The sequence below is a fragment of the Acanthopagrus latus genome, chromosome 10 (genome assembly GCF_904848185.1).
Source record: "Acanthopagrus latus isolate v.2019 chromosome 10, fAcaLat1.1, whole genome shotgun sequence".
NCBI classification, from domain to species: Eukaryota; Metazoa; Chordata; class Actinopteri; order Spariformes; family Sparidae; genus Acanthopagrus; species Acanthopagrus latus.
In genome coordinates, this window is record NC_051048.1 from 18,500,911 (window position 1) to 18,626,089 (window position 125,179).

The 125,179-nt window shown below is 41.5% G+C and overlaps 7 protein-coding genes across 15 annotated transcripts; 5 read left to right on the top strand and 2 right to left on the bottom strand.

The window, feature by feature from the left end:
- The first annotated feature begins 423 nt into the window (after positions 1–423).
- Positions 424–8,620, top strand: LOC119027116. Of its 3 annotated transcripts, XM_037112003.1 has the most exons (9): positions 706–1,243; positions 1,374–1,421; positions 2,375–2,484; positions 2,668–2,752; positions 2,841–3,036; positions 3,705–4,786; positions 4,911–5,701; positions 7,062–7,265; positions 7,346–8,620. In XM_037112003.1, the coding sequence occupies exons 3-9, from the start codon at positions 2,460–2,462 to the stop codon at positions 7,588–7,590; spliced, it is 2,628 nt and encodes an 875-aa protein (XP_036967898.1). In that variant the 5' UTR covers positions 706–1,243; positions 1,374–1,421; positions 2,375–2,459; the 3' UTR covers positions 7,591–8,620. The 3 variants fall into 3 exon arrangements, with proteins under 3 accessions (XP_036967897.1, XP_036967898.1, XP_036967900.1); XM_037112002.1 differs by lacking the exons at positions 706–1,243; positions 1,374–1,421 and adding an exon at positions 424–579; XM_037112005.1 differs by lacking the exon at positions 1,374–1,421.
- Positions 8,621–9,010: 390 nt separating this feature from the next.
- LOC119027117 (butyrophilin subfamily 1 member A1-like) lies at positions 9,011–14,392 on the bottom strand. The gene is made up of 9 exons (XM_037112006.1): positions 14,180–14,392; positions 13,960–14,025; positions 12,833–13,201; positions 12,449–12,733; positions 12,265–12,357; positions 11,972–12,028; positions 11,650–11,673; positions 11,504–11,560; positions 9,011–11,384 (listed from the first exon to the last, which is right to left on the bottom strand). The coding sequence occupies exons 1-9, from the start codon at positions 14,235–14,237 to the stop codon at positions 10,792–10,794; spliced, it is 1,602 nt and encodes a 533-aa protein (XP_036967901.1). The 5' UTR covers positions 14,238–14,392; the 3' UTR covers positions 9,011–10,791.
- Positions 14,393–15,626: 1,234 nt separating this feature from the next.
- mfsd8 (major facilitator superfamily domain containing 8) lies at positions 15,627–20,911 on the top strand. The gene is made up of 12 exons (XM_037112007.1): positions 15,627–16,033; positions 16,266–16,348; positions 16,678–16,721; positions 16,993–17,233; positions 17,345–17,458; positions 17,582–17,726; positions 17,894–17,952; positions 18,686–18,794; positions 18,926–19,060; positions 19,145–19,248; positions 19,451–19,677; positions 19,763–20,911. The coding sequence occupies exons 1-12, from the start codon at positions 15,975–15,977 to the stop codon at positions 19,967–19,969; spliced, it is 1,527 nt and encodes a 508-aa protein (XP_036967902.1). The 5' UTR covers positions 15,627–15,974; the 3' UTR covers positions 19,970–20,911.
- A 400-nt stretch (positions 20,912–21,311) lies between these two features.
- LOC119027123 (tetratricopeptide repeat protein 31-like) lies at positions 21,312–30,240 on the top strand. Of its 2 annotated transcripts, none has more exons than XM_037112015.1 (18): positions 21,312–21,495; positions 21,661–21,689; positions 23,981–24,047; positions 24,172–24,401; positions 24,497–24,577; positions 24,668–24,727; positions 24,811–24,972; positions 25,396–25,563; positions 25,667–25,730; positions 25,817–25,907; positions 25,999–26,140; positions 26,526–26,630; positions 26,843–26,942; positions 27,084–27,318; positions 28,077–28,154; positions 28,267–28,369; positions 28,800–28,915; positions 29,306–30,240. In XM_037112015.1, exons 1-18 carry the CDS (start codon positions 21,474–21,476, stop codon positions 29,403–29,405), a joined length of 1,953 nt encoding a protein of 650 aa, XP_036967910.1. In that variant the 5' UTR covers positions 21,312–21,473; the 3' UTR covers positions 29,406–30,240. The 2 variants fall into 2 exon arrangements, with proteins under 2 accessions (XP_036967910.1, XP_036967911.1); XM_037112016.1 differs by having other exon boundaries at positions 28,080–28,154.
- Positions 29,874–70,349, bottom strand: LOC119027124 (zeta-sarcoglycan-like). Of its 3 annotated transcripts, none has more exons than XR_005077304.1 (9): positions 70,017–70,156; positions 61,845–62,042; positions 56,936–57,037; positions 48,977–49,064; positions 47,527–47,649; positions 46,813–46,885; positions 37,546–37,669; positions 34,645–34,788; positions 29,874–30,920 (listed from the first exon to the last, which is right to left on the bottom strand). XR_005077304.1 is itself a non-coding variant. In XM_037112018.1 (9 exons), the coding sequence occupies exons 2-9, from the start codon at positions 70,053–70,055 to the stop codon at positions 35,797–35,799; spliced, it is 939 nt and encodes a 312-aa protein (XP_036967913.1). In that variant the 5' UTR covers positions 70,056–70,122; positions 70,219–70,349; the 3' UTR covers positions 35,198–35,796. The 3 variants fall into 3 exon arrangements, 2 of the variants coding, with proteins under 2 accessions (XP_036967913.1, XP_036967912.1); XM_037112018.1 differs by lacking the exons at positions 29,874–30,920; positions 34,645–34,788 and adding exons at positions 35,198–35,988; positions 70,219–70,349 and having other exon boundaries at positions 70,017–70,122; XM_037112017.1 differs by lacking the exons at positions 29,874–30,920; positions 34,645–34,788 and adding an exon at positions 35,198–35,988.
- LOC119027125 (dynactin subunit 6-like) lies at positions 70,288–74,790 on the top strand. The gene is made up of 8 exons (XM_037112019.1): positions 70,288–70,423; positions 72,106–72,275; positions 72,515–72,579; positions 72,694–72,799; positions 72,882–72,970; positions 73,203–73,250; positions 74,117–74,259; positions 74,349–74,790. The coding sequence occupies exons 2-8, from the start codon at positions 72,241–72,243 to the stop codon at positions 74,445–74,447; spliced, it is 585 nt and encodes a 194-aa protein (XP_036967914.1). The 5' UTR covers positions 70,288–70,423; positions 72,106–72,240; the 3' UTR covers positions 74,448–74,790.
- Positions 74,791–84,609: 9,819 nt separating this feature from the next.
- LOC119027280 (RNA-binding protein with multiple splicing-like) lies at positions 84,610–121,680 on the top strand. Of its 4 annotated transcripts, none has more exons than XM_037112323.1 (9): positions 84,616–85,130; positions 98,497–98,574; positions 99,290–99,328; positions 102,561–102,623; positions 105,597–105,747; positions 107,480–107,607; positions 110,902–110,965; positions 118,686–118,805; positions 119,344–121,680. In XM_037112323.1, the coding sequence occupies exons 1-7, from the start codon at positions 85,062–85,064 to the stop codon at positions 110,962–110,964; spliced, it is 591 nt and encodes a 196-aa protein (XP_036968218.1). In that variant the 5' UTR covers positions 84,616–85,061; the 3' UTR covers position 110,965; positions 118,686–118,805; positions 119,344–121,680. The 4 variants fall into 4 exon arrangements, with proteins under 4 accessions (XP_036968220.1, XP_036968219.1, XP_036968218.1 ...); XM_037112322.1 differs by having other exon boundaries at positions 84,619–85,130; positions 110,902–110,971; XM_037112325.1 differs by lacking the exon at positions 107,480–107,607 and having other exon boundaries at positions 84,610–85,130.
- Positions 121,681–125,179: the final 3,499 nt, after the last annotated feature.

Consider the following 125,179-nt stretch of genomic DNA (forward strand, 5'->3'; position numbering starts at 1 on the left):
TTCTGCAGAGTATGTATTTTTAGTTTTGATACTTAAAGTGCATTCTGTCAATAATCATCCAGTCCACTTCTTTATTTTTACTTGAGATGCATTTAGGTTTTATGTGATGGACTTCTGGAAAATGCCAACACAGCAATTTTCAACACATACAGAAAAAACATTAAATACAAATCAAAAGATGTTCAGTATGATGTCCAGCTGTGTCTCCAGGAGCCCAGACTGAGCATCAGGTTTACCCAGCGGTGTCTCTGTGTTGGCTAACTTTATTTAAAACCACTGGTCTGACTGCACTGCCACGCCTTGATGAACAGCTATAATACCGTATTTTGAATCGGCGCGTCCACTAAATGTGAATCCTGAGATTGTAGGTCTTCATTTTCCTCAGAGGTGAGTGCACCCCATTTTACCATTAGAGCCCCCAAAGGATGTTGTGCACATGCGCGTTGTGCGATCTACCGGAGCGCGAGAGGTAGGGAAGGGAGTCCTAATGGCGGAGACTGTACGGTCGCCTTTTGACTACCGGGAACCACCGACCCTCGACAGCGACGGGGATGGGAGCAAGCCGCCGCCGCCGAGGGGGTGAGTGAGCCGAGCCGGCCTCCGGTTCGTGGCGGCGCCGGGTGGTTTTCACCGGGGATTTGCGAGGAAAAAATGCCGAGAGACGCACGCGCTGCGAGCGTGCGCGTTTGTTTAGTTAACGTTAGGAGCCTTTATTCGCGTGCATGACTCCAGCGGTACACTGCAGAAAACCGAGCAGGGGAAGTGATTTCTGTTCTGGTTCTGGTTGCAGCTGCTGAGCCCCGCGGGGCTTCGTCTCCCTGCTGCCCGCCTCGGCTCGCATTTAACCGCCGGACGTTTTTATTTGTGCTGTTTTGACGGGACAGAAGTCTCAACGTTAGCTGCTGGAAGCTAACAGGCTAGCCGTGGTTTAGCATTCATGTTAGCATGCACCCAGCAGGAATCAGCAGCTATGTGACTAGCTGGCCAGTTATCTGCCCCTCTTATCGATAATCCCCGTCATGTCAGATATGCGAGGCTGCAGATCCACGGACATGATGTTCAGTAACGCAGCTATGCTTCTATTATTGTGCTGTTCACACCGCTCGGCTGCTCAGCTGGTGCAGATCAGGACTCGTGGCTTGTTTGGATTTGAGTAAACAAAGTTGCTGACCAGGAGCGATATGCATCCGAAAACAGTCGAGTGTCACCGTGCTGGCTGAATCAGGGCCGCTTTATTGTGCTGGTCAGTCTTCTGTAAATGCATTAATAATACACTCTGACGGGATTGGATAAAGGGGTGGAGCCATCTCTGATATTGGGCTTAGATAGCTTAATGATAACAGACATAAATGAAATCCTTGTGTCTGTACCAGGTGCCACATCAGATCAGAGACGGATTTACACCTGGATTGCATTGCCAGGTACACTTCCTGCAAGGACTCTAAATCAGCGTTGAGGTGGTAATAAAATGTAGTCTGGTGTTGCCCAGGTACACTCGGGCTGCAATCATTGTGGTGTCAACAATATTAAATTGATAATTTAATCAATTCAGTTTCCAAGAAAAGTCACCAAATCAGGGGTCCAGGGTTCGACTATTTTTGTTAGAGCCGATCCTACAAGCAGTGTTTGGGCTGGTGCCATTACTGATATTAGTGAGTAAGAAATTCCAATATTGATTTTGTAGTGATCCCTCCCCCATGTGGTTGTCAGTTACTTGGGCTAAAAATATGTAATAGAGGCAATGTTGTATTTTTGGGTGCACCTGCATTATTTGAAAATTAGTCAGGAGCCCTGCAAGTATTTGCTATTTTCAGCAGTTCTGTTTTACGTTACTGTAAAAGGCATGTCTTTGGATTCTGTCCTGTTGATCAAGCAAAAACAAAAAATGTCTCCTTTGACTTGAGGAAAGTGTGATGTGTATTTTTCAGACTATTTTCCATCATAGAGGCTAAACAATGACTGGACTGATTGCAACATTAATCAGCAGCCTTATCTATAATGGGATTAATGCTCGAAATGAAAAACTCAAACACAGTGGATGTGTGTGTGTCTTCTTTGTCTTTGGGCCTGTACTCTCTACACCCAGGCCAGCTGTATATGTGGGCTGTGCAGAGCTCCAGGTTTCCCAGTTTCTTTTTGATTGCCTGTCAAATCAAAGAAATGTTTTCTTAAATGGAAGGACCCCCGCTGCCGCCATCACTTGTTAAAAAACTTCAAAGCCTTACTGTTTTTGCATGTTTCCTCGCCACATGTATCACATGCTCGGCTCATTTAGGCTGCCCTCCATTGGCATATTTACAGGAGGTCTGTCTGGAGAGCTGCCTTGTAGCAACGTATCTTTATGCTAAATGAAGCCCTGGTTTTGTTTTTACAGCCGCGTGTGTGGGAGAAAAAGAAAGGGGACACCTGTGAAGGTGTGTGACCGAGCGTATGTAACAGAAGATGAGGAGGAGGAGAGCATGTCTGAACACAGCTTCAGCCCTGGTATATATAGACACACACACTCACACACATTTTGCCACCTGCTGTTTATTTATTTCTTTTAATCCACCCTGGTGCTTATGTTGTAATTAGCAGTGTATTGTAGTACAGAGAGCCATCTTCCATCTGTGTTTGGTGTTGTAGCAGTTAAGATGTGCCTGATTTAAACAGTCCATTGTGTCCCAGGAGATAGCCAGTATCCAGAGGGTGCAGAAGACCGCCTCCCTCCTCCTGGCAGTCCCTACTACCTGCCTGACCCCACTCAGCTCTGGTAAGGGGAACCTTTTCCACGGTTCTTAGGCTCAGATTCTTTTGAAGGTTGAGGATCTGTATTGCTCATGTCCGTTTATGTGGTGTAGCGTGCCAGAGTTGGGGGAGGAAGGAGGGAGTGGCGTTCGGGGACCTGTGCTCTTCCATCCACCACCCAACTGCCGGATTCGCGAAGTCCACTGTGGGACCCAGGTGCGGCTGGTTGTCATAGCAATCCGAGACATCGCAAAAGGGGAGGAGATCACGGTGGACTACAGCCTGACGGACTGGGGCGAGAATGCAATGGTGAGCTACTAAATTCATGATAACTTGAGTTAGGGGAACAAGAAATTTTTGTTCATGTTGTTATTATTCTGGGAGATTTTTCTGAGCAATGGAAAAAGAATTAACGATAGTCGAGAGAGTTCAGTGAAGGAGGGAGACAGAGAGAAAGATGTAGCAAAGGTCCTTGGCAAGACTCACACTGGGGGCATTGTGGTCCATCTTCAGCATCTTGGCTCCAGAGCCACAGGGTGCCTCATTTATGTATTTGTGACCAGCTGTTATAGATTTCCAGTCTTTGTATATGAATAAATGGGTTTTGGGCTGGGAGCCAAGGACAGGGTGAAGAAGTCAGAAATTAAAGCAAAACGGGCTGAAAAAAATGATACACTCTAATTTTTGTTATCACTCAATATGCAGATTGTTGTAGTGATGAATCATTTAGTCTTTAAAATGACAAGATGTGATGAAAAATGCCCATCTAAATGCGCATTTAAGAAGTTGGACCCAGCAATTTCTGCTTGAGAAAAAGTCAGCAGTTGTTTTTCTTTTGATCATTTTTTGTATGACATTTGTTGAAAATAACAAAAAGATGAAAATCAATGACAAGCGACAAGAATGTAGAAACTGTTGAAATAGATTCATGGTGAGTCAGCATAGTTTGTTTTAATTTGAAATTTGTCTAAAACTAGGAGGAAGAGGCTGGCCCCCACCCCCTTTCCCTCTCAGTTTCTGATTACCTTACCCCCTCGTGGTCACTATCTCCCTCATCCTCCCCACTCACGCACTCTGAGCCCAGTGACTCGGATCGTGAAGAGGATGAAGAAGAGGAGGACGATGATGATGACGACGATGACGAAGAAGAGGAGATTGAGGAGATAAGGGGTCGAATGCTACGACGCCGTAAGAAGCGCAAGCTGCCCGCTGTGGTGAACTCAAAGAAGAAGACCGCACCCACCTCCACCAGAGGACCGGGGCGTCCCTGCTCATCTTTTACCCGCCCTGCACCCGTCGCATCCCCAGCCAGATCCCAGTCCCAGTCCTCAGTCAGCTCCTTGGCACCGCCGACCACCAACATCAACAACAACATTAACATAAACATTGGCAGCTCAAGCGGCACCACAGTGAGCCGGCGGCAGCACTGCCCATACTGCGGCCGCCACTATCGCTCTCTGGCGCGCCACCTGGAGAAGCACCACGCCAACCAGCCAGAGGTCAGAACTGCCATGGAGCTGGCACACCTGCACACGCAAAACCCTTCAAATGGTAGCGCCGCACACCCTCACCCCTCCCCGTCGTCGTCCTCCTCCACCTCCGCCCCTCACAGCCATTCCTTTGCTGTCCCTCAGCCTTCAGCCTCCAACGCCGCTCCACCCTCTCTCTTCTCCAGGGAGAGGGAATCGCCAGCTACTCGCTCAAGCACAGGTGGCGTCTCGTTCTCCCTCTCACTTTCACCGCCTGCTTCCACACAGCCTGTAGCCACTAAGAAGGGGCCTAGTTTACCACTGCCCGCCACAAAACGCCCCACACCCCCGATGGTGTCACGAGTTAAGAGTCCGTCACCGCCTCCTCCAACTCCACCTAGAAGGGGTCGGAGGATGAAGAAAGAAAAGCATGAAGAGCAGCAAAAGGTGGAGGTGGAGAGCTCAAGAAGTCAAGAGGAGCTTGTCCCACCTCCTACTCCAGAGCCAGACGTAGATCCAGATGAAGATCTAGAGCTGAGTGGAGAAGGAGAAGAAGATGCACCCGAGGAGAAGAATGGAGAGATTGTAAGGTGGGGTTGGATTATTGTCTTTATACTGTAATCTCTGAAACACATGTATTATCAAGTACAAATTCATTGGTGATGTGTTGTGATTTCAACTGCTCTTTTCCTCTCTCCCCTTGGTTTCTACCAGACATCACATTTCCCCGCTGCTCTCTTCCCTCTCCTGTTTGGTCCTCTACCTCCGCCGCCAGCAGCACTCCTCATTCCTCTCTCTAACCCGTTCTCCCCACTCTGCCGAGGCCTGGCGCCTGCTCTGCCACTCCAGTCTCTCCCTGCTCATCCTCTACAATCGCCACCGGGAATGTGAGGTGGCCAAACTCACTATCCAGGACTACCGCAACCGTATCACCCCCCAGGCCAGCGTTAGCAACAGCCCCCCATCTGGCATGGAAGCCCTTCTGTCTCCCTTTGAGCGCCAGGTCCTCTCTCACCTCCCGCGGGCTGGTGTTCTGGGCAAGCGTGGTCGCGTCCAGCCGCTTATTTTCCCACCACACTGTGAGTCTTGCCTGGACCTGCTCCTTCAAACCAGCCCCAATGTGGGTGTGGACCCAGAGAGCCCCTACATCTTCTCTCGGCCCTACCACTCTCCTGCCACCCCACTCCGAGGCACAGACCTTCTTAGAAACCTGGCACGAACCAGCGGGGCTAAAAACCCTGGAGCACTGACAGCAACACGTGTTCGGCGGCAGGTAGCGATACTTACACAGCTGCTACTGTTGGAGGAGGGTGAGACCCAGGGTGGGGCTACCAAACGGCTGGAGGACTTCCTGGAACGGGAGTATCATGTGACCCAGAACTGCTCCGCAATTCTACGGGATCCAGCACTGATGGGTCGTGTGGGTCGTGTTGTTCTTTATGGAGAGAGGGAGGGCGTGCTTTTCCGAGGGATGAGCCTGCAGCACATCTGCCTCGAGTTGGATGGTGAGGAGTTACATCATGTATTTTACCGTCTACTGTAAGAAATGTTGAAGCTGCTGGGCCCAGGAGCAGGTATTTCAGGCATGTAGAATTCAGTTCAAGGCAGCCTCTGCTTCTAAGAGCCTTTTCAAGCTTTGGCTCCCAGCATCTGTTTGCCAACACACTCTTTGTTTTCATTTCATTGGAAAACACATCTATTTTAAAGTGGTACCAATTATGTGTTTTAGACTCTAGGAGAAATGTCAGCCCTTTTAAATTACTTTAAAGGGGTCAAAAAATAAAACAATGTGCTAAATAAAATTTGATTCAATAATCCACTAATTAAAAACAGCTTTACTGATGGTAGAAATAATTTAAATGTTCACGGCAAGGCTTCTGGATTATCCCCAGTTTGCTCAAGCTGTTGAATTTTTCTGTTTAGAAAACAGAAGTCACAGTAGTGGATATCTCAAAACCTCTTTTGATAATAAACCACAATTATCTCTATTGCTGGATACCAGGGTTAGGTAGGAAAATGACTTTATGTTTGTGAGAATGTTTGGATTTTGGTGAACTGACCCTTGTTTAGGACTTTATGTGGGGTTGTGTGCTATATAATTTCTTGGCCTAGAGTACTGCTGTCCCGTGATGGTTGTCATTATGAGGTTGCCAGGTAACCAGTGAAGACGCCATTAAATTACTGTGCCTGTCCAAGAAATGGTCTGGCACATATCCCCCCAGTAAAACGACAATCTGTCCTCTTAACTCTTGGTTTTTGTAAATTAACAAGATGTAATGTGTCCCTCACAGTGGCGGACTGAGGATGTTTGAGGGGTATGGGGGGAAAAAAATAAAAAAAGGCACCACATGTATGTGGAGAGAGGGCACCAGTTTATTTACTATTTATTTATTTATTTTTCCCTCGCTCAGAGGGCGAGCTGTGAGCTGCTTCCTGGTAATATCCAGGAGAGTCTTTTCATCTAACTCTTCACACAGAAGGGAGAGTTATTTCAGAACAGATCATATATTCTGTATCTTGGACCTGATTTAAGATGCAATACACATATCGGCAATGTGCACACCAACACTTTCCTGTTGCTCTGAACTCCCAGTCTGGACCTTTAGCTGAGCTAACAGCAGCAGCAGTTGGCAGCACAGTTAGGGGCTACTCTGTTGATATCCTACCCTGTATTTGTTTCCTGAGTATTGTATGGTAGTTTCTGATATCTTGTAAAATCTTAGTTTTTCATGATGAATCTGCCAGAAAGATTGTTGGTTTATGAAGTTTATGAAGACATTTATCGAGCAACAGTACATAACATGTTATGGTGTTTGTTTTGTCATTTAACTTGGGTTAATTGCCTGCGTTATCTCTGCCCTACAGTAATGTCTGGCAATTCGGCAGACTCCTTTTCAGAAGATTCGGAGGTCGAGGAAGAAAAGGAGGAAGTTAAAGAGAAAGCTGAGGTGATGGTGAAGAAGAAAGGACCAGGACGACCGCCACGGAAGCGGAGAGCACCTGCTCCTGCTCCAGTCAGCCCATCAATACCCAATGTTCATAAGAGGAGATGTATTCCACCAAAATCAGGTAACCAGCTACCTGCCACATCCGTATGAATCTGAGCTTACACATTTCCTTTTATTTACACTTTCTTCTCTACCCCACAGGGAAGCGCGGAGTGCTGAAGCGTCCCTGGTCGGAGGCGGAGCGTGTAGCAGTGGAGACTCACCTAAAGAGAAACCTCATGGAGCTGCGAGTCCCTGCGAAGGCTGACTGCGAGCGCTGCCTCGAACTCTGCCCTCTGCTGGTGAGCAACCAGCGAGACTGGAGGGCCATCAAGTTTTATGTCCACAACCGTATCCAGCTGCTGAAAAAGCAGGGGAGGAGGGAAAGTGCTGCCTCAGTCTGCTAGGGCATAAAAAAAATTTAAAAAAAAAAATTTAAAAAAACAGACGTGGCAGAGGACACATACCATAATGTATAAACCACCAGCAATCATAATGAAGGGAAAAAGTATTGGGCCATGGTGGTGTGCAGCTTCTCTTTTTCTGTTCTTTCATGGAAGCAGTACCTGATGTTAGGTATCATCATGAGTGAGAAGTGTAATCAAAATAAGATCCAGTTAAAAATCTTTCATACTCAGTGTTTGGGATAGCCAGTGTCTGTATTCCAGATGTTTTTTTAAGCGGTTGGACAAAACGATCTCAAAGTGTGAATATAAGTTCAGACACAGTGAATGCTTCTTTTTGTTTGTTTGTTTGTTTGTTTTTTTTTGTTTTTTAAGATACATTTTTGTGTCATCTTTTTATTTTATTAGATAGATGACAGGGGAGAGGAGGTAAAGCAGAGGGAAGGTGATGTATAACAAAGTCAACAAATGTTCCTGGAGTGATTTGCAATCTAGGAAGTGGCAGTATGCACTTTAGGCCACCAGGACATGCTACAACAAATGACCCTTGGTCTAGTGTTTACTTCCATTGAAGGCTGATGACCAAACATGAATGTGTAAAGCTTTGGAGAAGAAACCAATGGTTCTCATCTTTAAAAAAAACTGATCGAATTTGTCTTCAGGACTAAGACATGTATGAACTTGTATAGTTTGTGTTTGATATTGACTGGCATTATACCCCCAACCCATTCCCCCCCCAACTGACGAGTTTATTAAACAGTATTCTCAGTGTTGGACCATGATGCACCTGTGAAGTGGTTCTTGCATATCCCTTATACCATGATCATAGTCAGACTATTATGTATCAAGGCACGCCTACTTGAATTTATTGCGTATCAGAATTAAAAAAAAAAGTTTATTACATATGGTCTTATTTGCAATGTAAATACTTCCTAATCTGTGAGAAGTATACAGTAGTGATGACAAAGTTAGTATTGTGTTATGATGTATATACTGTAAATACTACCTGTACTTATTAAAGTGTATGACATTTTGCTGTGTTTTCTTAAACTGGACTGTAAAGTGAGTTTTACATCGTGGACGCAGAGTGACACAAAGAACAAAGAAATGCAAATAAATGCAGGATCCCATCTTGGTCGAGTTTATTCAAAAAGCTGACTTTTATTTATTTACCTATCATTTGAGAATCCATCTAATTACTAACAGGAATTGAAATACCAGTGTCATACTACTTAACAAAATATAAAAGGTGAGCTGGAATTCAGACACCGCTCATCAACTGGCCTTAATAGTAGAGCTGCCCCATCTAGATGTCAAGTTTATTGCATGCATTTGCACAAGAGAGTCAATTTCTAAATACTGTAGTTGCTGGTCATTTTGTACCTTAAGTCATTGAGTTACATAAAGAGGAGAGATGGTTAACATGGCAGTTGAAAGATATATACACAATTTATTGAAGAAAGAAGAAAACTGAAATAGCATACTATTTAGAAAGTGGGAAAGTCGATTTTATATTTCACACAGAGCCACGAAAACAATTTAAGAAGAGAGGGTTTATATATGGTTTAAATATATGGTTTATATATAGGTCTTTGAGTGTCCTGAATAAGATCAAGTCTACCCACTGTCAGCCTTATGCAGGGCCAATTTCAAAAACAAGTTTTGAACATGACAGTAGTAGAAGTCTCTCACTGTTTGGAGCCTAAACAAGCACTTCTGTAACATCATGGTTACAGGCAGTGTTATTGTGGCTGCACATATAAAAAAAATTTAAAAAAACACTTGCAATACATCTTACAGATAACAAAAAACTGTGACAGATAAGGAAACGCTGATCACTGTTGCAAACAGCAAAATCCACTTCAAATGTTCATGTTAAAAGATGACAATGCTTATACAATACAATACACAAAGACAGAACTATCATCACTGATACTAATGGTCACACAGACAAACACACAGGAAATGCAACAAAGGACTCAAAGTCAACAAGAGATGTTACAAGCAGTGTATATGTTATATGTAACCACAAGGTTATCAAGGCGCCACAGTTTTGGGAAATCCGCTGCGATTGACATCTCTGTGGTTAACTATGAAGCATCAGCCACAAGGCGGTTAGCTTAGCTTAGCACAAAGACTGCTTCACTGCACAAAATCCGAATTGGTTGAATGACAGTTGGCTGTCGACAAAAATAACCAATAAGCAAGGTTAACTGTTTTACCCTTTCTCACTCTTTAAGCTAAACTAATCTAACTGCAGCCACACAGATGTGTGAGTGGTATCATGTAGTGTGACTCTCTGCCAGAGAGCGAATAAGCATATTTCCCAAGTGTTTTGTCAAACTGTTTAACAGCACTTTATCTTAACGTCACAAACTACAAACAGTAAAAAAAAACAAAAAAAACAAACATGAAATTTAACATGATTTATATAAAAGTGTTGGAGAATCCTTGAGTGAACAAAACTATAAATTAATGATTGCAGTTATACATTAATTCATTTTATTCATTTCAACCTCTTTTCCCTCAAAACAGGATTGGTTTACAGTGCAGAGTTTCTTACAACACTTGTTACTTTCGGTTCGCTGCGGGTCACAAAATTGACAATGATCATACACACACAAACACACACACACACATATATATCTGTAGGAGTGAATTCTTCCGGACACTTACTACAAGGAGCTTTTAACTGATTATGAAACAGTCTCAACTTACAATGCCTCCAATCGATCCACAGTCACTAAGAAATTACCTCGAACTGTCCCCACAGTGTCCACTCTTGAGGGAATTGTCATAGTGGTTCATATGTACAAATACCTTGATGTCTTGCTTGATGACTCCCTCACTTTCAAGCCCCATATTGACAATCTTGTGAAAGAACTGAAACTTAAATTGGGTTTCTTCTCCTCTTTCTCTTTTGAGGTGAAAAAGCGGCTTGTCACTAGGGCTGAAACGATTACTCGAATAATTCGAATAATTTGATTACACAAAATGATCGAGGAATTTTCTCTGCCTCGAGGAATCGTTTAATTTTGCCAGCTCAAAGCACGGTATTTCGCCCGGACGACTTGTAATGCGGCACAATAACAATAATAATAATAATAATAATAATAATAATAATTGTTTAACCATAGTATTTTCTGAGGGTTACTGTACTGTGAAAATCTCATGTCACTACAAGCTCACTTAAAATATTAAGATTCATTTGTCTGTATCAACAGACTTCCCCATGCCATTAGACTGATCCTGTTCTGTGCTGTGATGTAATATCTCCATAGGTGCAGTGTCACCCATACCAGGATTGAAAAATGGAAAAACTTCACCTGTGAATGTTGCTGTTAAAGATCCAATGAGACTCCTCTGTTCCACATCATAAAAGGAAAGCTCTCCACTGTCCTCATCCAAATACACACCAACTGTCTGCGGTCTGGAGGAGACAAGCAGTGAAACTTTGGGTTCAGTGCTAAAATGGAGGCAACCTGCACCTTCAGGAGAGGAGGACAGAAACCAGTAGCCATTAGATGCTGTTGGAGAAAAATCTACATCCTGAGGGATTTCAGTTGTGCTTGTAACTCCTAACCACCAGGACTGTTTGAAGCCTGCTTTTTCGTTCCCCAAAGAAACCTCCCAGTAGTGCTGTCCAGAGGACTTTTCAAGTTTTCCTCTGATAGCTGTGCGACAGGTGACCTTGTGTCCCTCAGGTGAATGCACAGGTGAATGCACAGGGGCGTCTCTCAGTTTAAGGTTCTTGATTGTGAGAGACTTATTTTCTGTCTCAATAAGCGTCACATTCACTGTCGGAAAAAAAAAACATAAAACAAAGAACAAAATCTTAGGATGAAATCAAAAAAGTTAGGAAGGCAACATATGGAAGTAAATTCCTGTCATTCATAATACATTCTTAAGTGATTACCATAATGCTTCTGAAATATTGAGAGATCTGTTGGCTGGATCGCTTCTCTGATCGGTTCTGTAGAGAATAAGTAAAGAACAGATTGTATACCAACGGAATTATGTGACAGTCACTTAATTACAGGTGACAGACTCCTGACTTCTTACCGTTTGATAAAAGCCTCTGATTCTCTGGTGGGAAGAAAAACAAAAACAGTGAATCCATAGTTTGTATTCTTTTACAGGCCAATGATAGAAATGTTCTACTGTCTCTAGAGCTTTCAAAAATTAAAAAGAAAAAAACAACTGCAAGCGGTTCAGGTCTGAAGTAAGATGCTATCCTGGTGTCCTCTACAGAAACGTTACAAGCTCAAATGTGACACTAAAATCCTGGTGTATAAATGTAAATATTATTAATTTCAAACTCTCACATGAATGTTTTGTAAGAATAATAATTATGTGTTAAATGTGAGACTGTGGTCCTTCTTACCCCCATCGTCACCTTCACTGTGCTGAGCACGTTCACCTTTTGATTTGGCTCTCTTCACTAAAACATATAAAACAATTTAAGGTTTGGACTTAAGTTAGACACAGACATAGATTTAGTACTCTTTTCTATTTCCTTTTTTTCTTTTTTCTTTTTTTTTTTTTTTACCACTGAGTTAAATCAGTTCACCCAAGCAGATCAATGAAAATCATTTTATTAAATTAGCAAAATTACTTATTTGGAATTTAGGATTAAAAAAACACATAACAGTTATGTAAATATAATCATACGTGTACCTCTCTTTTTGTAGTACAGCGCTCCAAGTACAGCTAACAGGGCTATGAGAAGGAGAGCGAAAAGCACCCATCCAGCTACTGAGGATCTGGAGTCTAAATAAAAGAAATCTGATCATTTTGAGTGTTCTCACTGAAATAGAATAAGAAAACTGATCTCATGTATGCATGCGAATGCTTCTCTTACTGGGTTGAGGAGTGTTATCCAAGAGTATGTTCGCCTCCTTTGTCTCCTCACCAGGGACACCTACTGAGCAGGAAACCACAGAGGGGCTGGAGACCAGAAGCCAGCTGTGGACTGACAGAAGACCAGTAGACTCTTCACTGTGCTTGAGACTTTTATGGGTCAGATTCTGCTTCTGGTCTGACCAATGAAGACTAGGCGCTGGATGCCAGCCTCCAGACTCACAGCTCACATTCACCAGGTTGTCTTCTTTCCACACTGCTGACAGGAGCAGAGGGGTTCCCGTCTCTAGGATGGGGGTTGGAGGAGGAACGCAAAGGACATCATATATTAAGGTGAAGAGACTACTTTGTTTTTCATTGTTTTCTCCACTTTCATGATACTCACGTGTCACATCAAGACGGACAGTTGCACTGTCATGATTCCGATCACTGCTCACGTAACAAATGTATTCTCCAGCATCCTTTAGTGTGACATCCACCAGCTTCAGGCTCACATCGCCGGCCATCAGCCCCCCAGATGCTGTATCCTTTGAGCCAAACGAGACTCGGCCCGCATAGGAAGCTTCCTGGGATGCATTCTCAAACTTTTTGGCCCGGTAAAGCATGACTGGAGAATGAAAGCCATTGCTGCGGTACCAGCGTACCTCCACACCCTCCGCACTTTGTGATGGATTGAGCCAGCATGGTAATGTGGTTGCATGGCCGCGCTGCACTGAGACAACGGGCTTCACCATGACCACAAAGCTTTCTGAAACTGTGAGACAGTCAACATGAATGTTGTTCAGCAAGTTTATGTTATTAGCATTTTTTTTTTCTAAAATGTGAAACACCTACAACAACTTAGTTAGGGTTTAGACACCTATACTACTACTGCTACTCAGTTAGCAGTAGGAAAAGATTATTCTTTCAGATAACTACCCTGTGTCCCATCACATCACTTACCCACCTTCTGTTTGGGGTATCTACGTAAATTGCATTTCTTGCACAACATTATATTATCAATATTGACACTTGTGAACCACCCAAACTACCCTCCAACCTGGACTATTGGTATTACTACTTCTGCCTCATGAAATAACATGAGCAGGTTAACTGGCAAGGTTGTTGTGATTTGTGAGTATTTGGGACTGAGATCTGGCTTTTGACTTATACACATCAATATATAAACCTAAACTTATATGCTTGGGGTAATATATAATTATTAAAATCCTCTATAAATATAAATCTATTAGAGTCATATGCACCATAGCCTAATATCAGTATCGTTCCCAAAAATTGAGCATTGTTTGGGTTCTAATATTTATAACTGATGATAAATCATGCTTTGTTTAGTGAGAACATGAAGTGGATCAGTGCAGATAAGGCTTAATGTGTTTTTTCTGAAAAAAGTTAAGTACATAAAGCAATAATAAACAGTGAATGACTCCAATAAGATAAAAAAGAAGAAGAATACACGGTTAATACTAGCATGAGGATGATATGAAGATGCACAGAGAGAAGACAGGGACTCACCAGGGGCTGCAGCACACACTGATATAAAGACAGCAGCCATGAGGCTCGGCCACATCAGGACACAACCTGTAATATGAGACGGTGACATACAGTGAGTCACAGCCTGAACCCTGGAGCTATTAACGTTACAACAACCATACTCAGAGCAAACTAGTCTCCAGACCTTCAATCATCACAGCTCTAACAACAATAACAATACAACAAAAGCGAGTGAAAGTACCCGGTCGATTCATCGTCTTCCCCCCCATTGTTCTGAGTATCCGGGTGAAATATCTCATGCAGCTGCGAGCTTCAGTCCTGAGAGACAGAGACGACGACGTGATTCAGATTTATATTTAGATTTGAAGTCAGTTTCGGATCAAAGGTGTAATTTCTTCTTGGATTGGAGAAACAAAATCTCTGCGTGTGAAAAGACGTCGTCATGAGTGGAAGACTTACTTTCACTTTCACTTCTGAAGGGCGCGTGCGTGACCACACCGGGTGGGCGGGGGGTGTCAGTGAATATTTAAAGTTTAATATACCAACACTACATGAATAAAACGTTTAGCCTATCTGACAAGCTCAAACGAAATACCATAAGCACCACAATGCATTTTCTACATGAACACACTCTTGTTGTTGTTAGGTAAAGCTAATATTAAATCCCATTATACTGAAGGGACTAGAATAATATGTGCTCCATATGGAAATATCTGAGAGACTGTCGCACCAAAGCTTTCTATATGTAACTATTTTAAATGGATAAACAGTGAAGTAATAATATGAACGTATAGAGAGTGGAAGTTAACTAAGTGAACTAATCTAGTGAGCTAAGAGTGTTAATGTTCCTCTCGGGATGAATCACAACTTTGTCTAATACTCGACTAAATCTAGTGTTTCCTCTAAATTTGTCAAAATCTAATGAATTGATTTAATGATCACAGACCTCTCTGTATATGGTTCAGACACACAAAGACACTTCTGAGCAATATTTGATCAGTATATTACAGAATAGATTTAAAGCACATTTGAAATATGAAGAGCCCAGTTCAGTAATATTTGAAGGTCACGCACACTTTTATAGAGTGGAAAACAAATGTAAAATTATATTTTATTTGTGGGGGAAATGTAAGAACAGTATTCTCTCCTGTCATGCTGCACTGCGTGGACACTGACTGAATGGAAGTTTGAGGGGCACATATTTTATTTTATGTGCGTCTTTTTTCTTATTAAAAATGTACTCAGTTCTCAAACACTCTCATGAATGTATTCAACACCTGTTTTTAATACCAGACATAATATTAGACTGTAGCTGACCCAGGTTTATATGTTTGTGCTGAAACAGTGGAGGTAAGATGTTAAACACAGCTGTGACAGATGTGCAGATGAAGGACGGCTGTGTTTATGTGGTTGGTCATTTCTCACGTGAGAGCACTGCGTCAAGTTAAACTGGATACCGGAAAAGGTATGCACGTCATGAGATTGCAGCTTCAAAATAAATGCGTATAGCTGGTCAAGGTTGACAAATGAAAGGGTATGTCTTAAAACTGCTCGCTATTCAAATAGTATAAAATGATTTGGATTATTTGGTCAAGTTATGAACAATCTACTGTGAAAACGATCACAAAATAAGCGTTATGTACGTCACATTTACATTATTTTGAAAAGCTGAGCCGGAAATGTTTGTTTAGCTCTGCTTCACTTCACATTGTAGTAAAGTGTCGCTGTCGCTGGTCTCATAGTCCAGTTTGTTGGCTTTTAAGTGGCGTCTTTTGTGATTTTACGACACACTCCACCGAACACGATGTGTGGATGTAGTTACTTTAGCGTATTTGCAAGAATGTACAGCGCTAGTTTGAGTTGCTAACGTTAGCTGACACTAAAGCTAGCTCTCCAACGCTTTTCGGAAGACTCGCAGTTAGCGTTAGCTGTGTAGTTCACTGACCCTCGGCTACATGGAGACTTGGCGCCTCTATTTGACATCTTAGAAGTTCGACTTAATTTTGCGGGGTCGCAGTTGTTGTTTTTAAGCGAAAATGTCTCAACTTGTTGACTCTGACGAAACAGCTCCGCTGCTCGGTGATGATGCAAGCAGGTGAGTGCAGAGTTCAATGGCCACTGACTTGACACATGAGCCACTGTGACCTCAGGTGGGGTAAACAGTCGGTGCTTTCAGGACTACAACTAGCCTGAACTGTATGTGAGCCATGCATTATGTTAACCTTTGGGGTGACATGGGGTTGCTTTTGTATGTTGTGTGTACACGCCTGTATCAGTAACTTCAAATCACCTGCACTTTCTTATCATCCTGCCCGTTTACACCACAGTGATGACTCTCAGGATGAAGACTACAAGAGTAGGTGGAGGTCTATCAGAGTCATGTACTTCACCATGTTCCTCAGCAGTGTAGGTGAGGATGCCCATCAGTTTGAACTCTTTTATTTGATTAATGTAGAAAGCTTGTTACAGAGACACTTCATCAGAGTTTCAACAGAAAAGAGAAATGAATCTGTCTATAGTTTGATGGAAACACTGGATCAGTGCCAGTAGAATGTGTTTTGTGACTCAAAATACATCTTTAAAAAGCAAAATGAGGAATCCTCATCTGGTAGAGATTCATACAGAACCAAATTTGTTATCTAAGGTGCATCTAAGTGTTTGTCCTGGTTGTGTTTAATATGATATGTGTTTAATATGATAAAACAATATTCAGCATCTGTGTGTTACGTTTCCTTGCAGGTTTCACAATTGTCATCACATCACTCTGGCCCTACTTACAGAGGGTATGTATGGCTTACCATTGTTTTCGTAAAGATGGTTGACTTCCACTGCTAATGTCAGTAATAATTATCAAGGCCAACTTTGCAGGCTAAACTGGAAGTGAAAGAGGATGCTAATGATGCTTTTCTTGCCCTGTGCAATAGTCAAACGGAGTAGTAAAGCAATTCAGTATACAAAGGCACATTCTGGACATGTGTCAAATGTACCTGCGAGCATCAATAATGAGACTCTCAAAGTTGAGTAACGTGTCTGTGTTGGTTATGTCTCTCGTAGATTGATGACAGTGCCAATGCCAGCTTCCTGGGGTGGGTGGTGGCAGCCTACAGTCTCGGTCAGATGATTGCCTCACCCATTTTTGGCCTGTGGTCCAACTACCGGCCACGCAGGGAGCCACTGGTGTGCTCCATCCTCATCAACCTGTCAGCCAATATCTACTATGCATACGCATACCTGCCCAGTACCAATAACAAGGTCCACATGCTCATGTCCAGAGCCTTTGTGGGCTTTGGAGCAGGTGATTTGTGAGAGTCGGAAGATCAAATAACTGTCATTACCCTTTAATGTGTGTGACACAAATTATGTGATTCATGTCACATGATTCCTTACAGTGGTCTTTTCACGGCAGGTAATGTTGCTGTGGTTCGGTCTTATGTTGCTGGGGCCACGTCACTGAAGGAGAGGACCAGTGCCATGGCGAACATGAGTGCCTGTCAGGCCCTAGGTTTTATCCTAGGACCAGGTAGAGCTGGCTACATATTGTTAATATTGTGATAAGTGTACAGTATGTAAATTAGGAGAAACAACAAGAAAAATGTTGTGTGTGTGTGTTTGTTTAAAATGTGCATATCCTTGTCTATGGTAGCGCTGCAGGCATTCCTGTCATTCATCGGAGAGAAAGGTGTCACCATTGATATCTTGGACCTGCAGCTCAACATGTACACTGCTCCTGCCTTCCTGGCTGCAGCTTTTGGTATCATCAACATCCTGCTGGTTCTTTTGGTGCTCAGGTGAGGCGTTCAACTCATGTATGTACAATTTGCCTCCTTGTTTTTCTGCAGATTGTGGGACATACAGTTAAGATCCTTGTTGCGGTTACATCAATGTATGTACAGAATTAGGTTTCTCAATGCTATTTTAATTTTAAAAAGACATCTGCTGTGATTCTTGTCAACAGAGAGCATCGTGTTGATGACCATGGAAGACTTCTTCGAGCCATCAACTACACTTCAGAAGGTATTTCTTCTGTCTTACTTCCTTTTCTTAGGATTGACTGATTGATTGAACAGTTAGTGATGTAGTGAACAAACAGAGAAGAAGTGGGCTGCACACGCTGTAGAATGTGATGTACAGAAGTGAAAATGATATAATTTTACACCAAAATTAGCACTTCATATGGGATTCTTTTAATGTTGGCAGACCCACTAACAATAGCAGACGTAGGTAGACGAGTTTGCCTGCTGTTTATTTTGTGCTGTTTAGGTTTAGTGTTACAAACACACCGGAAAACAGGGAACAACAAAAAGTAGCATGGAGGCCAGCGACAATGTTACATGGTTATTTTTAATATCAGAAGTATTTAGTTGCCAGCGTCTGAAACTATGGTGGAATAGAGTCGTAGGTTAGTGTGTCCATGTGCGTGTCATTCTTCCATTACAGTCAATCAAAACTGGAGCCCAGAAATATCCCTCACAACTGCATGGTCAATTGAATTGGAATAAATGATGATTGTACCCTTTCCCAATGAAGGATAAAGCACAGCAAGTTATGTGTTATGGTGTGTTTTTTGTTCAGTGCAGTGGAGATCATGACACAATGCAGCCTCGTTCAAGCCACGACCGCTATACCACTGAGAATAATCATCAAATAAGAAATTAAATATAAGAATTTAGTTTCCATTGCAGAATATTGGTAAGAATATCGTCCAAGCGAGACTCAAGCTTTTACTGTCTTCTTCCCTTTCCCATAGATAGAGTTGACATTAGTGAAGAAACTGAGGAGGCCATCGATCAGGTAGCGGTCCTGACTTCCAACGCCCTCTTCTTCATCGTCATGTTCATCTTCGCTGTCTTTGAGACGTATGTATTTCATTCCACACTACTGAGGAATCCAATTAGATATATCCCAGACATCACAATACTTTATCTCTGTGTCTTCATTATCAAGGTTTAACAAACCTGACACTGCACATTTTTGTACTTTTTATCAGAATTGCCACCCCTCTGTCCATGGACATGTTTGCTTGGACAAGGAAAGAAGCTGTGCTCTACAATGGCATCATCATCTGCTGCATTGGATTTGAATCCATATTGGTGTTTGTGATTGTAAAAGTTGCCTCTAAAAGGTGCCCTCCCTCATGCAAGTATGGATTACATCAAAAGTATATTTCAGCTTAAATAAATTTGGTTAAATAAGAGTTTCTCTCCAGAGTCGGGGATCGTCCTGTGCTGCTTGCAGGCTTGGCCATTATATTTGTTGGCTTCTTTATTCTGCTTCCATGGGGAAATCATTACCCGAAGATCCAGTGGGCAGGTGTGCACTGTTTTAATTGTACAAATTATTTGGCCTTTTCTGCTTTTCTTGTTTTGAAAGATCCATTTTTTGGGATTCTTGTTGGTGTGATGCTTGAGATTTCTAACAGAGTTTCTTTGGGCTGCAAGAGTACAGCTGAGAGTAACATCAGTCTGGCAGAGAACTTAGGTGCACATGTTCTGCTTTTCTTTTCAAAATACAGATCTCAAGAACAACTCTTTGGTCAGTCACATTTCTGAAGCCACGATAGCTTCCAACAGCTCTTTGGAGCCAACGGGCTGCCCGTATGACCAGACATGGTGCCAGTATACTCCTGCCATCTACCTGGCACAGTACATCTCATCAGACTTCCTCATTGGGGTGGGATACCCAGCCTGCAACGTGATGTCCTACACACTGTATTCCAAGATCCTTGGACCCAAACCTCAGGTATGAAGACCGTAGTGTTATTTTTAAAACAGCAGTGATTATAGTGCTTTAAACCACTTCTCAAAAACCTGTTGACTCTCTGCAGGGTGTGTACATGGGCTGGTTGACAGCCTCAGGGAGTGGGGCGCGGACATTAGGCCCAGTCTTTGTCTCCCAGATCTACACTGTCCTGGGACCCCGCTGGGCCTTCAGCCTCATCTGTGGTATGGTGGTAGGGGCCATCATCCTCCTCGTCTCTCTGTACCACAGACTCATCGCCTTTTCTGTACGACACGGAAGAGCTGCAGAGTAACAAGTGAAGTCCCTTGCTGAAAAGACTGATGGCAGTTTCCTACTTGTTCTCAAAGACTTTAAGCCAAAGTCCAGGCTGAAATACTCTGTTGATGTTACGTACTTTAAAATATGGTAACTGATAATAAGCCTTGAGATTTTGTGACTCAGGGTTGACCTTTAAACTCGAAGTCGAAGAGATAAGGCTGGACTATTTCTCATGGCTGCACCGCCAGTTAATAGGGAGCTGCACTTTAACGCACTCGTGGAAGAAGCCATGTGACGCCTTTTTATAATCTGACATGACATTGCCTTGGATGAGGGGAGTCCATGATATCAAACTGATTATTGTTTTAAATCAAAGAGTTACTTAATATTTGTTACTGAAAGCTCAAGTTTTATGTAACCACACCATTGCTCTCTAAGATAAATTAATTGTAACATGTTTTCAAACACTGACTACTTTTACAAAACTATCGTAAGATCTGAGAATGTTATCAGAATGTCTCTGCATTAGATTGTAACTTTAGTTTATGAAATATGTGGGCACATGGATGCTTAAGAGCTACCATCACTTGAAAATAAGTTTTATCAGATTGTTTTATATTTAATTTTTACTGACATAAATATGTGGTGAGGGCTTAATTATGCTTGATTAGATGTGACATTCCCTGAGCGTTATTTACAGATGGAACATTTTGAGGTTTGTTTTGTATATTCGATGATTGATGTCGTGCAAGAAATGTGGCTTGTGTGAGAGACGCAAACACTGCATTTGGGGTTTAGATGATTTACGTTTTCACATTCAGGGGTTTTCCTCTGAAGGAATATAATGATATGATGTAATATCTTTCCTCTTTCTGACACCGACCCCACTTCTGGTTGTTTAAAACGACAGGTTGTGTCTGATGTGTGAATGTGTGGATGCTTATGAGTGACACATTAAAGAATTAATGTGAGGTTACATTCTCAATCTCGCTTTATATTTGTCTTAATCAGGGTTGATAAATCATTGTGTCAGAAAAGGCTTTCTCATCCCTTATGTGCACTATGCGAAACAATACACCACTGTGAAAGCAATTTAATGTTACAGCAGCACAAAGAGACTATTTACATCAGAATCAGAATTCCTTTATTTGTACTGCAAACAGGAAATGTATTTGTCACGACAGGCAAAGGACAGTAATATTGCAATGAACGGAATTATTATTATTATTACATTTATCTTGGTAGTATATGACTTTAAGTATATACAGTAGGAAGACTGTGTAACCATGCGGCCAGCAGAGGGCGGCAAAGGGCCGCCATGAAGTAATGTCGCAGCGCGCATGCGTTAATAATAATAATAATAAAGAGCCAGCCCAGATTGCGTCTACTCTCGCGAGAGTAGTTGAGAGCGCGGAAAAGACATGCCTGCTGTAAAAGTTAGGGGCTGTTAACAATAGCGTTGGTTTAATGCGTGTTTACGAGTAATAAACTCGAATGTACGAGTATATGACGCGGTGGGAGGGCATGTATTACTAAACATGGAGATATATCAAGAGGAAGGTGAGAGAATCGATGTTGCTAACTTCAGCTAACATGCTAGCTTGCTCGTACCAGTTTGTTGGAAGTTAACGAACTGTACACAGACACACGACTGCCACGTCCTGTTGGGTTTGTTCAATACAGGAATATTTGACCTGTTGTTCTTTTTCTCTCCCTCTGTTTCAGAGTATAATGTTACACATATCCCAATGTTCGTAAGTACAACCTTTTACATCGTCTTCTTTTGTGTGCGTGTCTATAAGCGACGGCGTTTGGGAAGCGCCCACATGTTGGTGTGTGGGTGGTGATAGTGTTGTCCAGACATGTTGTAACACTTCTCTGTGTGCAGACATGGCATCAATGTGTGAACAGCCGTCGTGCATCGTATATTTATAACATAATTATGGGTTAATCAGCGTAAAACTTGATCAGACTCGCTGGCTAATGTTTTTTTTTTTTTTTTGAGACTCTTGTACCAGTGCACGTACTTCCTTCCTGTCTGCACGCTGCCTCTGTGAAGTGCGCAGTTAACATCCACGTACTTCTCACGATGACACGACACAAAACGATGAACCAAAACACGTTTTAACACAGATTAGGAGCTTTGCAGTGTTAGTGGATTGAAGAAAACCAAATTGAGACATAAAATCACGATGATTAACAGCCAGCTGTTCGTAGGATGCAGCCACACACACGCACACACACACACACACACACACACACACACACACACACACACAGCATTTTCATTTACACACATCATGTGTGTTTAATGCACATTCGCTTGATCAGAACACACAATGGGTCAAGCTCTTGCACAGCCTCGTCTCTGTGTTGAAGCCACATTGTTTACATTGGACAGCGCCATCTTCCTCTGTGGATGACGTGCTCTTGTCTGTGACCTGCAGGAAGAACCACCACATACAGTATTAGGAGGATGTACTCATAAATGTAGTGCAAACATCTACCAGGTCATCACACAACTTTACTGGGACTCCACCCTTTCACTCATAGTGTAATGTGTCGACAGTTCAGTCTGATAGCAGGGTGATAGAAAACTGTACAGCCAGAATAATAAACTTTGTACTGCTGTTATTTTCATGACACTGAGGCTGCGTAATATGACCCAAATATCTTATGGAGATTCAGGGAAATTTCACTTTCACCGGCACCAGATATTGTCTGTAGTTTCTAATAGTTTTGTAGAAACATATGAGGCATAAAGGGCATGTATGGTAATACTGATCTTTTTATTTTGAACTTTGAGCATGTTTCCTATCAAACTTGCATAGAGTACAATATTATTGTTCTGAGCACTCCACTTGACTGTACTATCGTGTCTCTCACCTGTAGACTCCCTCAGAACTGTTTTCCTTGATTGCTGTGTTTGTTGTTTGACCCATTTGCGGTATAATTCATCCTTTGCATGGCACAACATTATGACTCATCATGGCAGGAAAAGCACAGGTGTGGCAGATACAACGAATGATGGCTGAGTCACCATGCACGATACCAGAGCCCTGAAACTGGATCAACTAGATGGAAAGCAGCCATCACTGACATTATGAATTCCACCTTGTGTGTTTCTTTGTTAAACAAGTCAAAATGTTTACCATGAAAAGTATGGCTTTCTGGTCCATGTTAGGTCATGTGACCTTCAGGGTTTGTACAGGTGCTGGAAATGAAATTGAAAACTGCTTTAAGTTGTAGGCCTAACTGCATAACTTCATTGTAAATGGTTTTATATTTGCTCAGCCAGGTCATGTCAGATACAGAGTCTATTTAAAGGCTGGTGACACAGTTTGAAACGTGACATTTCTTTTGTGTTTTCCTTTAGAATGCCATCACAAACCATAATTGTGGCTGTTTATTTCAAAGATATCATCTGATTTAATGTGATAAAATGCAGTGATTATTTTGACAGATGTTAAGTTGTCGGAAAAACTTGAAAACGCACCCTGAAAGTGCTTGAGTACTTCTTGAATGTGGCTATGGAAAAGGACCCTGGACAAAGCCACGAGCTCAACGTATTGTCTCCGCTGTCCAGAGTCCTTCCTATGTTCTGAACTAGCCAGTTCTGTGTCTTCTGGCGTTGGCTTCATGCAAATTCCTGTTGCATCTGTGACTTGTGGGACATGATAGCAAGATAAAAAAAAGCTTTGTTTACACACTTTAATGTTTCACTTCCAGAGGCTTTATCTGGAACATTTCTGCTGGTGACATACTGCTGTTGATTTTAAGTGTGTCTCCTGTTGTATCAATGCAGAGAAAATAGCCTCTGTGCTGATGAGCCAGTGAATCAGCTGACACTGGTGAAAGGAAAGTGAAACTTAAGGGTGCAGTGCAGTAAGCAGTAAGCTCACCACAGATCCAGCTTGCAGTCATTACTGGTATTGGCACGCAGCTGTACATGTCGGAAAGTTTGCAGTCTGAATTTGCTGAGCTGATCTGATGTTTTTAAGAAACTATGTGGAACTTAGATAAGCTCTCCCATTTTCCTGTACAGCAAAAGGTTGTGGATATGTTTGACTCACGTCCTGGGTTTCAACGGATAGTAAGACTGGGCCTCCTTGGTAAGCAGACATCATATTATACATTTGACACACATATGTTTCCAGTGTTATATTTGTGATAATGCATTGCCTGCCAACCTTATTTAGGAGTTGTGTTTATGAAATGTGTTGTTCTCTCTCATAGCCAATATGGGCTATACTGACGAGCTAGATGATACAGGTGAGGAGGATTACCAGTTTGACCCTTGGGCTCATGGTCAAAACAGTTCCCGTCAATACTCAAGGCCGTCTGACAGGACTACTGGGAACCATACAAGGTTGTCCGGCTCAGTTTATCCACTTCCAACACATTACTACGCTGCAGCTCGAGACGTTCCTCTCTCATCCTCTGTAAAAGTTCAACCCAAAGAGAGTGTGAGTTCATTTTTATTTTGAGTCACTGTTCCAGTTGGTCCAGGATGGTGATGTAAAGTGAGCTGAGATGGTCACAATCCCTGTGCTCTTTTTAGAATGCAGAAAGGAAAGCCAGATTATTACAAGATGAGAAGAAAAGCAAAGAAAAGGCTGACAAGAAGCGTCTTAAGAAACAGGTAAATTCTGCAGCATCTATTATGAGCTTCATAGCACTCGGTGAATGTCAGATTGTGTAACTTCTGGTTGTGTATATTGTTGTCCCACAGAAACAGAAGGAAAGAAGGCGCCTTGAGAGGGCAAAACAAAACTCTGTGAAAAATAACGAGGTAGTCTTCACTTTTTTGCAACATGTTTTAAGGTGCTGTTTATGTGTGCGCTCATGTTTTATTTATTTTTTTGTGTGTTTCAGGAAAAAGTCGACGAACAGCAAACCAAAGCAGAGGAGAGTAAAGCAGTTAATGATAAATCGAATTCCAGTGCTTCAGCCAAAGACACAGACAGCAGTGACTGTAGTGAGGACGAGTCCAGTGATGAAGATGGCGACACCAAGAATGACTCGGACGACTCTGAGGTACCAGGAGCTCGTGATGTTGTACAACACACTGACTTATCGCTACTGTATGTTCAGCAGAACATGTTTGCATTTTCCAAAATCTTTTACATAATAAATCTTTAGTTTAGTTGAGTAAAGTGTATTTAAGACTTGAATACAATGTGTATGTTGTGTGTAATTCAAGCATGGCGTGCTTTTGCAAATCAGTGATGCTCAACAGTGACAGTCAATTACACATTTTGTAAACGAGCGACGAGTTTTTATAAATGAGGATCCAGAACCTTTTCTAATCTAATGGGAACACCTAAATTGTACTTTGTCATACATGTTCAAATTTATGTGCTTTTGCCACCCATGAAAATAAACCCTCACTCTCCTGCTTTGTATGTCTTATCCTCTTGGGAACATGGCTCATTGTGTCTCTTTCTATTCTTTTCCAAGGAACTGGATATGACAAGTACTTTTGTGAGTAAAGCTGCTCTTATAGCCCAGCGGAAAATGGAGCAGAAGCCCAGACCTGAGCGGAAGGAGAAAAAGAAGACCCCGGTTAAAGGAGAGCCGAAAACCGTCCCTGACGAACCTAATGAAGACCTGGAGGCAGAGAAGAAGGTGAAGAGATCTGCGTCAGACAAATTGTCAGCAGAAATAACATTAATAATATATTATTCTAATGACAGCTGCCCATCTTACTTCTCTTGTGCTCTCTGGACAGAATCATGCCGGCCCAAAGAGTCCCACTCTTGAAGATAATATAAAAACAAGTACTGATCTTGCAAGTAAGTTTGGTCCATCTCATGCACACAGTCTCTCATGATTTATACATATTTATTAAGTGATATTTATATGTTCTCTTTCTCTATAGATGTGGGAAATAAGTTTGCAAGTGCTGGAGACTTTAATATGGCCGTGAAGTATTTCACGGATGCAATTAAATATAACCCGACAGAGTTTAAGTAAGAACATGATCCTTTACATTGCTCATCATTCTTACATATCACACATGAGACTTTTTAACGATTATTTTTGTTTTGTTTTTTGCTGCAGGCTGTTTGGAAACCGTTCCTTCTGTTTTGAAAAGATGCAAGAATATACGAAGGCGCTGGCTGATGCAGAGTTGTCTCTCAGCATGTGTCCGGGCTGGGTTAAAGGTCTGTTTAGGAAAGGCAGAGCTTTGGCAGGTCTAAAGGTAAATATTCTCAAAACTGGTCTGCATCAAAGTGTTTGTCCCACAATGCTCGTAAATCTGATCCTGCTCTTAAACTTACTTCAAAGTTAAAGTCATTTTTCACAAGTGTTCCCATTGTTTTGTTTACCTCCAGCGTTTCAGGTTGGAACGACTTTGCGATCACTTCGGCCTTGTTGCGACACCATTGAATCAATTCCAAGTGTCACTGAGAAGCGGAGGCTCACATTATTTACTTGGACTTGTTTTGACTAGCTGTTGCTGTAAACATTAATAACTGGGCTGATTAGTGCGGCAGCCATGACACCCAATGAGCCTGAACTTTGATTTAGTTCCGAGGACGTGAGAGCTCATCATTTTGTGTTTGTTTTCTCTCTTCTTCCTCCAGATGTATGAAGAGGCTGCTCAGGCCTTCATGGAGGTTCTCAAACTGGACAGTACATGTGCAGAAGCAGCGCAGGAACTAATGCGGGTGCAGATAACACAGCTAATGGTGTGTAACAACAAATGAAGGGCTGCAACAAATGAAAGTCGATTAATCAGATTGAAAGAACATTTTATTTCCAGCATTTTTGTTAAAAACAAAACCTCATCATGTCTTCTGTACAGCTCTCTTTCAAACAAGTATAGACAAAGCCACTACATCAAAACAGAAATGAGGAATACAGGAAGTGTTTTAACCTGAAATTCTGTGATTTGTTTCAGGGGTACGGTTTCACCCGGGAGCAGAGCTCAAACGCCTTAATTATACATGGGACAGTAAATAAAGCAGTAGAGGTTCTGTCCAAATTAAACCAGCAACCAGGTGAGTGTCTGCCTGCCTGGGATCTTAATATCCAGGATTAGGTTTAAATCCCTTTGTTTTGTCATTGTGAACCTGTCTAGAGGGCAGTACCTCACACACGTGTACACCAAACTCATTTTAAACATTTGCCTTTGTTTTAAGGAGCTTTTCAAAATGGCGGGCTCCCACTGGCTCCGGTAGCGAATGTCAGCGGCTTCTCTCCTGTCCTTTCAGCCAACATAAACACCGCCGTTCCTCCTCAGTCTCAGGAGGCGCAGAGAGCACCAAATAAGAGCAAACCTTTAGGCCCAGTCCAGAATATGTCCAATGTTAAGACTCAACCAAAGCCCACTCCTGATCAGGCCACAAAGACCCCCAGTGAAGGTCACCCACCACAGTGAGTATAGATTGTGTTTAGAAATAGAAAGACTCACCAGCGACTATACCTCTGTAGACCGTAGATACCTCTGAGATTACGTTAGGCAGTATCTTATTGTCAAAGCAATCTATATTAGCTTGTACAGACTTTATACCCCTGGTCAGCCTACCCTTACAGTGATCAAAGTCATTGATTTCTGGGGCTCGTTCTGTTCTCTGTCAGATGTTGGATCAGTATCAGGGACAGTTGCTGGCTAAAAACATGCAGATGGTAGCAGATCTTTTAATTAAAGCTCAGCTCCTCTGCAGATGGAGTCCTCACACTCAGTATTTTAACCATGTTTCAGTCTTGTGGCATGTGTAGAGAGAAAAAACAAAACCAAGACCTTGTTGAAAGTTTTCTTGTTGTTGGCTCTAGTCACAACTTTGTAATGCATCAATAATGTTACATAGAAAACAGATCCGGTTTGTTACTTGTTGTCTGATACTGGTGGCTGTTGCTGTGTAATATGTGCAGTGTCAGTGTGTGAAGGGTAAACTGTGTATGTGGACTGGATGTTAGTCAGTGAACTAGCAAGCTTAATTAAGCTCTACAGACAGGATTCTATTATTTATAATGTTATTGCTTCTCGTCTAATAAAATGGTATATTCTCAGCAGAAAATCATTGGATGCTTTCATGCTGTTCAAACTTTGTTATGAATGATGGTACTTTGTTTTTGCCTCAGATATTCCCTACAGAGGATATCACATTAACTTGTCACTGTTTTTCTTTCAGCAGGGAGCTGTTTCCAGTTTGGGTGGGAAACTTGATTAACCCGGTAACAGAGGCCATGATAACTAACCTGTTTAACAAGTAAGAGAACGTTGGTTAACTGTCTTAATACATTTTTCATTATCTGAAACCTTAGTAGTCAAACACAGGAGTTTAATAGGAAGTGATCACAGACACTTGTCTTCTCTTGCAGGGCCGGGCTTGTCTTTAGTGTGCACATTCTGCGATTCAAACGGTGTGCATTCGTAAACTATACAAAACAAGAGTTTTGTGAAGAGGCAATCAGGCGCTTTCATGTAAGAACATCCTGAACTTCAATGAGCCTAAATATCAATGTGCATTAACATGTTTCCTATGTTCTATCTTCTGATGTTTTAATGTCGCTGATATGTGCAAAAAGGGTGTGTGAGGTTTTTTGAAATTGTTACAAAAAAGCCCATTCAAGACTGTGAATGAAAGTCTGAATACTTATAATTTGGCAACTTTTTGCAACTACAGTTTCAATGAGTTGTCTGCAGATCTGTTATCAGAACGTGTTGCTCTACATGAAAGATTACAAAGATGAAGTTTCATCTCCAGTCAGCTTCAGAGGCCTCCTACATTGTCCCCACGAGCCTTGTTAGCTGTTCTTTTAATGAGTGGGGCTCTTGAATTTGACCACCAATAAAGACACTGTTGCTCTGTTTTCTTCAAGCCGACTGATATTTAATGTGTGTGTGATCTCAGGGCTCTGAGCTGAACGGCAACAAGCTTGCTGTGAGATATCCAGACAGGATTCCTCGAGGCATGGGCATTTCCAAATCTGCCCTTAAGTCTGTCGACATGCAAGATGAGAATGTGGGGTGAGTGTTTGTTAGAGACATACTTGACATTGAAATCTAAGAATAAATACTGAAAACGGGCAAACCTACTAGCCTGACTCTCTGCAAAGTTATTAAGTTACATATGGTAACTTATTCTTGACAAACCGCATTTTTAATCCCTACTTCTCTCTGTTTGTTGCCCTGCAAACACACGGTGACGAGACTCGGACAGCAAGTTGCTCCACTGGTTTATTGGATTTGTGTGCTATAACTGAGTTTTGCATGTCTGTTACTTTTGTAGTTCAAACAAGCAACATGCAACACGTCACACACTGAGACTAGTAGCTATATATTTTTACTAAACCATTCTAGCTGAAACACTTGTCAGTAATTATATGTGAACATTAGATTTTATTTTTTTTTCTCCAGGCAAAACAATTGTGTTGATGGGAGGAATGCAGCTGGAGGCCACAGACCTTTTCGTCCATCTAGACACGTCCCCGACTACAGAGGCAACCTTAAACCCTGAAAGGAACCGAGATGCCTAATTAACTGCCCTTATCAATAAAAACAATCGCTTATATTGTCCATCACGGATTCATCTACGGTTTTAAGGCTTTGCTTCCTTTTTGAAGTATTTTTAGTTGACCACAAAACTATTCTTAACTTTTAGTTTAAAAAAGAAGGATAAGTGTTAGTCTGAAAATGATGCCCACTGAGAAACGAATGATGATCTTTTATATATTTTTAATACCAAAAGAAAAGCCTCAAGTTACACAGTTTATGTACAATGATTCCAGGTGTTTAATAAAATCGCCTCAATGCCATGATCGTTAAAGCCACGCCGGTGATATTCTAGGAGGCTGTTTTAAATGTCAGTATTCAGGAACATCAGTTTATTACGTTACATAATTCATTTGAGGTTGAAGTTTAACCAGCAGAATGTCTGCAACAAGTTAAATGGTCATGTCAGTAGACATAAGACACACAGATGTGCTATGTTGATCTTAATTACATATATTTACTTTAAAATACGGTATTACAAGAGCCTCACATTTATGGCCTGTATGGAAATCATCTATATTCATTATCAACATTTAGAGTCTTCACTATTGATGATGTAACATGAGCTGCTTGCTATAAACAGTCCTTATATTCTGTAATACAACTGGCATTACTTTGTTGAATATTTAATCACAGTTTAATTCTTAATTTTCATTTTTCAGCCACAAGACAAGTTTTAAAATCTACCAGCTCTTCAGCAGTGGTTGATCATACGGTGGCCTATATTTCTTTTATTCAGATTTCCTCATTAATGTTTAAGAGTTTATGTTCTTAATGAAAGAATTAAAGATTATTTCGTATCCTGAGTTTCTGTCTCGTTATTTAAACATCTGTAATCACAAGGAGCCCCAGAATGTACTGTACGGTTGATGGGCTGTTGACTGTGCAGTGTGTGTGTGTTCCAGCTTTACTTTATTATCATTATTTCAATTTATATTTTATTTAAGCAGGAATATTCCCACTGAGGTTCAATATCTCTTTTATAATGGAACAGTTCAGTCCTGGCCAAGACAGTTGCATAAAAAGTTAAACATAAAGTAACTAAGATATTGACTTTTAACAATCAAGAACATACAAAGGACATAATGGCAACTTATACTGACATGATAGATTAATGCTGCTTGAGTTGTGATGCATATTTCTGAACAAATGAACGAAATTAACTGAATTGGCTGTAACTGACGTACAGTAGACCCAGGTCGTCAGAGGACTCTTGGTCATCTTCCCTTTTTGTCCAGGTGGTAATCCAGCTTTGATTGAATTTTCCAAATGTGATCTTGAGCGTTCAGAACCAATAGATGGCAGCACAAGCTAAGCGCTGGGTCGAGGCCCAACAGAGAATCTAACTACAGGAATCCTCCACATGTACATCGACTTGTGAAAACTGACACCTAGATATTTCTATTGCAGCACAACTTTCTTATATAGCAACGTACCATTATCACACGCTGAGCTGGACTTCTGCGCTCTACTGCAGCACCTGGAACAGCGACAGCAGCAGTGTGAGCAGTTAATCACTGTAATTTGATGTACAGGCTCAGCTTAATGTGAAACTGAAGTAATGAACGGTGGCGCTGTTAATACCATATAGGTTTGTGTACTTTGTGCTAATGACATTTCCCTGCAGCCTCAATTTCAACAAAGTTCACTTCATTATGTGGGCGACTGTACACAGCCGACATTATCTAAACTGCAGGAAGGAAGCTGATGTGCTTTTAATTGGCAGATTCTACGTTAAGTTTTACACAGAGGCACGTTAGTAGAACACTTATTTACTAGGATTCTACGTAAGATGGATTTGGGATATTTCTGCCTTGAGTGTATTGAAAAATGACCTGTTTGTACAGTGTTTGGTGATTCAGCATCCACCATAAGGCGATCTGAACCGTGAGTGTGAAGTTTAAGGACTCAAGCATAATATCCTGATATACAACAGTGAAATTAGGCTAGTCTACAAGTAAGACAACTGTCAACGTCAAGCACAATCTAATATATAAGGTCACATTATAGTATAGTAACAGTATATTATGAGAGTTATTTGGACAGTTTTGGTTCTATAGTACTATATTCATCGTGATGGACAAAGTGCTGTTTTTGTCCTGATAACTACACTTGTTTTCCTCGAAAACTAAATGTTTAGCTTTGTTTTTGGCTTTAAATGTGCAGCTGATGCACACCTTAACGTCGACAGGTGTGTAGGAGACTGAAGGCCGACATAATCAGGAAAAGGACTCTGGAACACTGTCCACTTCCCTTGGTAGTAAGTTTATTGTATCAAGAGCTCTGGCTCTTAATTTGTTTATAGGACTGTAAAATAAGTTACACAGTTCACCTTTAAAGTGAGTGAGAAAAAATAAATTCCTGGTTCCATCCCTTTGGTCAGATCAGCAGAGAAAGTTAATGGGGTCTATTTTGGGAGTTTTTTGGAAATCAGTTAAGTAGTTTTCGTGTAATCCCGCTGACAAATCAACCAACCACCCAACAAATAGATATGGGCAAAAATATAACCTTTCTTGGCGGAAGTAAAAATCCTAACGTAAGTAAGAGATGCCCAATTCTACTACGATAAACACGTGACATGTCAGTGCAAATGTCAACTGTGTGCGTGAACAAAATACTGTGTTTAAGCGACTAGTATCTCTGGCAGATACTAGTGAGGGGAGCAAAGTGAGTTGGCTTGTTGATTAATCATGCGTCTTATCCCTACTGTGTGCAAGATCTGTATAACAGCCCTTATAATTTGTGACAGTGCAAAACAAACCTTAAGAAGTGACTTCAATGCCAGCGAGCCCCTGAGGATGTAAACTTGGCATTAAAGTGAGCACTCCAGGTCACAGAAGAGCTTTTTTAGATACATAATTCGTCACTTTAGCTACAAAATACATAAATAAATAAGGAGTTGCATGCAAGCAATAAATACAGTACATTCCTCACTGATTAAAATGGTGTTCACACGCTGAAAATGAATTAGAAACAGGATCAATATGGAGATAAAAGGCTTCTATTCATGAATTACACCAGCATGTGATTGGTCTCGTGAACCTGATGACTCCATTCTGATTTGATCCTACGTCAAACTTGCGCCTCCCAACTCTCACAACAGTTCCGCACAAACATTTTTGTCCCCAGGATTAAAACGCTAACATCCACTTTTTATAACTACATGCACATGAAGGCATGAATCCAAAGCAGCCATGATCTCTGAGGTCTTCAGCATCTGCTGCCTGCTGGAACCAAATCAATGTTTCAGCATGATCAGAAATGCAGAAATGGAGGCCTTTAGCCAGCAGCAAAAACATCCAACTCCCTAATGTGAACTGATTACTGAATATTTGCAAGTCTTCACCACCTTTCACCTGTCATACTGCACGCTTAATATGGAGTTTGTGTATTACTGCCTGTGGACAGCAGTGAGTTATTAGTTTAGAGAGACATGATGTTACTTTCTCAAAAGCACACGTCATGAAAAAACAACCTTTTGTCTGAGGGATAATTAGGTGACATGTCAAGGCAAACAAGATGGCGTGGCAGCGGGGTCACGTCTATTAGCATCGGCCCTCGTTAATCTCAACCGTCAAAAACAGATTGAAAGTTTAGATTTAAAGAAACAGATCAGCTGGTGTCTGTAGAGCCATTCCACGTGAAATAAAATACAACAGCTACAGCAGTCGTTTGCAGCTCATCTGGCTTTTTGATGGCAACTTTGGGCTTAATTAGAGCCGGAAACCTTGTGATGTGCACCCAGCCGTGACTGTGTAGCAGCAGGCTACAATGATACCCGCTCTTTACCCCGGGTTTAAAACACTGCCTGTGGCCACGGAGAGCCTGTATAATGTCTGAGGCTGCAGGTGAAATGCTGAAGCTTCTCTTCTGTGTGAGACACATGTCAACATTCCAGGGAAAGAGGGAATAATGAAATAAAGCAGCTGTAGAGAGGATGTTGCCATTTCTTCTTTTTTGTAAAGGTACACTTGCAGGTTTGTGCTCTCTTTTTCCTGAGGCCAAAACAGGCAAGACTTTATTCAAACACAAAGTGTTTTAGTGTCTGTTTGACTTGTTAAAGTTGATCTGGAATCTGCATGTTTTGTCTGTTTATCTTCATATATTTACACAACGCTGCGCTTTGTAACACTGCACTGATCCTGTTTTGAATTGATCAGTTGAGCGACAGAAAATGAACTATTTTGCTAATCAACAAGTAATTTCATTCAGCTGAAATGGCAGAAAGTCGTCTAGTTCCAGATTCTCAGATATGAAAATTTGCTTTAATTATTTTCACGATTAATTTATTCATTGTTTAGTCAAAAGATTGTGAGAAATTCTCACATCCGAACTCCAGAGTGACGTCAAACTAACAGTCCAGAACTCAATCTACTCGTATGAAAAGCAGCAACTGACGATGTTTTAGCTCCACTTTTTATTTCTGATGTGTCATTTCTGCTCTTTTGTTATTGTTGTCATGGTTTGAGTTTTTGGTTTAATTATTTCCTTGTTTTATTTTGTAAATCTCTTCCTCCCTTCGTCTTTTTCTCACCTCTTCGTTCCCAGTCTACTTTTGTTTCATTTATGCTTTATGCCTCGTCTATGTAGGCCCGTGTTTTGTCAATTTGCCTGTTGTTTCCTCATGTGTTCCTTGTATCCCTGCCTGTATTCCCAGTGCGCATTTGGTTTGTACTTCATTAAGAATTTGGATTTGCCGTTTCCTTTAACTGAAAGCTTTTAGTCTACTTCATTTTGTATTTGTTGACCTCAGCATTGTTATTAAAGCTCACCTTTTGTTAGTTACTCTGCCTGCCCCTTGAGAGTCTCCATTTTATGCTTATATCATTTTAATAGTCTGATTTAATCCTGGATCAAACACGTAAAGCGCATTGTAACTTTGTTTTATTATTAGCAGCCGTTTTGTTTTGGCTCTTTGTGGTGATTATTGTGGCTGCATCATAAGAAAAAGTCACATTAGGGATCAGAGAATTTAGACATTTAAATTAAATGTAATAAATCTTTTGGATTTGTCATTTCATTTGGCTGGAGAAAGTCATTTAGGCAAATGAGATGAATCTGCGGCATCTCAATTAACACTTTGCTAATGAGAATGACACACAAAGTATCTTTGTTAGTGTGTATGTTCAAAGCACATCACCATCACAATGCCACTTAAGGAAGACTCAGTGCGGGTAGTCGACAGGGCGGCTAACAGTTCTTACCAAAGCAGCCGGTCTGTGCCGCAGGGCAGCGACGGAGCATGTGGAGTGCAGCGAGGTGAACCTGCTGACACGTGGCTGCCTGCCTCGCTCTCAGCTGCAGTGCCAAGGTCAGCCAGCCTCGTGTCAACGTTTATGTAGCGAACCCTAAAAAAGATGCAAGATAAAGATGACATGAATTTTATTAGCATGTAAAAAAAATTCTGTTTATAAACTTCTGAGATGATCCTTATAAGCAGATTGAGGTTTTTCAATAGTTGTGGACTTGGATGAAGCCAAAGTGCACGAGAAGCCGTTGTAAAATCTGAACATCTGCAATTTCATGAAAATTGAGAAAACTTCACCTGCTGATGAAGATCATGTGATATGTTCTAAAGCTCCAGCAGCTAAGTTAACCTTCTTCATCATTTTATCCGTCAAATCGCTCGTGTTTTAGTATCAAAATCAGGAAAAGGCAGAATATTTACCTTAAAGCAGACACGTCCCGTGAAGTTTTACCTGAACATTCAACACCTCACGTTCATGTTTTAGACAGGTCTTCAAGTAAACAAGTACCATGTTTGCCACATAAAAACATGTTTAATCCCAAATGAAACAGCTGCTGACATACTGGAAAAAACTAAAACATCTACTGAGATTATAAAAACATGACAGAATTGTGCTTACTTGTGTTTTTCGATCATCACAGTTCAATCACAGATCAATATAGTTCACTTTTCTCTCTCCAACTTCACTGACAGGTTCAACATTGGTCACAATACGACTTCCTTCAAAGCTAAAGGCACCTGTGTTCTACCTTTTCTCATCAATTCTTTCACAACAGTCAGTGTGTGTTTACGATGAACCTAAAGTAGAAAAATAAACGGTGTGTCCTCAGACTCTAAGGTAGTGGAAATGTTCCTGCTCGTGCGTGATATTCCTGATTTCAGAAAGCTGCTCTGACCGCCACTCCTCCAACGCTGGTCAGCGCTACGAGAGTCCTGACATCCGACAGACCCGTGCAGGCGGTGGACTCGGATGCTTCTGTGCTAATCTGAACTCAGCTCAGACAGTGAAGAGTTTGAGCCCCATCTCCGTCCGACTCTCCTTCAAACGGAGGAGTCTCAATCTCTGTGGAGCAGATGTTGACGGTTTCCCCCGATCGCTGCTCCCAGGTCAGCTCCACAGGCAGATGTTGCTCATGGCCTGGCAGGTGGAACTGCTCTCTGCAGGAGAGAGGTAGATCTTGCCGCTGGGGCAGACACACACCTCGTACACCGCCTGCTCCTGGGAGGCCTGAGTGGGCGACGCCGTGTAGACGCCGTCAGGGAGGCTACCCAGCTGAATGGTGTTGGCGTCTAAAAGGATCTGGGAGGAAAAACATCAAGGCACATGCTGGAAGTCGTTCAAATAACATCGCCCAGAAGTGCCCTGAAGTGATGCATTACCAAGTGGAAATGATAAATGACTCTGGAGCAATCAGTAAATACAATGTGACAGGTGGAGTGAAATACAGCAGCACTGATCTGGTGAGGCAGGATAAGCAGTGAAGGAAGAACTCCCCTCTCAATATTACAAGATTTGCAATACAGAATTGTTCATTTTCTGCCATGCTAGCAGCGTGGCTCAAGGGATGGCACTGTTAGCTGGTCAGTCCACCGCTGGATTGGATGGATCACCATGTTCAGACATTCATGTGCCCCTCAGGACGAAGTCTACTGACTTTAATCTGCTGCCACCATCAGGTCAATATTTTAAATGTGCGTGGTCCTTATGGCCAAATACTCCTAAAATCCATGACAGCTAAAGTGCTAAACTAAGTTAGTGTTGACCAGTGCTGTTTGAGTTGGCTTTGGTTGCATGCAGGTGAAACGCAATATAAGAACCCATCAGCTGTCGTCTAACAACGATTCCTCTTTTAATTCTTTAAAACAAAAGTATCTTCATTTTTATTACAGATCTCTGATTGATTGATATGTTTTATTTCAAACATGTAAAAACAAAAGACAACACCTAGATACCAGCTTTCAAAATAAACTGGAAGCAGAAAGAAGAGAAAACTAGAACATATTCAAAATCATTTCTCCAAAGAAAACATCAGCTTGTGTTCAAAACGGAGAAGAAGTATCGACTTATTCAATCCTACACCTTCACCAGCACCTCTGTATAATCTGTATTTATTATCTCATTAATCCCATAATCTTATTTACACATGTATTACACACATACTTAAACCTACACGAAGATAAAACAAGTACTCGTAATCTTTCTTATACACATATTAAACAAATGAATTTAGATGCGTATATATATATTAACTCATTATTTTTCTTCATCTTGTTTACAAGCATTCACTAAAGATCTTCATCTCATCTGAAATTATAGTTCTCATTAATAACTCATCTTTATACTGTGCTCATATACATTGCCTCTTTAATGAACCTATTTTCCTTAACTCATAACTAATTATTTAATTATTGTTATCTTGTATCCATATATGTAGATATAAGATATCTCTCAATTTCAACTCCCGTCTTGAGTCTGACTGTAAATTGCTGATCAGAGTGTAAACAATGAGCTGTTTACATTGAGCTGCTCTGGAAGCCTGAAATGATTGGACGCTGTCTGTCTCGGACCAGAGTCGGTGGTTGTGGAGGCTGCCTGTTTGTTGGACCTCAAGGATTCACGTTTTGGTGCATTTTGGTAAGAAATAATGTGATACAAATTTTGCTTGTTTACAAGGAAACTCCACAGGGTTCCATTAACAACAAGGAGAGAGACTGTTAAGAAAGCAACAAGAACGTTTGTCCCATCTCACACATTAACTCTGGACATAAAATCTAAATAAATTACAACTGCTTGAGGATCCAAACAAATAAGGGAACAAAACCGGTGCTGTCCACTCCTGACTTTTAACTTCCTCACCTCTCCCTCTGTGGACTCCAGCTGCAGGTCCTTCCGACCGCTGACCTTCAGCGGCCCCTTGGCGGCGCTCACTTCCACCCCTCTGGGAGCCTCCATGGTCAGGGTCCGCGTTGGAGACTCGAGCCTGATGAGAAAAGACGAGCACGCGCTCAGAGACGTAGTGCCTGAACTCGGAGATTATTTCTGTGATTTTCTCTAAGGATGTTTGCATTATAACTTTCAGTTTGACTTAACATCAGGGGATGCATTCAAGGTTAAATTGTTATTCGGTTCTTATAAATATGCCTGTGTAATTACTTGTTTAGGGCATGATGATGGAATCCAAACGTATTATTACGTGACAACAGACCCACGGCAGAGCGGCACTGTATTCCAGACAAAATATTCCACATTTAAAAGGGAAAAAAGGCTCATTGATATTTCTACTGCATAAACAGATTTTGGGTGCTAGTTATACCAACACCATCTCTACCTGTGGAATACTAAAGCCACTGTTCATGTTTAAGCAGCTCTTCTCATTATTCTAATCCAGTATGGCTCCTAAACAGCCCATAATTGTATCAGCTGATTTTGACCTTCAGCAACACTGAGGCTAATGCAATTTGCATTTTCCTCCCGTGGACTATTTGTTTACACAGGGAAAGATAAGTGTGAGAGCCAATCAGTGTGGAATTTGTTTTCATAACTCATAACCGTTTCAAATTGATTTTCTCCCCCCCCCCATCTTCCCCAAATCTGTTTTCAATGAATTTTAAATGGAAGACTTTAAGGAGCCGTCTTGAAATCGCTCAAATCTCCATCGCCTGTGAAAGTGACACACATTTCGGATTATGCACTATTGGAATAAGAGGGGGGTTGGGGGGGAGCAAATGAATTTCATCTGCATTTGAAAAGCCTCTTTGACTTTAAATCAGCTCTCAGTAGATACAGTTTGGGGAGAATCGGTGAGATGAGCCTCTGACCTGGGACTTAGTGCCCCAGACCTGCTGAAGCAGACCAGGTAGACCTCTGCTCGGTTGCTCGCTGATAAAAGTGGTGAAGAGTGTATCATTTATTATGGATGAGCGACAAAATATTATCGTATAAAATAAACGTATGGTATAATAAACTTTTAAAAACATCCTGAATCGATCTCCTGCAGGCCCCCCCCAGCCTCAGTCGTTCATTAGCAAGCCACAAGAATCTTTGTTGGAGAGCTCCTCGACTTATCATATCTTTCAATAATTATTTCTCAAGCATCCACTGATTATCTGCGGCTTCGATAGACGAGTTATTAAAAGACCCATTTAAAGCACTTTGCACTGAGCTGTGCAATAAGAATCTGGTGATATGTGATGTGTGTGTGATATATTCGCTCCATTCAAAGCAGTTCTGTCATCACCAGCCACACACATACACACACACACACACACACACACACACACACACACACACACACACACACACACACACGCACACACACAGACACACACACAGACACACAGTTTGCCAGAAGACAAAGTGCTCAATTTCCAAGAGTGCTTGTTTCAGACACAGTCCAAAATAAAGCATTCAGTGAATTAAATTAAATTAAATTAACAATGTCTCTTGGGTTTTTATAACCATCCGGCACCACTTCCATTTTCATGTACAGAAAGCTTATGGTCTCGTCTCCGAGGCTCCAACAGCAGCATGAAGTCTAAATCACCTCCCTGCTGACTGGTTAACATTCAAATCACAGTTAATGTTAAATTACTTGTTGTTATTGTTAACAACATCAATTGTTGTATTGTAATTGTTAAAAAAAACTTTAATTTATCAATAATGTCTCAAAAATGTTAGAAATTGTGGTATTTTTGGTTATTTGGTATCAATTATAAGGAAAAAGTACTGGATGTGGAGGTAAATGTCCTTCGTATCTTCTTATTTTGTTCACACCAGATGAATTTTATGTTTTGCTTTCAACAAATTTGACACCCGTTAGTACTCATTCATGGAAAAGTCGTGACCATATTCGAACTCCATTGTCCTTTCCAAGAACAGTCTTGAGACATATCGGTTAACTTCTAGGACAATTGTTAGAACACTTTTGGACCCATAAAGTGTCACACACTGGAATAAAAGTAGGCAGCTTTGATTTGAGACAAATAAATGGAGTTTGTTGTAAAATGCGACAATGAGCCATCCTCCTCAGTACCAAGGAGCTTCTTGTACCCAGAATATTTAATGTTTAAGGGCATCTTGCTCCGACTACAAAACTCTGATATGTAAAACACTCACTGCAGATAACCTTTGTGATATTTGCACTCATATCAGCTGTTGACAACAGGCTCTTCCGTTCTCTGGGAAATCCGAGCAGCATTTCTTGCTGCATTCAAGATGACCTTTCCACAGAAAGGTCATTGTATCGCAGAGCTGTAAGGGACCAAATGTGCTGATGGCCATCGCTGAAGTCGTAGCGGATAAGGTTTGGTTTAAATACTGCATATCTACTCAAGTAACCAACGGGATTCCAAAGGTGAAAGTCAAGTTTATTTATATTTGACTATCACATACAGGCTCTCAAAGGGCTTTACAGACCCGCAGCAGAAATACTTCCACACTGGTTACTGTTGCTACTCTGGCTGGCATGAAAATGTCTAACTATAGAGAGCCTGAACAAAACCACCTTTGCAAAGACATCAGCCAACAAGATATATAGATATATAATGAATATAATGAGCCTCAGGGCTCCTTCAGACTGCTGTGCACTTCTCCCACACAACTTTAAAAGACTATATTTTTTATCTTTGTATATTTTCTGTTTGATTCAAATTTTCACTCATTTCTACTTTTTCTCCCTCTGTGTTAAAATCTGATTTTGCCTTGTGTGTCCTTGGTGTAAACAGCTGGATATTTGATGGTGGCAGTGAGCACTTTTCTACGGTCCAACCAATACTGGATGCTACATTTAAACATAAACATGCACAGAAATACATCATGTAAATGAAGCCGTCAGACAAACTTTGTAATGAGCACACTCGTTTTCTATCTTGGGCATTTTCTGCGTTGCGATTTCTTATCATTTACCAAGAAAACAGATATATCAGCAATAATATAATATCTGCTGATACATTTCAGAATGGATGACCTAGATAAGATGCATCTCGCAGCCATGTGACACATATAACTCACACAGATTTAAATATCAGATAAGAACTTCACACCCTGGACACAACCTGTTCCAGCTTCTCCTCTCCGGCAGGCGCTTCAGAACAACGTATGTCAACAGAACCACACAGAACAGTTTCTTCCCACATGTCATCAGGTGAATCAGTCACAGTGTCAACAAACCTCCAGCACCAAACATCCACCTACTTCTATCACAGACCATATTTCTACAGCTACAACATGTCGTCATGCTCTGTTACTGTCCATATAATATTGCTGCACATAACTGTTGATAATTGTTTTTATCATACTGTATATACTCCTGCTACTTCACGTGCTACTGTACAGTTCTGTCCCGTACTATTAACTATACTCTACTCTTAAAATCCATTTATCCAGTTTTTGTTTGATCTGCATTTTGTCCAACAAGTGGTGACCAGAGGTGACAACTAATTTGATTATTTGCAACTCACATATGTGGACTTTTGACAACCTTGCGCACCGATGATGGACATTCCTCATTTATACTGACAGAACCTAAACCCAATTATTTCCACTGTATCTGCGTGCACTGTTCTCTGCTGTCCAAACATTTCTCTCATGCTATCACAAAAACAAAGAACCGCCATATTTCTTTGCTGCAGTCAAAACTAGAAACAAAAGACAACAGTCTTGCCGCACTACATCTCAATCCAACCACATTGGTGGGAAAGAAAGTCCAGAGCTAAGTGGCACCGAGAAGAGTTGTTCTGTTCTGCCTTTATCTTCTTAATGAACCTGTCACTCTCCTGTGGACACAGCCACTGCAGAGACTGTCCTGAAAGCTGCTGGGGAGAAGTACGTGGTTGGCTGCGCTGCAAACAGACTTTAAAACCTGAAGAGATGGCAAAGTCTAGCGGCGGAAAGTTGTGGAGAAAATCAAATTGAAAGCGGTTTTCCTGCTCTCTGATGCACGGCCTGGAAATGTACCATGTGATGTGTGCGCTGTAAGGGAGCTGAGAGCCTTCAAATCCTGTCTGGTCTGCCTTTGCTTCTTAATGTCAGACTTGTCTCCCTTCAGATTCCCATGTGAGTTTTAAGCAGCGTTCTTATTACAGCACGCAAGAAATAAATATGTTCTTGTTGAGACCTGGAGATTTCTTGTTGCATTGATCAGACATCCATGAACCATCTGTCCTACATACATGTCAAGAGAATACCAAGTCTCTGTGAATGTGAACAAACTCGATGATCACAGCGAAATGTTCAGTGAAACTACACTGCAGCTTTACCAAGTGAATATCACAGCATTTATCACGGAGCTTCCCTGCCTGCTCAGATGGATTTGGGCCATGTGCATCAGGAATCAGAGCACCATCCTCCGGAGTACGATGCAAAATGATCCGATTATGTAATTGACAGAAATATTTTCATATTTAGGCCTGTAATATCTGGTTCGAAGCTGCTTCTATTATCAAACTGAGTGGGCAGTCAGCTGGGGAGTGAAAACATGAATCCTCGGAGCCAAATTTCCTGCTATTAACCATCTTGATTTCTGTCCTCAACAGTCAGCGCTGGAGGGTATTTTGAGAGTGAAACTGAGAGGTGACTGTCAGGTGAAGGAGCTGATCAGAGCCCCACAAGAGCTATGACTAAGAAGTAATGAAGCTGTGAGCAGAGAGCAGGACATGACAAACTGACATGTCTCCTCTGTGGGACTATATCCACTTTATTACTGCGCTGCCCTTGTTTTAGAGACCTCAACATCAAGGCCTCTGCTCCTGATCGCTCCTCAGCGCAGGTGCCATTCTTCACGAGTCACCAAACACAAACATGTTTCCTGGGTTTGGGTGTGTCAGCTGACAAAGAGGATGCACTGAGGAGTAAAGAAAAGAGTGAAATACGAGTATAGGGGGACCAAAACAACTAATGGACTTTAAATCAATCACACCACTCAGCTGTTAACCTTCTGCACTACTGACTCTGCCTCATAAGAGTCTCTCTTCACTAAAGCCTCAATGATTAGTTGATAAATCAATAGTTCTATTGACAGAGAATTACTGATTCTGGTGTTTCAGACTTTGTTTGAATTTGAAGACGTCACCTTGGGGTCTGGGAAATTAGGAATTTTAATTGATACACACACACATTTAGCTTCTACAAATGCAGTAACATTATTCCATCCTGCTAACATTGCTAGTTTAATGCTCTTATATCCAAGAGCCCAAACTGACATCTTCAAATGTTTCATTTTGTCTGAACAACAGTTCAAAACAAATCAAAACTTTAATTTATTTTTTTTTTAGGTTTCATTTTCTGTTGAGTAAAAGTCCACAATAAATTCCTTTTTTTTTTTTTGGCTTAGTCTTTTGCTGTGATATCTATATAAAATATTTTCTTACATAGCGCACATCTCTATACAAACTGTAGCAACAACTTCAGACAACAGTAAATGCACAGAAAGGTGTCTAACAATCATTCACATATTCTCTTGATATAGATACTGTATGCTAACTGAACTTTACGTTGGCATTTTTTTATTATGGACCAAAACTCTGCTTAAAACCACCTTTCACCAGCACCTGACTGAATAATACTGCTATACAAAGGATTCCTGGTTTGGCTATTGTAGCATAATAATGACCATCTCAAGTATCATTCAGTTGTTGTTGTATGAAAGTATCCAGTGGGAATATAAACCCGTGTATCACCGTCACTTAATGAGCCTTTATAGATTGCAACTACCAGACCAATTTGAAGCACACATAGATAAATTGTAGAAACCGAAAAGTAATTAAAAGCCAGCAGAATCATTAAACTCAGTATATTAAAATATTCAGAAGCAGCTTCCGATGATGACAAATAAAGACAAACTTGAGCGCCAGCGTACACAGATACAGAGCTCAGGGATAAGAACAGGTGCTTCAAAGTAGAGGAAGATCTCAGGTGGCTTCTTTGATTCCATCGCAGCTCTGTTCCTCTCCCAGATTACACTTGGCATGCAGTGAAATAAAAACGCATCACAAAGAGAGAAAACGATATTTCTTCAAAGAGGAAGTGAAGGGCGACATGGACGTGAGCCAAACCGGATCTGTATCATCCGCAGGGGTTTACTAACAGGTGGCGAGTGGTTTACAAAGAGGGTTCAAGTGTAGGGTTGTGGAGAGATGGCTGAAAGGTCCCTGAGCCACATCTATAAATAATGTTGGAGGAGATGCCAGTTGTGACACAGACTGTGGCTTTTTAAAAGAAACCTCCATCTTTGTGATAACACGGGTATGTTTTTCATTTTATATTTGACAGAGTCTCTACTGTCACCCTAATTATATGGTATGATGTCATCATACTGGATGATGAATTAGATTTACACATGTGTAATCAATCATCCAGCTGTGCCAGCTCATAATTTACTGTCTGGATTTATAATGAAAAACTGTCTGCTTTGGTACCATTAAAAGCAACCACAGAGTGAGTTGTCACAGATGGTGCTGATTTTCTGCTAAATGATGGGGACTGGGTCTTTATGTCAAATCATATTACACAGGATTGTAGATGAATCACCTGCCACCAGAAGAGATTGTACAAGCTACATTGTGCAATGTGTTGTCAGTCCATGTTGGAAAAAGTGTTTTTTGGTTTTTCTGAGCATCCACACTCAAATGTGGAGTTGTGATGACGGCTGAATCTGGAGACAGAGGCGTACATCTCAGACTGTCCCTCCTGGAAGGTTTTTATAGTGTTGTGTGTTTGTTTACATCAAAGGTAAGACAAGTGTCACATCATGTCAGATGGTAGATTATAGAGATGGTCAGAAGGATGGTTCCGATGGTGTTCAACCCTCTGACAAGCAGCTGAAGATGCATAATAGCTGCTTTATTCTTTATTTCTTTCGTCCCTACTTCTTAAGAAGACTTAAGTTATTTTCAATGGGTCACAAACTGAGAACATCGTGTTGTGGTCCCACGTTTTAGTTTTGTGATTTCTTGTTTGATGTAGAAAGTTTATCCTCGTGTCATGTTCTTTCCACTTCCTGTCTTTGTTTCCTTTTCCTTCACTAATGTCTTCCATTAGTTAATCACTCCCTGTGTATTTAAGCCTGTTTTCCTCACTCTCTGTTGGTCTGTCTGCTTTTATCTCATGTCTCTGCTTTTCCTTGTCTGATCTTATACCTGCGTTTGTTTCAGCTTTGAACTTTATTTTTTTGGTTTGTGGTGTGTTTAATGTTTAAACTTGTGGATTACTCCCGTTTTGTTGCCAGCCTTTTGTGTTAGCTTTTTGATTTTCTGGACTATGGCTTTGGTTACATCAAAGTTCAGAGTTTACTTTTTGTTGTGTTACCTGCCGACTATGAGTGTGTTGCGTTTGAGTCAATTTTTGCAAAACATAGGTAAAATTGTCAGACTAAATCAGTGATAATTGTGTAATTGGCAATGATTGGCAATCACCCCTCCAATGGATGAAGGCAATCTGCCCCAAAACTCTGGTTTGGAATTGGAAATGAAATCATTTTTGGAAGGAAAGATAATATTTACATGCAACTCTTGTCCACACAGGAAGGATATGAGCTGTGTAGATCTGTGTGTTCTTTAAAACATTTTCTCAATTTGCTGTTTACTATAAATGATGAGGTGATATTTTTAAGCATATTTTCTGCCAAATATATAATTTTTTCCTGTCCTACACTTCAACTTTGATCATTGCTCATCCACTGACGATTATTTGATCTTGTAGAAAAATACAATAAACCTTTAATGAAAAGTAAAATTCTCTTCTTCACAGCAAAGGATTGTAACTATGCAGAGTGTGGTTTTGGTTATATGAATGTTAAAAGAAAAGAAAAATGTTGATCAAAAGCTTCAGATGTTTTCCGTGGTTCCAGCAGCATTTTGATGATCATGTATTAACAGATGACAGGATAAACTGCACGTTTTCCAGTAAAAGCTGCTCAAAAACAATTAAAAAGTGAACAGCATTGAACAGGTTCACAAGTGAGATGCTGCTGCAGTGATGGTGGCTTGTTTACTTTCCTCACGGCCAAATTAGACTCTGAGAATTAAAAAAAATAATAACAACATGATGACAAAAACTGTTGTTGGGCTTGAATTAATGGCCCACATGATTTCTCCATTTTGCTTTTTTAATACTACTGTATGACTTAATATAAAAATATTCTCTGATGTGGTGTTTGGAAAATAAATTGGGTTTAGATAAAAGGAGCATTTATTTGAAGCCCTGACAGTTATATTTGTTCGTCTGCTTGTTTGCAAATATTTCAGAGAAGGAAGCCTGTCATTTCGAAGCAGCCTGGAGGAATTGTGAATTCTTGAAAAACGCAATACGTTTTAAATTAAAGCACACAAACACAATCAAACTGTGACAAGGCATAAATTAAATATGTTTGATCAAATATGCATTTAAATGGAAGTAAATCAGAATCCTGCTGAAGCACAGGACACGTTGGCGCTTTTGAATTCTCTCCCGTTCGCTTGCCTCTCGTTAAGATTTTGACCACATTGCAGATGGTCACCCCTGAGCTGAGCCTGTGTGTGTCAGTCCAGCGCAAGAGTGTGTGTGCTCGCTTTAAAGTGGACCTCATCAGTATTCCTCTCACTCTGGAGGAATTAGATGCCAGAACACTGCTTTTTCTGCCAACTTTGATCCCAGCCCTCCCTTCAGGACCAGTAAGGTGGACAACAAACCAAACTCGTTATAGCTCGTTAATGGACCGACACAGGGCTCAGAGCCCCAGGCGGAGTGCAGTGGGGATCACATGCACGGGCGTGTACAAGTCTAATAAGCATCTCAACCTTACCCACTTCCCCAATGCTCTCTCGATGCTTTAATCAATTCGTGACTGCTACAGAGAATAACTAACCAATTAGCTCACCCCTCAGCTGTGAAATTAATATAATGGTCAAATCTAGTTTTAAATTTGTGTGATAACGAGCCAACCAGTAGATGCTTGAGAATAATGATCCTGGTGAATAATGGTTCCTGCCACGTGTTTTTTTTTTCCCCCCTTAGCGCAGGCATCGACTTTGAAATGCCATGGAACATTTATCATCATCATTTCAAGATCTTCATTTTAATTGAACAGGATATGAACATGTGGCATTAAGCTTTAATGAATTTCTGTAAAGTCAATGAATGTGAACTTACTTAAGGTCTTCAGAAGCCCTCGACTGGATCAGGGGAGTTTCTACTGAGTGTCCAAACACAGCGCCTTCCGAGCCTTGCAGAAAAAAAAAACCTTTTTAAAATTCAGCAAAAGATACCACCAATCTAATAAATCAATACTTAAGATACCACCAATCTAATAAATCAATACTTAGTACTTAATGTGTGTATGACACAAAAAACTGTTTCAAAAAATGTCTTATGGCTCTTTAACACCCTGTTTGTTTCTGTTGGTATCAATCAAACCCTGGTATGGACTGAATAACCAAGATCAATCTTCTTGTGTGAGTGAGCTCCAGTTTTGTGAAAGCAAAAAGGACCAACCATAAGACTTTGCAATAGCTAGGACAGGAGACATCAGTCACTGTCTAGTCAACTGAAGCAGCAGGGTGGTGCTTGCACTTGTCACAGCCTCTCGCTCGCGGCACTGCATTTGTGCGTACTAGGGTTCGGACTATAAAACACATTGACAATAAGTTGATGGTGTTGAGTTTTCATTATCAGGGTAATCTGCATTCAGAAACAAGGTGATCACAAAGTAAACCTCCCTGTAAAATTACTGGTCAAGACGCCTTTTGTGATTTCTCAATATCAATAATGCTCTTAACAAGTTGTTTCATCACAGGCTCATCGTGATACCAGAGAGCGTTTAGCATACTGTACACATGCAGCAAGGGACAGTAAAGAACATTTTACCTGTGATGATGAACTTTTCAGTCGTCATGATGACCTCCTCTTCAGTTGCAGTGAACAGCAGTTTGCCTCCATCTTTACTTCGTACCTCCAGCCTCTGACACTGGGCCTCCACAGCCTCAGGTCCTGCAGAAAGAGAGACATCCTCAAAGGAGCTTCTGGCTTTCAGCAAAACAACAACTGCAGATGTTGCTGCCTGCACTTTAAGCAAGGTGCTGGAAATCAAATTGCAGCATTTGTACACTGATAATTCAACCTATTTATCTTTGTTTAGAGTGGCTGCATTGTTCAATACTTTATGAACATTTCCAGGACTGGTCATTTAAATTAGTGTGATAATTAAAAAGGATTAAAGAACAGATTTCCAGCCAAAAGGTTGTATCAGTCCACAAATCCAACAGTAATGTTCTTTTTGTAAATGGTGCTGTCAAATAAAGGTTGCCTTGTGTTTTTTCTGGCCTTGCAAATCAGCTTTGGGAAACCATGTTTCGGCAAGTGAGCAATCTGAAATACTGTGCAGAGTGCTTGCTGTGCAAATGAAAGGCGTTTAACAAAGCTGGATCAGCTATGCTTTTACAATAGATGAAGAGAAATCAGTAATCGGTTCCGCTGGTGAGGAATATTAATTCCAGTTCTCCAGACTTTGGTGTTTTTCCAGATGTGCATGCAGAAACTTTTTAGCGTCTCCCTTCCCGGCGAACCCCCCTCTCTCTTTCATTAATCCATGGGCTGCGACGGCAGGGGAATGTAATTATTCTCGCCAAGTTTCATCTCATTTCAGACAAAAAGCACTTTCTACAAAAGCAGGCACTAATTTTCGAAGGAAGGTCAAGTGTGTCCAAAAAGTGTCATATCACCAGTCTTGTCAAATCAGCATCAATTCTCAACTTATGTTGGCCAAGATCAATAGCTATTAATGTTAATAAGCAGGTCATTTGCTTTCCAGTGGTCATTAATCATGTAAATTACTTTGGTAATTTGGACTGACTGATGGTTGAGCTTGATGATAATAAGAAGAATCCATTGTCCTTTCATTAAGTGCACCAAAGGTTACTGTCTGGAAGAAACTACAGTCTTTCTTTTTTATAAAAAGGCACAGAGATGATTAGAGGTTTTAAAGATGAAATGTTGCGTTAATCTTGATTAAAGTCATTAATAAAATAAGATAAATCAGGCAATTTACAGTCATGGCAAGATTAATATAAGATCACTTTTAATAAGTTGTAAATAGAGAGAGAAATAAAGGCCAAACTTCAGTGAAAACAAACACGCAGGCCAGCTAATTACATGATCTCTTTTAACAAGAAATAAAAAATGGCACAAAACAGACAGTTGTTGAACCCCATGTTTCAACTACCTTAGTATGTGGTTTCCATCAGCGAGTGGCAATTCATCATCTCAAATGAAATGGCTCCCAAATAAATCAGTCCAGACATAAGAACTGGAGACTCACCCACTGTGAGCTGACCGGTCAGCTGGCCTTGGTCGTTCCTGACGTTCAGCGTCACATTCTTTTCTGACCGCAAGACCAACAAGCTGTCCTAGGGGAAGCAGGAATGTGGCAAGAGAAAGACAGAGAGAGGGAGGAAGACAGAAGAAAAAGAAATGTGTTAGGATCTTATAATGGAGGGAAAACCAATAGTTACGTCTCTCTTTTCTTTTCTTTGTCATGATGCCACTGGTATATTTAAAGCAGCTAACATGTGCGCAAAAACTTTAACACTGTTTTAATCACTGACTTTGTATTAACAATGGATTAAATTATTATGTGTTATGCTAAGTGTTGAACCCAAAAGAGTATGACTGTTATAACCCTGGAGGTCATATAAATGTTTCTATTGGATGTGCTTGTCTCTCTACTTGAATAACTCTCTCTGTTACCTGAATGTGTGTGATTGGTTGCAGGTGTGTTTGAGTGATTGTGGGTTGTCCATAGAGCTGATTGGTTCCAGCCTCGCAGCCAGGGGTTTAGAGGCCGGCTCGTCAGCAGTTCTTGTGGGTGCTCCTCTGCCAGTGTGTCTGTTTGTGTGTGAGATGTGTTTCTGAATGAAACCCTAAAAAATGCTTTGCTGCTGGTGTTGCTTGGAGGACAGGAAGAGGGGCGTCTCATTTTCACGTAGCGCCAGGGTTTCCCCTGGGCCCTGGCCGCAACAACTGGGGGCTCGTCTGGGATCTGAACGTCCATGAGGTGAGGTAGATGTGGTTCAGTTTGTGTCTATATTAGTGGCCTTTAGTTAAGTGTCGATGTAATCTCGTTTGTTAGTTTTGTTGTTGCTGCATGTTGTGTTTCTGACTGAGCACCCTAACTAGATGGGCGCTGGACAAGTTCAACAATTTGCCGATTTATTATTCATTTATCTTATTTGTGTTATCTTATTTTTGGTGGTAATCCTGAGTGGAGGAACGCTTCAGTGTATCGCAGTTGACTAGATATTTGCTGTCTATCATTATATCATTAAATGAAAGTATCAGTAACTTTAGTTTTAACATAATTCAAAAAACATTTGTATGACATCTGTCTTATGACTTACTGCAAACCATACTGCATCTGTTTTTTGATAATGGGATCTTCCATTTTGGACTCCCCATTTTGTCCCTTTTTTCCCAAAAAAGGTCAGCGCTCTTGAGTTTGCATTTGTCAGAACAAATAGTTGGAACTCTGATGGTGCACTCAGAGAGAAACATGAGCAGAGATGTGAGGGAATCGGGAGTTCAAATCAACTGTCATATTATTTGTAATCAAAATTGACATTTGGTTATAGTTTATAATTGGACTAATAATCATGCCTTGATACAGTCTAACATGTTTGATTAACCTAATGCTCTCCTAAAACAGGCATCAAATTGTAGCAGATTATTTAAAGTTTGTGCTGTTTAACTTTGGAGAGGTCATTCAGTTGATTTCATTCCCCGTTTGCTCCTTCCCAATATAAATGCGTATCATGAACGGAAGTTCGTCAGGAAGCACAGAATCACAAAGAAATCTGAGTTCTCGATGTGAAGTATCCCTTTAAAGAGTTTATAGGTCCTAAACTGTTTCCTGAGGGGCCATGACTGAGACGCTGTTGCTCTCCTCCACACTTCTTTGGGATCACATAAAAGGCTTTTTAGTCACTGCGCCTGTTGAGGAAGGTCAAGTGCAGATCAGAGCAAATGCACATAAATGGAGCCTGTTGTTGAAGGTGCAACGGGCCCCGTCAGACTGAAAAATTACCATGGCTGCTGTAAGGCAAAGGATGCTTCCCTGCATACAATGAATAACATCACAGGCGAGAAGCGAGACCAAGCCGCACCGCTTCGATGGAATAGCTGAAAACAAAGCGACTGCATACGACGGTGCTATCGTTCTGTGAGTGCAAAATAAAATGCAGACCTTTTAAAGCATAGATAAAGAGCTCAGGGTTTAACTGTAATCCCAACCAAATATTTGCATAAATATATTTAAATTTTAATTATATCTGAGTGTTGTGCGAGAAGCCAATTTACATACTAAACTGAACAAGTAAATATAATGATGAAAACATGTCACAAGTTGAGAAGGTACGCCTATTAAGTCTTAATTTACTCATTCTGCAGGCGGGCTCTTTGAATGCAGGGTACAGCCTGTTTTGGAACATGTTTTCGGGCATATTTAATATTTTTCACATTAAAAAGGCCCCTGTATTTCTGTGTAATACTGTTAGCCAAATTAAATGGGTTCTACCATAGTGGGTTTGAAGGATGTTCGCATCTCTGAGGCACTGCTGCAGAAAAATCGCTTTGATTATAAACTGAGTGTTAAATAAGTGGATGGCTTCAGCTCTCATCTGCACATTTGAATTGGGCACTGGTGTGTACAATCATCCTTGTCATGTATCTCCAGTACAACTATGAGAGTGAGGTGAGGGAGAAGTTTCATCCCAATAAAGACACACCTGCATCTGATGCTATTTATAGACGAGTCAGCATCTCCAGGGAACAAAACGAGAGCCAACAGACTGAAAGGCAGAGATTTGCTAAACTGGATCTGGGCGATGTGTTGCCTCATACACACATTGTTTTCAGACTGAGGCAGAGACTTCAGTCCAAAGCAAAGATCCTCTGAAATTTCAGAGGTTTCGCTTGTTTATAAATTTAAACTGTAGTGTGATACGAAACAAAGAAACAACAGGAGGGCGATGATGAGTGCAATGATTGATCATGAGTTTAATGTTAATATAATCACAATTATTCTTGGCTATTTATGCCATTACACCTCTGCATAGCTACATTAAGTGATACTTGCAGGCTTTATTATAATTTGCATGGATTCTGAAGTATTTGTCTGCAGATTATGAACTTGTCAGAGGTGACCTGCACAGGGCTATCATAACAGGGTGTGAGATGGGGTCACAGAAATTGAGATTTTAGTATAGCACTTGAGACCTCCATGTGTCTTGATGGTAATTGCTCCACACCCCTGGCCTCTGTTGTCCTGTATGTCCTCCTCCTGTTTGCAGCAGTGGGCTTTCACGACTGTATGTGCAACTAAATCAAAGGCTGAGGCTGCAGGCTGAACACTTCACCAGCTGATTTTTTTCTTCTCTGAACACATCTGAGAGAAGCAATTCAATCAGCTCTTGTAGTTTTTAACAAAGATAAAATACGCTGTGGTCTGTGATTGGAATTAACTTGAATACATCAATTTATAAAACCACTAAAGACAACAAATTCAAGTGGACTGATCACTGTGGTAAAAATACATCACTGCTGCTCATCAAATCTAGTTTGACCTCTGTTGTCCTCAAGCAGCAGCAGACATTACTGCTAATGCATGAGAATAACAAGAGATGAATACAAGACAAACCTCTGAAACCAAGACTTAGTACATTGACATTTTGTAGAGATATTAATGAAACATCGGCATTGAGGATAAGTAAGTAATTAAAACTGTTAGTCGACAATAAGATGAGCACAAATACATCAAAAAGCATTTTGTTACAGATGACAAATACATGTGTATAGAATTTATCAAAATAAAATACAAAATACTGGTATAAGAGAGGGTATTTAATTGAAATAAAATTGATTTGTACTTTAGTAGTCTCAATGTGGGTTGGATTTGGTTTGGTTAGATGTTTGGATCATTTTGTATTATTTAGTTAAGCGTTCAAGAAACTTGGTTTCAATTTATTTCTCTTTTATAAATCTACTTTTCTTTTAATAACCGAACATAGATCGTGTCAGCTGTTGAAATAGATTTGAAATGGAAAAACATCCAACGTGTTTCATACATTAATGATGATTCACCGATAAAAGAAATGGCTTAAAGTTTGTCTCCCTCCTAATTTGCATCAAAGTGTCTGCAAAAACTCTACCAGAAATTAAAACAATGGATTTTGCAAAAACAAATGTGCTCGTGGATGTCTGATACAGATTATCTTTGATTTAACTCTCGATATTTGCCAAGCAAAACCAGACACTGTAGAAATGCAAACGTTGTTGAGCGTCTGAAGCTTACATTATTATTACATTATATTACACCATCATTAACAGAAACCTTAATGACTCTAAAAACTCACAGACAACATATGTAATATATAAATCTTTGAACAGGGATTACTGTGTAAAGTTTCCGTGGGAGGAAAGTGAAAGAAAAGAGAACCTGCTGTAACATTCGGTTTTAACACTTGAAATTCCACCTGCCAAAAGAACATTGCAGCCATATTTTCAAGTGGAACACAGATATCAAGCCTGAAATTACAGCCATTTTGTTGCTTTCAGACGGTTGAAATTTCAAGTGTCAAACTGATTTCACATGCCGGAAAATTATACAGTATTGTGACTTTCACAGTTGGCGCTGTTTTGTGGCAATCATACGCCTGAAATTTATAATGTAAACTGGATTTTGGAACATTTGACATTAAGGTCGTCCTTTTTCGTTGTCCTCATATTGGTTTCTTTTTGCCTGAATAATTCAAGTGTGTGTGTGTGTGCACTCTATAAAAGCTGACAGGCGGATGGATAGACAGACAGACTTGCATATGGGAAGCCCCGAGGCTGAGGAAAAATAATATACAGTATATTCCATCTATCCATCTGCCTGTCAGACTCAACAGACAGCTCAGCACAGGTTTAACTGAAAGCTGCTGCACAAAGAGGTCAACATTAGTCACACATATTAAAACAATCATAATATTGAGTGTCTCTACTCCAATTTACACTTGAACCTTTCAGCAGGAGTGTCACACAGTACCCATCAATTCACATGTGGAAAGCAACAATGGAATTCTAGTGTTTAAGTGTGTGAAATCAACCTCACTTGAAATTTCACCTGCTTCTGCCAGCAGCACACTGTTAAGATCAACACTTAGAGAGCGATTGTGACCGTCTGGGTTCACAGACTGCGCTGCAGAGCAGGCGGGAAGTTCGAGGCATCAACACTAAAGCAGTGGAGCCTGATCTGTAACATCAGCTGTGGATGAGATATTAATTGTAAAAAACCCTGTATAGTCATGGATAGAATTTAAAACACTATGATATTAGACTCATTCTTTATCATTGTACAGTGTATCATGATTAGTATAGAGTGGTTTAGTGATGACATATTTGTAGGAAGTTAGCATCACATTGGTTCCCTCAGCAGAGAGCCTAAGGGATTTTCTAAATTGAATTTTGGATTATTGACAAAAATAAGCTCTTTGGAAATCACAACCTTGTATTTAAAAAAAAAAAAAAAGTAAAAAGCTAATGTTAGGCTATAAACAGACTAGATTGTGGTTGCAGTAATTAAACATCATCACCATCACTAAGCATCTTACTTAACAATTACTAAACACGTTTTCTGTAAACTAATAAATCTACAAGTTAAGTTAAAGTCAGAATATTTGCAACTAAAGTCGACCTGTAAAGACAGACAAGTGAGTAGATGAGTCTCCGTGGTCGATATGATGACGTTTAATGTCCCTGACAACCACTGTAGTCTCATTTTAGACACATGTTAGCAACTGCCATTATTAAGATATGTTAGCACTTTAAAAAATGCAAACCTGTTTCCTGGTTTTGGGACTACAGACTGCGCCACTCTATTAAACCATACTTTGACTTCCAATCAAAATATGTCCATAGCACTGAGTTTAAAAAACTGACTATTTTGATGAGAATAATTTTATCTTATTTTGTGGAAAAGGGGGTCTATAGAAAAAACATGTTTATGATTTTGAGAAGTAAACCGTTTTTAATTTTTTTTTAATGGCTTGGTGCTGCGCAACAAGAGTTTAACACACCATATTGTCAATAAAAAGGCAAACAGCAGAAGTGGAGCAACATTACACCCACTGGAGTTGTGTATTTGGTCACCTGGCAATTCCAAGTCCAATATTCACTCTCTTTAAATCTGTGTTAGTCTCAGTCAGCTCCTGAGGGAAATAATCTGACCTTCTAGCAAAGTAATGCTTAACTGTGTTAACCAGCAAGTCAATAACTTTGTCTGTCTGCTGTTTAGCGTGGCGTACAGGAAGTCTGCAAAGGTTTTTTGTTTGAACAGTGGCCTCCTGCTGTTGGACATGAAGCTGTGAAGTTGCAGCTTGTAAAACCAACACAGTGCTTAAAGAAGAATAAAACACAGCAGAGTTGGGTTAAGCAGTAATTTAATCCATTGTTAAATGTTTTGTTAGTGCAGTTTAGGTCTCAATAATCAGTGTTGAGAAGATCATTAATTGTTATAATAATTGGTGGTTACAGCCCTAACACAACCCTGATCATAGATAGGTCTTTGCAAAATCACTAAATAATAATCAAATGTATCTTTAGTTACTGTATACTCTTATGCATATATTTATTTATGTATCATTAGCAGAGCCACATAGTATAATACATCATTTGTATTTAGAGCAGTGCAACTCTGCAGAATACATTTGTTGTAAGTGCTTTTTATAGCTTGGCGGGGATTACAACCAGTGCAGACTGTACGTGCAAAGTTACCAGTTCTCATTTCACAACATGCTACTGAGAGCGCAGATTTAAGAGCTACTTAGCCTGTAATATGCTGCCAACCATCAGAGTTCCTGCCAAAAACACCAAGGCAGCTATTTCCACTTGGTATTCACAGTTTCTGGCTTCAGCCATTGATGAAAATTCAAAGCACTGATTGATCCATGACAAGTAAAACTAAAACTACTTTGAGTTCAGCCTTGACAGCAGCTTGGACTCTATGAAAAAAAAAAAAATCATACTATATTAACTTAAGATATCTATGGTGCACTACAGAGGTCACTGCTGTTTGTGGTAATGGCTTATTGATCAATGCTGGTTATCTGACTGAAGAACAGCACGGTGCACTGTGGTGTAAACTCATTGGATAACCATAATCCTTGCTCTCCCAGTGCCTGACATATTTCCTCAGGTGAGAAATATCGAGTGACCCACATGAGATTTTTGTCCGGCAAATATCTCTGGTGCTGGTAGATAAGGGGGCACTGCACAGCATGTCTGTAAAACAAGACAGTAAAAATGTCTGCAGGTGGTATTGCACCGTGGAATGAAATATTGGCTTTGTCCGATGTTCAACTTGGCCGTCTGCTATGGCCTTGAGGTGTTTGCTATTGCTAAACACGCGACTGTTATATTTAAAACAACATTTAGCTCCAACTAGAACATCAAAGGGCAAGAGTGGGCAATTCCGAGTTGTTTCTCAATCTGCTGTGTCAAATTGTGCCCACTATCGAGCCACTTCCTCCATCGACGTCCCTCAAAAAAAATCAAATTTACATGGAACCCTAGCTTCCAGTGCTTGAAATTGCTTTCTGCACCATGCCTAATCACTGAAAAAGGGGATGATCCAACTGAGCGTCTGTGATTCGTGTGGGAGAAGGAAATTTGGATCAACTTTGCACTGGAGCTGTGTTGGTTAATCTACTGAACATCAAAGCAGAGAATGGGGAGGGAGGAAGTGGAAGAGGGGAATTTATCGCGTGGGCTTGATTGGAAATCCAGCAGGGGGACTCTGGTCCCTCTGTAATCGCCTGTAATCTCCTGTTGGGTTGTATGTGGCCTGAGAGGAGCCGAGAGGCAGCCTATTACCCATCTCCTGCCGATGGGAGGCCCTGATAGTGCACTGCTGGAGGATGACAGGAAATGAGGAGGTGGAGGAGAGGAGCACAGGACGGAGACAGAAGGAGCGTAATCTCTTCCTTCCAGGCACAAATATAAAGTAACATCAAAGTATTGTCAAGTCAGGGTTCAAAGGGAAGTTGGCCTTTGTTGTTAATGAATTGATCATAACTTCCTCAACACTGTGAGATCAATACCAGCTCGTCTGCAGCAGGGAGTTCTTTCCACACAAGAGCTTTACACACACAATTCTGTCAATGGTAGTTATTTCTAGTTCATCAGCGCTTCAGTGTATTGATTAACAAGGAAAGTTTTTTTGAGATGAGCAAAGGGAGCAACTTACCCTTCTGGACTGGATCTCATTCACATAGAGAGGGAGGAGAAACTCAGAGATTCCCTCCAGGCGAATCCCATCCTGATTCAACTGCAGGTTTCCCATTCCGTCCTGAAACATAATTATGAGCATCAGTGATGTTGCGATAAGCAGTGCAGATTGTCCTGATTTGATTCAACGGATTATAAAAAATTGAATCCTGCTGTCGCTGAAGTGCATTAGGAGGAGTAGAAGCCGCTGCGTGCCAGGCGGGCCCGAAGGACAGGCGGCAGTGCTGAGTGACAGAGAAGAAGTAGGACATGACATGGAGGTGACAATGCCACAGACACTCAGTGGTGTCGGGGTGACAGGCAGCATGCAGCGGGAGGTAGACTGAGGAGAGCCAGGCTAATGTGGCAGCTCTGGATGTTGAGGAGTCATGAAAATGACAAAAGAATAAATCAGATGATGTCCAGATTTACGTGACTTATTTTAATAATTGTTATTATAAGCAGTGGTAGCAGCGTGGAAACTGCCCCCCAAAAGGCTCTCATATCCCCACTAACTCACTCACCTCACTCACTTATCAATCATTGCTGCCCCCTTCCCCTGATAGCCAATCGCCTTGGACTATTCCTGGGACTCACTGCTTTTCTCTCCATGGGGACTGCATGAGTCAGCAGATATCAACGCATGAAAGGAGGATGAAAGAACTGAATTTAAGTTTGTCTGTCGAAGTTAATAGTTTCAGACCAGTGTCTAGCAGCTCCTTTGTTCGTTGCTCCGTTGTTCTGTGTGTGCGTGCAGCTACTGCTAAGGATTTTGTAATTCACTTGTACCCATTTGGTAGCAATGTTTATGTTTCCACATGCACAAGTAGTAACAGAAGTGGGAGTGGTTGTAGTAGTGAGTGTACGTACACGAGGTACTTAATGTCGGAATGCACCTATTCCATATGACTATCAGATAAAAAGTTGTATCAGACAATATGCTTCCAGATTAAAACATGATAGAAAAGTTTGCACAAGATAATAGGGCCCTATAAAAGTTCTGTCAAATAAAATGCATAACATTGTATGGATACATACCGTGGGGCCGCACTTCTGAGAGTTCACTCCTATGCACACTTGCCAAAGAGATATCATTTTGTCATAGTCAGCCAAGTCTTTGGTTAACTTTTTATATCGTCTACCTGGAAAGCTTGAAGTTTGGAAGCTGAAAACTCCAACTAGATTAATTTCAACTTCCAACATCAACTGGAACGCAACATAAGATCACAGACTTCCTCAAGAACTACTAGTGAACAGGGCTTTAAAGAAAAGTTAGTGTTGGCTCAATGTCCACTGTAATGGATTCAAACACCTCAATCAAGTTCAAAGAGCCTGCTAATCCATTTTCATTTCAGACAGACAGATGTCTGTGCTAAAATATACAACTTTATCCCTAAATGATTCTAGTCTGGAAGCCCTCCAAACTTGTGTTCCTTGTCAACAGACCTTTTACGTAGCAGACATTTTGGCTTGTCATTGCAGGAAAAGCAAAGGTGGAACTGATAACACTGAAAAAAGACTGCACTCCACTTAAGTGAGCTGCTTTCAGGCTCCTTTTCAGGGTATTATGCAATACTGGCTCACTGGGACACTCCATGGAACCGAGTCATTGATAACAAAATTTGCCTCACCTTGTGCTTCTCTTGCCATGACAAATTCAAATGTCTGCCAAGGAAAGTGGCTCCAACTATTATGCGGGCCCTTAAAACTTTGTGTGCATCTTTAGTGGAGTGTATAACTAAAGTCCAACCGATAAAAGTCATCACATTTTGTTGACGATCTTTCAGGTCGTCCTGCAAGATTAGGCTGCCTTCCTCCGAATAACCCATTGGTTTAATTTAGGAAACCTCACTGTCACTGTTCAAAATATCAAATGAAGCATGGCTCTGCAACTTCACTGCATATTTTCCGCTCACATTGAAATTATTCAGGATCTGATTTTACTGTTAGATAATTCGGTAGAAATTGGACAAGGTTATGTCTTGCCACATCACAATGAGCAGAGCGAGGTTTGAAGGCAGATTTGTGAGGATCTGCATGAACAGATGGGCCCTGGGTGGAGATTGTTAATTATGAAGGTGGAGAACAATGAGGAGAGCTCAATCATACATGGCAGAGCGGAGGGACAGTTAGGAGGACGAAGTCAGAGGAGCGGAGGAGGTGGGCGGGGCAGTGTGGCATTCTTTGTATGTCAGCAGCCAGATGAAGTCACTTCTGTGCTGAAGTGGAGGTGATGTGATGGGTGTGAGGAGTTGAGTACAAACTGCAGTCAGTCAGATGTGCAGGTGTGAGGCAGGACTAACAGGAGGGCGTTACAAAAGTTCAGAGTTCCTCAGCATCAGTGAAAGAAAGGAATGAACAAATACAGGTTTTGTTTTTGTGAGTTTTTGAACGAAAAGTTCGGAGCCATACACGTCACCCAAGGTTACCCTGTTTGAGGCAGTTTGCGTTGTATTATAACTCTTCATTCAAGCAAAACACACAATGTGACTTGATTTTCGTACCTATGAACAAGTCACACATCTCTGTTGGACAAATGTATCCTGTCCACACAGACGGGCGACGCAAACAGATGGAATGTGTTTGGTGCAGAAATTAGCAGTGTCCAGTATTTTAAGGACATAAATAAGCAATCCATATTTACTAATGCTGCCTTAATGTGCCCCATATTTCATATTCAATCTCATATCCAATAACTTATTTTCATCATGACCAGATTTTTATTTATTTATTTTTTGCCTAAGGCCACATTAAGCCATGACCATGAAAGTAACAGACTGATTTAAAGCTGGTTTTATGCATAAAGGGTCAGTTTACTAGTTATGAGCCTGTAAAAACAGCTGTGTAATGTCTTCTGTGGCTCTGGAGCAGCTTTCTAAAGTCTGAGGAAATAACCCTGGGGATTTTTTAATGTGTGCATTGGATGCTTTCAAGCAGTGTTAGCAGAAAGAAAAGAACAAGAAAACAACCGGTGTTCTGACTTGGGAAGGATCATGTATTATTCCAAGGTGGTTAACCTTGTAGTCACACCAGATAGTCAGCCTAAATTAACTACTTTTGTTGTGTATTTGTAGCAGATTTTTACAGAGTGGAACCAGATAAGAGATTATTGCCGACTCGATTGTATTAATGTTATTATTAGATTTTATTTTGATCTAACTGCCAGCTGTGGTGTATTTACAGCCATCCTGCCAACAGTTTATTGACATGTCTGTGGTTCTTTTCACCAAGTGGAAGTCAATATCAAGGATTCCCAACACATCTGACTCTGAATTAGAAGGCCAAGGCTGATGTGGATGGTTTTTCCCACTTAGCTGCTCATAATTACAGTTTATCTGATTGGCAATTAACCAGACAGGAAATATGAGATGCTAGTAGTATAGCAAATGCATGATCTGGCATTTTATTTGTATCTCTAGCAGACTTGTTTTGTTTTCTACCACGTTCACAATTTCGCCTGTATTTCCACAATCTTCCTTGTAAGCAGTACCAGTGGTGTTGTAGCTCTTGCAGTTCTGGGTGCAACTTTATTTTTAGCACTGACGCTTTCAGGCAGTAGCCGTCATCAGGTGCATTTGTGTGTGTGATGTCCCAAGATAGCTGATCAAATACCTGTCTTGCCAGAAATGGTGAGATGGTGTTGCCTGGCTGCTTTTTTGGAGCTGGGAAACAATGTTTTCATGCCAGTTACCACTTAAAACCGACGACTATACAAACACAACTGGGTGTAGTTGGCACACGTTTTCTTATTGAGCTGCCTGAGTCCTGAGAGATGGGGAGCAGCGAAGTACATTTTCTGGAGCGACACCAACAGCACTGATAAGGTCTTTTACTCATGACATAGATTGATGGGCGGAGAAGGAGTAGAGGAGTGATAGCAAGAGTCAGGGGACACATCCGTCACAGAGGGGGGATGCTGCCATCGCAAGTTTGTTGACAAAATGGTAAATTGTGTGCATTGTCCCTGGAAATGTCACAGGAGCTCGAAGCATCTGCCTGTTTGGTTTTCGTCTGAGATTAACACATTCTGTGTCAACCCGCCCTGCTGCCAAGTCTTTTCTAATTCTCTATCAAATCCAGATGAGACAAAGCACACAACAAGAGAGATGGGGCCTGTGACACATTTGGGCCCCAATGAATAAATTATCCCAGTAAGGATTTTTGTATTAGGGTCAAAATAAATACAGAAAAAAACATACTTGACCTACAAATTCTAAAGTTTATGTTGGTTAACAAACTTTTCAACTTGTACCCTCCAAGCGGTTTCCTGTGGTGTTACTGTTATTGTTGCAAACACAGTGTTAGCAAGATGGCAACCACTGACGGCCTGGCTACTGTCCAAAGCAGAAATCAACCGTAAGAATCCCATTTTAACCTAAAAAAAAAAACCTGATCTCAATGCTCTGAAAAGGTAGAGTAAATCATGGGTTGTATTAATAAGTAAGCAGGTTTTGTTACTGATCTAGGAGAAAGTATGTGAGTTTTGAATAGTCCCCAGTCCTGATAGTAAGGGTAAATCCATATCAAGCTCCAGCTGTTCAAAAGTGAGGATTTGCTGCCTTTCTCTTTTTTACATTGTTTTAAATTTAAGATTGAATTGGATATTAAAACCAATCGAGCCATTTGAAAACATCACCTCGGGCTCTGGGAAATTTTGAATGGCATATTTCTCAGCTTCTGACACATTCATAGGCAGAACTGAACATCAAATTAATTGAAAAATAATGGAGAAGGTAAGTGGCAATGAAATTAATCAGCAATTGCAGCCATACAGTGGAGCCCTTTTCCAGGACCAGTCAGTCATATACTGGGTACACCTTGAATAATGGAAATGTATCAAATATAATCATAATTCACATCATTTTGGGCAATGCCATGCTGCAACTCACCAATGAGAAATTCATGACCTTTATGATCCAGACAGTGAGGGCCAGGTTAACTATCATGGTGACCAGGAGCAGCAGCAGGAAGAAATAAATGCATCTTTTCCTCCAGCCGTACAGACCCACTGGGTACACGCCGGCATCACACCCTGGTCGCTGGAGGTGCAGGGACTGGGATGCGAGGATAAACTGCTCCTGGGTAATCTGGAAAACAAACAAAAACACACAAAGCAGGCTTTATGTTAGTTGGCTGTAGAGAATAGACTCGCTCAGTAGAAGCAGTAACATACTGTAAGAGGTTATTAGCTTGACTCTGGGCTGAGGCATGGCTGTGTACTTCTACAATTATCAAAAGAGGTGCTACATAAAGAACAAAAGGTGAGAGCATGGCATGAATGTACACTGGTGTATTACTACAGCCTGTAACACCCGTGCTAATTAAATGGAGGGAGAAGGGAATATTTCACTCTGTCATACACAAGGAACTGATTTTTTTTGTTTTTTTTTTTAACTTCAAATAAGGGTTGCTGGTTTTATTTTGGCGAAAATTTCTCCAACTGTTGTTCTGACATACCTGTGTGTATCAGCCCTACACATTCCTACAAATGGAGCCAGGAGCAGAGCAATTCATCAAGCTCCAGGCCTAAAAGACAAGGTCATTTGGGTGACTTTATTTTATTAAAAGATTAAACCAAATCAGAGAACCCAAAGCGAAAACAGTGGTGCGTTTCATTCCACCGCAGGAAACGGGAATCATCACTCAAGATTCTTTGATTACAAGTCAGCAACCAGTTGGGGGAATACCTGACCCAGAGGTGGGAACGTTCCTACACTTCTTTAAGTGAGGAAACAGAAATCTGTGGCAAAATCTAGATAGTAATGAACTTGTTGCAGCAACTATTGCAAGCTAGAATTCTAAGAACAAGGTCCTTGACATTTCTGCCTATAATGATATACTTCACAATGGAAACTCATTTGTATGGATTTAATAAGATGTCACAGCTTTGTTTACAATGCTAATTACTTGTTGACATTTTGTCAACTGGGTCCCCAGTGTTCACAAAAAGTCACCATGAGTGACAGCTTCCTGCAGCTGACCTGTTAACCGCTCCCGTCTGAGGAGCTGAGATTGTTATAATGTTGGTGTCCATCAATCTTGGCAGGGAAATGTTTCACATACTGCGTGCACTTAGCAGGCTTGATGAAGCTGCGTCCAGCCACAGGAAGTCAGTCCATGACTTCTACCAAGGATGTCTCTGCAAGTTCAACTTTAAATTTCACATTAAGACCAAGTTGCAGGCTGATCTTCTTCCATGCGGCACTCATAGAAACAGGAGGTGGATTATGAGACAAAGGATCAATTTGGTGCCAGAGAAATGTTCTCCACTCTGGCTGAGGAACGGAGTGCCTGCCAGCCGCTGAGGAGCTGCTAGACGCGAGCTCTGATCTGAGATCAGAGAGGATGATGTCTGTCAAGTGCAGTCGTCCAGGCGAGGGCGAGCAGTTGCTGTTCTCCAGCCGATCGTGACTGCGGGCTGACAGTGTGAAACTCCTCATCACAGGGTGCGAGGCTGGCTGAGCTCTGAACTGCTCTGTTCAGCGGTTGGGATGGATTCACACTGAGGCAGCCTGCCATCCCACTCTCATGCATAGTTGATGAATAAAACAAAGCGCCTGCTTGTAAGATTAAATGTCCACCAGCAGCAGAATCTTTTATTATGTCCAATTATGTCAAAGAACTTTTAAAACTTCTCCACACTTCCAAGGAGCCACTATTAATTAATCCCGCCAGTGTATAATGCTTTAATTGCAAGGAACACACATCTATAATTGACACACCTGTGCTCAGTTTTCCCCAGAGATGTAATGTATGCATAAATCAAGTCAGTATCCATAACGCACATGCTTTACTCACACTCAGCAGGTCATTAGCATAGGACTCTGATGGCAGCTATCATTAAATTGTATGTTTTCCTGATAGGCTCTCATTAACTGCGCCACAGCAAGCAAAGACCCTTAAGCTCAGCAAGCTTAAGGCTCTCAGGAACTGAATTACTTGACCACAGTTTAAATAGTGCATACTGTTCTCCTCTTTAACTCGTTGGTTCAGATGAAGCTGCAGGAATCTTGCTTACAGATGGAGAAATATTACAGAAAGTGTCTGTTTAACAGCCATGACACAGAATCTCAGCCTTATTATTGTTGCAGTAGATCAATATCTCTCACACGGTGGAGCAGTTGATGAATTTTATTGATTATAAAAACCACACGTTCTGAATTTGGTTTCGTAAAAATTGTGTAACAGAGTGCATCAGGCGGTATATCAGGCGTGTTATATCAGCTGATAAAGAGGTGCCAGAACTAAGAATGTCCACAAATACAAAGAAATGCCTGCATTCTTTTTTAGACATTCTTAAAATGCAGAAGCCTTTATCTTATCACTATCATTATTGGTTTATCAGCCAATTACATTGTTGATTATTCCATAAATAAGTCAGAAAACTGTCATCGTCAGGTGTGTTATTTTATTCAGCTGACTGTCCCTAAAAGAGTTACACTTTACCTTAATTACACACAAAGCTGACATTTTTGCTTGAAAAATCACTTAAAGGAAAACCCTACCAGTTAAACACAGTAACCTGTGTAAAAGTCCAAGTCTTGGGGAACACTACATATGTAAAAAAGTAGTACAAAGCCTTTTGTGGCACCAGAAGACGCTGCATGTTATCTGATGAGTTGCCTCCAGTGATGTCACTCAATGGCCAAGCTGCATTGTGGGTAATGTAGGCACCAGATTTTGCAAAGGAAGAAGAATGTGTGGAACAAAAAAGGTGATTTTTTTGGGGGGGATTCTGTTGTTTCCATTTTGACAATGTTTTTAAAATTGTCCACTCCAAATCAGTGAACTGCTTTTCAGAAACCTGGCGCCAACATTACCCACAATGCAATTTAGCCACAATTTCTAAGCCAGATTAGTAATAAAACAGGGTAACATACTTCAAACATCCAACAGTAGTTTTGGCACACAACTTAATGCACTATTTAAGTGACTGTTTCCTTGGAAGAGCAGTTTAGGTCAGTGGTGGCAGATGTCTCACAAATGGATGTTGTGACTTTGCAGCAAATACAAATGACCCATATCGCTGGCCTGGAAATGTCAGTGATTCCAATTTAAGCAGCGATACAGCTGAGGGACAACAGCATTATGAGAGGTGCTTACCACTAAGGCTGAATATATAAACTCTCAGCGCAGCAAGGCACGGGAGAATTTTTCACAACAGCTGTGCACATCACTTTTGCATCTAGGCCTGAGACACAACATTCTGTAAAACCACGGGTTACTACAGAACATCCTCGAGAAACTTCACTAGAATGTAAGACACTCAAAACTTCTCTAAATATTCAAATAACACCAAGGGGGGAAAAGAGTTTAAAACCAGTAGTTTTGCCTGTGGCTGTGCCCCTGCTGGACAGATTCTGTCTATTTTCAATCCACTGTTGCTGGGGGAAACTTCAGCACTTGTAATTTCTATGGCAACCCACTGTTCCCAACGCTAGTGGATCCTGTGATTTCTTTGCGCGAGTTTTAATGCATATATTACCCTGGTCGAGTCATGCCTCCTAAAGCTCGGTTATTCACACACCAAATGGAGGAGTGCATAGCGGCTGGCGTTTTGTCAATCTCTCATTTCAGCATGCCGGTCACAGCCGACTCTCACAAACACGCCGGACTGCACTGATCGAGATGTCCGAGTACAGCGGGCGGGCACAAGAAACAACTTTGACTTTTGAGAAAACAAAATATTGATTACAGAGCAAGCTGAACGGGCACGTTTCACACTGTTGAATCCCATTTATCAGTTTACGTCAGCTTCAGTAATTCTGACAACACTTTATATGTAAAAGCACACTGTGACTACGGAAACAGTCCTGATAATACATTGAAAACAGGGGTGGTCACCTGAAGATCACAGCATGGACAGGACTGTCTGAGACGGACAATAAAATAAGTAGTAATCTCTTTAGATTCAGCACTTGTGGAATCGACTTGATCGTGTCCTGCTTTGAGGCAGGAAGGGGTCCTGGGATATTCTGGGATTCATGTTAATTTTTGGGGGGATTTGGCCCTTAGCTCAGATAGTTGAGCTGGTGTTGTCGTGTGTAGTGGAGAGGGTGGGGTTACGTTCAGAAGGTTTGGGGTTTTATTCATGTATTTTATTAATGAAAATGTATTCCACTCGTGAAAGTGCTTCCCTCAGTTGCTGTTTTTTTATTGCTAGTGGTGTTTGTTAATTAATGATTTTTGATGTTTTGTTTTTTTGCGGTGGTGGGCCAAAACCCCTTACTGACATTGGGCTAATATAACTCCGTCTTGCACTGGGGCTATACTGACCTCCATGCTTGGTACGTTTTCAACCCAGTGTTTTTTGTGTTTTCTCAACCATCAACAGAGAAAATAAAGCTACTCATGCACTTAAAGGTAAGTATAGTTCTTTACTCGGTTTACTGCCTTTCTCTTAAATTTTCTCCTCTACCCATTTACATATCATACAGTTTAGGACTAACAACCGACAACCAAGTTTTATATTGAAGTCTGAAGTGTAAACCTTGACTTCAAAGTGATTTTTTTTCTGCCACCAGACATGAAATATCCCGGTAAAATGAAGGTTGATTGGTGGACCAGTCAAGCTGGCAGCTTGGTATCATTTCTGTGTGCTGTCATGTCCTCATTACAGACTAAATGAATTTCCTGTGTTGGTGGTGCTGGCACAATTATGGATGGACAGTGAGAGACTTTGTCTCCCCACTTTCAGGTGTTATGGTGCAAAGTGGCCAGGTATTGCAGTCATAGCATGTCGGCGATATCGTCTCACCCTTTGGCAATGAACACGCACCTGCTTGAATCTGTGTTACCAGCCGAGCCTCCCCTTTAAAGACGGTGGGCTGGTAACCTGTTTGTGTGACAGAGCCCATCCCATTTGTTGTGGGGAATGAGTCTCTCCTGTTGTGGGAGGAAGGCAGCTGCACTTTGCTGGACCCAGGCAAGTGCATGCTATTACTACTTTAGTGAGCCGTAAAGTGTGAAGATAAGCTCAGTTTGCAGGGTAATAGTAGCTGAAAGGTTTGTGTATTGTGTTGGCTGCCACAGAAGAGAAATAAGAAGTCCCTGATTGTGCAACGTTACTACGGCATCTTCCTAGTTTTCTATTTGTAGTCTATTCTACACGGCAGAGTAGGTCAGAGTAGAATGTTGCCTTTCCTCTTGTGATTTTATTTCGCTTGCGGTGCACAACATTACCAGCCTATTATAACCTACTATAGCAACAATTACTCAAAATAGCCCAAACTAAGTTGGAGCACGCTTGGTTTGTATACTGACTGCTGTCCAAACACGATGTGTGTTTTTTGTGCAGCTTTATAAAAAGCAAAAGCAGACACATACTGGGAGAGAGCAACAAAGGAGTTTTAAAGCGATTCTGAAAAAGATTCATTTTTGAGTCTCACTGTATGAAGTGGTACACAATTATGTGTGTATCTGCTATCCTCGTCTGAAAGGGCTTGTTTTGTGCAGCTTCATCTATGATTAAACTATCAAGATGTGTTCTAGTATGCTTGAGACAAATGTCAACAGATTACAGCGAACAGATGGGTCTGAAATCTACTCAAAGCTACGGATGGTTTACCACCTACAGCCCTGATTACATGTGGCTTCTATTAATAGAAAACACCCACATGGTAACTTGCTTCTCTAAAGTACAATAATCTATAAAAAAAAAAAAACTGCTAACGCTGGTGATCCTGCTGGTCCTGATCCATGAGGATTTCTTGCACGACCAAAGTTATCACTGTGTATGCTACTTCATCAACCCTCTCAAGTCTGTTCTGAGATCTGTGTCCCTTTGCTTTTTGCTAGGAGGAGGGGAGAGGAAGGGGGTCCTCAGAGCTTTCACTACAGACGTTAACAGCTGGATCCAGCCAAAGCCAGCAATTACCCAGCAGTCCCTTTCCACTGCCAGCACGCCTCATCTTCACCAATTAGCGTAGAGGGTGATATTCCACATGCTGTTTTGATCAAACAGTGACATGCTGCAGAGGCAGCAAAATGCAGCTGAGAAGCCCCTAATGAAAGAAAATGAGACGTTATTAATGCTTGATAGTGTTAATCAGCAAATCGCCGAGCGCTCCCTCACTCTGCGGTGCCACAGGAGCCCCACGGGGCCTCCTCAGCTGGAGGTAAGAAAACATTTGAGATGCACTAATGACTGTAAAGCCTGTACTCATCCATCCTGCAGAGGAATGCCACACACTCGTTGAGGCAGCAACAGGGAGAAGAGATGGACACCATCGTGTTAGAAGCTTGACACATGTAATCAAAGCACCTGTTATTTTTCTTGTGTGGGCTTCTTAGTTTGATCAAAAAAAAAAAAAAGAGACAGACATGCCTGTACTGTACTGTAACTGGGAAAGCCAATTAAACTTCTCATATATGCAAGTCAATGCATTGATGGAACCATTTCACATTTTGTTGATGTGACAATCAAGCACACGGGTGAGGCTGCTGCTGTCAATAGCTGCCCCGCTTGGGATGCGAAATCCAATTTTTGTAGCTCCATCATCTCTGGTGAAGTTGACAATAGCGCTGGCACTTGTCAATGGCTTCATCTTTTGCTGTGCGGTTGCCCTTTATGGGTGGAAGGCAGCGGACTTTCTTCGACTGAAAGCAACAAGGTTACCCGGCTGAAAGCTCGAGTTCGGCGGGGATCAAAGATCTCCAATAAGTCCAGCTCGGGGAAAGGTTGCAGCTTTTCAATCAGAGCTGAGAAGAATGAACATCACAGACGGGTTTGAAGACAGGTTTTCACTGAATATTTCCTTTTCGATGACACTTCCATGAAAAATGTTTGTATTCGGCAACACAAAGGTGTGCAACAAACACGCACCTCTGACCTCTACAGCATCTATTAAGAGCTGGTGTGTTGCTCTGTCAGATCCATCCTCGGCGTTGATGAAAGGTCTGCCAGCGGGGGAGACGACAAACTGCTGATATAAACAGACAGACACTTCTCCACAGTACACTAGCTTTCCTTTTCTAATCCCTGGCAAATCCTTGGAGAGCCTACGGGGCCATTTTAGACAGCACCCCCATAGGCGTCATTTGCATTCATCAGTCAAATGCACGGAGTAAGTGCAGACTGAGCACAGCCTTATCTTAAAAAAAAATAAATAAATACTGTTGCAAACAAAGCCTGTGTTAATTAGAGAAAATGCTGTATTATTACACTTTCAAATACTTGTAAAAAGAAAGCACATTAAAGATGACAAATTAGCTTTAAACTTGCAGACTTGTCACTAAATGGGAAGTGCTGGATCAGCTCAGAGGCAGTGTGCAGGAGTGATTTCTTGACCGATGAGCGTGACCTAACCACTAAGCCCAGAGCTGTGTGTGTGTGTGTGTGTGTGTGTGTGTGCAGCCGGCCCAGTGCCTGAACTTGGGTGCACAGCCCGAACAGTAGCTCTGCTGTGTAGGTTTCTGACACGGAGCTGCCTTTTTCTTTTCTTTTTCTTTTTTTTTTTTTGCACTGCAGCAGCAGCAGCAGCAACTGAGACGAGATGCACATACTGTACCCAGAGGTTACTGCCTCCCCCTGCTAGACCGGAATGATAATGAGAAACCATGCAGGCAGAATATTCATAGGCTGTCACATTACTGTGATTCTTGAAGGGGAGAATGCATAGAATATGAGGGTTATAATGCGAGAGGGGGGTGCTCAAGAGCTCCAGGTGGCCATCCTGGAGCTGCTCTGAGCGCTGGTCAGTGGATATTAGTGCCTGGAGAGAGATGTAACCGCTGCCTGACGGAGACACTTTACATCCATCTTTAATTAGCTGGATGGGAATTTTTCTTAATGGAACAATTGGAGTGCACCTGTTGCAGACAGCACACTTGCCGTGAAGCCTGAGTGTGTGGAGCGCTGAATAAAACACAATATGTGAGTGTGAATTATTCATAACTAGCTACGTTACATCAATGTCCTGTTAAAGATATGTTAATAAAACTCCTCCGTGACACGGTCGCGTCAAACTAACAGTAAAATTACACTCGTGAACTTGTAAGTTACGCTCAAGTGTTAAAAAAAAAAAAAACAAACCGTATATTTATAAAGATGTTTTTCTTACCTTCAGCGTCTCTATGTCGAGAGTAGCCGACTGCTCCATGTTAAAGTCTCATCTGTCAGTTACATATTTCCACAAAGTTCTGACGGGCGAGATCCATTCAAGCTAGCTGCTCTCCACAACACAGAGAGAAAATCCAACGTTTGAGGAGTCGAGGGAATTATTGCTTTGTCTTTTTTTTTTGTCTATTACATATTAATAATACTTTTAGAGATCTTTGTGAAGGGGCCGTGACAGGAGTTGAAGCCGGCTGCGGTGCCTTCGGGTCGGCGGGCTCCGCTGCTCCGCTCCGCCGCTCACTTTTCCTTCCAGGAGCTCGTGAGACGAGTCGCCCTCCTTCACAACTCAACCGACCGTCAAACCGCCGACAACGAAGAAGAAGACTTCCGGGAGGCATTGTCAAAATAAAGGTCGTGACGCTGAGCACACACGCATCTCTTCTTTTGTTTTGTTTGTGTTTGTTTTTATGGCATGTAATTGTTCTAAACAATGGTGGAATAACTACATTTACTCTAGTACTTTAGTATGATTTGAGGTATATTTAATGTACTTCGAGGCAAGTATTTTACTTAATACTTACCTTATTTGTCAATTTGAGTCAGATTTAAATTAGGATATATTACTGTGGGTTAAGCTACCCAGCAGTATATAAAATAATTACAGTTAGATCCAACTTTACCGGTTAAATCACTGAAGCTGTGTACACAAAAAAATACATTGCTAATTGTTAGCGTAATGTAAGTATGTGCATTTAGTGTGTTTTTGATCTGAGAAGAAACTCATGCAGATGGGGATAATAATATAATATGATAATAATTATATAATATATCATGATACTATAATATAAGATAACGATAATACTGATAATAGAAGACAATATCTTTATTTTAAATGTGGAGTAAATATGCATTAGTGTACAATGTTATTGCTTTTGAAACAAATCTTATTTGTGTTGTTCTGGCTGCTGAAACAGAATGAATAAATGCATTTGATTCAGATTTGTAAAAATCTGACATGATTTAATTGTCATACATCAGAGAATACATTTTATTCTGAAAACATGGCACCATTCAGATTCCTGTTTTCATCACAGTAAACAGTCTGGCTTGACACCATCAATCCCACTGGAGGAGACTCTACATTGGCTAAAATAACCATTTAAAACAATGATATAGCGGCAAAACAAGTGACAATTGACAACACATCATCAGAGGCAAAGTCTTCCTGACCGACTCAAACTGACGAGGCATGTTGGTGTCGTCTGCATATTAATTGAACCGTCATTCAGAGAAAATAAATTATATCTTCTTAGTAAATGTTAAGGCACTAACACCTGATATGTATTTGCAAGTCTCTACATGAGCATTAACGGTGAGATTATTCTCCAGCAGCACCTACGGTCAAAGGAATCTGGCTCATTCTACATTCGTTGGTAGTTGATGCTCCCAACAGGACACACAGTGACACTACAACAACAATGAGTGGAACCACGAAACTGTACTAAGCGGTTAAAAGTAATGTGTTACTGTTAATAATGACACCCTTGTGTTTTTATTACTCATGCGTCAAAGTGAAAGCAGGATTTTAACAGGACCATGTGATTATTATTATTATTTTTTTTTATCATTGAATATCTTTTAATGTTCCTGTTATTATTTTGTCTGTAAAACTTCTGAAAATATTGACACAACCGTCACAATAAAGCACAATTCCAACTGATCATATACAAATTTAATTGATTAAAATAGTTTGAGGAAAAATAGCAAATCATCACACTGGAGAAGCTGGAAACCTGTGTGTAAATTACTTAAACGATTATCAAATACAAATCTTCAAATCTCAAAGCTGTCTGATTGGCCTAAACATAGGACAATAAATAGCACAATATTTCCCTCTGGAGTGGAGTAAAATAGAAAGAGAAAAGAAAATACTCACGTTAAATACCTTACTTGAGTTAATGAATATTATCATAGATATGAAGGCTTGAAAGGGGCTTAAAATATACGTTGATTTGTAGTTAATGAATATTAAGTGGGCCTACCTGTATCAACATGTAGATAAACCGTGTTATTTTAATATCTGTTCATTGCAGTACCCATAAAAATACAGTAGAGGGCAGCAAAACCTCGGCTGGACTGTTTGCAGACAAGCTCAATCGACCCCGGAGCACCAGTTCTTTCCAAGGACTGCTAATCAATCATCGATTAATATATTCATCATCGCAACCATGTCAGACGCGAAGCAGATCATGGCACAGAAAAGGTAAATGACTACATTTGATCAGCGTTACATTTTCATGCCATGAGATCGTTGTTGAGCAGGTGTGGCCCCAAAGAAATATAAATGTGTTTCATGGCTGGATAATTCTGCTCTGTAACCGATGCTGACACCCTCACGAGCTACAGACAGCTAATTATAGACATCATATAATCGCTTGTCTGCCTGTGATGAAGCTTTAATATCTTTATGATTATAAAAACATAATCTGTGTGTTGTTGCAGTGCTAAGATTGCAGCTGGAGCAGTTGTGTGTGTCGAGAGTGAAATAAGAGGAGATGTGACCATTGGTGAGAATCTGCTGCCTCCATATTGTGTTTTTTTTTTTTCATCCAGCTGGTTATTTATTTATTTATTTATTTATTTATTTATTTATTCAGTTAATGATTATTTTTATTTTCCAGGTGCCAGAACAGTTGTCCACCCCAAAGCTCGGATCATAGCAGAGGCAGGGCCCATTATCATCGGAGAGGGCAATCTGATAGAGGAGCAGGCACTTATTATTAACAGGTACTGTGTGTATTACAGCTTAATTTCCCTGTTGGATCATCACACTCTCACCTCATCTCGTCTGTGTTTGTGTCCCCTGTAGTTATCCAGAGAACATCCTGCCAGACACAGAGGGAGTGGAGCCAAAGACCATGACCATCGGGACCAACAACGTGTTTGAGGTTGGGTGTGGTATCCTCTCACAGAGCAAACACACAGGCAGCGTATTGAAGATGTGCCTGAGTACATGTCAGCTGATAGAAAACAAGGAACATTTCTGGAGGCACACCAAAATATGTGTGTCTGCAGTGCTGCCAGTCTGTAATATGTCCACCAGAGAGCACTGTTAAAATGTCCCACTCATCTCTGATACCAATATGCTGAGTGTTTTAAAGCGGTTAAACCTTTAACACTTCTACTTCAGTCTCTCAAGCTCTGAAGATTGGAGACAACAATGTCATCGAGTCTAAAGGTAAGAACTGCAGTCACGCTCTTTGTGGATACAGTCATCTGTTCAGATACGTACCGGTTTATATCACACTGACAGACTGTTTATTGATGAAAGAAGCAGCCGGAAACGATTGTTATTCACTAGTTTGCATGGACAGAATGTAACTAAGAACATTTACTCAAGTAGAGCACAAGTTTGAGGTACTTCTTCTGTGTTATACTTCCACTCCACTGTATTTTGAAGGTAGATTTGGTACTTTTTTTATTTGATAACCTCAGTCACCAGTTACTTTGCAGATTACATGCTGCATCGTTTAGTATTTCCATCAAATTCAGTCATTTTATTGGCAAATAAATGAACATAGGTTCTGATAATCAGTCATCCTAAAGTAAACACCATTATGTGAAAGTAAATATACGTACATGTCACGTTTACTTGTAGTTTTTCATAGCTAAGTACATTTATCACCAGAAAATTGAATTGACCACCTGTTAAATTCATGCTCCAAACAAATAGGGGGCAGGGTATCACCAGAGTAAATGCTAACTGCTTATAACTGTACAAGTAGCTGGTGAGCTCAGTTAGCAGTGCAGCTAGCAGGCCTATGAGTGGACCTGAATCTGAGGCTCGGAGCACCAAGGGAGTGTTGAGGGTGTTTCCGGGGGCTAATTTCTAGATAACTCGCGTGCTTTATAGACTTCTTTGCCATAACATCAAACTTTATATTCTATTGATTATTACCTTCATTTGTTTTATGTTTTAAGCTAAAACTCGTACATTTTGCAATTTAAAGTAAATTTAAAATCAGATGTTTTAGGGCTTTCACTCAAAATCATATAAAAATGTTTCTACCAAATGTAAATCCTTTTGTTGATGTTAAATCCCAGCTGATCTCGGGAGAAACGTGATCCTGACCAGTGGGTGCATCATCGGCGCGTGCTGCCAGGTGAACACGTGCGAGGTCGTGCCGGAGAACACGGTCGTGTACGGTTCAAACTGCATCAGGCGTGTGCAGAGTGAGAAGCCACAGGTCAGCCTCCCCGCCGATACTTCTCTTCGCCTCTGTGTCACAAAGTTTTGTTCTAACCAGCGATTGTTTTTGTGTTGTTTGTCTCACAGCCTCAGACTCTACAGCTCGACTTCCTGATGAAGATCCTTCCCAACTACCATCACATGAAGAAGACGGCCAAAGGCAACAGCACACCTGTGAGGAACTGAAGACAGAGACACCAGACGCTGAGACATTTCCTTCAACTTGCACTTGTGTTACCCTGTAGTCTTTATGATACCTCTGACACTGACGAGGTGATGACCATCACACACTCTTTATTTCATCATCTCTGAACACTCGGGGCAACTTCCGGCTTTGCACTTTCACTTTCAGATCAATATTTTGACTATTCATCACAGTTTTTGGACACAAAATTCAACTTTTTTTTGTTGTGCCATTTTCATGTTGATCAATCATAATCATATTTATTTATAATTGTTCCAATAATGATCCAAACATGTTGCTATATAGATTATAATAAAGATTGCATTTCTGCTTCTTTACCATGAGGAGGGGCTGTTGAGCAAACATTTGTCCACCCTCTGTCCTGTCCGTTCTGAAGCCTTTGTTTCATCAGCTGACACAAGTATCCGATTAAAATAGGATTTTATAATAATACAACTAAAAATAAATGTATTATCCTGCTTTTCATGCCAAGAATAGTAAGAAAACCAAGTTTGTGGGCTAAATATAGTCTAAAGATGACATATTCACTGGTGACTCTTTCAAAAGAGCAATTATGGAGTAAAAACGATGCCTTAAAAGATAACCTTGGGTGTGGTGGTCCCCGTCTTGGATTCAGTGGGTTGCCAGTTCGGCCCCCTCCCACCAGGGGTTGCCAAATTGGTGCCCTGGGTACACTGGGATTTCCACACAATGCCTGTTTGATTGTAATTGACACGGGCGTGGCTGCAACTTGCATTTCCGCTGCAGCATGGGCCCGACTAATCCCTGGAGCTCCCCTCCTCATGCCTGAGTCCCTTGGGTGGTTGTCCCATCTGTGCTGCAGCATCACAGAATTGGATGTGGATAGATAGAGCGTGTGTGTGTGTGTGTGTCTGTGCGTGAGTCAGTAGTGCGTCGCTGCCTGCAACACCTGGCATTAAAAGTTCAGATGTCACATTTAACAGTTGTTTCCTTTAAACTCTTAAATCTCGAGGCCACTGCTCTGTGGAGTTTTAAAGGCTTTGTGTCGTGCACAGCGCAGCAGCTCCCTGTAGGAGGCTCACAGCTGGTGTCGCACACTGCCAATACTCATTTGAACATGTCACGGTGGAGTCCCACAAGGAGTCCGCATCAACCAGGGGCTAATTATTTCAGCCGTGGAGTGCAGCCGGGGCCACGTCTCGGCTCCTTTCCGTTCTCACTTCTTCTGTTTCCCCCGCTCCCCTGCTACCACCGTTTTTATTTTAGGGTGTTGCCAAAGCGTCAGTCTGCTTCAATATGACAAGAGAGACAGATGCTTGGCACAGTTGCACGGATGTGCGGAGTGACAAGGACCTCATGGTGAGGGCGAGCGTGGCCTTTTAATCTGCGGTGGGTGTTTAGAGAGGCAAAATGGCTATGATGATAGCAACTCATGGCAGGAATTTGAGAGGAAGTTCAAACATGGTTCTATATTTGGAGGCAGTTATTTATATCTCTCCCTTACTGTACTGTTGTGAAACTGAATTAACAAGCTTCCACTCGTTTGTTGAAGCAGACTTTTGTGCATGGCAGTGGTATGTGCTGTTCTATTCACAGGATTATCACAAGTCAATATTTGGCCTTTGCTACAAAATGCAGCATTCTTTGAAGGGTCAATAACATCTTATCATAAACAAAGAAGGAGGCATGAGATTTTAGTTTTATAATACAGAGCAGAATTCTGAAGGGGTTGCTGTGAAAATGTGAGTGAGACGTTAAGTAAACTCACATTTCCCCACCATTTACAAACAGGCGAGACTACGACTGTGCCCTGTTATGTTGTGTGCTCTCTGTAGCACATATATAGTTCAAGTCTCAGTGTAGTCCTCCAGTCAGTCATGGTCAAACAGGCCACCAGTTGGTTTGAGAGGATAAAGGCTTTCTGACAGCTGACCTTTGCATCCAGGTCCACTCCACCTTTGAAAAGTGAAATGTGACCTATAGGCCGCAGTGATTTCCATTGCAATCCCACAGAAATAATTAATTTCATCACAACAGGGACCCTGAAACACTGGAGGTCAGGCCTTTTTAGCCAAGCTAGCGACGTGGCACCGAGGATGGCGATGCCGGTCGGTGGGTCCAGACTGAAATACGTCAACAACTGCTGGATAAAACACCCCGAGAGTCGGTGCATTCATCTATTTCGCCCACAGGATGAATCTTAATGACGCTGGTGATCTTTTGACTGCAGACACTTCTAGTGCCTTCATCATATGGAAATACATTTTCCATATATGTACTTTTATTATATTCATGTTCTAGTTTTGTTTGTCAAATCACACATTCCCTGTATATTAACAAACATATGGGTGTTTTTCTAATGTTGTAAAAAAACATAACAGCAAACAAGTACCAGCGTATGTCTTCAAAAAATGTATTATTTATGTTATAAACAGATTTTTAAATGCACACAGGATTAGTATAAAACATTATCAAAATGTAGAGATTACATTATGTTGTGGCCTCGCATATAATAAACTCTATTTCCTGATGTATTACATTAATATTTTTTAAAGTATATGTCAATATGCCTGAGAACTACAGTATTTCAATATGAGTTTCTTTTTGGCCAAAACATTAATATATAACATGATATGGTGATTTAACAAAAAATATGGTGAGAGAATCACAAGATGTAGCAAAGAGAGAAAAGTTAAAAAATCAGAATGATAACAGACAACTGAAGATTAAAATCCCATGTAAGTGAAGGTCAGTACACAAACTTCTGCAGCTCAGAACAAACTACAGAAAGCAAATTAACATTTTTATTACACACACTGTTCAATAAAGATTAAAGGTGCTGGGAAAGACAAAGACGCCGAGGGCTGGGTTTTAGTTTAACCTTTTTATTGGTTCCACTGCACCACAAAACAGAAGATAACTTCACATACCTCCCTCTGACCTGCTTCGAGACATTTTAGGACCACTCGACAGCATTCAAAGGGAACATTACAGTCCATTACATAGGCCTGTGTCAACATTTGGGAATTCAAGCCTGGGAGACATACTTAACGTGGTCTCTGCTCTCTACTCAATCTTTCCTCTGCCCGCTGAACCATGAGAGCTTATTCTACAGTCTAATGACACCGGCCCTCGTTACTTGTGTCTTGACGCAACTCCGCGTCTTTCCATACATGAGGAGACAGCGACGTGGTTGGAAGAGTCGAGCTCTTGTTTTTGTTCCGAGCAGGTTTCCTTCTCGTGGCTTGTCAGATTTTACGCACGGCTGCACCTGATGACCCCGGCGTGCCCTTGAGGACAAACCCACGTTCTACCTCACTACTCAGTAATGCAGCCCAGTTAATCACAAGAGCACTCGCATTCTCTTTCCCCGAGAATAGAGTAAATATGATGTCGGACGACAGCGACTCATAACAAAGCTGATCTTACTAAAACCAACATCATTTTTTTTTTTTCCAGAGACCTGCCTCATTAATTTGTAGTTTCTGTCCTCCCTGAATTATTAACATCATCTTTTCCAATTTGATTTAGCCACTTTTCCAGCTAACAAAGACACCCACCACACAAAGGCACTGAGGTTTGTAAGGTGACACGATCTTGAGGGATTATTTCCTGGCAGAGGTTTGCATTTCTTCCTGTGGGTGTTTGGTGATGGACAGTGAGCAGAGCATAACATCATGTGTGCACTGATTTAAAGACACTCAACACCTGCAAACAGTACTAACTGAACTAAAGACAGACTTCTGGTTTGTTTTAGCTAAAGTGTTTAGTCATGCTGGTGGAGTGGCTTCAGGGATGGTAATGTCTGTCAGTGGATCCAACACTTGGGTTCTGACTGAAATATCAAAACAACTGGATGAATAGCTCTGAAAGAATGAAGTCTGCTCCTTGGAATTATCTGGGGCTAACATGATGTCTCAAAAACATCTGGATGAATTGCTGTGAAACTTAAACATCCACTCGTGTGTGACGCGCCAAAACCTCCTGCGAGAAAACCTTTAAGGGAACCTTCTGTGTCTGTATGAGACACAGAGGGACGTGACAAAATGTGGATATCTGACACGCTCCCTTGAGCAAAACATTGTCGCAACATTTCTGAACCCTTGATTTTGTATCTAGTGCTGTCATAAGGTCACTTTGGCCTTAGCTGTACTTGTTATTTTTGTACATTTAGGTTAGCATCTATCTTAGCAGATGAGTGTGAGTGTGAACGTGGTAAGAATTGTAGTCTGACTGCTAAACATCAGCAAGCTAGCGTAGTAAGAATGCAGTTTAGCACCACTGGGTATAAGTAGGCCTGCAGCCTTACATTTGAGTTCAGTGCTAATTAACAAATATTAGCATGCTTACACTCTAAACTAAGATGACAAACATGTTACACATCATAAATGTGGAAAATCATAAAGGTAGCATCAAGCCTAAACATCAGCAGGCTAGCATGGTCATAGGAAGAATGTAACGATGCCAACATTAGCCTTTAGCTTAGCATCACTGAGTATAAGTAGGCGAGGCCTCTGCTGTATTTTGTGTCGCGCTAATTAGCAAATGTTCGCATGCATGCACTCTAATCTAAAAATCTTAGGATGCTTATGTTAGCATTTAGCTTAGCACAACACTGAGTGTAAGTACCGCCTCACAAATCTGCTGGCATGTCTGTAGAGTCCTGTTAAAGTGTGAAAGAATTTATTGCAGCAAATGGGAGAACAACAAATTAATAAAACAAACAAAAAACCCATGAAACGCTGCTGTTTAATGTTATTTCTTTACACAGAGGTTTTGAGTAAACCGACTTTTGGTTCTGTTGAACACACTTAAAAGACTGAGCAAACTAAAAGAAAACATCAAGCTTCTCACGGCCAATTAGAGACGGTCATTCTGACCACAAATTGCTCATTGGTGATCTTAGAGGAAGATCAAAGGGCACCAAGCATAAGGGAGGAACACTGTGTCTAACGAACGGAATGGCCTGGCTCTCTGCCCAATGAGAGCCACTTACCCCACATCACTCATAAGAGTGAAGTGTGTTGCTCTGCCAAACCCAGAGCTGCTTTCTAGTCTACGGGCCTGTTTCTACAGATGACCTCCTGATAGATTTCAACATTGTTCTCACTCTCTTGTTTTTCTTTTGGGTGTTTTGGAGGAAGTTACTAACCGTGGAGAACAGTGATGAGGAGTTTACTTTTCATATTGAGTTGCAGGAAATGCAAAAAAAAAAAAAAAAAAAAGGGAAAAGGAGGAAGAGACAAGATAATACATCATCTTTGAGTCATCCGCAGGGGTTCTCCCCTCAGGGATCCACCAGTGGTCAATACATCGGCATTGTGTCATGACAGATACTTGTTTCGGTGCTCATATCATGCTGGCCTTTTAGCCATGAGTCACTGATCCAGAAGACAATATTGGATAATCTGATTGGTGTCTCAATCTTCAGTCGTGCTTTTGTTTCAGCAGAGATTCTTGCAGTTCTTACGTTTGTTATCCGGGCAACAAAGCATCTCTGGTTCCTAAAGGTCCAGTTTGTAAGATGGTCAATTGTTGAGACTCAATTCTCAAATACTGATGCCACCTGCCCATTCTTACTAATTGGACCTTTAACACACTACAAGAAAGTTGACACTTTCAGTAATAAATGTGAGTCTACAGCCAGCAGCCAGTTAACTTAGCTTAGCATAAATACTGAAAACAATGGGAAACAGCTAGCCTGGCTTAACGTCATAATCTAGCATCAATCTACAGAACCTACCAGCACTTTAGCTTTTTTCAGTGTTGCATTAAGGGTCGTTTATACCAAAGCTATGTAATGAGTCTTTTTTATAGTCCGTTAAAGTTACAGTCTATGACCTGGGAGAGTTTCTGAGGCCTTCTTAATGTGTCTTTGAGGAAATAAATTCCTAACAAGTGAAACTGTCTTCCTGACTGCCTCGAAGACTCTGACGAGGACGTGGGAGGATGAAAAGAATGAGCGAACAGCCGACAAGCTACTTGAATTAACGTTAGATACATTGCGCGTTCACATGGTGTCGGAATAATCCAAAAAATTGGTTCCCGACTGCAAAGATTCACTCGAACGCCCCCTTGAGCTGCAACAACAACCTTGAATGTCTGTAAACATTTTGGTACACAGCCTGCGACTAAATGTTTGGTTGATGGTTGGAAACATTTGATTAACACACATATCTTGTCTTGCCTAATTCATGGAATTAGGTTAAAATTGTTAATTGCGGTCCACGTAGAGTGATTTATCATCCAACAGCATGAAGCTATCAAGCAATCACAATATCCATGCTGGGTTCATCTTATATTTGGGCCAATGAAGAGGCTTAGAGTCGCTGGTTCTTTTCTACCTTTTGGACTGAGCGATGCTATCTGATGTTTCTGCCAAGCTAACCGAACCGACTGCTCACTATAGCAGTGCAGACATGATGTTGGTGTAGATCTGTTGGCAAGAAAAGCAAAGAGGCGCATCTCCCAATACGCCTCAAACACTCCTCTTCTATTTATATGAAATTAACACGTGTGCTCTCTTTTGTCTCCCCGTCAAGTCAAACTAAAATAAACAGGCCTTCTTCACCCGGTCGAGCCGACATTGTTGTATTTCTTACACCAGCAGTCTGTTGATAATACACAGATATCTTCATGTAAGGCTGGACCATGTCAAAGCTTGCTGACATGTTACCCAGGACACCATGACCAGACAGGCTCCTCGCTGCTGCTCCACCACCCCGCCCCTCTGTGTGTGTGTGTGTGTGTGTGTGTGTGTGTGTGTGTGTGTGTGTGTGTGTGTGTGTGTGTGGGTGGGGGGGGGCACCCTCACCCTCACCCTCCTTCTCCGAGCATCAGACCACACAGCTCAGCCCTGAGACCTGTCAAACACAGCTGGGACATCTCCCCCCTTCCCGACTCCTCTCCTCCTCCTCCTCCTCCTCCTCCTCCCTCCTCCCTCCTCCTCCTCCTCCTCCTCCCTACCTCTCCTCCCCCTCCTCGCTCCCCAGACTCCAGCAGGAAGCTTTGATACAGGGGTGTTGAGCAGCAAGGGGAGCATTTCCATTTTTATCTGCTTCGAAGACTCCAGGACCCTCCTCCCTCTCCCCTCATCCCGAACTGCTTCTCATCAGCATAAAAGAGTGTGCTGCCACTTCCCTTCTTCATTGTGTTTGCCTCAGATGCTGTGTAATTGATATAGACATGATCTGGGAGGGGAAAGAGCAGAAATCTCCAAGACCGATCCGCGGTGACTGCTTTTCCTTCTTTTGTTGCTTTTGAGTCGCAGGTTCAGCAGAAACGATGGCCTCTGTTTTCCGCACTGGCTGTCAGAAAAATGCGAGCGTCTGTCCTGTGCAATAAACGTCACACAACATATAGTCACAGTCTCCACCGCCGAGCTACTGTCAGCTCTTGAACTTCTCAACGCGGAACACAAAGTGAGGCAGTTGCTCAAAATAAATGTTTTGAAAACTGGGGGGGAGCGTTCAAGGCTGCCTTGTCACCTGATCGCTGCTTTTAAGGCTGTTTTGCACCCTGCACCGTAGACAATAATAGGTGTGCCAATAAACTTTTTTTTTACTGTTTGCTCATCTCCTCTGTTGTTGAGACATCACTTCCACAGCTCCAGGGTCTGACTGGTTCCCCACTCAAGGGTCATAAATCAAACAGCCTCGAGTGAGCTCAAGGCGGATCAGTCCCGACTCAAATCTTGAACAATTTACAGGCGTTGTCTCCCGTACGCCTTTACATGCACAGCCTTCCACGGTCATTCGTAAATCTAGGGTGTATCTGTCTGTGATGCCTGAGGAGAAATATTTGCCCGATAGCTCAAAAAGCTACACGGAAGGCACCTGAGATGATAAACCAAGAGCCACGTGAGATTTATTAAACCGCCAGGTTGATAATTGTCTACGGCTCCGTACGTCATTACAGATGATGGATTGTGCTGAGTGCTACATTTCAAAAGGGCTGAGACGGAGAGAGAGCGGGAGAAGGAAAAGACTCTTGAAGGGTAACAAGACGTCTCGTGATGGCAGATTTACGACAGAAGCTGAATAGTGTGCAAGGTTAAGCCTTAAACAGGTTGAGATATATAGACAATTAGTGACTCTTTAAATACATACAGTGGATTAGCAAGAATGAGTGTCAGAATTTTTCACAAAGCACAAAGAAACAAATACATAATTTGAGATACTACAGATACAAAACAATTAAAAAAACAAAATCTATGTAGATGTATTTGATTGGCTGATTCCAATATCTTTTGCTTTGATGTACATTTAATAACAAGTGTTGTTGTACATTTGATAGGGCCTGTAGGCTGTGCATGACAAAGTAATTTACATTATTAGAGATGTTTTTTGCTTCAGGTGCAGGTTCTGTCCTGACTGTGTTATCAGTAACTGCATGTATCTACTGTATATGTCCAAGAAGAAGAATGTTATTCCTGACATCATGGAGATAGTTAGACATATTATTTTGGTCTCTGATCAGACATTTTTATCCGGTGAACTTGAGGGACGGAAAGGGAAATTCCCAGTATATACATACTGCTGTGTTGATGATTCATACTTACAAAAAGTTTTGGAGTGGGTCCAGTAAATCTCAGCTGGCAGCTGTAACACGGCTGCAGCGTTGTCATGTGGGGCAGCTCCTGTTCTTGTCACCGACCAGTTGAGGTTAAATGATACGATTCCTGCCTTTCTGTAATAAAATGCCTTTGGTAACAGAAACACAAGTGTTGTTCTGAGATGTGAGCTGTCACCGGAAGACGGCATTGGAAACGTGAGTCTGAGAGTTGGAGAGAGGAGAACGTGAACACAACACTTTTTTACTTTGCTTCTATTTTTTACAAGCTAAAGCAAAACACAAAAGACTTTTTCCCCCTCACAACCACATCAGTGATCACTTCTGCTTTGCCACCATAATTCATCCACCTGACAGGTGTGACCCATTAAGATGCTGATCAAGCAGCACGATTACTGCACAGGTGTGTCTGGCTCGTCAAAATAAAAGAACACTCTCAAATGTGCAGCCTTAACTTGAACTATGGCAGTGAATTACAAAGCATTAATGTGACCTGTAGTAACAAACTATTCTAACTTTACAAACTGAAAAGATGAATCAGTTTGTATCATTAAATGTAGTAAGCAGCAGTGGCCTTTCATTGTGGCAAGCAAAGGCACACCTGTGCAGTGACCAAGCTGTAATCAGCATCTTGATATGCCACACCTGACAGGTGGATGGACCACCTCGGTAAAGGACGAGGAGCCTTCACACTTACACGGAATCAAACCGGATTAAACCAGTTCTGTGAGCAAAATTTGTAAGAAATAAGCCTTTTGTGTGCGTAGGAAGTCTTTTAACTCAAGTGTTGCATTTCATATCAATTTTATATATACAGCCCAAAATCACAATCACATCGCCTCACTGGGCTTTACAATGTGTACAGTGAAAGACTTCCTCTGTCCTCAGACCCTCGACTCAAGAGAGGAAAAACTTTCCAAGAAACCTTTTAACAGGAGAGGGGGCGAAAGAAAAAGATGGAAGAAACCCCAGGAGGAGCCACGGAGGAGGATCCCTCTCCCAGGATGAACAGAGCAGAACAACAACATCACAATTTACGAGTTGCACAGACAGACTATCCGTCAATATGCATAAAGTGTGTGGATCAAGGAGGACGACTGAGCAGCTGACCTGGTGAAAACATCGGAGCAAGGAGGCATCAAATTATTATTATTATTATTATTATTATTATTATTATTATTATTTATTTTACTATTCTTTTTTTTTATTTTTATTTATTTATTTTATTATTTATATATTTATACAGGAGCCAGGAGAGGTAAATGTTCCCAGGGGCCCATCAGGTCCATCAGACAGGAGCCTGACTGAATGAAAACTGAAGTTCGAGAAATACAATGTTTACCAGAATAAACAGATGTGTCTTGCTGGCAGGACAATATATAGACATATCTATGTATATTTAAAGAGTATACTTTTTATCATAGGACAACACTCACACACATGCGCCAGCTCAGTGTTATAGTATTACAGGAATGTTGCGGAGACTAAAATAACACCCAGCTGGTCGATCGGTGATTGGCACTGATTTTTCCACTGTCGCTCTCTCAGCACTTGACAAAACTTGTTAAAGCCCCGCAGACGGTGCATCCACCCTAACCCCACCCTAAACCCCTCCCTCCTCCTCCTCCTCCTCCTCCCTCCTCCCTCCTCCTCCTCCCTCACAGGGGGATGAGGAGAGAAGTTTCCCTGCGGCGCACTCCGCCGAACATTTACTGTATTTCATTTGGGGAACGGCAACAAGAGTGTGCGCGAGAGGCTTTCCAGGGAATGGCGCGGAATATCTGACTGCACCGCAAAAAACACCACGCGCAGCTGACTTTGTCTCCACAGACCAGCAGGGACAAGAGAGTCAAGAGAGACAAGACAATTCGCTTTTACTTCTCATTGATGTCGCCAAAGTGAGCCCGGGTCAGAAGGACAGCGGCCGCACGCTGACTGTTTGTCCGTCCGTCGAGGTCCTGGAGCAGAGCGCGAGACAGACGAAGCGAAAGACGTCAGACGAGGAGGACAGAGGAGACGAAGACAGTCCGAGCGAGCGAGACACGAGAGACAAGAGGGTCAGGATGAACAGCAGCAGCAACAAGATCGAGAAGGAGAGCGAGCAGAGTGAATTCACCAACCACGAAGAGGAGGTACGTGTCCGCACCTGGTCCCGCTCGTGACCCCCTCCCAACACGACACCTTCATAAAGCAGTTATGCTAACATGATAGCTTGTTTTGTTACTTTGTCACCTGTAGTGTCACTCCCTCTACGCCCAGGTAGATTTTTAGCGTGTCAGCCCCTCTCTGGTTTTAGCTTGTAAAAGTTGTTGTTGTGTCAGGAGACATTTATACAACATGTCATTCTGTAGCTAATGTGTGCACCTGTTTATACACAGGTGTAGCCTCCTAGCTTATAGGCTATGTAACCTAGCTCCTGCTGTATCCATGGTAAAAGTTTAAAGGGCCGCTATCTAGTTTTGGGGGGAAAAAAAATCAACCTCACTCTTAAAAGTTTACATCCATGAGGTAATAATACAAACTCAGATGTATTTATACTTTTACATAACTGAATAAACAAGCTGTTCCCAGGCAGGGTGGCAGGGTCCGCCACTTATAAACAGAGTAGAACAGTGTGAACTTGTGTTTTCCTTTAAGGTCAGTTTGTTTTCGGAAGAAAGTTTGTATATTAACTTTTAGTTAAAGACAACCTTTTTTCTTCGGATTAAAATTTTTTAAAGTGCACCTTTAAGTTTTCTTTTTCTTTTAAACATTTAAGCCCTTGTTAAGAAGAAGTGAGCAACAAAGCAGGACTTAATCGCTAATAAGTGGTTTCTGAAGCACTGCGTTGAAGATAATGATGAGTTGGGTTAAGTGTTGTCAGCTCAGTGTACCATAAACCCAGACTTCACACAACAACACTCAGAAGCATCAGTAAAGGGAATTTAAAGCCGGGGGTGGAATTAGTTTTCAAACAACTGCTGCTGCAACATGACGGCAACAACTCTTTGTGCCGCTGCGTAACAGTTAGACATTAGGTGCCTCTCTAGTCTACCAACAGGACTTATTAAGTCTTATCACGCCGAGAGGATGTTGTTTGTCCAAAAAAAAAAAGAAGTGTGGTAATCTGTTTAGTTTCTCTCCTAACAAGCTGGATAATAGCCCAGCTTCCTCCTCTGTAAACACTGCGGATCCATAATGTCTCCTCTTTGGTAAATAAGTTTGTAGTGCTGCTCTCTTCATGAGGAGATTTTCTTTGGCACGGCGGACTTGTTATTCAGAGCTCCACACATCCGCAGCCGAGTGGTGTAAGAAAGGTATATCGGATTATATCAGATATTTCTCCTGGAGCAATTTGATTAGGGCTCGGTGTACAGTTCGTCACTTTGTAACCCAATAGCCAAACATACCCAGCCTGATGTATCATCACCATATTTGGCCCAATGTTGAGGTTATTGTGGATGCATGGAGTCGCTGTAGCGCCACACAAATGAGGTCAAAAGCTCTGACTTCTTGTAAACCTTCACAGAGAGTTTCGTTTTGAGTTTCCCCTTATTCTTCACCTTGTGACCTTCTGTGCTGAGAGTACTGCTGTGGTAGTTTTTCAGATCTTGTGTATGTGTCAGCACATGGCTTTAGGGCAAATTTTCTGGTTTAAAAAAAAAAGATGTTGTGTTTTTTTTTTTTACAGTTCAAAATGCAAAGATTATCAATTTAAAGTCATATAACAAAGAAAAGTAGCAAATCACACTGCACAACTAAACATCTGTGTCTTAACTGGAAAATAATTGAGCATAAGCAAAATGATTTGATTAATTTCCAATTGTCAGCTCATGCGTGACTCATTTTAGCATCTGACTGCCTTGTTTTAGAGCTCACATGATTTATTGAGTAGAAAATTACCTTTCAACTCTCAGAGGTTAGGCATTTGATTATTCCGCTTTCTCAAATATGTAGATTTGCTTCTTCTCTTTGTTTTGTATTGACCAATTTTATTTTGCTTACGGTCGGAGAAAATAAGCAAACTGAAGATGTCAGCTCAGGCTCTCGGAAACCGGGAATAATCATTAGTTGCAGCACTGCTTGATGAATAATTCTCAGAACCGGCGTCACACCAAAATACTGTGAGGTCCACCAGCAGCAGGACGAGACGAGAGTCGTCTCCTGCGCTGTATAAAAAGGCAGACGGAGAGACGGGGAGAGTAATGGCCAGAGGAGTCTAATGGTTGTGGGAATGTTTGGAAGCCATCCAGACTTAAATTTACCCAGGTGAATTAACGTAAGTTTGGACAGCACCACTTTATCTTCGGTGTAATGATGTGTGCAGAGGAGCAGCAAGTTTTTGGGGAGACTGTACCAGACACACTCACACACACACACACACACACACACACACACACACACACACACACTCTTACAGTCACAAGAGTGCAGGTGTAGAAATGTGAGTATGACTTGCACTTTTTCTCACATGGAAAATGAGCATTAGAGGTTAACCAGAGATTAATGTAATGCATAAAACTGCTTTGCTGATGATCAAAACACTAATTTTACGTTTTCACCTTTTGTCTTTAAGTCTTTAAACACTTTTTCCATCCACAAAGATCACAAAAGCACTAAATGCAAAAATGGCAAACAGCTTTGAGCTTAACAACACTAAAGCAACCATAAACTGTGACCTTATGAGAGCCAAAGTTTAACAGCCACGCTGGTATGACTCTCACATGCTGCTCAACAGTGGCATCCCCCCCTCCTCCTGCACACTGTAGTATGCGACTCAATGGATCACTGATTCGCACCAGTAAAGCGCCGTGGCAAGCTCGGCTTCTCGTGGCTGCTTCGCTGCTCAACCTCACACGCCATCATCACTGTACACCAAAGCTCGATGATGCTTCAATATTTATCTTCTGCGGACCAGCGCTCACCAAACATGGCGCTGTTGCAGATGAGGTATGCAGGTTTCAGCCCATGGCAGCGTCCAATCTCGCGAGCTGGTTTTGATAAGAGTTATTATCAGGTGTTCTGGATGCTTTCACATGCTGTGCCACTCAACGGCCACTGATGTAGCAGAGCTGACACGCCGTCTCCTGCATGGTGAATGTCAGAGATGCGTTTCGACCAGCTGTGGTTTCCACGCCTTGTATGGACACGAGACCTGGAGGGTCTGTAGAGCCGACTCCTACAGATCTGAACTGAAGGGGTTTTAAACACACAGATTATATGTTAGTGTGAATGTTTTGTCCTTTTTTTAACAGTAAACAGAGTATAAAGTATATTAGAATGACAGAGGTGACAAATTCTACACGTTTGTGTCAACAAGATTAGATTTTACTTGAAAAACAAAAACATAATGATTTGTTGATGAACTGATCAGACAATTATACACTTGACAAAAATGACAAATATTTGGCAGTTCCAGCTCCTGAAATGTTTTTTGGATGTTCTGCTTGTCTTTGTCATAGATAAATAGATGAAGAGTCTTTGGGTTTTGGATGGTTGGTTGGACAAAAGAAGCCTTTTGAAGATGTCACATTGGGCTCTGAGAAACTGTGATGAGCATTTTTAGAAACAATGAATCAATTCATAGTGACAATAATTGGAAGAATAACCACTAATCAGAATGATCATTTGTTGTCGCCCTTCTATTTGGATGGTAAATTAAAATGAATCTGTTCTGATAGTAAATAAAAAAAAAATGTGTGGTTTGTGGATCAGTGAGCAGATCTAGGGACGTCACCCTCACTTTAGGCAGTTATTTTTCTCTGTTTTGTTGAACAAACAATTAATCAAGCACATTATCAGCAGATTGATCAATAATAATGATATCAGCTAATCATTTAAGTAATATATCAAGCAGAAAGTATCAGATATTTGGTTCTCAATGCAAGGATTTGTAAATCTGGTTCATGTTGTTATAAATGGAATTTTTGTGTTCTTCAGTAACAAAAACAATAAAATCATTGTCATCATGGCCAGGTTTTCACCACTGTAATACATTTTACAGACCAAACAGTTAATCTAATTGACAGGAAAATCCTAACCATTGATTAATTTCAGATAATTTTAAGGGCTTCTTTGTGTAAAAAGATAATACACTATGCAAAGAGGGACTGACGGTAGAGAGAGAGTGGTGAGGACATTCAGTACAGGATGTGAGTGCATGGAATGCATCATAGCTAACCAAGTCACCAGACTCAGCTTCACCTTTAACCTCCCTGCTGTCAATTTCCCTCCAGCTAACTCGTGTTTATTTAAGTGGAGACCTGCCCAACCTCCTCAACCTTGGAGGTCCACATTCAAGCCGCACCTGACTTCCCACAAACGACTGAGCACAGAGTACACTCCCACTGTCTCCTCCGCTGTATGAAACCGTTTTTTACTTAACATCAAAAATCATATTCACAGTTGAGCGCAGCAGGAGTTTAAACCTCGTAAAACATCTGTTGATTCTAGTTCCCGGCTCACCATAAACATGTAAGTGGATCTTTACAAGCTTCCAAAGAGAAACAGAATATCACTCAAGCAAAGTTCAGCCAATGTGGCGTATCTCCCTGGGGTGTAATTGGATTGTGCCTGGCCTGCTTTGGGTATCTACCGGGTCCTCTTCAAATAGCAGGTCATGTGGCCAGTGTGACCTTTTCCGTGGAGAGATGTAGGTGGGGAGCTGTGCTTTCTGCAGGAGAAGCACGATGAAGCGGAGGGAGGCCACGTCGGTCCGTAGCACAGTGGTGTGGGCACAGTGGTCCGCACTTGAGCATGTATCTATGAAAAGGGCACGCAGATATATTAACGCTCTGTGACATAAAACGTTATCTGAGGGGAGCCTGTAGGGTGAAGTAGCCATGATAAGACCAAAGAAAAAGAATATCACGGATTGTTGGAGACAAAAAAAACAAACCAAAACATTAAAAACAGAGATACAGTGAAATAAACATTAAAATATATAACTAAAAGCACGCGTACAGGCTCACGCAGACAGTCAAACCCTGCTCCGAGTTTATTTATAAAAGCACGTTGGCAATTGTCATCTTATCTTAGCCATTTGTCAGCTGTGAGACAAGAGGTATTTGAAAAGACAACAACAAGGCTTAGCGTCAGGAACGGCTGCTAGACTGATGTGAGAAGACAAGGAAAAAAGCCAGGGATGAAAGAGAGATTTGAAAAAATAAATAAATAAATGAACATATTAAAAAAAAAAAAAAAAAAAATATATATATATATATATATATATATATATATATATATATATATATATATATATATATATATATATATATATATATATATATATATATATATATATATATATATATATATATATATATGCGCACTGTTTATCTACAGCTATGTATAAACTATTTAAACTGACCACGAGCGAAGAGTAAAGTCTTGTATACGGTGCTGCTTCCCTTAAAAGGCCTCAGTTGTCAGCTTGTGAGTTTGCTCTGTTATTTATGACACTACACAAGTGAAGATGTGTCAGCTCGTGCCTAGACAGCGTCAGCCATCTTCTCCCACTTTGTCATACTGTATTTATGTACATGTTCTGTCACCTCCGCTTAATATTGCTTACTCACGCGCTATAATTACCCACCTTACTGTAACTCTGCTGTGAACCCTCATTCACACTTTTATTCACTTTTCAGCCAACTATTGTCCAATTCATCTTATTTCTTTTCTGACCACCCTCCATCAATCCATCCATACATCCATCCTCCCCCTCCTTTCTCTCTTGCTACAGTTTTATCTGCCTTCCTCTATGTTTCCTTCCCTCCTTCCTTTCCTCCATCCCACCCTTTATCTTCCCTCTCCTTATCTTGTTCTCTCACCGTTTCCTCCCTCCCTCTGCCCTGGCACTGTTTATAATTTGCCACTCTTCTTCTCCTCTTTCCTACCACTCCCTTCTTTTTTTCATCCTTCTCTCTCTTTCTCTTTCTTTCTCTCTCGCTCTTGCCAATTTTAGTCCCAGTAGACAAACTCCTTATCCCTTATCGCCCCATACGTCGGAGGCTTGACCCTGAGATATCTGAACAGAAGGACCGTTTATGGTCATGGAAAGAGCCGTAAAGACGAGAGTGAGCCAGCCAGAACGGTAGCAAGGAGAAACGTGTCTGTCCCAACCATCCAGCTGAGTGCCAACAGCGTGGCCAGCGAGAGTTAGCCATCCAAGGCCAAACAGCTCAAGATTAGCTTGAAAAGATGGGACCAAAGTGAAGTCTGGGGATAAGCTTTGATGGATTAGCCCCTTAGATGCTCTAGCTGGGGCTAATTATTTGTTAGGTTGTCCATTGTAGGCTGGGAAAAGAAGATTAGCTTTCACTCTTGTCAATCCATGTCACAGAAAGTAAAGACACAGTATTTTGCATTTGCTAACATTAGCCACCATTAGCTGCGTGTCATACCAGATAGCAAAAACTGTAGCTGTAAAACCCTGAAGTTTATTGAGGCAGGTTGTCTTGTTTTAGGGCTTTTTCACACCTTGTTTGTTTGGACCAGACATTCTGACTTGGTCCAAACCAAAATTACAGATGTGAAACCACGGTGCGGAGCAAACAGACAAAGAGTGGTAGTCTTGGTCTGGATCAAATTGAACCACGGTTCCTTTTTGTTCCTAGTGTGAGAACATACTTTTGGATAGTTCAGACTTCAGAATCAATTACAGGACAATCTGGCAAGCTATCGTCAGAGCTAGAAACAGCAAGAGAACTCAATAAAAACAGAACGCGCCGCAGTGGCAGGGACGATAAAAGACTACTGAACTGAAAACAAATTGACATCAGGCATACACCTTTCTTCAAACCAATCAAAAGCACGCAGGTCTGCCATGTGTATTTTTTTTATAGTGCCCAGCCATAATTATGATGTGAAATCAAAACTTAGCAGATAAGATATGTATTAAAAACGTAAACGGTGTGGCTTTAAGGTGCAAAAAAGCCCTTAAACCAAAAACAGATCCTGAATATATTTTAAGTGTTTACCAGAGTTACTTTATTGTAAATTGATGACATTTAATACAATATCTTTAAGTGCCGCCACTGATAAACACAGAGGAACAGCTGCACTATCACATACATGGAACAAATTAGCAGTAGGCTTACATTTCTCGAAGGAGACACAGAAGATGACAGAGTGTCTGCTGTTGTTTTTGTCTCCACTCGCACCGGACTCTTTAACCCTCTGCCCACCCAACCTCAAAACCAAACAGTGTAAGGTGTCCACTTGGGCAGGCGGCAACAAAGGGAGTCCAGGAAGGTCTGAGGAGGACTTGGCGGGTTAGTTCGCGTTAATGAGCGCGTCGGAATGTTAAGTCCCTTCATCGAGGCTCATCAGATAAGAGCAAGGAAGAGGAGAGCAAACTAGTATGAAAGATTTCAACTCTAAGCTGACAGCCAAGAAGTCAGACTGACAATCTGCGAATGAGTCACCTTCCACAAGTCATCCAAATGACCTCTTCAGGCCTGTTTGTTGTGGTAAAAAATGGTTGATAAGAAAGAAAGAGCTCATAGGTTTCATTAAGACATGAAAGTATTGTTTTCCAAGTCAGATTTAAAACATGGAGAGAGGAAGAAAGGAGTAGAGGAGTAAAAAACCGTAGTGGAGTGGGCGTTTACTTGCTTTTCCTAGGTCATTTGTTTTAAATGTCTTTTAAAGGTTAACCTGTTGGAACATTTACAGGACCTCACCGAGCTGTAATTGTTGGCCGAAAGCACTTGTAGGAGAGCGAGAGAAACAAAGACACTCTGCTCTGAGAGCTCAGCCGTGACACTCGGAGTGTGCTCAACCTCACAGTCGACCCCTGACCAACACAATAACCAGTGCCTAACCTGTGACCCCTGACCCTGAATGTGAAACTTGACCCGTGGAACCCCGGCGATTAACAGACAAATGGAGTCATCCATTTATGGTCGTTTGACACCTCCCGGGGCCTGCAGCCTCTCACTCGTCGCTTTCTCCGACATGAAAGATGAAGGAAGGGAAAAAAAACCTTGTGAGGATGATGGAGAGCGATGCCAACACAGAGCAGTGACAAGTCAGATAGCAAAGGAGTGTGGGAGTCTGTCAGTTAGACTGTTTTTAATAACGCCGCGCTCAACTGATGCAAGAAAACTCAACTTGCCCTCAGCTCACACAGGCTTATGGGTAGACTTTGATTTTAGCTCGGTCACAGCGAACCAAGACATGCGTGTGCATTTGAAAGCAACGGCTGTGGGTGTGCGATGAAAGATTTGGGGGCTTTTTTGATTTCATATGCAGGTGATCACAGCGTTGTTGCATGCACACACATGCTACAATAAGCTACTGTACTCTCTCTATCAAGGCTTCAAGGTTAGCGCTTTGTCCTGCTGCATCTGGCTCGAAGAACCTGTGTCTATTAACTTGGCAGGCGAACACACACGCGCACACACACACACACACAGCGACAGAGAAAGAAACACATAGTAATCATCTCACATCGCACCAAGGTCGCGTCCCTCGTTTCTGACGGAATAAACGGTCAAAGAAGCTCTCAATTAAAGTCAGTGCAAATATCTGAGAAAGTCACAGAGCATAATGAGGCGTTTCAGGCAATAGGTGTAACATGTTTAATTTAAGTCTACAATGCAAGCTGAATAGAAATGACACATGAATAAGTTGCCAGGTCATTTAATTAGAGAAATCAAGCAGCTTTTATAATGGCTGACAAATTGCATTCTGTGCTGTATAGTTATTGTTCTAGCCATCAAGCAGTGGCGGTGTACATTTTGGCTTTGCTAATTAAAGCTTCATGACATTTGATAATGGGAGTGTTGTTTGATGGGAGGTTGGTCTCTGGGTTTCAGGGCCTAACTACACTTTTTTTCCTCTCTGTGACATTTCATTAGTGAAGTCCAGAAAAAACATCGTTCTGCAGCTGATATTTTAAGCGCCAGATGTTTGAGCTCAGTGCTAAATTTATCATCCTTTGTAGTTTTGCTCCTTCATGTGGCTCATTGGAAGGATCATTTTGGTTTATTACAACTTGGATCTTATTTTTCTAAATTGAATTGTTGTTTTTTGTGGTAGCGTTGTACTTACACAGTCAATTGACAGGAGCACAGTAAGACATGGCAAGAAACACAGGAAATCATAAGGGTTAGGGTTAACATCCAGACTGACTCGCTGGTTAAATTTGACCTGCCAGTAAAAGATTAAGTGTCTTGCTCGTTTTGTGTCCCCAGCAGGGCAGAAAACACCGGTTGATTATTAGACTGGTCAATTGACAGAGAATTATTCACCAACTATTTTGATAATCTGTTAATCATTCTAGTAGTTGTCAAGCAATTATGCCAACAAGTATCTGGTTCTAACTTCTTCAGTGTAAACATGTGAGGCTCTTCTCAGTTATAAACAACAGCTTCAATGCATTTCATATTATCGAAGGGATAAAAAGGAATTTGATGACGTCACCTTGGGATTTTTCTCTAGTGCTGTGTTTTCTCAACAGATAGAAAAGAAGACAGTCTTGGAGTAAGATCCTTGTTGTGAAAGACCAGTGTTATCCTTGAAGATAATACCTCACTTATATTGTTGACTGTTGTGAGCACAGACTTGTCACCCCTCCTTCGCCAGCTTTAGGGTGGCACCAGCAAATCTTCAAGTTGCACTGATAAGAGTATCAATAAGGTGATGACCTCATCCGAGGCTTGTGGAGTCAAGGATCTCTGATTAGAGGTACATTGATCCCCTGGGACGCGCTGCAGAAATGGCCTTAATAAGATCTGATGTTTTTGGCCCGGGGCGCCACACTCTGCTGTGCTCCGCCAAGGCGTTGCCAGGGAACTGCGCTGGTAGCCGGCTGTGAAGTACTCAGCTGGCTTGTGGTAGGTAGGGACTGCTGTTTTTGATCGAAGCCTGTCCGCGTGTTGGTGTGTGAGCATGCCATAAATGGTGAATGATTCAAAGGCCTATACCAGGCCACTCAGCACTATGGAAATGTAGGTATGTGACTCACAAAGAACTAATAAAATAAAGGCTCTAAAACCCAATAAAACAGTAGCAGAGGGTTTATCTTTGCTCTTTTACGAATCTGCAGAATCTGCTCAACCCCCTGGCCTGACCTTCAGTTTACTTTACTACATCATGAAACTTTGATGCCTCACTTTACCTGGCAGCAGTGCTTTTACAACTATCTCTACCTTTTTGGAGCTTGTCTCAAAGCGACATAAATAACAACTCGCACTGTAATCAACAGCAGATGTCTGCAGGAGGGAGCTGTTGACACATTTGCCTGTGAATCATCCTGTATCCAGCGTGTGCAGTCAGCTCCACACCGGACGCACCGCAAACCGATCATATATCACAACAGCTGACGTCAGGAAGTCTTAGGAATGAGGTTCGACACAGCCAAGAATGTCCCATTGTTCTGAGGGAGTAGAGGACTCATTGTTGTGTCTGTTTGTCATAACTTGTGCCGCATATCCAGCTCTCCAGTCTCTATTACCCTCATGACTTTAGATAGGAGTTAAATCAAAGATGGGCTCTTTGATAACTTGGTGAAGGAAACTTGGATGACTTTCTAAAAGGTGCACGCCAACCTCTTTTTTGGTCAAGGCACAATTTGCTGAAAATATGCTACTATTACTCTAATCTTATTTAAAAAGTCAAAGTAGCTCGCGTGTAGTCATTCTGATCCTCACTTTTGACTTGAACCCAGGTAGAGTGAAACTTGAAAGGCTTTTAAGTGAAATATAAATCTGTCATCAGAACAGAAAGAGTAAGTGCAACGTCCAACGTTAAATCCTGTGGCTTTGATGTTTTTGGCATCTTTGTGCGGCCATGTGCAGCTCAAACAAGATGGTCACAGAACAACAAAAACCACTCCCTGATTGAAATTCAACCTAGTATTGATGCCAGTCTTTCAGACTTGGTTGTAAAACACCTTTTCGGATTTTTAGTTTCAGCGCCACCTCTTTTTCTACTGCACTTATTTACCAAAACACTGTTAGATTCATCTCCTCAACAGCTGTCAGTGAGTGCCATTGCTCGTGTCTGATTGATGCCATCCTGCTCTGACTCTTTGTTCCCATGTACCTCCATATAAGGAGACCCTCTGAAAGAGTTTATTTAAACAGACCTGCCAGAGACAGAGCCCAGCGACGGCCCGGCAGGGTTCAGCTCAGATAAGATAAGATAAGAGCAAAGGTGAGAAAGTCGGCGAGCTGAGATTTGTTGGCTGGACGGCCGGTTTGGCTCTCACTCCAGCGTTTGCTCCCCCAGTTGCTAAGCTCCTTTGTTTGTGTGTTGCTCTGCCTTTGGCATCAGTGGTGCGTATCAGGTTACATGTGGGAATGAGGTGTAGTGTTAGTTCAGCAGTTCCTTTGTCCCCCGAGTTGTGAATCTACTATCTAATGAATCTGGGAGCTTTGAATCTACTCTGTGTAATTGCATACCTCTAAATTCAGCCTTAAATGGAATCAGAATATTGGATAAATAATTAAATCAAACATCATGGATGTGGGTGTGCACGGTGGAGCTGTTGGAAGTCAGTTTGATGCACGCAGTCTATTGTTTGATTTGATGTCTCTTGTGCATTGAAGCAATTATTTTCTTGTACCAAGCCAACCTCAATTAGGCGATAATTCCAGGTATGAGGTGTGGTTAGTGCCTGTGTAGATAATAGAATTATCTCACAAAAACTTCAGTTTATCTATCATTTTACACTTTGTTATCTTAGTACCACTATATTGGATTTTTTTCACTGTTTTGTGAAGCTTTACCGGAGTTAAATGCAAAAAATAAAGCTGTCGAGTTATCAGACGACACATGTTGTAGTTTATAGTGAGAAATAATCCTGTTAACAACTCTTCCCAGTGCTGACCCTTAATTAGAGACACACGCATCTTAAATTACATGTAACAAGAAGAATTTCCTTGTTTCATCACCTCCAAAATGTAACCAGATCTGCATTCATGAGCTGTGACAGGACGTCTCAGCACCTGTGTCTTATAATGCTGTTATGTCTGTGTTTACTAAATGTTAGCGGTGCTGCTGATGCTTCTGCATTTGATGAAAGATCTAAAGTAGTGCTGCTCACACAAGCCTTTTTAGACATGGCAGCCAGGTTGCTGATGGTGTTAGTGGGGTTGATGGTTGAATTAACTTTGCCAAACAGCATCAGTTACCCCTTTCACTGAGGACCAAAAACACACTTACACCCACAAATATCTGTTTTTTCTGTCTTCATTGGGAAAAGGTACAGTCAGGTACACAACCATCCAAGTTTTTGTCACTTTTTTAAGCAATATAAACAGGAAGTCACTAGCCAAAGTACCCTTATTAATTCTGTTTTTAAGAGTTAGATGAGAATATCGATATGAAGAAGGCATTGAGAAGGCTGTTAGCACATATGCTAGCTTCCTTAAATGATGTTATGTGTGATTTTAAGACTTCTGTGTTCGGATGGATTAAACCAGTAAGATCTAACATGTTAATAAATGAGCTTTAGAGGTGCTGGTAGCTGGATTTGCTTACCCTCTGATAGGGCCTGGGTTTCCAGTATGTTGCTAAGCTAAGCTAACTGCTGGCTTCAGCTTCAGATCATATTGAATGGTCATTATGCATTTACATATAAGATATTAATACCCTTTCAGTGCAGCAGAGGGTTCATTTAATCTTACCTGTCTAACATATCTACTCACTCATCACAAAAACTCTGTATTAGCACCTTTGCTAATGTAAATAAGAAACTTCTGTTTGACATTTGAGTGGCCGGCCTTATGAGACATTGCGTTCAACTGAATTTTCACATTTTCGGTGCACAGTTAAATTACAGTGCATTCCCCTCATAGTTTCCAAAGCAGTATTTCAAGTTTATCCTTTTTCTCATACTGTTGATCCTGAGATGAGTTCCCCCCCCTCGTCCAGCCACTAGCCTCCGCTCTGCTTGTCTCTTACTTACAGAGGTCATCTACCTTTTTATTAGTCTGTGTTTTTCTCTTTATGCTATGTTTTTAAAAAAACCGTAAATTAACAACTGCCTGCTAAAAATAGAGGCGTTACAAACACTGCATTCATACTCATCTTTATCAACAACTTCTATGTGTGAAAGCACAGTTTGGAGTCACTCTCCCCCGTGGTTTCCCACCTTCTCCGACTCAGTACAGGCCACAGCAGTCTTCCTCTAGTCTATCTTTGCTTGCATACAGTACACATAAATTGCATTTCTCCAGCAATGCCAGCTCAAGTTGCAAGTTGAAAAGTTCAAATGTAAAACAGGGGCTAGAGCAGCGAGGGAGGATCGCCATAAAGCAAAGCAGGCTGTAGATTACACAGGAGAACACAATACACATACTGTAGAAGAGGTGTGTGTGTTTGCTGAGCTGAAAGACATCCCTATCAGTGTTTGAGAAGTCTATCTTCTAGCCAACAGAGAACTATTTAACTCATGTTCAGTGTCCCTTTCCTCATAACCTCATCTGTTACTGTCAGGTACTCAAGGTAGCTATTTATAACCAGTACAGGTTAATGAAAAATACATGATCTCTCGCTTGTCTTCCTCAGGTCCGAACGCTATTTGTCAGTGGGCTACCGCTGGATATTAAGCCGAGGGAGCTCTATCTCCTCTTCAGACCATTTAAGGTATGTTTGTATGTTTTAAATGGATGGGCCGCAGCTATTCTTAGCAGCTTTTTCTTTCCAGCAGTCAATGGGACCTCCATTAATGGTGATGAAATAAACGGCAATGGAAACTCTCCCGCGAGGTTCAAGTGTCTATGTTCCTAAAGCCGAGAGTCAATCACATCTTGATCCACAGGGTGCGTGTGTGTGCGTGTGTGTGTGTGTCATGGAAAAATGGCTCACTGCCTGTAACACAAAAACAAAGCTATTTGCTTCACCTCAGAAACCTTCACTTTGTCACAGGTACAAAGGAAGCCCTCAAGTGTAATTCAGGTGGACGCAGCTTTTTGGAACTTTGCCCAAGAATAATGCACTTTAATGGAGCAGCAGGACAGTTAAAATGAATAATAGGACAATTGTTGTGCATCTAATCTGTCTTAGATAATGCTCATGGTATGTACTCAGAATAAGTGGTTTGTATCATGAGTGTTGACAGCAGTAAGTCTCGATTAATCAGGAGGCCATGTGGTCTTTATATGAGCTCCCTGACTCATGAAACAACCAAGCTTAGTCAGAAGTGATCCTACAATTCAAACATGTAGAACAACTTGATAAACACAAGTGTTATTATGCAATATTTTTTTCACTGTAATCTCTAAAACACCTTGTTCTATACACCAAATTGAAGCTTTTGTCCACCTTTTCCCATTTCTGACATTTTCTTTCTCTGTTTCAGGGCTATGAAGGCTCCTTAATAAAACTCACTTCTAAACAGGTATGCAACAAGAAACACTGCTTCTACACACAGAAACTAATGAGTGAAGACATCAGCCAGTCTCTCACCAAGCTGTCACTGTCTGCATCACCCAACTACTTGCTCATCAACACCTTAAATTTCTTTGTCTCCTCTTTGTCCCATTTTTTTTTCTCCCTCACTGTGTTATCAGCTTGTTGACTATGAAGGATTAGCACCATTTGTCAGGAGGCACGTTGAATAGGAAAATAACTTTATCGAGGGGGGAGTGTTGCACCAACTTGCCTTTGGCTGTCGGATAGTATGCTTGTAGTCACAGACAGTCAACTCCGGTGGGATGTGCGGGGATGGGAAGGGAGACGGGAAAAGAATTTTGAGGTGTCAAAGCGAACGTTTTGACAAGAGCAGTACTGACGGTTGAGTTGTGCCTCGAGGGGCGCGGGACTGAAAATGAGCTCAGCTGGCAGGTGTCCACTTCCAGAGTTAAGCAATTTAGCTTGATGTCAGTGTACTTTTTTTTTTACTACATTACACCGTTTCCCATAAAGACATGACATGCTCATTAGGAGGGTTTAGGGCGATTTAGATCGAATGTGCTGAGTATAATACCTCTAAAACTAAGAACAAAGAGAAGGTTTTTCCAGGAGTAAAGTCCCATTTCAGCAGTTGGGATTTTCCCTCTTTTGTTTCATTGCAGTTTAATGTTGTAAAAAAAAAAAAAAAAAGAGGCAATTAGCAACTATTTTAATACACTTCTTATGTTTTAATACATTTAGGTCCAGTTTAGATTTGTTAACAATAACAACTACTAATGCATTGTTAATGTTTTTTCCTCGCTTGCACCTCAGTGTGTTGTGTCTACAGCTGCAGCAAATGATTTTTCTTATTGATTAGGGCTGCAACTAGCAATTATGTGCATAATTGATTATGTCAATTATTTTCATAGTTGATATTTTGTATTATAAAAATGTCAAAATTGTGGAAAATGATCAAAATCATAAAACAAAGAAAAGCAGCAAGTCTTTACATTGTCTGTTTCACACCTCAAGTTTTCTCTTTGCTGATGCAAATTATTATTATTATTAGTAGTAGTAGTAGTAGTAGTAGTAGTAGTAGTAGTAGTAGTAGTAGTAGTAGTATTCTCATTAGTATGCTCATTTATAAGTTTCATGATTTTATTTTGGGTTACTAATAGAATAGGTTTACATGCTCTGATGCTCAGAAAACATCTCAGTTTTCTCACACTGTCAGCTCTGTCTAACATGTGCTGTTTTACCTACTGTCTCTTTAAGGCCCCCCTCCTGAATACTAATTGGTCAGCTCACAAACGCCTGACCCAGCACCACTAACAACAACTCTCTGTGCTATATTAGTTCTTATATGCCCACTAGCCCACTTATGCAAATGTGTGAAATTGTCATGTATTATGATGTCACAAAGTCACGGAATTAAAGGCGAGACAACGAGGGGTTATAGGAGCAGTGATTTCTGTGGGAGCGAAGAGCTTCTGTTGGTGCAAAGTTTTACCTTTTATAACTTTCAAGATATTTTACATGCACAAAAACATTTATAAAATACTGAAAGAGAGTAAAAACACAAAAAAACATATTCCCCGCATTTTCCCAGTGCCCAAGATGACATCATGAGATGTCTTGTTTCGTCTCACCAACAGTCTAAAATCAAACTGTAACGTTACAATGATTGAAAACAGAGGAAGCAATAAATCTTCCCCTCCAAGAAGCTGGAAACAGTGAATTTTGGCATTTTTGCAGATGAAAAACAGACCAGAACAGTAACTTAACACCCCTTGAAAATCATGTAGCTGCAGACCTCCAGTGGTTTTACTTCTCACCTTGAGGCAGTGATTTACAGGTGAACATTAGGATTCTGTGGCAGCAGTGTTTAATGTGGTCACAGGTGCAACATCACACAAAAACACACCCAGCGTCAGTGATGGGTGGCCTCCTCTCAACCTGCAGGATTCTTCGTTTCATAATGTAGAAAATGTGGTTTGTGCAGGTTTTGCTCTTTTTGTTCTGCCTCTTTAATGAATAAGTGAAACGCTCAGCAGCTCGTTGTGCACTTTGGCCTCTCGTTGCACCTTCTCACCATGCCCCATACTTTTATAATTACCATCTTCCTCAGGACAAATGTCAGCTGATGCTCATGTTCACGTCTTGCAAAGTGCTGTACAACATTCCCCCGGCTCGCCTTTGTTTTGAGTGTCCCTCCTCCCGACTAATGACAAAAGCGATGTAAATCAATCGATTTCCTTCTCCCTTCAGTCCAGTCCGAGTACACACAGCCATCTCCATATATAGCAAGAGCCAGATCTCAGACCTTTTCTATTTATATTCCTGTTACGCTTCCTCTGCCTGACGTCTTCACTTTAGTCCCTCTTTTATTTTTCCTTCGTTTTTCCTCCTCCTCTTTCTCCACTTGTTCAAAGTTCCCATAACCCTACACTGCTCTTCCAGATCACACGCAGCAGAGCGACCCCATGGGAGCAACATGTTTAGAGATTTCGTTCTCTTCTCACCCCCACCTCCTCCATATATCCCCATTCATCTGCACACACGCGCACACACACACACACACACACACACACACACACACACATATACACTCTGCAGAAATGTGTGTTTTTTGTTCTTACCTGACAACCAAACCTGCATTACTGTCTTTTTCTCTGCTTCTCCCTCTCACCTTTTGCTTTTGCACAGCCTCCCGAATTGATGTCTCCAAAATACAAAACTAATAGATGTGAACAAGAATATATTGCAGTGTTCCCCACTGACAGGCCTGTTTGAGGAGGTCTTGAAAACCTCTCACCTCACTCTCTTTCATTCTCACTCTCACCTTTAACCCTCTAAATTCTCATTCTCAAGCCTACCCTCTATTTCTATTTATCTTCTCTATCTCTTCTACTCCCCCCCCCTCGCTCTGCCTCTCTCACACTCTTACATGCACATTCTCGGTCCTCATGTTGCCCGTATTTGGGCATAGGGGAGCTGAATGATGAACTCTCCTTGTACGATGTAAGCGTCCAGCCTCCATCTCTCTCTCTCTTTCTGTCGCCACTGGTTTATAAACAGGCCGAGAGAGAGACAGAGAGAGAGAGGCGAGGGAGGGGGGGTAAAAAATAAAATAATAAAAAGAACAACATGTCTATGTCACTCAGACAGAACTGCAGACTCAGTATTCTGCCTTAAACCATGTTTCTTTCTTTTGTTCTGTCTTCTTGTCTCCCCAGCCGGTGGGGTTTGTCAGCTTTGACAGTCGATCAGAGGCGGAGGCTGCTAAGAATGCCTTGAACGTAAGTGTCATGCCCCCTTTCGTGCTCCTCTCAAGCACCAGCTCGGCGCTTGTATGTCTTGTGATGACTTTAAAATCGCATCTCTCTGTCTTCTGTGCAAAACGCATCTGATAGATGGGAGATCCAGACATTTTTTTATATGCAAAAATCCAGAAAAAGACATGTCGTGTCTACTCTACCTACCTTATGTCTGAATGCTTGTGTTTGAGTAAATAAAAGCCTTTATTCTTAAAGCTTTGCCATGGATCCTGCAAGGTCAGGATGGAAATTAGCTCCTCTTCCACATATAAATAGAAGATATTGATCTAGGGTTTAATTTTAATCTCACTTATTTCAGAAGGTAGCTCAGTAGAAAGCCTTGATGAGGCAGACTCAAATATGAAACAGAGCTCGTCCACACGGGGTTTTATACAGCTCTCTTGAAACAAAGTATAGATGGACGGTAATGAACAGCAGCTCTCTCACAGCTTTAGTTTCCCACTGTTCTTTTAACCAGTCTAGATATGCACTGCCCCTCCAATCGCTTCTTAAGTTTTTGTTGATCCCTTTGTCACAGAAAAAATATTTTTTTTATCACCTTCCTAAAGTGGGACCATGACAACACGCGCAGAGTCTGTCAACTTTCAGATGTTGAGATATTGGTGTGCATCAAAGGCAGAGCAGAGAGTTGAAGAAAGGATAAAAAATTATCATCTTATTATGGAGCCAACAATAGTCAGACTGTTTCCACGGAATCACTCAGTGGGGCTGAGAATTGAACAGTGCTCTTGTTTTTTCAGGGAAAGCTGCGTCCCGGGGGTCATATGTAGATAAGCCAGATTTTTGCAAACATCTATCTGCATATTGAAATATGGGAAAGACAGAGAAAACCAAGGGAAGGAGGGGATTTGTTTCCCCACGTAGTTCTTTTATTTTCTCTAAACTGTGAGCATATATAGCTTGTAAAAGAACACAAACACCAAAACTGTATAACCAGAAGTGCAAAGGAAGTGTGAAGAAGCTGGAAAAAAAAATCACATCTCAAGGTAGAGATTCAACACAGTTCAATGTGAGATGTGCTCAGGCCTCATTATAGCCATGTACCTTATTATACCTCTGCAGCCTCGACTGGCAGAAGCTGTGAGAGCACTGAGCCAAGGCAATCCTAGTTAATTCCCTCCCCTTCATAAGAAGAGTCATCCCTCGCTTGTTTCAGCTCAGCCTTGCCCGAGCCTGCAGGGACGAGCCTAGAAACCCATCCCTGCAGCTTCTCGCTCTTTTGCTGCAGAGAACTTCACTCTCGACTGCTTCTCTCCTCCATTGATCTGACCTTCCGTGTTTTCCCGCACGCCTTTTTACAGACAATCGAATGAGGTTAATTAGAGGATGCTTATAGTTCTTCCTGGCCTTGTTGCTTCCACTGCAGGCAAACAAACAGCTGCTTTGTTTTTGGATGAAAAAGAGCTTTGTTGATGTCACATTCCTCGTTTCTCCTCAGGTGAAAGTAATTGAGAGGAAAAATGATTTGGGCTACTGCACATGTGGAGTTCCTTGATGTAGATCAAACCATAAGAGAAAAACAACCTTTTACTTGGCTTGTTGTGAGCACTGGTATGTCAGAAGGCTTTAAGCATTGGCATCTCAAGAATTTGCCAAGATTTTTGGCTCAATTGAAGCAGTGATGCTCGCTGTATGTCGTGGTGAATGGCGGATTTGATGTAATGATATTAAGTTACAATTACAAAGTACAGTAGGGAGCATAGCTGGGGGCTTGTGGCTCATCTGCCTGTGGTTGAAATGACATTATGCGCTTGCCAGGTTTGTGTCATCAGGTTCTGATTTTCACCTGTCATCACGTGAACCGATCCAGTGTAACACTCCAATCCACAGCGAGCCGTGCAGCAGGCTTCAAAGTCTAACCAACTGAATATGTCCTCTCACTGCCAAGAATTCTGCAGTAAATTCAGTCGTAAAGTCCTGAAAGATGAAACGTACAGCCAGGCCCCATTGGACGTCTAAACAACAGACAACAAGGCTGAGAGGAAGACATGAATGATAACTACCTCCTCTGTGGTCTAAAAATGGTCTGCTTCATCACTACTTCAAGGCACAAATCTATCAATCGCTCGCTCTTATTTCTCACCACTTCAGATATGGACACAATGATTTATATTGGCAGGTTGTCTCAGACATGGTTGCTAAAGCAAAGTATTACTGTTTATCATAAAGTCTCATCATGTGGTGAACCCTAATGAGTGAGCAACTGTCAGGGAAAACAAGCGATATATCTCAGAAGTCTTTACACAACTTGGCTGCATTCATCATATTTTGGCAAATTTGTGTATAAAACATTTGAAACATCTTTAGTTACATGAATCGAAACACATTAAAATCATGGATACCTGCAAATTCCTTTCAGCAGGCTCACATATTTCTTGCAGCCAGAAGTCCTCCACTGGTAATATGCACAGCTGAAAAGTTACATTGACAAATTGAGGAGTGATTCATAGATATTTTAAGTCACATTGCTTGAAAACATTATGCTGATGACACTGCATTTTAAAAATGAAAGTTACTCCAGGTGTTAATTTCTGCCCTTGTCACCTGGACCTCTTTCAAGACCTGGATGTGCATGAAATTCTCTTGGTTGAATTACAAATCATTAAAACATCCGAAGTACAAGTACATAACATAATGAACATAAAACTACAACTCCCAAGAAGCATTTGCTAGAAAAACAAACTTTCCTAGAGCTCAACAATGACATTCATGCTTTTTGCTTCTGTCAGCTTTCGAGCCATTTCACAACCAAAATATCTGATCATTACGTTTTCAGCCTTTTGTTAGAGTAATAAAAATGTACCATTTACATTTTGTAATAAAAAATAGATATATAAACTAAACTGTGCTAATCCAACTATTATATAGCTGTATAAAAGTTTCCTTAGAAGCAAAATTTTTGCTGACTCATTTTTCTGCATTTTTGATCTCAAGGGGGTTCGGTTTGATCCAGAGATCCCTCAGACCCTGCGGCTGGAATTCGCCAAGGCCAACACCAAGATGGCCAAGAACAAGCTGGTTGGCACCCCCAACCCCCCTCCCTCCCAGCAGAGCCCTGGGCCAACGTTCATTGGCAGAGACCCATGTGAGTACTCGACAATTGGACCATCCAACTGTCTGTCTGTATATTGGTTTGTCTGTCCGTCCTTCGGGCCGTCTGTCAGTCTGTGCGTCTGTCCCTGAGCTCATCGTACTTTCTTTCGGTGTTGCCACTTCCTGTGGCTTTGAGTTTCTCTTGTTATGAGGTGACTGGACAGCTGTCCAGTCTCCTTAAACAACAGCTGATTTGCTGTCTTAAGTGGAGGAGCGTTTGTGCTCCAACTGTGACTATGCACGAAAAATGGAGATTGTCTTGGCTGATAATCAATGAAACGATTTGTCTTGATGGTGATATGTTTGTCATTCCATGGAAAAAGGCACAAAATGGCTCATCTCCAAAGAGTTTCTTAGAAATCAGATTATGTGCTCTTCTGTTATAATGGGTTAACGTGATTAGAGTTCTCCCCCTTAACAACTCATGCCCCCTGTTAGATTAATGATTCATAAACAGTGCATGATTGCTGTTAGCCATTGCTCTAATTATTTGGACTGAAGGTCTTTGAGTGGTAGTCGTGTTTGGAATTTGCTAATTCAGCTCTGTACTTTCCCGTTTGGTTAAATATTTTTCTAAAGAGTTAAGGGCTCTGCAAGAATCAGCCATTGATAGTTGAACATAGGCCAGCTGCGGTCCTACATTCCTTCTAAATGACCAAACTGCTCTTATCTTGGATTCTTTTTTTGCCAGAATGAGGGCGTGTACTTGGGGCCTTGGTGGAGAATGGAAGGAAACATTTAATGAAACCATGACGTAATCAGCAGGAGAGAAATTGCTGTAATTTCCTGATAAGAGACGTTTAAATCAACCATTTTTCTGATCCTGCGATGATAAACATTTACCAGAAGACACTGAGAACGAAGGGAAATGCTCCTTTAATATTGTTCAGCTATCTGATGGTTCTCTCTCTGTACACTTACTCTGTACCACTCTGCTCTGTCACCGATCTCTTCACTCATGCACTATGCACTTTTTTCACAGTCACTTTATCCTCGACTCAGTGAGTAAATCATCATATCTGAGATGGTTTCCTCTCATATTATCCTGGATTAAGTCAACTTTACAGATTTTAGGGGTGTATAATTGACTGTTTGCTAAGCCCTCCCTCCTTCTGTACTGACTGTTGCTAACGTTAATGTACCATTTAAAAGACATGTATTTTAAAAAACAGCATTGTTCTTGTATTGTGGTGTAGACCTACAGAGTATTTTAGTTATGATATGAAAACAATGTAACATCAGACCATTTCATTCTGACGTAATCTTGTTTGGCTAGTTAGCTTTTATTTCCTACTTGTACATATTTAAAAATGTATTCCTACTTTAGGTTGTAAGCTAGTAGCTGCACATCCTAACTGAAATTTGGGCTACACTGGAGCAGATAAATGCTTGTGTTTTTTGGCTCTGGAAATGCAAAAAAATCTCCCAAGTATTTTATCAGTCTTACGACAGCCCAGTGCATACCGCTATGTTGAGAAAGCCAAGACCTGCCGTGCCTTGTTACACAAGGGAATTGATGGTATATTTTCACTGTTTGAGGGACAGGTTTAGCAAACAGTTTGTTTAAAGCAGTCAAACGAGAGGAAGCGACTTCAGATCACTGATCCTCACCCTGCACCTCCACAACCACCTATACGACCACCATCTCCACCCTGTCTCTCTAGCCATCCACCTATCCACTGGCCACTCTCCTCACTCCACTCCTCCTCTTCTTCTTTCCACAGATGAGCTCACAGTGCCTGCTCTATATCCCAGCAGCCCAGACGTGTGGGCTTCATACCCGCTGTACCCGGCGGAGCTGTCGCCGGCCCTCCCACCCGCTTTCACCTACCCCTCCTCGCTCCACGCTCAGGTAACCTGCAAACCCATCCCCTCTTCCCCCATCACCACCCCCACCTCAACCACTGCCTGTCACCTCATCCTGAGTCCACAAACAGCGGCAGCCGTCAGCCCTGAAGTCACTCTCTGCCCCATCTCACAGAGCACACCTTCCAGTCTCTTTCACCTGCTGATTTACAGATCTACTGATCAGCTCCCATCTCTGCCTGTTCTGATTAATTATGTTTTATTGTCTCTACACACTGTCAGTCAGATCAGGCAGCAGCCATCTTATTCTTTTTAACACACAAAATATTACCAATCACATTACAACTTTAAACTGCATTATCTGAAATATTGATGTTAATCTGTTTTGAATGCACTCCATAAAAGCAGGATGTGGATCAGGAATGTGATACATCGAATTTGTTTATTGGATGACGTTATAAATATTTAATTTGCAGAGTGTAGTCCTTTTTTTTTTTTTTTTGCAGATGTGTAATGCTGTTTTACCCTTCTCTAGAGAGGAAGGGCTACCTGATCCCATTAACTTCCAGGAAATCAAACTAAACTGAACCAATCTCACAGCTCACCATAACCTTAAACTTCATGCAGAGACACCATAAAGGGGTTCGGCTGACTGGCAATTAATGCTGATTGCAACCACCTACTAGCTTTCTGACTCTGAGAATAAATAAATATAAATAAAATTAGAGATAGATAATCAACAATAAAGTCAGACTATAGTCAGTCCTTGTGGAATGAGTCACTCGTCTTATGTTCATATAGTGTAGAATCAAGACAAAGAAATGGTTTGAAGTAGAGAAATCACAGCTCAAAACAACTCATATCATGTCACTTTTGTTTAATCTAATTAGTGGCATCATCCATGCAGCTGAAAGCTTGAGTGGTTTGAAAGGTTTGCATCATCATTCGACCATCACCTGCTCTGTTAATTAAATCCCTGTTTTTCAACCAACCATGATCCAGTTTATTGAGATCTTCTAATCTGCACAGCTCCGCTGTGAGTTCACATAGGAGTTCATTATTGATCTCTTGAAATTCTTCTCATGGAGCCTGTCAGTGCTGGCTGACCCTGATAAGATCTTAGTATTAGACATGCTGTTTCTGAATTTTTGTGTGTTGATTTTGTTTTGAAGCTTGCCACGATTCCTCAGCACTGCTGTATTTTAAGATCAGCTCGTCTTTTATCTCTGCTATATGGAGCATATTTCAATGTTTAATGCAGATTTACGAAGGTTATTTAAGTATGAAGGCCCCTAGCAAATGCACTAAATCCGAAGCTCCAGTGATGTCAGAATTTGAAATGAGCACAAGTTGAATCTGCCTAGCTGGCACTTTTCCATATGCGTCGGATATGTGAGCACACACTGACACACACAAAAAGAGAATCTGGCATTGTGATGTCAGTAGGAGGTTGTAGGTTATGTTAGCCTCTCACAGCCTCCTCTGACCTAGAGAAGATGCTGATGTCGGACATAAAACTATGTATTTAAAAACAACACACAAAGACAAATCAGATTTGTTTTATGTTAACATGAGCTTGGCTTTCTGCTGCTGTCATCTTATCTAGTTAGAGTACTGTGATGTTATTGGAGCTCAGAAAAACAATATCTTTCTTTGTTGTGTCACATCATGTTAATTTCATTAAATACAAGAGGATGATTGTGCGAGTTATGTGGAAGTTTATGGGACATGTGACAGTGATGTCTATTGTTTTTAAAGTTATAGAGTCTCAAAGCACCGTGGGCATCAAAATCAACTCGATGTAAGAACGTGTTTAAAAATCTTATTGACTTATAGCAACAGTATATTTCACCTTAACATGTTCATGCTACAGTGTCCTTAACAGGGTGAACTGTCTCTGTCTCAGCCACTCCATCCTCGATCACCTGGTTCTGGTAAAGGGGGGTACACACATAACGATAATCGGGCTGATTTTGCTCCGATTTTACCCCTCCCTGACCATGGAAAATTATCTCCTGTCTTACAAGATTATCCTATACAATTATCCTGTGGTATGTTAAGAGTAAATTTGTTCTGATAATTTGCTCGGAAACGGGTCGCGGCCGACAATCGTAAATGTTAAACTTGTTCAATATTTACGATGGAAAATCTTCGTGTGTGGGAAAGCCGACGACTCCTGAGTCACTACTCCGTGAAATGTGACGTGAAACGCAACGTAGCCACCCAGCTGACTGAGGAACATGGAAGAGGACGTAAATAAAAACAGAGGCGAGATCTAACTTTTCCTATGGGGGTGTTTGAATAAGCCTTTTTAATGTTTTTAATGGGTCTAGCGTCGGCGCTAACGTTAACTGTTATGCGCTACCGTTAATTGTCACACTGGTGGTTAATGCAAGTATTGTGTGTTGTCAGAAAAGCTCACATTCCCTCTTCTATGTCTTCCACGTCTTTCATGTTTTAAAACGTTTATTTACTTTTTTTTATATACAGTCTATGCTCTTTTCCGTTTATGAAGAGCCTGATGATGCTGGGGTTGTTGCCATCGGTTACTGTAGATCACATTTGATCACGCGATATTTCTGGCTTGGAGGACTAGATTCTCGATCGACTGTGAGACAGATAATCTTCATGTGTGTGGTGTCCTGTGCTGAGAATTTCGGAGCACACCACACACAGTACGATCAAGCTGATTTTTTAATCTTCATGTGTGGGGGCTCTACAGATAAAAAATCTCTTCAGATTTATAAAACCCTAATGTGTGTACCCCCCTTAACTTCAGTGAGAGAGATGCCAAATCGCATTAAATGCCAATTTCTACATATTGTTGCTTTTAAAGGAAATATTTTGTGGAAAATGGATAGCTGACTGTCGTGTTGAGAGCTAGACAAAAACATTCATACTAGCCCTGTTTTGTATATTGAATATGCAACTACAGCCAGCAGCTGTTAGCTTAGCTTTGGTAAAATAGCTTAGGTATGAAGACTGGAAAACAGGGGAAACCTTCCTGGACTCCTGTCAGAACAGCGAGGTTGCCAGGCCTAGAAATAGTCTGGCACATATCCACCCCATAAACATGCAAATTGTTGTTTTCTCACTTTGACTATTTTACCGATTAAACACATTTTGTTTTTTGTTAATTAGTGATGTTTTAAAGATCGGACTGGTTTTGTTAGCTTGGACAGAGGCAGGCTAGCTGAAGATGCTCTAAATCAGCACATTATTTTCTACACTCTAACACTAAATGGTGAATTAAAGGTTGTTGTACGCATATAAATTGTGTATAGTTTGTCTGATATATGTGTGCTAGTATGTTGACATACGTGTGATTATGTGTATTTAGATTCGCTGGCTCCCACCTGCAGATGGAACTCCTCAGGGATGGAAGTCCAGGCAGTTCTGCTGAAGTATGTGTGAGTAACAACACACACACACACACACACACACACACACACACACACACACCCAATGACGTGTACATTGTGCCCCGCCTTGAAAATACTTTAGTAAATGTTATGACACTTTGTTTAAACGATTGCAGAGATATTCCTAAACATGTCAGGAATATCACGGGGTGTTACTCCATGCACGTGGTTCGTGCGTCAGTGAACCGTCCTTTTCTTGCTCCCCAACCCTCACATGAAAAACCACACAGCTAACAGCCGAACTAACCATCTAATTAGTCACACTTCTGCCAGACATGAAACTCACTAACACAAAACAAATTAGCCTTTTTAGAGGGAGATGTGGGAGTGCAAAACCCAGTGGGGTCAATGAAACCACAGGCATCATCATAAGAGATGAAAGATGCGATTTTAGAGGAACCACATTATTTTTCTCCGCTCAGGTCACAGGGAACAGTGGGTCGACTTTTCACATTGATGCGATGCTTGATCTCAGGCATCAAAGGCAGCGAGTCAAACAGAATATACAACGAGCTCCGACGCAGATGTTTTAATAAAACAGACTGGGTGGATCTCAGCAAAAATGACTAAAATGCTAATCTCAGCTGTTTTTATGGATAATGTGGTGAAAGTCACTGCATGCTCACCAAAGTGCTCTGCTTCAGTACAGTTTTCAGATAAATGTACTTGAGTATTTTTATTTTATTTTTATTAGGTAGTTGTAGTAAGTAGTTCCTTTTGGTGCAGATACTTCTTTACTTCTACATGCAGTTTTTTAAGGTATGTTTGCTGTTTTAGTTAAACTGGTATTAATACATTTTTTGCCACTTGGGTGCAGTATAATTCCCAGCTCCCATGATACCCTGTGCGAATTCTGGGCCCAACTTAGAGCAGTTTGTCTTCACACATTAAGACCTGCGTTAGTGACTTCATCAAGTGAATGCTACCAACACTATTAATATTATTGAGCACACTTTGCCAATGCTTCTAAAGCCTCAAAAGTGCCACTGGTGTGTTTAGTTTTTATGATACTTTGTCAATTAGTGTCACAGATAAACGTTTAACCAGTAACCTCATGGATACACACTCATTTACGCACTTTAATAATGAATTAATTATGATTTTCTGCGATTTCTGGTCCTTTTTACACAGAAAAGTTTATTCATCAAGATTCAACATGTTGAGTAGTTTTTATGGAGAAGCCTATTGGTTCCACAGATCTGCCTACTGGACGGATGCCTGATGTTTATTGTACTTGTATGTGAGCGGAATGTTTATTGCTGTGTGCTCGGCTCTAACTTTGCCATAATAAACACAGAATATTGTCCTATAATAATGTTGGTGTTGTTCTGCAGATATTAGGGTGTATTTGTCATTTTGTCAAACCCTGGCAGGATGAAATACAGTTTTTAATTTAAAAGATGTTTTTGGCATTTCCGCATTATGACAAAGTAGACTGTGGAGAATTATAAAGAAGACAAGACAGAAGGAGACGGAGGATGCGAAGCCTCCAACGATCGTAAATGTGGAATATGCACCGTGAACTGCTGACGTACCTGGGCACTGCTGGAAGGGCCCTTTTTATGAATCTTTATTAAAAAATGATTAGCATGGGGCTTTATTTAAAATGAATTACAGATGAATTAATTGTAGTGCAGCTGCCGACGGTACACAGCGGCTTCTATTAAATCAGTTTTGACCATGTGTGAGCTATGCAGCACATGTGCTTCGCTCTGTGGTTCAGACAAACTAAACGCTGTCATGCTCGCAGAAAAACAAAACCACAAAGCACAACAAATCCCCTGCTTGTGTGTGTGTGTGTGTGTGTGTGTGTGTGTGTGTGTGTGTGTGTGTGTGTGTGTGTGTGTGTGTGTGTGTGTGTGTGTGCACACGCTTGCACTCGGCGCCAGTCACACTGTCACCAGTACCCTCCCTCCAACGTCTTGGGACAGGAAGGAACATGTTCTCCCGACCCCTTAGGGAGTCAGTAGGGAGTGGGTGGGTGGGTGGGTGGTGATGGTAGCATGGAGGCTAACATTCATCAAGCTGTTGATTGGTGCTAGTCCCATACATTGCTTTGTAACCTTGAATCATAGCTGCTTATTTCCAGAGATAGAAACCGAGTGCATGAGAAACAAAGCTGTTGGAGTAATTTGATGTTTTGGGGGAGTTCGTCTCTGTTGGCGGGGGTGCAGGAGGACGGGAGTGGAGGAGGGAGGGACTTGGAGGAAATAATTACTCCTCTATCAAACCAGGAGGAAGTCATTTGGCCGGTCAGGCTGCCCCAGTGGATATTAACCCCTCAGTAAAACAACAACACCCCCACATCCGGCTCACAGTGGAGGCTAAAGTGAAGCCGAGACATCCAGTCAGAATACTGTGATAATTACAGGCTGCTGCAGCAGATATACATGTATGAAACACAGTCAAGTTATGAAGTGAGTAGTGTAAAGCACATATAGTCAAACAGCAGGCACACAGAACATTTTAGGTCACCCAAATTGAAAAGAAAGAATGAAATCTTAACATCCACTGGGATCCATTCATGCTTACTGCTTTGTTAATCGTTGTTCAGGTTTCTGCGGCTACCCCAGTACTACTGAGGTGAAACTAATTTCTCATTCAGTCACTAGTTTAATGTCTTTCCAGAAACAGTGACCTTGTTCCTCTGCGGAAACAACGGCCCTCACTGTGAGCAGTTTTCTTTGGAACTACGTTTTTCTGAAGAAAATTCGACCACTGCTCCCAGTGACGACTGTAGATTATCAGGAATAACAGGGACACTGTTTGTGGAAAGAGATGCTGCTGTTGTTATAGATGTTTTTAATCTGAGCAACACTAATTAATTCCATCCATCTCTACTTAATAGTGGTGGGGAAGGGCAGAAATCTCAAAAGCAGAAAACATGGAGCCAAAATTAGATATTACTAGAAGGAAGCAACAAGACACATGGCGATGCACTTCAGACATTAAAGAGGCATTTTTCTGCCACTTCTAACCAAATTTAAACATTGTCTGCCTGTGCTTGAATGAATAATATCCAACTGTGAAAGTAACCGCTGTGTTTGGGATAACATACAGTATGACGGCAGCAAGCAGCTGTTTTCCTCTGCTGACGTCAGAACTTTTCTTCATGACCATTTGGAAGAAGACCAAATGAGCAGAATCAAGGGAAATTCTCACTTAAATTTTTCGACATTGCTTTCAACATAGCAACACAGACTTTCACCAAGGTTTGAAGAACCTTCCATTTGTTCTCTCTTGCTTCTGAAAAAAGATATTTTTTTTGTAATTTAGTTGGACTTACCCTTTAAGGCAAGACAACCCGGTAATTTAAAAGAGTGCTCCACAATCATTTCCAGTATCCATCAACATGACATTGCACATTAACAAGACCTAAAAGCCTTCTTTGTAATGTTGGATTGAGCTTAATCACACTGTGAAACATATCTCCTCAGTGGGTCTGTTTACACAGTAAAATCTAATGATACTCGTGGCTCACTAAGTCTGTCCTGCAGTCATAAATTAAAAAAGAAACTGGTCACTTCCCACAGTAAACTGTCAGTGTTGAGTTAGCCTTGCTGCTCTGTTTGTCCCTGATATTCTGCAGCTTTCCAAACATCTCAGTTGTACAAGACCTTGTGTTTTTTGGCCCTCGTTGTCTGTTCAGTGGACACAGTCGAGTATCCGAGACGTCTCGATGTGGGCCGCGAGGAGGGCGTGAACGTATTTGTGCAATGCAATCTGCTTGGGATAGTGCTTGTGAAACACTTTACAACAATTTTTAGCTGCAAGACGACAAGAATAAACTTGAACTGAGGTTACAAAGAGATGTCTCTCTTTGTGAAGTCTGCGTTGCAGCACTATTGTACAATCTGTCTGCTGTTGACGGGTCATGTCTGATTTAAAAAAGAGGCATTTGTGACTTGTTACTCAGGCTGAAGCCGTCGGGTGACAGTAAACCTTCGCAATAGGAATTAGAGCTCCACAGGCTTGCAGTTGGCAGTCGTTGTCTGGGGGGCTAAATAACACACACCACTCATAGTTAGAGTATGTGTATTTGGAAGTGTAACTCTGGGAGATTCAAGTGTGTGTGTGTGTGTGTGTGTGTGTGTGTGTGTGTGTGTGAACAGCTGAAAGTGAGGTAGTGTCCGGGGGTCTTTAGTCATGAATGAATTGTCCTAATCACCTGGCATCCTGCCTGTTAAGGGAAGTGTCTTTATTTACAGCACTGCCACTTGAAGTTGAAACAGGTAGCTCCACTACTCTGTGAGTTTTTGTTGTTTTCATACCCCTGGAGGTTCAGGCTAGTCGTTCATCTGAATGTTTGTGAAGCAGAATTATATTTGACATTCATGCTCCGGCACAGAGCTACCTCCAAAGACAACCTAATAGTGGACATTAATGCCTAGTGAACTGGAGGGAAAGGTAATCCGGATTTTCCATCTGACAAGACATGGTGGGGGAGTGTCGAGTGTGTATATGTGTGTATGTGTGCACCCCTAACATGCGTGCTTGTGTGTGTATGTGTGTGTGTGCGTGTGCAGTCTGGCTGCCTGCCCTGAGGAGCTTTTTGGCCAATAGCCCGACAAAAACCAATGGTTCCTGTGCGATGTTGGACTAACTCCCAGTGGAGAGCCGAGGGCCAGCTGGGGCCCCTTCTAATAAGGAAGTGGGACCTTATTCGTTCACCCCCTACTGATGGATAACACACACACACACACACACACACACACACACACACACACACACACACACAAGCGTACAGTAAAGCTCCACTGTGGCCTCGTCCCTGCACCGGGTCTCAGGAGCTGGATACATGTCAGCAGCTGTGTTCATCACCACCCAGCTCCAGCAGCTATTGCTGGTATGTGAGAAACACAGCCAGGGCCTAAAGGCTTTTCTCTGGATTAAAGGGGCTTCAGACGGGGTTCTTTTTCATGGCCATGCTGCACAGGTAGAAATCTTGAAGGACCACAGGGCTGTGCTTGCAAGGTTTAGCTCCAGATGTATAAAATCTCACTAACTGAATATGGGTCAGTTGAGCAGTATTAAATGTATTCTTCCTACATACATACATTCCTTTCCTTCTGACATGAAAATCGGTTTGAAGACATTCATGTCGTGTGATCAGTCACAGTGAATGAGTCTGCATTCAGTTTTGTCCATTTGCTTTTTTTTTATTGCTGCATGGCGACGCAGTTTAAGGACAGTGTGATTTGATTTGGGCAGCTTCAGTACCTCCTAACTGATACCGAATGTTTGAAGCTTGCTTTGAGATCAAGTCTTTTCTAAAAAATCACAATATTTAAAAAGCTTTCAATATTTAATATGACATGATAAGCATGATATGTTATTTTATATTAATTGTTTGTTCTATAAAATATGAGAGCCAGTGCAAGATAGCCTTTACAATAATCCAATACCTAAGTACACTGAGTTACATGTTTTATATAGCATATACATTTGACTTTTTCTTCTTTTCTTAGAGTCTGTTCTTAGTTTCTTCAGTCAGCTAATCATCTTGGCTCTAAATCTGAGTTATTCAGTATACATTTTTTCAAAACATGACCTTAATATTTAGTAGGGTTTATAAATGCTAACTTCATAATTGCACATATAATCCTCAATAATTCTGAACTTAATGCAAGGTTGTGACAAAAATATTGATTGATTGTACCATATGTCTCCTTACCTTGACATAAGTATCTAGACAAAAATGCATTTATTAACAACTGATTTGGCATTCACGAATAATAATCTTTTAATACCATAATTTTTAAAAGCATTATCACCAAAGAGAGAAGAGAGACAAGCTTAAAATCCTCAATTTGTCCTTATCAATGGCTTATAACTGATCTATGTCACTATCCATTAATGAGGACATTTGATACCTCTTAGGTCTCTGATTGTAAAACACAGGATTGAGCAGGAAGAAAAGTGAACTAATGTGCAAAATCTTGTGTTCACTGCGACAGATTACACAACTCAAGAGTCTGTAAATCGATTTTCATATCACACAGAAATGACTGGAAATTGATTGATGACGATAATGGAAGAAGGATATCTTTCTCACAGCAGCAATGTTGAAAAAATGGCCGGGTGTGATGTAAAGTCATAGTGATTTGTAGTTAATGAGGATATGTAATATGGACTGTTGATGGTAGAGAGCTGAAGCGCAGCACTGTCAAATGTTGAGTGTAAATGTTTCTTCTTTCTCTTCATTTCCGGCGTGAGATTGATGATCACTGACAACACAGAGAGGAACGTTTGCTCCACGAAGCCTCGCCGAACAGGAAAAAAAGGAAACAGTGCACACATTGATGAGAAATCGAGTCACCTCCCACATTCTCAAACACTACTTGTTTACCTATCTCACATTATGCGCCTGGGCCAAGTTATTGGTTGTAGCACATTAAGTCCGCAAATCACTAAACCTGTTCCTAATCCACACAGACATGTTCAATGATCAACCCAATGTTTAACCTTGGTGTCTCAGCCAGAACAAATAGGGTGGTCTGGAAGTATGCGTCGCGTTAGGTTAGCCAAGCGGCTGTATAACGCATCGATTCCCTCATCCTTGATTGAACGCGCAACAGGGCATTAGCTAGGCGAGCCGTGTCCCTCCTAAAAAAAACAAAACAAAACGCAGTACTCGGAACAGGAAAGAGTTCCCAATCCGTCTCCTCTCCTTGCCTGCAACAGTCTCTCTCTCTCTCTCTCCTCCTTTCTCGTAAGGTCATGTTTGGTTTGCTAATTGTTTATTGTTCCAAAGGGTTTCTACCCTCCTCCGAACCCAAGTTACCACAGTCTCCAAGAGATGTCTATTTTTGGTGATACATCTGGGGTTGGGTGAGGGGGTCCGAGGGCTGACCTTTCTCCTCGGTCTGCTGGTGGTGGTGGTGTGGGGGTGGAGATAGGGATCATGGGAGATATGGTTGTCAAGCAGAAGTTTTAAAGGCTATTGTCAGCTGACATCCTGTATGTCGCAGCTGGACTTTGAGCTTGCGGCAAAAGGCGACAGCGCAGTCTTTTTAAAGGTGTAGTCAGTAGATTTTTCACGTCATCATCAGTTTAGTCTCTCGTCAGGTGGGTGTGCTGCACAAAGCATTTGTATAATGTCTTCTGTGGAGCTTTGTTGAGTCTGAGAAAATAACTTTAGAGACATCTCTTTGAGTCACGTCGGCGTGGGCTAGGAGACAACACATGTTCACAGAAACTGGTGTTTTGAAGTTTGAAAGGTGTGGGTGTTAACCAGACAGAGCATCTAACGACAGATCCAGTTGTATTGTGGGAAGTAAATGAAAAAAAATTATATTGCACCCTCTGCGCCTTCCATTTTTGCATTTTTTAATCTTTTCTACTCTAAGAATATCAGGCATTACATCAATTTTGAATTTTGTTAGAAAAAATAATCAGTCGAGCTTTGCTCTGGAGTACATGAGCTACACAGAATGAAGAAGCTTTAAATCATGCATCCTTCTGGGTTGTATACATTTCTTGAAGGATTTGGCAAAAGCTTGAAAAAGTGTCATGTATTCCTTTCTTTTAAAATATTTTACCCTTGAAATTAATATAGATAAATACATCTAGAGTGAACAGATGCAACATACACAATCCAGTATAACAGAACCACAAACTGTGGCTACTGGTACATAAAACAGCCCCAACAGGAAACAGCTTGTTTCCTTACGTAAAACTCTGATCTCCTTTGCGTCCTCAGGTTCCTGATGTGTGATGGTGGCCGTGGCCGGCTGTGACGGGCGTTGCTGATTGCCTCTCGTGTCCAATTAGAATCCAGGAGGACTGACCTGTCTGTGGCTCTCGGAGCAGCGTACCGTCGGTGAGTTTACAGCTCGGACTTCACAACCATTGATCCCAGCAGGCGAGGACAAAAGGTGTAAATCTCACCTCGCCACCAAGGCGACGTGACTCTCCCTTCTGGCACAATGTCTGATTGTGAGAGTGTGGATTTATGAAACAAGCTGTGAAAGCCGAGGTATTGCGCCGGCAAAGACGTCTGCTGCAATGAACATGGCAGCGTCAAGCCGCAGTGACAGGCGTGTCGACTTTCACCTGTGTGTGTTCGGCTTCTGCTCAACAGTGGATGTTGTGGAAACAAACCAGAATCTCAGGGTGTGTGTGGTCTTGGCATCACAACAAGTGCGAGACAGTGCGGAAAAAAACAAGAAACATATTTTTCTCATATCAACCTTTTTGTGTGTGTGTGTGATTTTATGGTTGTGCGATCGTGTTTGGTGTCATGCAACAGTCCCAAACGTTCCCCTGTGTTTTCATTAGTGTGCAAGGTTCGTGTGCGGTGAACATGGCAACCTCACCCTTATATATGTATTTATTCCCTGCCTTTTTCTCTCTCTCAGGCAGCAGCAGCCTCATGGTCCTCAGGACATACTAGACCCCAGCCTCCATCACACATCGAGCACCACCCGCCCTCCCCAAAGTCCCTCCAACTCTTTTTTTATACTGTTACATACTCGAGATTTACCGGCAGCGCTTTGGCTACACATCCTCTGACACCTCCATGAAAGGTACCGGGCATGCACGACAAAGGCGCTCACACACCCTTTGTTCACCCGTTGACTGCATCGCCTGTTTAACGCTATCAGGTCTCTTGCAGTGCATTCTGTATATGCAAGTGTAAAGACAGCACAGCCAGTGGAGCGCAGACACAACTTTATGCAGGATCTTTGCACGGCCAGACGCCTGGACGTGTGGCTAAAGCGCCGCCGGGTAACGTTATTATATGACTATAATTATTACTATTCTGTATATCATTCATATTAATGTTATTATGATTATTAAATACATGTTGAAGCATGACTTTGCAAAAAAAAGACGAAAAAAAAAACAATGCTGTACATTTTTAGATATTTTAAAGAAATACAAAAAGTATTTTTGTAATCAAGACAATGTTTGATTGGTTCATGTTGTGCTAAAGTGTGTGAGGAACTTTAATTTCTTTTATCTTTTGTCCCTTCCTGTTTGGTGCCATTATAAAATGGCGCGTCGCCCTGCTATACCAAAGCAGTCCTGTTGTCGGTCCGCTCATGTCTTTTCTACATACTGTGCATATTTAAGTTTGCTCGTGTCTTTTGTGTGGCGTCTTCACCCGACGAAGCCGACGTTTTAGTCCTGTGTCTGATGTGCTTTGGTTCACCTGAGCAGTCAATGTGAGTGAGACAAAACACACCTGATCCAGCTCATGATTTTTGCAGTTTGAGGTAATCAGATGTGTTGAAAGTGGCATTGACAGGAATAAGCCATCACCGGTGAAGGTGGACTGACCCCCGGAGACTGAAAACACAGCAAACTGAGCCCAGCTATAATAAGGAATCTGCTCCTTCATTGTGTAGCAGGAGGACAGCAGCACAGTATAGAGAAACAAAAGACCAAAGGCATTTTTTTTATTACACTGGAGAGCTATCTAGGCTAGTGGAATTATTCCATTTTTGACTGCTTTGTAGTCCACAATCTGATTTCTTATGAAGTATGACGTTATTTTTGCTGCATGTCTCTTTTGGTGTCACTCCAAAGAGCCACTCTGCATCTGAGAGGACATTCACTTTAAGCAATTTGTCTCTTTTGTCTATTTTTAGGGAGCCAGCGTGATTCAACCCGCTTTTGTAAATTTTTGAATTTACATAGTAATGATTGGAGCGTGGAGAATAAGAAAAAAAACAATCTTTTGTAATCTTGTGTATTCTGGGCCTGCAATAACGTCTTTGCTGTTTGACATATCATCGATTGATCATGTTTCTGTGACATTTTGACGCCAAAATTCTCATTCATGTTGCGTCCTCACAAAAAAAACCAAGCTGTGATGCTTGTACTTTTAATCCGATGAGGCGAAGTCACATTTCACAGTGATGTGACAATCAACGGAGACGCTGTAAGAAAAACAACCTCCTCTGTAACGTTTAGCCCAGGTGTGTACAATCATATTGCAGTGGTTGAATCCTATAGTCAGTGTTTGTAATGAATAATAATATTATGCACATAATATCAACTGATTTTCTGAAGCAGTTTTTGCTTTTACAGACATTTTTTTAAGCCAAGTGTGGCACCAAATTTAATAGAACAAGTATTTATAAGGTGTGTGTGTGTGCGTGTGTTTTTATGGGTGTTATGTTTTTAAGGTTCATAGAAGATGCCCATCATATAATTCATTGTAAGTATTATTGTAAGTTTTAATTGTATATTCATTTGGTAAATTTTCTAGAGCTTCTTCCTGTGTTTGTACCTGATATATGAATACTGTTTTAACTACATAATTCACTGTGAATTCCAGAGAAAAACATGACGCTCTTTGAACGAATGGATCTTTTTGTGTGTTGCCAGCAGAATGGTACAGAAGTTCCTGGAAATTAATATGATGATCCCTCCTTTCTGTCAGTGAGAAATATTCCTTTCAGTATACCATGTGCGTACCTGTGTGTTCTGTGCATGTTCATGGCATGTGTGTGTGTGTGTGCGTGTGTGTGTTCCTTCTTTCTTTTTCCTAATGCATACAGTACTGTCGATATTTATGTACTTTAGCCGCTGTAAGGAGAAACTGTATTTCAGTGAATTGCAGAGGTTTGTTTGTTTGTTTGAAACCAAAAAAAAAAAAAAAAGTGATCAAAATGAGAAGTTTTTATGAAAATGTTAAATGAAGACATTTCAGGCCATCTGCCATTAAAGATTGACGTCATCCCTGCTGTCATGATTGATTTTTGTCCTCTGAGTATTATTGAGCTTGACCTTCATGAAACATACTTTAAATTCATGTATTTCGACTTACGGAGCCCCAAAAATGAAAAAAAAAATCAAAAACATAACTGATTCACTGGCTTTATTTTCCTCTGACAATACGATCAGGGTGTGAAGCTCAAATGTTATGTTAGGCTGCTTGTGATCCATGTTGCAAGTCGCATATGAATCTGACAAATTGTTATTCCAGCACAACATGCAACATACAAAACAACATATTAGATGTTAACTAACATCACTTTTTAATTAAATCCAGTGCGAACCACTTCCAGGTTTAAATATTATGTCCGAGCTGTGTGTGTGTTAAATTTTGACTCATCATCCACCAAAATAAATTTTCTGCGCCCTCCGAAGTTCCCAGAAAACATTGGCAAAACACGTCATGGCTGGTAAACTTGAAGGCACCAGTATTGTGCACTGACAGCATCACAGCAAGCTAACACTGAAAAAAGTTATCCAGCTAATGCCACTATTACATTTTTAGCTTAGCTTTTGAAAAAGGGTCTATCAAAAAACACACTAAAATGTTGAGGGTGACACAAAATTCAGTTGAGGTCCGTTACCAGGAGGAAGTAACAGTAAAGGAATGAAGATAAGCATTAATAAGTTAACATTGTTAGCATGTCCTTGCCTGATAAAACACAATGAAAAGCAATATCTAGCATTTTAGTCGCCAGGAAAATGCTAACAATGCCAGCTATAACGCTAGCTGCTGCCGTATATCTGGTTTATGAACATTGTGTGTGCTGCACGGTGTCGTTAGTTTGCTGGTCTAGTCGGGGTGAAGGCCCCTCATGGTATGTTCCCTCGTGCACTGTCCTCGAATGCTCCACTAATGTTCCACGCACACAAATAGTCCTCGTACAGTACATTCACACACACACATACGCATCTCATTATCATATAAACATAAGAAGAATTGGAAATGAGGTGAGGAGAATGGGAAATGTTGCTTGGGGAAAGTAAAAAGACTATTTTCAGTTTCGGGCTCCACATTCGAAGAGAACTGCCAGATTCTGACGACTCGACAGCACTTGGAAGTCGCCTCTTACCCACAAAGAAATCCGACTACGTAAAGCTCAATTTCCTTCTCCTCTCTCACACTTGTCACTGGATAACACCTCCCCCACGCTCCCAGGAGGCCATCAAAACATGATGTGGGATCCTATAAAGTGGTTTGTGTAGCAGGGGAGCTGCAGACCTCTCCCTGCCCTCTATAAGAATAGCCCACCTAACCCAGGGGCTGGCTGCTCCTGAGACAGAGGCCACAGCCAATTTAGTTTCACTCTCCACTGTCTCCACTCTCTGCCGCCTGCTGAGTCGCACCGGGTGGCACGCAGCAGCTTCTCACATGACACCGGCTGGTCCGAGCCTGGAGGGGGTTACACACTGGGTGTCAGAGCGGAGTTAGGCTTCGGTGTGCCTACATGGGGGCGACGGGGCATAATCATCTGGGTGCACGCACGCATACGCCCAACTGGCAACACTTTGTAATGGTGTTACTCACTTTGACGGGGCCATTAACGTCCTGTTTCCAGGGCCTAGGTCTGAGTTGAAATGTGTTTGTGTTTTTTGAAAATGCATTGAAATTAAGAATCAGTTCTCCGCTTGGGATTGACTCGGACGTCAGGGCCTCTATTTTGCTTTGTTGCCAATGCTGAAGTGAAGTGATTACGTGTTTGACAGGAGGCCAGTTCTTACATATTGCTCCTTTACTAGAAATCCTTCACAGAATAAACATGTCGCTCACTCACTGTTGTTCATTTTTAAAGTCGCCGAACAAGGCAACGACCCGAGTGTATGATTCGAGCACGGTGACATGAACCTCGGATAGAGTGTTCGGCCCTGACTAACTGGTGACTCATTATTCAGCAGCCTGCATGTGTCTCCGGTCAGGTCTGCACAGTCATTGTCCAAACAGTGATTGGTCCAAAAAGAAAAAAGAAAAAGGCGGCTGTGTCTTCTCAGAAAGATTGCCCAACCAAAAGCCTCCGACACTCCCCGCCGCGCTGTTGCTGTCTTTTGTTGTCGTTACTCTTCCAGATACGCTGACGACTCCAGAGTGAGTCAGTGAATTTGATTTCACAGCAGGGGGGGCGAGAGGAGGGCGAGGACTGTTTTCCCTCTGCACTGTCCTCACTCTCAGTCTTTTCTCCGTCCACCTCTCACTATTTTTCCTCCTCCTCCTCCTCCTCCTCCTCCTCTCATCCACAGCTCTCATCTCCCCTGGGTGGGCCCCTGCTCCCTCGGTCTCACAGCAATCAAAACACCGAAAGGCTAACTCTCCCACTACTTTCCTGCTTCTCGCCGCCTCCATGTTGCTGCAGTCTGCTCTTTGATTCCAGATAAGTACAGGGCGATATTATTTTAATAATTTGAGTGCAGATCCAATAATTATGTAGGTGTGTGTTGTCTGTCTGTGCAAACAGGGTGTGTGTCATATGATAACTTGGCTGAGGATGACATCATAGAAGGAGCCCAGGCCCTTTCTCTGAGAAACATAATGAGCTCCACAGCGCCACCCAGTGGTTGTATGAATACATTACAGCAATGATGTACAGGACATGACAGTGCTCCCATTATCAGATACAGAAATAGAATCCTTTTTTGTTGGCTATACTGATTTATTAAGCTATTTGAGAGCAGGAGTAATTTGAAAATGGCGCTGCAGACCCACAGTCGGCCCACCCAGCACATCCACAGGCTCACAGCCTCTGAGGGGTCTCGGAGGACTGCTCCTCCCATGGTGGGTTTCAGGGGCAAACCTGTGTTCAAAGCAGCCCCTGCCTCGGCCAGATTAGCCCTGCGAGCAGCGGTTTATACCTCCATGAAAGAGGGTGCCACTCAGGGCTCAGCGGGGGGTGGTGGGGGTGGTGGTGGGGGGCTGCCATCGATCGCTGCCAGGCATCATCTCAGGCTGGATGAGTGTCTGTGTGGACGCTTGCACCTCTGCTGGTTATTAGTTATGAGTTGTGCTCAGAGGAGATTTTTCTGGTGTATTTTAAATTTAGCAAGGCTTTTGTTCATTTGGCAACTATGTGAGGCTCAGGCTGAGATTCAGCATTGGCATCGATCAGCTCATACTGGGATCATATTGTGATGACGTGATCATAACAACATGCTGCTGTCTTAATGAACTGTTGGCTTTGAAATGGTCCAATCAGTCAACAGTGAAATGTTCTCCAGTTGGCAATATTGATATTAGAAAAATATTTTGGGTCACAGATTTCTACAGAGTCTGTAGGAATGTTTTTCTATATCCACTTTTGTATATCCATCATTAATAACTAGTTCATTTGTAGACATTTAATGGTTATTTCACTGTTAACAATAAAATGCTAAATGAAACATTTATTAAGCAGTTGTGAAGTCAAAGCTGAGTTTTAGGACACATTTCTTCATTGACTTCAGTCTAAATAACTAAACATTTATCATTTCTGATAAATT

What these genes read in the sequence shown, in the direction of transcription:
- LOC119027116 (XM_037112002.1), top strand. Translation starts at nt 437, where the DNA reads ATGCGCGTTGTGCGATCTACCGGAGCGCGAGAGGTAGGGAAGGGAGTC. An exon ending in AAGCCGCCGCCGCCGAGGGG is followed by an intron (nt 580 to 2,374) that starts GTGAGTGAGCCG and finishes TTGTTTTTACAG; the next exon opens with CCGCGTGTGTGGGAGAAAAA. An exon ending in AAGAATGGAGAGATTGTAAG is followed by an intron (nt 4,787 to 4,910) that starts GTGGGGTTGGAT and finishes GGTTTCTACCAG; the next exon opens with ACATCACATTTCCCCGCTGC.
- LOC119027117 (XM_037112006.1), bottom strand. Translation starts at nt 14,237, where the DNA reads ATGAGATATTTCACCCGGATACTCAGAACAATGGGGGGGAAGACGATG. An exon ending in AGTGTGTGCTGCAGCCCCTG is followed by an intron (nt 13,202 to 13,959) that starts GTGAGTCCCTGT and finishes ACTGTCTCACAG; the next exon opens with TTTCAGAAAGCTTTGTGGTC. An exon ending in CAGTGAAGGTGACGATGGGG is followed by an intron (nt 11,674 to 11,971) that starts GTAAGAAGGACC and finishes TCTTCCCACCAG; the next exon opens with AGAATCAGAGGCTTTTATCA.
- mfsd8 (XM_037112007.1), top strand. Translation starts at nt 15,975, where the DNA reads ATGTCTCAACTTGTTGACTCTGACGAAACAGCTCCGCTGCTCGGTGAT. An exon ending in CATGTTCCTCAGCAGTGTAG is followed by an intron (nt 16,349 to 16,677) that starts GTGAGGATGCCC and finishes GTTTCCTTGCAG; the next exon opens with GTTTCACAATTGTCATCACA. An exon ending in CTTTGTGGGCTTTGGAGCAG is followed by an intron (nt 17,234 to 17,344) that starts GTGATTTGTGAG and finishes TTTTCACGGCAG; the next exon opens with GTAATGTTGCTGTGGTTCGG.
- LOC119027123 (XM_037112015.1), top strand. Translation starts at nt 21,474, where the DNA reads ATGGAGATATATCAAGAGGAAG. An exon ending in AGTAAGACTGGGCCTCCTTG is followed by an intron (nt 24,048 to 24,171) that starts GTAAGCAGACAT and finishes TCTCTCTCATAG; the next exon opens with CCAATATGGGCTATACTGAC. An exon ending in ACCTGGAGGCAGAGAAGAAG is followed by an intron (nt 25,564 to 25,666) that starts GTGAAGAGATCT and finishes CTCTCTGGACAG; the next exon opens with AATCATGCCGGCCCAAAGAG.
- LOC119027124 (XM_037112018.1), bottom strand. Translation starts at nt 70,055, where the DNA reads ATGGAGCAGTCGGCTACTCTCGACATAGAGACGCTGAAG. An exon ending in TCGACATAGAGACGCTGAAG is followed by an intron (nt 62,043 to 70,016) that starts GTAAGAAAAACA and finishes TTTGTTTTCCAG; the next exon opens with ATTACCCAGGAGCAGTTTAT. An exon ending in TGGAGTCCACAGAGGGAGAG is followed by an intron (nt 35,989 to 37,545) that starts GTGAGGAAGTTA and finishes TTTTCCTCCCAG; the next exon opens with ATCCTTTTAGACGCCAACAC.
- LOC119027125 (XM_037112019.1), top strand. Translation starts at nt 72,241, where the DNA reads ATGTCAGACGCGAAGCAGATCATGGCACAGAAAAG. An exon ending in AAGAGGAGATGTGACCATTG is followed by an intron (nt 72,580 to 72,693) that starts GTGAGAATCTGC and finishes TTTATTTTCCAG; the next exon opens with GTGCCAGAACAGTTGTCCAC. An exon ending in TGCAGAGTGAGAAGCCACAG is followed by an intron (nt 74,260 to 74,348) that starts GTCAGCCTCCCC and finishes TTTGTCTCACAG; the next exon opens with CCTCAGACTCTACAGCTCGA.
- LOC119027280 (XM_037112323.1), top strand. Translation starts at nt 85,062, where the DNA reads ATGAACAGCAGCAGCAACAAGATCGAGAAGGAGAGCGAGCAGAGTGAA. An exon ending in TCACCAACCACGAAGAGGAG is followed by an intron (nt 85,131 to 98,496) that starts GTACGTGTCCGC and finishes TGTCTTCCTCAG; the next exon opens with GTCCGAACGCTATTTGTCAG. An exon ending in CTGCTAAGAATGCCTTGAAC is followed by an intron (nt 102,624 to 105,596) that starts GTAAGTGTCATG and finishes TTTGATCTCAAG; the next exon opens with GGGGTTCGGTTTGATCCAGA.